Source organism: Pleurodeles waltl, chromosome 1_2 (genome assembly GCF_031143425.1).
Source record: "Pleurodeles waltl isolate 20211129_DDA chromosome 1_2, aPleWal1.hap1.20221129, whole genome shotgun sequence".
Taxonomy (NCBI): Eukaryota; Metazoa; Chordata; class Amphibia; order Caudata; family Salamandridae; genus Pleurodeles; species Pleurodeles waltl.
Window position 1 is genome coordinate 1,255,917,942 of NC_090437.1, and position 144,179 is coordinate 1,256,062,120.

Consider the following 144,179-nt stretch of genomic DNA (forward strand, 5'->3'; position numbering starts at 1 on the left):
CCTCTCTTTTCCGAGTCTGATGGGATCCTTTCCTCAGATCTTATACTAGCCCTTCCTTGAGGCGGGCAAGGGGAAGAAGATTGTCTAGGCTCCAGCAAGCCATTTCGGCCCGTACCCCCCTCTGCCCCCCCCCAAGAATGAGCCTTCCATCTGTAGTAAGTCTGAAGTCAAGGGCTCAATCCTTGTAGAGTGATCGATTTCGCTCTGATTAGTGTCAAACATGTTGTTCCCCTCTAACATCTGTGATATATGATGAGGCTTTCTGAAGTATTTTCCCACAAATTCTCTAGTTGATGTTCCGAGTGGGGTCCCTGAGGGTCTCTCACAGTTGTCCCTAGTGTCTCTGGTATCTCTCTGAGTGTCCTTCTGGTCCGACGTCTGAAGTACTTTTCCTCCACCTCCTGCTTCTTCTTCTTTATTTCCAAACGATAGCCTTAAAGACTGACGCTCATCCAAAGACTCCTTTGCCTTTGAGCAAGATTTTGATCCCTTTTTCGCACCACCATGTGATCGCACCTTGCTCACCGGCATGCTGAAAAACGATACTGTTTCTGTATAGTGTAATCTGGGTATTATATATAGGTATTGTAGCCTCACTCCTTAGGGTGTCGCCCCCACACTAGATGCACTCCACCCTCTGAGATCCGATCTACTTAACTATTTGACTCTTAAGTAAACTTTCAGGAGTCCTTGCTTAAGAAGCCAATTAGGTCTTCTACTTCTTAGTGAAATCCTAGTGTACTCTAGTGTACTCCAGACCACTCCAGGATCCAATTGTAAGGGTTTTCCAAGTCCTCAACTCTTAACGAACACTCAGGGTGTAAGCTGCGCTGGTCTAATACCGCCCCTCCACCAGGGAGAGCTGCAGCACTAGCTACGCACAACAGGATGCTTGGCACTTGCCTTAGGCCACTTCCTATATTGCTCCAGGCCTGAACGGTCCTGGAAGGATCAAATACCTGTCCAGAGAGCCCAGTAAGGAAACTGCTGACAGTAGCCCAAGCGCTGGTCCTGGAATTCTCTCAAACTGCCCCTCCAATGGGAAAGTTACTCTTAAGAGCCCACCAAGGCCTGTGGAGAGCCACCTGGGGCCACCTATGGCCAACAGCAGCATTGACCATCCAGGGGGCAATAGGAGGCAATAGGGGCTGGCACCCCGGGACCAGAGAGAATCAAAGGCAAGCTGGTGGTTGGAGAAGCAGGTGGGGGATCAAGTGGAGGAGCAGGCAGGAGCAAGCAGGAGGTTCGCCCCCCCCACCCTGCCAAGCACTACCGGCCCCCACAGCAGCTCGGCCGCAGCAGCTGCCCTTGCCGCAGCCGCTCTGGAGCCCGGTACCACAGGAGAAGACTGAGGGGGTGCCGAGGCCAAGTTGCCCCCGTAAACTTGAATGTCCCCCCTGCATGGGGGGTCCGATTCCTGCCACGGCTGCTACACTCCGGTGGCATGGGACGGCTCGACAACTCCGCGGCTCCTCCCCCGCCATGTCCTCTCGGTGCACTGGCGTACTGGAATGCTGGCGTGCTGAGACTTCTGCTGGCCTGTGGCTTTTGGACGGATGCTAGCAGCATACACCTGATGTGTCTTGGCTAGATGGATTCACCTAGATACAAAACTATAAAACACAATCCATTTTAGACCATGATGCTTTGCCATTCTGCTGCAGCACATCATTGTCCTAGAGAGGTTTGTCAGAGAACACAGGTATTTTTTTGCTCTCTCTTTTCTTGTTCATTTAACATTTCCTTTTATTTGAGAGTACCCCAAATCATTTAATTTAAATTCCATATAATGGCAGGGAGGTAAATTACACATTTCATGCCATGGTGGATAGCATTATTAGACTGGGGCAACAAAATGCAACTATAGCTCAGAAAAGGCAAATATGATCCAAAATAGTTGAGAAAGCAAATGCTGTAGCAAACATCCTCTGCACACAGGGGAAAATAAGGAAGAGGTGGAACAACCTGCGAGGAACAGTGCATTCCCGTGCTTTCAACCATCACCTCGAGGCCTAGAGGACTGGTAATGGTTCTCCCAGCCCCACCCTCTTCTAACTATGGCCCAAATGTATCAAGCCTTTTTGCATTCTCAAACGGTGCGAATCGCAGAAATCAGCCGTTTGCGAATGCAAAAACTTGTTTTGCGATGTATGAAAGGCATTCGCAGGCCAAAAACAAGGAATCGCAAAATTTTTTAATTTTAGCGAAGCGACATGGTTTTCCGTGTCGCAATCTGCGTATCGCAATTTGCGACATGAAAAACCGAATCGCTATTTGCATATCACAAATTGCAAGCTCAAATAGCGACTTGCAAATAGAGATTCGGTATTTCTTGGCGCAAATTGCGATACGCAGATTGTGACACGCAAAACCATGTCGCTATGCGATGCATCACAAAATCGTAAATTGCAAATATTCACAGAATTGCCTTTTGCACATGCAATTTGCCACGGATTGAAACCAGGTGGTAACCAGGTGCAATCTATACAAAGAGGCCCAGAATGTCTCAGCCTCTTTTCCACAATGGCTGCACTCATGGCGAGGAGAATGAGGATGTTGGCAGGTTTGAGGAGAGGGAGGAGGAGACAGGAGCGCATTTTCAGAGTGTGCATTACCCTTTTTGACCAGACTGAGGGGGAGATTTATGAGAAGTACAGGTTGAGCTCAGCCATGATACTTGACCTGATAGCTGAGCTACAACACATAAAGCAGGACACAACACGCAGCACCAATAGCATACCCACCCATGTGCAGGTATTATGCTTCCTGCACCTACTTGCCTCAGGGAGCTATCAAGGGGTCATAGCAGCAGCTGAAGGGGTATCACAGAGTGCCCTCTCTAGATTTTTCAATGGATTTCTAAATGCCATGCAGAGCAGGATACACCAGTACATCAGATTCCCCCACACCCCACAGGAAATACAGCAGACAAAAATCGATTTCTACCAGATAGCACAGTTCTCCCATGTCCTAGGTGCCATAGATGGGACACGTGTTGCAATCTGAGCACCATCGACCACAGAGTATGTGTACCACAACCGTAAAAACCTACATTCAATGAACATACAGGTGATATGCAATGCCACCTACATCATAACTGATCTCATGGCCAGGTACCCAGGGAGCACACATGATTCGTATATCTTTCGCCACAGCAGGATTCACACAAGACTGCTAGCTGCGGAATTTGGTGAAGGATATATACTAGGTAATTCCAACTTTACAATGTTGCATTGATGGCAGTGTGACGTCAGATGGCACAGCTCCTCATTATACTCACTGTTCCTTCCATGAGACAGTGCCTACGCGGTGCACACCTACATGATGATGCCCTACCTAAATCCTGCAATACCAGCAGAGCAGAGATACAATTCAGCACACAGGGCAACCTGCAATGTGGTGGAGCTCACCTTTGGCCTGCTGAAGAGTCGCTTCCGGTGCATCCACAAAAGTGGAGGGGCACTACAGTACAGCCCGGACACGACCTGTAGAATAGTGGCCACATGTGCGATCTTGCACAATATAGCTACCACCAGGGGCATACCTGTGGAAATATCGGAGCCAGACTCAGATGAGGATGATGATCGCATACCACCCCTATCGCCAGCAGACAGGACCAGTGTAGCGCAGGACAGGCAAAGGTGTGCTGACATCACGCACAACCATTTTAGATGTAAGTAATGACAACACCACCTCACTGACATGTATTCCGGTAGTTAGCACCTTTATTACCTTGACTTCAGGTAACATATGTGTCACTAGGACAAAGCAATGCACAATATGCAGACATGAGCCATTAACAGTGTCACACTATTATCATCATAGTTTTACTGTATTGGTACATGTAAAGGTAGTCCCCTGTAGCCCTCAATGTCACTTGTTACGACCACGCATTCCACTTGAGTACGCAGTGGCCTCGCCGGCACCTCTTGTGTCAGGCTCACAGGCAGTACTGTGCCTTAGACTGTGACGCCTAGGATCCATCACGGGGACTGCAAGACTGCTGAGGCTAGATGACTCCTCAGTATCCCCAACACCAGGTTCGCTGGGTGTAGCACTGCGTGCTGTCTGCATCGCATCCAGAACGCTGGTTATTTGCACCAATCCCTGTGCAACGTCCCGACTGCTATGTGCTGTCTCCACCTGTTCGGCCACAGCATGCCGTGATATCAGGGCAGTTGATGACCTTCATCCGGCATTTCATCGGAGCGCAGGTTCAACTCGTGGAGAGGCAACACCCTTGCCCTGCGTCTGATTGGTGCTATACACAATGACTCACTGGTGTTTGAGTCGGAGAGTGGCTGTGTTTCTGCGTTCCCCACATTGGCACATTCTGCTGCTGCTGGGCCTGAGCCATCTGCAATGACAATGTGCAGCATGTCATTTATGAATGTATCACCAAATGTTGCACAATGGTAATAAATGTACACTTACATTGTATCACTGTGAATTGTGTGTATTTTTCTTCTGTGTGTGTGTATACTTAATTGCTATCTATGTGCTATTTTCAGCTCAGGTTTGTGGACTACCACTCCCATAAGGCATTGTTGTGCCGCATGTAAGATGTGGAATGGACTACTTATCACAATGCTTTGCACTAATTGCTATTTCCTAAGGGGCATTTGTACATGCACATATGGTGATACACATCATTATTGGACTTACCTTTGCTGGTGCTGGGTGTGCCGGAGGTGTCAATGTTAGTGACCCTACTGACAGCTTCTGGAAGCAGTGTGGACTCCACCAGGTCTTCCATGGGGGTGGAGGGTGTCTGGGTGGATGGTCCACCTCCTGTGCTCCTTGCCTCCTTTAGCCTGCTGGCCACCCTATCCTTGGCATGGGAACGCAGGTCGTACCACCTCTTGCGTATCTCTTCCACTGAACGCTGCGCAACCCCCACTGCGCAGATTTTGGTCTGGATGTCAGACCAAAGTTTCCGCTTCTCACTCTCTGGTACCTGGAGTGAGGTCTTCCCAAAGAGCCAGTCATGGCTCCTGACCACCTCCTCAGTGAGCACCTCCAATTCTTGCTCACTGAATTTCAGCTTCCTCTTCCTCTCTCCCTTCTCCTTCCCATTGCCAGCATTGGCCATGTTGGTGTTAGGTCCTGGCTTGCTCCCACAATAGCCTCCCTGGGGCTGGTCTGTGACTCTCTGACTGCTCCTGTGGGAGTGGTATCTGGAAACAGCATGGGCTGACTCACTTCCTGCTTGTGATGTCATCAGGCTGTGCAGGGTAACCATTTTCGCAATTTGCAATTTTCGAAAAACTGAATCGTAATTTTGTTTGCGATTCAGTATTTTAACCCCGCAAATTGCATTAGCGATTTTTAAGAAATTGCTATTTCCGACTCACGATTTTGATACATCATATTTTGCGTGCCGGAAATAGCGATTTCTTATAATTCTCTATTTGAGACTCGCAAAGCAAAATCTTGATACATCTGGCCCTATATCCCTGGAAGAAGAAGGTCTTGCAGATCCTACATTCTGAAGGCTTGTCAGGAATCCTTGGTGGAGTGGAGACTGGTAAATTGTCCTTCTAAATACGTCACTAAACCTAAATGTTATTTGTGCTCCTAATTTAGCTGTTGGCAGTATGGTTCGCACATTTTTTAAAACAAAATCCAAATATTAATTTATTTAGCAATATCCTAAAGGAAATTTGTAGCATTATTGTTGTATCTCTAGTTTTACTAATGGTCAATATGTGTGTTTTTACTCATGTATTTGTTTTATTTGCCTTGTCTGTTTGTTTGTTTGAATGTCATAACATACAAATAACTCTCCATAGATGATGTTGTTTGCCTGGATTAGTACAATTAGGACATGCATGATAAGGGTACACACAGGCTACAACAGCATTCTATTTATTTATTTATTTAATTTAATAAAATGTTTTTTTTGTTTTTTTTTAAGTGCTTGTGATTGATTTGTTGAAACAATACAAACATGCAAAAAGTCACAGTTTTTTTTGTTCCATTTTTTGTATCCATACAAGTCAATGGCCATCAAAAGAAGGACATCTGGAAGGCCATTGTGAAGAAGGTGTGGACCCTGGGGGTCTATAAGCAGTGCAGCACCCACTGCAGCTAGCGATGGGAGGATCTACTACGCTGGACCAAGAAGTAATGAGAAGTCCAACACGCGAAGTGTGTGAGCTGCACCCTGACCCCACTAATGGCTCGCATAATTTGCGGTGGCCAATCCATCTAGGCTTTTGAAGCCCGGGTAGCAGAATGAAGGGGATAAGTTTACTTTGTAATATTCTTTTCAAATAATAAATTTTTGTTACAGCAACAAACTTTGGTTTCACCATTAAATGATTTGTTAAAATGGATACCATCATTTGCTTTCAGGTACCTAGGGACTTATTTGAGCAGACATGTGTCTGCTTAAAATGAATGTAACATTTTTGTGACATTTTATAAAGGGCAATTGTATCAACCTGGGAAATAATCTATTTTGTGTCAGATGTGATATTCCTTCAAAATTGTGAAGGTTGTTAAGTTTCCCCTATTACAAGTGGCATAGCATCAAATGCACCTATGATACTGTGAATGTTTGAACAATTACAATTGAGCTTGAGTAGTGTGTACTCTCAGTGTTAAATAAGTGAGCCCAAATGACCAAAAACATCAGAAAATATAATTTATAAATTGATTATTGGCATGCTTCCATGGGGAGCAGGGTGAAGACTAATTTGTATATGCCTGCGTCCTAGCTGAGGTGGCATGGTGAGCAAAAGAATGATGGGTTTAACCCAGATCTGTGACTAGGGCTAAGGTGGTCATTACAACCCTGGCGGACGGTGTTAAAGCGGCGGTAAGACCGCCAACAGGCCGTCGGAAAAAAAATTGGAATTACGAACGTGGAGGAAACAGCCAACAAAGACAGCCACTTTAAGACTCCGACCGCCACAGCGGTACAAACAAACAGCTTTGCGGTCACCGCCAACAGACAGGCGGAGGACAACGTACCACCCACAGTATCACAACCTACCAATCCGCCACCTTTTTGGGGACTGATTCACCACGGACAAGAACATGGCGGAAACAGGACCTCGAAGGGAAAACGCTCACCTCTACACACCCTATGGGGAATCCGGACGCCATGGAACCAGAGCTGCAGATCCTGCCAGCCCTTATCTATTTGCTCCTCTACCAGGAGCACGAACGCCGGCGGCGAGGATCACGGTGAGTACTGCACCAACGACACAGGGGAGGGGAGGGAAATAACAGGGACACACACATGCAACATGCAACACCCCCACCCCCACCCTCACCCACTACAACACACACCAATACAGCATGATACATTACAGTTACACCCCCCAACCCCCCCGGAAGAATGCAAAGACCAAAGAAAATGAGTGTAACCATTGTAATATATTAAACTCCAGTACGCAAAAATATACATATATACACTATAAACAAAATATACACCAAGAATAGTAGTCCAGGTAGTGTTCCATTGAAGTCCGTGGAACACTGGGCCCATACGGTATGGGCGAGGCCCACACAAGATCCCCGACCATGACCGAGGGAACACTGCAGGGGCATCAGATAGTAATAAAACAGGCACCTCAGGGGGAAGGAAAGGGGGGGCACCTCAGCCGGTTGAGTGCACAACGCCAAATCCACGAGGGGGCCACATGCCCACTGTTCAATCCTGGGGAGTGCAAAGCCACAGTCTCTCAAGTCTCTACAGTGGGTGGTTTGCCCACTGTTCCATCGTGGGGAGTGCAAAGCCACAGTCTCTCAAATCTCTACAGTGGGTGGTTTGCCCACTGCTGTATCCTGGGGAGTGCAAAGTCACCGTCTATCAAGTCTCTCCAGTGGGTGGTTTGGCCACTGTGCCATCCTGGAGAGTGCAAAGCCACAGTCTCTCAAGTCTCTACAGTGGGTGGTTTTCCCACTGTTTCATCCGGGGGAGTGCAAAGCCACAGTCTCTCAAGTGGATGCCTTTCTTGGTGGAGGCTTGGTGCCCAGAGTGCTTCATCCTGCCAAGGACTGAGGAAGTGGATGTCTTTCTCCACTGGTTCTGGAGGGGGCTTTGTGCCCAGAGTGCTTCATCCTGCCAAGACCAAAGGTAGGGGATGTAAATCTCCACTGGTTCTGGAGGGGGCTTTGTGCCCAGAGTGCTTCACCCTGCCAAGGACATAGGTCGTGGATGTAAATCTCCACTGGTTCTGGAGGGGGCTTTGTGCCCAGAGTGCTTTATCCTGCCAAGACCACAGGTAGGGGATGTAAATCTCCACTGGTTCTGGAGGGGGCTTTGTGCCCATAGTGCTTCATCCTGCCAAGGACATAGGTAGTGGATGTAAATCTCCACTGGTTCTGGAGGGGGCTTTGTGCCCAGAGTGCTTCATCCTGCCAAGGACTGAGGTAGTGGATGTCTTTCTCTACTGGTTCTGGAGGGGGCTTGGTGCCAGAGTGCTTCATCCTGCTCGAGACGGACGCAGTAGCGTCAGTGCCCTTGGTGCACATGGGCCAGCGGTGCATGTGGAGGCGGTGCCCTGTTCAGCGGTGCTTGTGTCGGCGGTGCCCTGTTCAGCAGTGCTTGTGGCGGCGGTGCCCTGTTCAGCGGTGCTTGTGGCAGCGTGCCCTGTTCAGCTGTGCTTGTGGCGGTGGGGTCCTTTGCAGTGACTCAGCTGCTGCCGGTCCTTCATGGCCCAGTGGGGCAGCTGCTGGCGGTCTCTCTGGCCCAGCGGGGCTGCTGGCGGTCCTCTCTGGCCCAGTGTGGCTGGTGCTGGCGGTCCTCTCTGGCCCAGCGGGGCTGGTGCTGGTGGTCCTCTCTGGCCCAGCGGGGCTGTTGCTGGCGGTCCTCTCTGGCCCAGCGGGGCTGGTGGCGGTGGCCTGATGGGCAGGGGGATGATGGCGGTGGCCTCTTGGTCAGCAGGGCAGGTGCTGGCGGTGGCCTCCTGGGCAGCAGGGATGATGGTGGTGGCCTCTTGGGCAGCAGGGCAGGTGCTGGCGGTGGCCTCCTGGGCAGCAGGGATGATGAGGTGGCCTCCTGGGCAGCGGGGATGATGGCAGTCTTCTCCGCCGTGCTACTCTTCCCAGACCTGCTGACTTTCTTGTGGCCCTTCCCCACCTTGGAAGGTGTTGCAGCTGACTCCACACTCCCACCTGGACCCCTAGGAGCGGCTTTGATGGCTGGAGTCTTCCCCCTCTCCCGCCGGGCACTGGCAAACTTTTGATGCTTCACAGATGGGGGACTGTCCGTGCTGTGGCTCCGTGCCACACTGGCTGCGCTGGTGGACGGTGCACTCCAGATTCCAGTGACTACAGGAGATGTTGTGGCTGAGGTGCTAGGTTGGGACCTGGAGAGTCGGGCCCTATGAGACGGACGGGGTGGGGGAGGTGTGGGAAAGAGGTCAAGGTTGGACAGGAAAAGTTTTTGGGAGACACTGGGACGGGTAGCTGGAGGGGGTTTGGGAGAGGAGGAAGAGGTTGTGGTTGTAGGAGGTGTTCGTTTGGTGACTTTGGGTGAAGGTGCATGCGCTAGAAGCTGTCGTGAGGGGGATGGCTGTTGGGTGGGTGTGTGCCTACGTTTGTGTGTCTTGGGAGGTGGTGTCACAGACACACTGGGAGAGGACACAGGGGACATGTGAATGGCAGTGGGGGTGGTGACTGCACGTGAGTGGGGTGTGGTGGTGTCTGTGCTGGTGATGGCAGTAGTGGTTGTAGATGTAGTGCATGCAGGTGTGAGTGTAGACGAGACTGGGAGGGAGGAGGGAGACGAGGAGGAGGGGGACACAGTGGAGGCAGTGGATGTTGGTTTGTCTTCATGTGTGTGATGCTTGAGTGAGTGCATGTGGGATGTGTGGTGCTTATGTTTGCCTGAGCTTCCCTTGTGTGTTGACGTGTGTGCATGCTGGTCTGAAGGTGTGCTTGGGATAGGCTGAGTAGAGGGGATTGGGTCTGGGTGGAGGAAGTTGGAGGGGGGAGGCTAGACACAGGGACAATGGCTGCCATCAGTGCTGAGGCCGGAGTCTGAAAAGCTCGCTGAAGGGCCGCCTGACCAGAATGAATGCCCTCCAGGAATGCATTTGTTTGTTGCAACTGCCTTTCTACACCCTGGATGTCATTCAAAATGGTAGACTGCCCAACAGTGAGGGACCTGAGGAGGTCAATGGCCTCCTCACTGAGGGCAGCAGGGGTGACAGGGGCAGGGCCTGCGGTGCCTGGGGCGATGGTGATGCCCACCCTCCTGGCTGAGCGGGCACATGGCAAAAGCTGAGGGGCTGCTGGGAGGGCCATGCTGGTAGGGGGGGTCGCGGCTGTACCTATAGATGCGGGGGCACAGATGTTGTCACCACCACAAGGGAGCTCCCATCAGAGGACGAGTCCGTGTCACTGGTGTCAGCTCCTGTCCCCGCTGTGGAGCTCCCCTCGCCCTCCGTTCCACTGGTGAACTTCGAGTCCGTTGTCTCGCCCTCCAGGGCAATGTGGGATGCAGCTCCCTCCTGCTCCGGTGCCACTGCTCCTCCGCCTGATGAAGCTAATGCACACAAGAACAGGGAGACCACAAAAAGGGGGGCACGACAGAAGAAAGACTTGTTGAGTGCATGCATTACCGCTACCGTTGGCGGACACGACAGACACAGAAGCCCCCTGCACTACGCTGCGCACTTGGGGTCCACTCTTCAATCCCTGGGACATGGGCTACAAGGCTATGGACGACAACTGCACACATGGATGACACAGGAGCATGACTAGGTGTACTTGGCACTGTACACAGGTGGGGTGGGGTGCCACATAGCCTGCCTTATGGAGGGCCCATGCCTACTAAACTCGCACTGGCCTAGGAAAAGCCACAGCCCACCTCCCCCACCCAGACACCTTGTAATGTGCGCAAAATCAGAAGGATGAGAGTGTACTCACCCCCTTGTCGCTGCTGTGATGCCCCCAAGCGCCCATCCAACTCCGGGTACGCCACCACCAGAATCTTGAACATCAGGGGGGTCATGGTGCGACGGGCACCCCTCCCACGTTGGGAGGCCATCCCCAGCTGAGCCTCCGCCGTCTTCTTGCTCCAGCAGCGAATGTCCTCCCATCTCTTACGGCAGTGGGTGCTCTGTCAGTGGTAGACCCCCAGGGTCCGGACGTCCTTGGCGATGGCACACCAAATATCTTTCTTCTGGTGGGCGCTGACCTACATCAATTGTACAGGGGGAAAAAAAAAGTTATTATCAAATGCACCATCACAGTCATTGGCCTCCAACCCTACCCTTGCCATGTGTCATATGCACTCATCGTCATTTCATGCACGCCTCAAACTCCACCCCCCCAACCTACATCCACCCTACTCCACACAGGCATAGCCCATAAAGCATGCTCCCAGTGTACTTACCTGTTTGTCTGGAGGACCGTAGAGTAGCGTGTACTGGGGGAGGACCCCATCCACGAGTTTCTCCAACTCCTCCGATGTGAAGGCAGGGGCCCTTTCCCCAGACACTCGAGCCATTGTCTCTTCCAGACCGAGGTCACAGCAGCACTTGCAGTGTCGGTCCTCTTCTTTCGAAGATCAGGTATTGAGTGATTGAACAGATGGAAAATGGCGGTCACGTCCGCGGCGCTGCGTACCGTTAACACCGGTGTACATCGTCATTGGCTCCTGGGGCCCATAGGGTCCAATGTTAACCAATGCTGCATTGCGCCGTGGTCTTCGACCGCCTACCGCAACGGTGTACAACACCAGCGCAGTTACCTCACATCCCATTGTCCCACTTTACAGGTCAGGCAGCCGCCATTTCAGGGGCCCACATGGCTTAATTTTTAACTGCGTCACACATACCTAGGTCTAGCCTCAACACACATACAGGCTACATTTCGGATTATGATTAGTGTTCTGTGTAAGCTGTGGGTATGAACCTCTGAGTTGGTTGACTCTGTGCTCGCTTTTGTCCTTCATAGGCACCGTCCGCTGGGACATGTGAGGAGATGGCGGCATCCTCCGGTGTACAGACCACTGGTGGACCTGTCGACAATGGAGGAAAGACATGTGATCATCACCTACAGGCTTGACCGTGCCACAATCCAGGAACTGTGTGGCCAGCTGGAGCCAGACCTGATGTCAGCTATCCTCCATCCCATAGGAATCACCTCTCAAGTGCAGGTACTGTCAGTAATCCATTTCCTTGCAAGTGGGTCATTTCAAACAACAGTGGCCATAGCATCAGGGATGTCCCAGCCTATGTTTACCAACGTGTTGTCCAGAGTGTTGTCTGCCCTGCTGAAGCACATGCGGAGTTACATCGTTTTCCTTCAGGTGGAGGATTTGCCTACAGTGAAAGGTGATTTCTATGCCCTGGGACATATCCCCAACATCATAGGTGCCATTGATGGGACCCATGTGGCTTTAGTACCCCCGTAGGAGTGAACAGGTGTACGGAAACCGGAAGAGTTATCATTCCATGAATGTGCAGATGGTGTGTTTGGCAGACCAGTACATCTCCCATGTTAATGCCAAGTTCCCTGGCTCAGTGCATGACGCCTACATCCTGTGGAATAGCAGCATCCCTTATGTGATGGGTCAACTCCAGAGGCACCGTGTGTGGCTATTAAGTGAGCACCTGGAAGCAAGTCTGTGCGAATGGTTGTCTGGGTCTGGGGATATCCCTACAGGTTAGTGTGTGTCTAACAGTTGTCCGTCGCCATTTGCAGGTGACTCTGGTTACCCTAACCTGTCATGGCTACTGATCCCAGTGAGGAATCCCAGGGCAAGGGCAGAGGAACGCAACAATGAGGCCCATGGGCGAACTCAGCGGATAATAGAGCGGACCTTCGGCCTCCTGAAGGCCAGGTTAAGGTGCCTCCATATGACAGGTGGATCCCTATTCTACTCACCAAAGAAGGTGTGTCAGATCATCGTGGCCTGCTGTATGCTTCACAACATAGCTTTGCGACGACAGGTGCCTTTTCTGCAGGAGGATGGTCCAGATGGCAGTGTTGTTGCAGCTGTGGAGCCTGTGGACAGTGAATACGAGGAAGCAGAAGAAGAGGACATGGACAACAGGAACTCGGTGATCCTGCAATATTTCCAGTGAGACACAGGTAAGAATACAGACCTGCCTACTACATGTACTTTAACTCTACTACCTCTCTACTATCTGTTGTTTTCACACAGTGTATGGTCACTGAGTTGTCACTTTCCCTTGCGATTTCACAGATGTGTGTCCCACAGTGTGACATCTGCTGTGTTTCCTCATGGACTAGAGCTGTGTGACATAGTTATGTTGACATTACAGTTGTAAGAGCATTTTGTCACTGTAATTGCTAATACACTATTTCGAAATCACAGACTGACTCCAGATTGTTTTGTGCCTCAAGGGTGTTTATTTAAGTGCTCAATATTGGAGGGGGTTGTAAAATGGTGAGGGGTGATGGTGGAGGAATGTCCATGGCAGAGTCCAGTCTATTAGTCTCACAGGTGCATTGCCCAAATGAGCATAGGAAGTGGAGCTGGGGCAGTTTGAGGATGGACAGGGTGACAAAGTGGGACAGAAGGATGACATTCAGGGTGGTCTCATTTCCTGGCGGGGGTCTTGGCATCGTTTTCTGTCTTAGTCCTGGATCTCAGGGACCGTTTGCATGGTGGTTCTCCCTCTGCAGGGGGTAGGGTGCTGGTGGTCCTGTGGTGGGGCATCCTGCCCACCAGCGCCGGTGGAGGTGGTGGGCAGTTCATCATCCAGGCTAGTGTCAGGGGCCCCCTGTTGTGCCACAGTGTCCCTCCTGTTGTTGAGTACTTCCTTCAGCACCCCTACGATGGTGCCCAGGGTGGAATTGATGGTTCTGAGTTCCTCCCTGAAGCCCAAATACTGTTCCTCCTGCAGGGGCTGGGTCTCCTGAAACTTGGCCAGTACCGTTGCCATCGTCCACTGGGAGTGGTGGTAGGCTCCAATGATGGAGGAGAGGGCCTCGTGGAGAGTGGGTTCCCTTGGCCTGTCCTCCCCCTGTTCCACAGCAGCCCTCCAATTTCCCCTGTGTTCCTGGGCCTCCGTCCCCTGGACCGTGTACCCACTACCACTGCCCCCATGTCCCTGTTGTTGTTGGGGTGGTGGGTTAGCCTGGGCTCCCTGTAGTGGTGGACACACTGCTGATTGACGTGTCCTGGGGACAGAGGGATGGGCCAGCTGGGTGGGTGCTGTGCTGGTGTTTCCAGAGGGGAGAAGGTCTGTAGTGGCCTGTGACTGTGTGATGGGAACCGACTGTCCCGAGGTCCCCGATAGGCCGGGCTGGTCATTTAGATCCAGTTGGACAGAGCTACTGTCATCACTGTGGGCCTCTTCTGTTGGTGGTGTGGGCATGTGTGGACCCTCCTGTCCGGTGACGTTGGGTAGGGGTCCTGCAGGGGTATAAAAGGATGTTTATTACATCTGTGTGTGCCATAGTGTGCAATAGGTGGGTGACTGTGTACCCCAGTGCTTGCATTCCTGTGTGGGACCTTGTGTGATGGTGGTTTAGGGGGGTGTATGGGTATGTGCAGTGGCCATGCTTTGGTGATGGGTGTCCATGCTTTGTTGTTGCATGCAGGGCTTGGTGTTAGGATGTGTGGGTTGTGATAGTGGGACATTTGTGAGGAGTTGGCGTGATGGGGTGAGGGTGGGGGTATGTGATGGTATGCAGGTAGGGTGGGGGATGTAATAGTAAAGCTTTGCCTTACCAGAGTCCATTCCTCTATCTACTCCTGCGAGGCCCTCAGGATGCAGAATCGCCAAGACCTGCTCCTCCCATGTTGTTAGTTGTGGGGGAGGAGGTGGGGGTCCGCCGCCAGTCCGCTGAACGCAAGGTGGTGTCTTGAGAACACGTAACGCACCTTACCCCGTAGGTCATTCCACCTCTTCCTGATATCATCCTGATTTCCTGGGTGCTGTCCCACTGCATTAACCCTGTCCACTATTCTTCACCATAGCTCCATCTTCCTAGCTATGGAGGTGTGCTGCATCTGTGATCCGAATAGCTGTGGCTCTACCCAGACGATTTCCTCCACCATGACCCTGAGCTCCTCCTCCAAGAACCTGGGGTGTCTTTGCCGTGCCATGGGGTGATGTGTGGGGTGGTGTGTGTAGTGATAAGTGGGGTGATATTTAGTGGTGTGTTGTGTGAGGTGCGTGGAAATTATGTGGGTGATGGTATTGTGTGCCTGTGGATGCTTGGTAGTTGTTTGTGGTGTCTCTCTCTGGCCTTTTCTCTGTAATTGTGGTCGTAGGGGTTTGTGGGTGATGTGGGTGTGTGTTTTATATTAGATTGTGTGTGTGGGAGTGGTGTGTGTATGTGTATCATGTGTGTGTGTTTCGAATTGTCCAATGTGGCAGTGTTTTGCAAATGTGTGTGTATTTTGAGCGCGGCGGTGTGTACCGCCAATGGAATACCGCAGCTGAAAGACCGCAGCATGGATTCGTGTGTCGTGATAGTGTGGGCGTATTTCTGTTGGCATGACGGTGGAGGATTTGTTTTCGCCAGTTTATCACTGACCTTTGGTGTGGCGGATTTGTGTGGGTGTCTGAATTTTGGCGGATTCCGTGCTGTGGGTCATAATAGCTGTGGCGGAATTCCGCAGCGGTGTGTTGGCGTTCTTCTGCATGGCGGTAAGCGGCTTTTACCGCCAATGTTGTAATGAGGGCCTAAGTGTTTGTTTCTGTCCATTATCCTTTTGTATTGCTAAAGTTGCCCTAAGTGGCCTGGATATGCCTAGATGTTGGTCCCTTGCTCACTGTGCCCCTGGATTCAAGCTAGCCTCACTGATAAGGGGTGATACCCCAAAACCAGTCCCAGGATGCTTGTTTCCGGCCCAGTGAGGACCTGGCCTGGCAGTTCAAACTGGACTGTTCCCATAGGGAGGAGGGTCAAGACTAAATTGCATATGGCTGGGTCCTAACTGGGGTGGCTTGGTGAGCAAAAAAACTATGGATTTAACCCACATCTGTAACTGTGGGGTGAGAGTTTGAAAAGTTTCACCACTGTGCCCATCACCCTTTTGTGTTGCTTGATTTCCTCTCTGGTCAGGTAGCAGCAGCAAAAGAAGAACTTGAACGATCAGGTTCATGACACAAACAGAAGTACAAAAGGGAAAAATGGTAGGTGTGGAGGTTTCCTCGACACAGTTACGTTGTCAGGAAGGCATATTGAGATTGGCCTGGTATACAAACTAGCTGTTCTCCCTCAGAAGCCAAGTTTTCCTATGGCGTCATTGACACAGGTGTGAAAATTCTGACAGAGACATTTGGATGTGGATGGGCTCTCACCCAAGAGTTGCCAGCATTCAAAGACAGCAGGTAGACCACTAAGTAGGTGGACAGATTTTCAGATGGAAACGTAATGGCAGGACCAAATCCACCAAGATATAAATCAGTCCGTTAGCCCTTTTTTCCGCACTGAGATTCTCTCAGTTAGTACTCTGCAAACTGTGGCTGAACAGGGCTGCAAAAGGACGAATAGTCTCTCTGTGACGTAGAGTTGAAATGGGCTTACTGTTCAGTAAAAGCTCCAAGCTAGAGCAACTTGAATCCTCAGCTCAGTGGCAATGTACATTCATTGGACTGATTTGGCAGAATTGTCCTGTTCCTCCAGAGGTCTTTAGAACCAAAAACCTCTTAAGTTTGATGTTTTTCAGTATGTTAGGAATAGGGCCTAAGTACGAGTTCGGCGGTCCCAGGACCACCATTTAGCGGTTGCACCGCCAACAGGCTGGTGGAGAAGACAGCCATATATTGAGACCCAACAGAATAGAGTCAAAGTACTGCTGGCACCACCTGTTCGGTCTAGCCGCCAGGGATGACAGTAGACACCTGCAGGCCAGCGGAGACCATGTTTCTGCTGGACAGATTACGAGGGCGCACACCACCAAGGTTTCCACCGCGGTGGCACCACAAGGGAAACCTAGGCAGAAATCAACTGTATAAAAGGAGTCACTCACCTTCAGGAAGCCATACTCGTCCGGGACCTCCATGGAACCAGAACTATACATCTTTTTGCTGCTCCTGCTCTCCTATAGACCACATAATCAATGCTGAAGATGACGACAGCAACCATGAGTACACACACTTACCTGTCACTATTGTAAATTGTCAAAGTCCATACACACACACAACATACCAATCGGGAATGGGTGGCGAGGGCAACACACACGTAACCTAACACTAACACACACTCACTGACAGCCACATACACTCACTCACATAGACAGTACAGACACTACAGCCATCACTCACCCACATGTCAAAAACTCACACCTACTCCCAGAAACACAGCACCGGCCCAGTCACACACAACACCACAAAACAACACTACAACACCACAACCGCAACACCATCAATGGATTGGCAAGCACCCAAAATAGACACTACCCTTTGACAAATCACACGTACAACACAAAGTACTACAAATAGGGAACAAACACACACTATCACACAAGCATACAACGCAGTATTCCACATGCCCAGCAAACATACATCACAACATATCTGACATACCATTCACAAACACATGCACACACACACACACAGTCAAAGCAGACAAAGTCACACAATACTGCAACAAACACATGTCAACACAAACACCACTCAATACCTTGATAACAACATGTTCCAAACATACACATGACCATCACACAACACACACCCATCACTGGGGGACATCTGCACTGCACACAACCTCACATATTGCCCGGACAAAACAGGTAGCACAAGCATCACTTACACACAAATACTCACACACAAACAATGTCAGCCATTTTTAAATATGTCCTAAGAAAAGAAATCCTGGACAAATATGATTGGTCCAATTATCTATTGAAACTATGAACAAATATTAAAATGTCCAAGGCCAGTGCAAATAGAAATGGTGCAACATGCACCTGATGCACATCTTGGTGACGCAATCTTGACTTCTGACTGCCATGAAACTTGCCATGTAACTGCCATGTAACTTCTAGATGCAGGGGCATCAAGGGGGCAGGCAGGATCCTCAGGGATTATTGTGGGGAGGAGGGGGTTTGGGCTTAGGCTTGGGAGGGGTCCTTTGGGATTGGTCTTGGGAGGGGGGGTTAGGTCTAGGCTTAGGGGAGGGTTGGGTTCTCTTGAGAAGGGTATACTTCTTGGTAGGGGGATGGGCATGGGTACCTGGGTACCTGCAGGTGGGTAGGGGAGGCCATGGAGGTGGAAGGGATGAACCTGCAGAGGGAAAGAGTGTTTAGGGGTCTCACAGGGGAGGAAGATGAGGGAAAAGGTCAAAACATGAAAGGAACACTTTTTTAGGCACACGGGGACCATCATCAGGAGGGTGTTTGGGAGTGGAAGGTAAAGGAGTGGTTGTCTGATGTGTTGGTGTGGTCATCGTGGGTGTATGTGGGAAGTATGTTTGTGAGTGGTGGCTGTTGGTTGGGTGGGTGACTGAGACCATTCAGGGGTGTGGAGGTGCTGGGGAATGACATGGTGGGTGGGTGACTGTTGGGGTGGTAACTGCAGGTGTGGTGGATTTGATGCATGTAGGAGTGTCAGTGGTTGTGATGTCTGTGGGTGTGGTGACTGGGGTACATATCTGAGAGTCTGCTGTTGTGTTATCTATGGGTAAGATAGGTGCAGTTGCTGGATCAGTGAATGTTGGTGTGGTGTCTGCAGATGTGTCAGGTTTTGTGTCTGTGATGCTGGGGCTGGTGGAGTGTCAGGACAGGTTGCGACTGTTGATGTGAATGCAGGAGTATGTTGCTTGTATGCATGCCGGTGGTATGTCTTGTGGTGCTTGTGTTTGTCTGAGCTACCCTTGGATGTTGAGGTGGATGCAAACTTGTCTGTCTGTGTTCTTTGGATGGGTCGGGGAGGAGGGTTTTGGGATTGGGAAGAGGAAGGTGTTTGGGGGCAGAAGACAAAGAGTGACTGGCTGCTATCAGTCTGGAGGCCAGCCAGTGCACTGTGAATGCCCTCCAGGAACACATTATTCTGTTGGACTTGAGTTGCCAGTTCCTGGATGAAATTCAGAATGGTCGACTGACCCACAGAGATCGACCTCAGGATTTTAATAGCCTCCTCACAGGGCTGACAGGGACACAGGTGCCTGGGTCAAAGGAGACACCCACCATCTTGGGTGAGCAGACACTGTGGTTCTAAAAATTCTGGACCCATGTAATTTACTTTGCCACAGCAGTACGATTTTAGTATCAAAAGACCGATAATGACTAGTACACTAAGCATGAGCATTTTCGCTCAATTCCAGCAGCGTTTTCACCTCGAAATCGCCATTTTCGTCCTGCACTCGTGGCTCCCATTTTATACACGGCAGCCATTTTTAAAAGTTGCCCTCACATAGGCTTATAATACAGTCAGATTTGATTCCAAGGACACGTACACCTTGATTGACTTTTCTCTGACCTGGGCAAGCTGGAACCATTGCCTCAGGCCAAACCTGTTTGGTCAGTCCCTCTCCCAGTGGCCGAATCAGATAGCATCAAGGCACACCAGGCCATAAAACCCTTATTATCGCTCACACACCCTGCCTAACTTGCTCACACCTGCACCTGCTCTTTTCTTCTTCTTACTTTACGAGGGGGAGGTGCCCGTTTTTATTAGGGGTCCACACTTATCTGATGTAAAATACTAGGCCTTGCCGGGTAATTTATTATGGGTTGGATGACATGAAATATAAGGTTTCATCATGACACTGTTTTTTCCTTTGTAGTGAAAACATGTGAATGACCAACCAAAATGTCAAGAATGTTTGCCTGAAGCTTAAAAAACTTTATATAAGGAAACCTGACTTTGCATTGAAACACAGTCTCCTGAGAACATACAAATCGTGCTTTTGTACTTCTAGGACACTTGTCAATTGGTTGCAGCCAATAAATTCGATCTTTGACTTCACCTAGAGGACTCTGAGTTTCTGTAGTCTGAATCAGGAAAGTACCTGAGGTCTTTGGGTGTACCCTGGCACCGCTGGGTTACCGGATCAGTACCGGTTCTGAAAAACCCAGTACCTCAACACAGCCAACTGGTTGGGGAGCTACTGAGAGGGCGATGGTAATAAGAGGGGTGGCGGAGAGAGATGGTGATGGGGTGGTCCCAGATGGGTCCACCATCACTAGGGAGTGTCCCCTGGAAGAGGATTCCAATTATGTAGATGTGGATCCTGTCTCTCCCGTAGTATTCCCCTCACCCTCCAGGCCACTGGGTCACTCGGTGTCGGTGGTCTCAGCACTCTCGTTCCAGTGGCTGGCAGTTTCCCCACTCGGCTGTGCCCCATCTCCTTTACCTGCCAATGATGATGCACAGAAAGAGAGACAGAGAAGGTCATCACATTTTTCACACACAAATACATTACAACATTCACAGCAGTCACAAAACGTCTATGTCAAATAAAGCCCCAGTTAGAAGCCATTCAGAGCCTACATCATGCCACAGCAAGATACTTCAACTTTCCCATATGATCACAGTCTTACCCACAACATAGGCCAGCCTTCTGACCACTACATCACCATCCCATCAATTCAGCTGTAACTCAAAAAGCATTGTGCACAAGATGGATTGGCTACACCAAAAATATATCCCCTTACAGATCATCACTGTCCATCATCAATCAGTCTAAGGAAGTGCAGTTGACTGATAACACAATATCATGCCTACCCCTACTCCATGTATGCCCAGTACATCACCAGTAGTCATGTTCCATGAAAGAAAATTCCTCTCACTTCAAATATGACATATCATTTTGCATTCCAATCACATGCCTAACTGATCATTCAATGGCAATAACCTTAGATGACGACTCTCAGATGAAGACACTACATGTGGCATCCCCATAAGGTGTGCATCACAAAATGACTTAGCATGCCATTGAAACATCTATCTAAGTACGGGGAAAAGATTTATTAGGAGTTTCTGCATCCACTAATCTGCTACATTGTCACTTAGACAACAATATCTATTTACTGCAATAGAGGCCTACCTAGCACACAGAATACATCCATAGACAACCACAGGAAGCATAGTAACACCAACAATACAATGGACACCAAACAATGTGCATGAAGGGCTCATAGCATTCCACTATTCAGGCTGAATAGAAACCATCTACACAACAGCATCTGAACACCTACATCACTAGCAACTGTGTAGACATGATTCCTACTACCTTAATCTAGAACTAACACTTACACAACTGGTTACTAATGTATCCATAAATGACACATACATCTAGAGTCAAGCAAATTGAACAACACCATATCCCACAACACCAACAGGTGTGTGTGAAATGTAACACTGCTACACCACTAAGTCAAGCAGAAATGAGCAGAGCCATAACCAAAACTGTCCAAACAGCTTCAGATTTGCTAAGGAAAGTCTGGGAAAAAAGAGGCACAAAGCATCAATTGACACATGATGTAGACAGCAAATAGCATATGTTGCACTCATATAGGTATGTTATTGCCCAATGTAGCATGACCAATGTACGTGGGCCAAGGGTTCAGCAGCCTAGCCACTTACCTTCTCTACACCAAAAACATTAGGATAAAAGGTATTGGTACGCATGTAATACCATGAACTGTTAATGTCTTTTGTCACCATTAATTTCACATTATAGGATGTCCACTCTTATCAAACTCCACATTTCCCAATGTATGAATCTGACATGACAATAGGGACACCTCCTCAAACCTCATAGGGAGTGTAGTAAGTTGGTCAGACCAAAAGCCTGATAAGGATGAGAGCCTCACATTAAGGGGGTCATTACAACCCTGGCGGATGGCGGAGAACCGGCGGTAAGACCGCCAACAGGCTGGCGGTCTTACCTTGGTGTATTATGACCATGGCGGTTACCGCCATGGTCATCCGCTGGTTCTCCGTCCCGCCCGCCAGGCTGGAGACCTGGGTCTCCAACCCCTGCGGCCGTCAGTATACTGCCGGCGGTATTTGGACCCGGCTTACCGCTGTGGATTTCCAGCGGTTTCAACCGCCATGAAATCCATGGCGGTAAGCACTATCAGTGCCAGGGAATTCCTTCCCTGGCACTGATAGGGGTCTCCCCCACCCCCCAACCCGACTCCCTCCCCTACACCCCCCACCACCCCTGCCACCCCTCAAAGGTGGCAGGACCCTCCTCCCCACCCTGACCCCCAACAGAACATTACTCACACACACCCGACACGCATGCAGGCACCACCAACACACACACGCACACACCCCGACATACATGCCTACATCCACACACACAGTCAGACATGCACACCCACATTCAAACATACACGCACACATCCATACAGACATACCCACAGCCATACACGCACTCATTCCCATACACACAACACCCCGCAAGCATACACGCACTCACACACCCCCTCTACATACACAGACGCACACCCCCATGCACGCACACAACACCCCCCAACCCCCTCCCCTAACGGACGATCGACTTACCTGGTCCGTCGATCCATCGGGAGGGGACGGGAGCCATTGGGGGCAGCTCCGCCGACACCACACCGCCAACAGAACACCGCCACGGCGAATCACAGGACTTGATTCGCTAGGCGGTGTTCTGTTGGTGTGGCGGTGGGGGTGGAGTAATCTCCACTTCCCCTCCGCCCGCAAGTATGGCTGTTGGCGGCTCTACGTCGGACTTACGACGGAGAGCAGCCAACAGTCATAATACGCCAAGCGGCAAACCGCTGTAATGACCCCCTAAGTGTCCAACTATTTCAGGACACAGCATTACTTGGCCCTGATACTCATCTGTCAGACCCAAGGTTGTACATAGAGCAGATCCAGTGGAATAGGAGTGGCCAGACACCAAAGAGCTATACAACTTACCATGTAGGTAAATGGACTTGGGAACACTAGGTGGGAAGGATGCTATAGCAGGTTATGGCTGAGTAGAGTCACACATATGACACAGTAACATGTGCATCTCCACATGCAGCCATACTATTTGGTAGACAAAGGTGATTAACATGTTCCCATACATAATACAATGACCACATCTGTGTTTGTGTGTTGGCAACTGTAGTGCCTGTAGTACCATGTCTTCTCTGCAGTCACCATACCTGCAGCACTTACCTCATAATCACAGCTACAATACTTAGACATCATGCACTAAACTATCAGAGGCAAGCACATGATTCTGTCAGTACTTACCCCCTTGTGGTTGCTGTGCTGTCCTCAAACACCCAGCCACCTCAGGGTAGGTCACCACCAGAATGCTGGCAAATAGGGCAGGGTTCAAGGAATAACGGGCATTCCTCCCTCATTGGGTAGACATCCCCAGCTGGGCCTCTGTGGTCTTCCGGGCCCAGAATCTCAGGTCCTCCCACTGCTTTCTATAGTGGGGTTTTTCCACCGGTTGTGAATCCCCAGGGTCCACACTTGCTTGGCGATGGCACACCAAATTCCCTTCTTCTGATAGGCGTTTACCTGCATGGATGACACAGACAAAAGGAAAAAGTCAGTCCACATGCACCATGCCAATAGTAGTTGACAGTACACATCAGTGACAGCAAGTAGGCAAGCATTCCCATCCTGTCAGCTCACACTCATTTACAAATTATCATCTGCATGCAAAACCTTCACTACTTTACATTTTCAGATACACCATCATTCACCACACCTATCACACATTGGTATTGCACTGGACTCACCTGCTCCTCTGGTGCACCATATAGCTGTTCATATAGGGGTAGGGCCTCCTCCACGAGCTTCTACAGCTCCTCAGGGGTGAAGACTGGGGCTCTGTCACCTGCAGGACATGGCCTGATGGCTCCCAAAGGCAGTACACAGTAGCTCAAGTAGGGGAGGTCTTGCTGGCAGCAGAGTCAAGTGAGCAATAATGCAGAAGATGGCAGTCACATCCACAACGTACCTGACTGTCACAGCCAGTGGACATCGCCAGTGGCCCAAGTCTGCCAAAGGCAGCAATGTCTTCCAATGGCAAGTTCCCATGCGGTTGTGACCGCCTACTGCCATGACAACTTCCGCTGGCGGACATCGGTCACTTTCGTGTGTCCAGCACAGTAGGTCATACAGCTGCCATTTTAAGCAGTTACATGTATGGAAGAGTTTTATCATCTGCATCATTAACTATACCCCATATTGTGCGTACAACTGTAAATAGTGCCTTCATGCATAGTTGTTAATTTGTGCATCTGTGCAGTAAATTCTGTGTTACTGGAGGACATGTAATGATAGCAATGTACACCTACTCGGATCTTCTCATGTGTTTTGAAAATGTTGATAATGTGTAACAATATGTGTAAGACATGTCAAATAGGTTGGACTTACAACCATGTACTGTAACAGATGAATCTGTATGTGTAGTTCAATAGTTAATTGGGGAAATGGGCACCAAGGAGGGTGTCATCGGTTTCATACCTCTGTGCTGTACTGTGGATATCTGAGTATTTAACCTATCTCAGCAGCAAACATGTTTGAGTTGTGTGTCTGACTTTTAAAGATGTCTGCCTGTTGCATGTTACATACTATGTTTGAATTTTTTTACATTATTTTCCTACCATGAGGAAAGGATGACAACCACTAGTGTACTGTCCACTATGCACACTATGGAGGTAGGAGGTAAACCTGCACACTATGGAGGAGAGACATTGTATCCAGACATATCGGCTGAAATGTCATACCATCATGGATCTTTGTGATCAGTTGGAGCCAGCCTTCCATTTGGAATTCCTATAGCATACCCCCCACTATTCAAGTCTCATCAGTACTACACGTCAGGCCACTGGATCCTATCAAACTACAGTGGCCCACACTGCAAGAATGTCTCAGCCCATGTTCAGTCTGGTTTTGAGGGATGTACTGCGTGCATTGTTGAAACACCTGGACGGCTACATCGGGTTTCCCCAATGTGCAGATTTGGCCTTTGTGAAGGCAGAGTTTTATGCCATGGGACACATTCCATATGTGGTTGGAGTCATACATAGCACCCATGTACCATTGGTTCCCCCCAGTGACACTGAACAGGTGTATAAGAACAGGAAAAACTACCACTCCATAAACGTTCAGCTGGTGTGTCTGGCAGACCAGTACATTTCACAAGTCAGTGACAAGTATCTAGGATCAGTCCATGGTTTCTTTATCATGTGGAACAGCAATGTCCCACTGGTGAAGTTACAAATAAAATGTGTGTTTGCAATGTATGTCTCCTGCCATTACATTGTTGCTTGTCCCACATATATGCATGTGTTGATCTACCAATTTGTTCACAGGTGTCTCTGACTATCCAAACCGTCCTTGGTTGTTGACACCAGTGAGGTACCCAACCACGCCAGAGGAAGTCGCTACAATGAGGGCCATGGGGGACAAGGCATATTGTTGAGCGGATGTTTGGGCTCAAGAAGGCAAGATTTAGGTGCTTGGACAGATCAGGAGGAGCCCTCCTCTACTCACCCAACAAGGTATTTCAAATAATAGTTGCCCGCTGCATGCTCCACAATCTTGCCTGAGATGACAGATACCATTTATACTAGATGAGGGGGAGACAGCAGAACATGGAGGTGGAAACACAGATTTGCCTAGTGATGAAGAGACAGAGGAAGATGAAGCAGAAGAAGACTCTAGGGCAGATCTCATTAATCAGTACCTAAACTAACTAAAAGGTATGTGAAGGTATGTTTGGTCAGGAGCTCACTCTCCCACGCTCGCAGCACCACCTAGCTGCACCCGTATCCCTGTCCCCCGCCCACGCTGCTGTTTGCGTGTTCGAGGCTCTCCTCCACCCGCAGGCACCCGCCTGCGCCTCTTCCCTGATGTCTAGTGGGCTTCTGGTAAGCGTGCTAGACCTGTACTTTTGTGCCGCGCTTATTGTGCCTTATTTGTATTGTACCTTGCGCTTTCTGCTTTTGTGCCTTTTCCTGGTTTTTGTGCCTTTTTCTAGGTTTTTCCTAGGTTTTGTCTCCTTCAGCCACACCTACGAGCTCGACTGGACAGACCACCGCTGCATCCACTTCACCTACCAGAATCCACCTACTCAACACCACCGCACACAACCCCCCGAGGCAACTGGAGCAAAGTCTCGACAGAACAACTGATCTCCACCCTCGCCCAGACCCCACCGCCAGGAACCTCAGACACAGACACAGCCGCCACCGGCCTGCCTCACTGGCTATCGGACTGCGCCCATACCCTTGCACTGCTCAAAATACCCTCTAACACCCCGCACAGCGCTAAGGCCAGTTGGTTCACCCCTGATCTTCAGAACTCCAAACGAGAATGCTGCAAAAGAGAGAAGATCTGCACACGGATCCCACCAAACCCAACCACATCACACTCAAGGAATCCATCCACAAGCATCACCAACTGATCCGCACCACCAAAAGAACCCACTTCAAGAACCGCATAGACAACAACGCCCACAACAGTAAAGAACTCTTCTGCATCGTCAGAGATCTCTGAAACCCCAGGTCCTGCTCCAACAAACCCCCTCCATTGCAAGATCTCTGCAACTCCCTCGCCACCCACTTCCGCAGCAAGATAGAAGAAATCCACAACAGCTTCAACCCCAGACAGACCGCAAACATCCACGAACCAGACGCACCGAGTAACACCAACCTCCTCCACAACTGGACCCTCGTTAACACAGATATCGTCGCTCACACCAGGGCTTCCATCCACTCCAGATCCCCATCGGACCCCTGCCATCACCACATCTTCAACAAAGCTAGCAACATTATAGCCCCCCACCTCTGCAACACCATTAACAACTCCTTCGAATCAGCCTCCTTCCTGGAAATCTGGAAACACGCAGAAATCAACGCACTACTGAAGAAACCCAAGGCGGACCCAGATGACCCGAAGAACTACCGGCTGATCTCCCTCCTCCCCTTCCCGGCCAAGGTCATCAAAAAAGTAATCAACACCCAGCTCTCCCGTTTCCTAGAAGACAATAAGGCTCTTGACACCTCCCAATCCGGTTTCCGGAAAAACCACAGCACCAAGACCGCACTCATCGCTGCCACAGACGACATAAGAACCATGCTCGACAAAGGAGAAACAGCAGCACTCATCTTCTGCTTTCGACACAGTAAGTCATCACACCCGCCGCACACGACTCCACAACGCCAGAATCCGCGACAAGGCTCTCAACTGGATCTCATCATTTCTCGCCGACAGAACCCAGAGAGTCCGCCTTCTGCAATTCCTGTCAGAAGCCTCCAAGATCATCTGTGGTGTCCCTCAGGGATCCTCCCTCAGCCCAACGCTCTTCAATGTCTACATGGCCCCCCTCGCCAACATTGCATGGTCACACCACATCAACATAGTAACACACGCGGACGACACCCAGCTTATCCTCTCCCTCACAAAAGACCCCACTACTGCCAAAATCAACCTACACAACAGACTTCAAGCCAACTCCAATTGGATGGAATCCAGCCGCCTCAAACTTAACACCGAAAAAACAGAGATCATTATCTTCGGCTCCAACCCCTCAGCATAGAACAACTCCTGGTGGCCCAACTCCCTAGGCTCCGCACCCTCACCCACCACCCACGTTCGCAACCTTGGCTTCATCCTGGACTCCACTCTCAGCATGACTCAACAGGTCAACGCAGTCTCCTCCTCCTGCTACAACACCCTCTGCATGCTCCGCAAGATCTTCAAATGGATACCCGACGAGACTAGGAAACCCGTCACCCACGCCCTGGTCAGCAGCAGATTGGACTACGGCAACGCCCTATGTGCAGGAACAACGGTCAAGCTACAATCCAAGCTACAACGAATCCAGAACACCTCCGTCCGCCTCATCCTCGACACCCCGCACCGCAACCACACCTCCCCCCTCCTCAGAAACCTGCACTGGCTACCCACACCAAAAAGGATCACCTTCAAACTCCTTTCTCACGATCACAAAGCTGGCTACAACACCGGCCCAGCCGACCTCAACGACAGACTTACCTTCCATGCTCCCACACGCCTTCTTCGCTCCGCCAACCTTGCTCTCGCCGCCGCCCCCACGTCCGCCGCACCACCACCGGAGGAAGATCCTTTTCTCACCTCGCCGCCAAGACCTGGAACTCACTACCTCTCCAGCTGCGCCAGACCCAAGACCCCCTAACTTTCAGGAGGTGCTTCAAAACATGGCTTTTTGATCTGTAGCCTCCCCTCCCCCAGCACCTTGAGACCCTAACAGGTGAGTCTTGCGCTTTATAAATATTGATTGATTGATTGATTGAAGTAGGCATAATGTTGAGGTTCAAATTTGCTACCTGAAGTAGATGGGTATCATGTCACCTCTTATCTTGCATGGTCTGTAGGGCTGCAGGTAGCTTTAATGCCTGTGGGTGTGTGGTGCATGCAAACTGTAAATTGTATTGTATACAGAACAGAGTTATCTACAGTATCATGTTTTGTTATAGCAGGTGCAAACGTACGCTTCTGGACATGACTTTCCTGATTTGAAGAGTGAATTCTGCTATGTCCCATCCCTCTTCTCTTACCAATATGGATTTGCCTAGATTCTGTTTGGCTCATCAACCTTGGTGAACAACAGTGTCAGAAACAGATGGGAATTGCAGACAGACATGAGAAGTGGACATGGCTGATACCAGTACTATGAGTCTTGATTATGTGGAGTGTGACTATCATTGTTAGACTGCCAGGACACTGGGGTGGAAAAGTGTTTTTCCTTCTAGGTCACCTGTAGGGTAAATGAGGCTGTGAAATGCTGTCAATTGTGTCTGAATGTGTGTCTGGCTCATGTGTAAATGTAGGATCATAGACTCTTCCTGCACAATGGTAACACTTCTATGTATTCTACCTTGAATCTAGCTGTCAGTGTGTTTCTACTTTGCAGAACAACGTGCATGTCACCATGGACTGACATAGGTGAGGGTCAAGGCTACAGGTATGTGACCAATGTAAGTGAAAGTTTCCAGGTATGGGTGGATCAGTACTGATCTCTGCCTGTACCATGGGATATGGATATATGGAAGCTATGGTATGGGTATGTGATAAGGCTTTTCCAGGGGATACAAAGAAGTGACATGGCCCAAACGTCTATATCGTGTAGTTTAACAATGGGTGTACAATACAGAGGGACAAGATCAGATTAGAGTGGGCATGCACAACTATTGTATGTGGTTGATAATTGAGACATACACAGGACTTGTGTTTCAGTGTGATTTATTGAGGAAATACAAAAACACAAGTGACTATAAACTTTAAACACATACACAAAAAATAGTGATAGGTTTAGTCATTGTGGATGACATCATCAGGGTAGCTGCTACACCATTTGGGACCACAGGTCCAGTGTCCTTGCGCCATAGGAAAATGGATATTGGTTACAGAACAGTCAACAGGGGAACAGTTCAGGAGAGGCTTACTTCCTGGCAGTGGGTTTGGTCTTGGCATCTGCTCCTGCTGTATGTCTGGGTGGACGTCCATGTTTGCAGGGGGGTTCACCAGCTACAGAGGGTAGGGTGACCGAGGCATATTATTCCCCTGGCAGGGCCTCCATTCGGCTAGCAGCAGCAGATGTAGAATTGCCTGATGTATTATTGCTAGTGGAAGGGGCCAGATTTTGGGAACAAGACCTACTCAGTGTGGTATTTAATTCTCTCAGCACCCCTGCAATGGAAGCCAAGTGGACATTTTGTGCCTGCACTGCTGCATGACGCCTTGGTGGTTGTCCATTTGCAGATTTTGGATTTTCCCCAACATGGTGGTTACTTGGCCCATCATGCCTTGGGAACTTTGGTGGGCTCCCAAGACTTGGGATATGGTTTCTTTGTCAGTACTGTCCTTTTGAGATCCCATTCTTTGGCCCACACACCCTTCTCCCACACAGGTTGTGGGGTGAATGGTTGCCTGTGATGCAGATGCAACAGGGCTGGGAGGTGTTGATGTGGGAAGGTTGAGGCTGACAGTTGTTGACTGACCAGGTGTCCCAGATGGGCCAGGTTATTTGTCAGTATCCATACATCCAGGGGTGTTGTCCTAACTGGGGCCTACATCCAGAGGGGTAGTAGCAATCTCTGGTATCCACTCCAGGCTGATAATGGCAAGGTTACCTGTGGAGGGAGTGGAACACAGAGTTCAGGTTACAATGGGGGTCTTGCAGCAGTTGTGTGAGATGCAGACAGTGCCTTGACATGCTCCCCAGCAATGACATTGACAGCTGATGCACTATGTAACTTGGTACAACATGAAACTCTGTAATTTCAATTCCATACACCATGTATTATGAACACAATCCTTGTCAGAATGAACCACAAAATGTACTAAATTAGCCTGTGCTTAACCCTCTGGTATCATGGTACGAAGCAGCAGGCCTAACTTATGTTATGCTATGTTATCTATTTTTAAAGAGCGCACATACACTACTCTGTTTCATGGTGCAAGGTAGCAGAAGCATAGCCATCATCATAACAGTTAGTCATAGGCTTGTTTGAATAGCCAAGGCTTCAAGAGTTGCTTGAGTCTCCGATAGCAAGAAGTGGATATGAGCTCCTGAGAGAAGGAGTTTCAAATATAGGAAGCAGGGACCGAGAAACGAGAACCTTCCAGTCTCTTATTTTTAAAAGATGGAGTATAGAAAGATTTCTGTAGCTGGTCTCCTAAATTTTGGTAGGGGATGCATTTTTCTAATTCTAGATGAGATGAAAGCAGGACATCTACCACAGATGAATTTGAAAATGGTACAGCCTGTCTTAAAGATGGTAGGTTGTACTACCCGTAACCAACTTAGAGGTAATATGTAAAGTATGTATGCAGCACACAAACAGTAATAAAGTGAGAGTACAACACAAGAAAAATCTTGAAGCAGTTCATAATTGTTTTTATTATTTGTATATTATTTTATTGATAAAATTAATAGGAACAACGATATAACATTAGAGTGCATACTTTGGTTTACATTGCTCCACATACCATATAATCACCTTAATATCACACCAAAAAAATATAAAAACAATTGGGGGGACACAAACGAAGATTCTGACTTCTTTGTGAAGCTTACCTCAGCCAAGGGAGGCCTCTGCATTTTCTTCCATGCTGCTGTTTACCTGCGGGACCTCCCAGCCTCCAACACCCAGAGGAGATGCTTTTGAACTGGCTTGTGCTGCAGAGAATCTGTGTGGCCTGTAAGGCCTCAACCTTGCTGCACTTTGACAGCAGGCTGCCGACAGTGGCATGATGCACTTGATTACCGCTGTCTGATGACCTGGTAGTGCTGGTGATGCCAATGGGTTATTGCCGGCAGACTGTCACCCTGGCACACCTTCCCGGTGTTTGACTCAGACCTCAGTGGTGCTGTATTGGTGCTACTGGCTCCTCTACCAGTAAGCTGTCACACACAAATATCCATTGGTGGCCCCCTGTCCATAGATGTGGCATCTGCAGGACTCACAAGCACTGTGAGACCCTGGGGGACATTACTGGCACCTGCCTTTGAGTCCGTGCTCACAGTTTTTGAGTTGCTCGTTCAGCAGACTCTCTGTGGATTGCAAGGCCTCAGGCCTACCTCATTCACCTTTGGCACTCTGACACTCCTGGCCTCCCAACACACTGTGGAGTTGGTGCTGCTGGTATGCCATAACTGGCAAGCTGCTACCTGGGATTCCTTTGAGGTGCATTCCCTTGAGGTGCATGCCTCAGTCCCTGTGGTATGGTGCTGGAGATACACACTGCCCAATAAGTCACCACACAGACTTTCCCTCTGTAACCTCCATCCTCACCAGCATGACATCTTCAGAACTAAACTGCTTAGAGCCTGTGACACCGTTGAAGCCCCTCACTTACCACTACAGAGCCCTCTCTCAGCTGAGTGGGGAGCGATAAAACTTAAGGGTAAAAGGTTGACCGTTTGGAGTGGATGACTCAATGAGTTTCTGGTGCTGCTGGTGTGCTCACTATTAGCAAGCTGCCTCTCAGGAGTTTCTCTAGCTACCTCAGTGAGGCCCCACAGTTCTTTCCTGATATCCTCAAACAGCTGTTCACTCTTCGCATGTGTGACATCAGTTTCACCTTTTGGCATAGTAGAAACCTGGACCCTCTTCCTTTTCCTATGCCTTCACATTACACAGCACTTATGGCTTCAGGCAAAGTAACATGCCAACTCACCTCTAAACAAATTACTGCCTTCCTGCCACGTCTGTCTCAAAAGTCACCCTAGAGCCCATAATGAGTGCTTTAAAGGCGATAAATGCCTTCATGGACATAGCTAAATCCACCACCACAGAACTCAAATTCTTGAAAGACGACTTAACCAAACTGCAATACCACCTGGACACCACAAACAGAAAGTGGATGACCTTGAGCTATAGGTGATGGAGAGTAGGACCTGGAGCAATGAACTCTGGAACACACAGAATAAACTGACAGACTCAGAAGACTGCAGTTGCAGAAATAATGTCTGTATTTTGGGGGTCTCTGAATCAGTGGACATGCAGGATATTCCCCAATTCTTCCAATCTTTCCTACCACAGTTGTTGGGCTTGACCTTCTCCTTCCCACTGGAGTTGAAAAGGGCACTTCACTATGGCTCACACTCTTCCTCAGCATGTCAGAGGTGACACCTAATCATTAAATGCTTTCTCTGCCACCAGCTGGTGAGGACGGTACTCTTTTGAGATCCACATATTAGGGGAAACGTTCCTTTCTCTGCATTCCACTGTGCTAGAATTGGACCTCTGGTTGGGACTGATGGAGCTGGCCACCATGTTGGTGAATGTTAATGGCACAGCCAAAGAGATACCCCTGAACTAGAGCTTTGGCTGGAAAATATTGCCCGTATTCCTTCTCTCCCAATGCCAGTGCAATGCAAGAAGGTGACTGCTAAGGACTGGTCACTCTATGTGGTGTGACTGGCACACATTGTCAGATGGGCGCAACCTGCTGTGAACCCGATCCCCCTCCAGCCCAATTAGCTTCACTGTTCTCTACTTTTTGGAGCAATGGCCATCCGTGGTGAACCAATAAAATTCAGGTTCATACTCTTTCCCGGCCCCTGCCTTCCACTGTATGAGTCAATATGCTTCCTAATCTACTGCACATCTGTCTCTTTGGTCCTTCCGTGTGGCTGGCATAACCCACTTCATCAAATGTAAACAGACACTTGCCCTCCTAGGCTCTAAACAACCGGATATTGTCCTTATGAAGGAAACCCATGCCACGGCAGAAGAAAGGGTGACAGGGTGGGTACGGTACTCATTTCCCCAGGATCTGATGAGGACCTGCTTGCTACCTGTAATGTCATGTCTCCCCTTTAGAAGAGTGACAATGTTGTTCAACAAGCAGCACCCAGTTCTATTCCTGAAATCAAGGTTGGATGATCATGGATGCTACATTTTTGCGTAGATTGAAATTTCATACAGACTCTTGACCTTCTTTATACATATGCCCTTGTGGGTATGAAGCACCCATGGATCTCTAAAATCACAGATTGTTTGGTAGAATTAGCTGTCATAAACCCATCATTGATGGTAACTGGAAATTGATACTGGATGCTCCTCTGGATAAAGCAGACAGACCAGATATGTGACATGACACTGACTGGGCTATGCTCTGTGACTTGATGGACAACCATTCTTTACATGATGTGTGTTGCTTACTGCATCCTACAGAACAAAGATGCACATATTTTTCCCAGTTCATGGTTTGGAATCATGTCTAGACTTGGTGACATATTACTCTACCCCTGACCTACATGTGCCACATTGATGTCAAAGCAATCTTCGATCATGCCCCTATTGTCCTCACTCTGGATCTGCAAATGATAAAACCCGTTCCCGGCACTTCACATCTGACTACGTCATAGGTCAAATCACCAGAGGGAAATCTGAACTGCAGGTCTTTTACTATGCTTACTTAGAGCTCAATGAACTGACAGCGACCTCCAAGCAACTCTTCTGGGCAGCAGGGAAGGTGTACGTCCGTGACATGCTAATGAGAGAAGCTGGTATTGCACTCTCTACAGCTATTGCATGGAGGATTTCATAAGAATAGGATGTTCAAACCCTACTGGAGAAATACCAAGATCATCCTATTCCTATTAGTCTGTGGAAGATCATGGGGAAAAATCCTCAAATTTACCAGTATGTACACATTGGCAGTGGGAAAGGCACTGTCCCACATATGAAAGAACAATTTTGAACATGAGACTCTGCTTCGTGAGGGTTACTTGCAGAATGTTACACAACTCAGCCACTGCTTCTGCTTGCTGTGCTCAGTGGCAGGATAGACCAGGGCCCCCTGCTTGTGCCCGTGAATAGGGTTTGAGCCATAACTGACAACACAGACAATGCTCAACACACCGCATCATTTCCTGGTGGTGAATATTCAAGCCGCAGGACTATCTTTTCCATCTTTTATCCTTGGTACTTGTCACATTTTATTAGCTGTTCTTCCCTTCCAGGCTTGAAGGCTTCTGTAGTTCAGCAAGACGCTGGTTCAGTTGGTTCTTGGAGTGGGGGTATTTTCTAACTCCTGAGCTGCCTTGGGTAGCAGGGGTAACAGGCGTGGGTAGGGCTTTTTTTCCCCTCAGTCTACAACCTTAAGTCGCTCTGTATAGCAGGCCCAGAATATCTATCTGGATCAGATAAGGATAATGGCCAAAGATCAAAGGTTAAAAGGATTTGTGAAGATACTCAAAGGTAAAGGTTAAAAACCAAGTCAAAGAGACTCAATTGTGGAGACAACAGTAGTTGTCAACAAGTGCAAACAAAATAATCTGTGTTTGAATTAGCTTTTGAAATCCATAAAAGAGGTTTAAAACATATTCAAAGTTAAATTACTCCAGAAGTATATGTGTGGTAGCTATGTGAAAACAGTATATTTCAATACAATAAAAAATGTGCAAATAGCAATTTCTACTACAGTGCCATTTCCTTTCAAAAAGATCATACCATCATTAGTTCCTATGGGAGTTCTAGTGTAACGTTTGAAGATGAACAACAGTATAACATATTGGGATCCTGAAGTATATGCCAAATAGTAGCAAACCATCACATTAAAACCCAAAAGTTGTTCCAATCTCCTTAGCCTCTTTCGTATACCACACCATTGTACAATGTTAATGTTTTTCTCTGGATAATGCCACACCCATTGAAAGAGGAGATGGAATAACAGATCAAATCTGTCTCAAGCTTACACAAAGATGTATAGGCTTCCTGATATGATAAAAACCTCTTTGGTAAAAAAAAAAAGATGTAAAAAGCAATTTCTAATCTCACCGTAAAACATACAAAACAGAATTAAGTGCATAGTAGTAGATTGTGTAGATTTTCCATCAGTTGGGGAGGTTTTTGGATCACGGGCCTCTTTTCAGGATTGCCACGGGGTGATATAAAATGTTTAACTGTCATCTTGTGTGATGGTATCTTTTTTGTGGATTGTAGGAAGCTAGCTCTGTATATACTATATCAAAATGAGATATAGACCCTCATTACGAACTCGGTGGGAAATCCCTCCGGGTTTGGTGCTAGCGGTCAAAACAATGACTGCCAGCACGTTGAAGACCCCGCTGGCCAAATAAACCACATTCCGCTGGGCCGGCAGGCAGAAGCACTGCTTCCACCAGCCGGCCCAGCAGAATGCAGGGCCTGTACATTACCGACAGCTTCACATGGAGCTGTCGGCAATGTAGCAGTGCGGCTGGTGCAGCAGCACCCGTCACGCATATCACTGCCTGTAAATCAGTGACATGCACGATGGGGCTGTGCACAGGGGCCCCTGCACGCCCATGCCAAGTGCATGTGCAGTGCAGTGGCACCAAGGGGACCCCGGGGCACCCATTCCACCAGCCTTTCTCTGGGGGGCTCAACCATCAGGGAAAGGCTGGGGGAAAACAGGTTCATTATCCGGTGGGCAGCACTGCTTGCAGCGCTGCCCTGTCGTACAAGAAACTCTGCCATTGCCAGGCTGCCTAGTGGTGGTAGCCTGGCAGTGGCGGAGTTCCACATGTGGTGGTCTCGCCATGTACATTATGTGGCGGTCCGGACCGCCATGCCGGTGGCCGTAATTTCTGCCACTGCCGGCACGGTAGTCCGGACCGCCATATTGCCATATTCGTAATGAGGGCCCTGGTGTGCACAGAGTCCAGGGGTTCCCCAAAGGCTTAACAGAGGCTAAAGTAGATAATACTAATGCTCTCTTTTGTGGTAGTGCGGTCAATCAGTTAGACTTATCAGGGGGTAGTGTAAAGCAGGAAATAAATGAAGAACACACTCAATGACTAACTCCAGGCCAAAGTGTTTTTATATAGCAACAACAAATTGTGTTACTTTATTTCTAGAACCACAAGTTTCATTTTGCAGGTAGATACATTTGCAAGTCAGTAGCAAACATATGTATCAACACCACTTTGTTTCAATTTGGTAAGTAAAACTTTTTTCAAATAAATAGCAACAATCTGTTTTAAAAGTTGACAGTGCAATTTTCAAACACTTGGGGGAAGTACTGTTTTGAGGTAAGTACGAGACTTACAGTTCTAGTCTTTGGGGGTTAGGATGTCCACAGGTTGGGGTTCAAGTTAACCCCAAACACCAACCACCAGCAACATGGGTCCGGCTGGGTGCAGAGGTCAAAGTTACTGTAAGATTTAGAATGAGCTCCTATGGAGAATGGGGGCAGGTAAGTACCTGCGTCTTCAAAGGGCAGACCTTGGGGGTTAGGAGAACACCTGGGGGGCCACAGGACAGCACAAAACACACACACTTAGTGGCACAAGGGTGTAACCTTTAAATCGAGCCCCAATGCTTTTCAATTGTGGAACACTAGGGGTCACAAATATGCTGCAGGCTAGGTCCAGAGGGGTCGGTTCATGGAAAACCACAGGCTGGACAAGGAGAGGGCCCCCTGCTGAAAGTTGCTGGACCAGTGGTCGGCCAGGGTGCTCCGGATTTAGGTTGCAGGCATCATTGTGTTGGCCAGAGGGGTCAACCCAGGGAGGACACTAGGTCACAATCACCTGGGGACCTGCTCTGGACCGGTGGGCCCCCTGGACACAGGCCATTGGTGTCAGATGCAGAGTGGGCAGGACTGACAGATCTTGGGCAGATCTGGAGTCCTTTGCTGGAGTGTTTTTGTGGTCAGAGCAGCTGTCCATGGGAGATCGTGGTCCTCTGGTGTACAGGCAGTCCTCTTGGGGCTTGTACAAGGTCATTTGTCCTACAGAATGTGTCACCTTTTTGTAGCAGGGCTTCAGAAGCTGGAGATAGGCCAGTTGGGCTGGGACCAAATCAGTTGGTGTCTTCAGTCTTCTCTGCTAGGGGTCAGCCTAGCAATGCTTCTTCTTTCTTCTTGTCATCTTCTTCAGGTCACTAGGAATCTGACAAGCTAGATTCAGGGGAACACTTAAATCCTGGATTTAGGGGTGTTACAGGAGTCAAAGGGCAGTAACCATTGGCTATTTCCCCTCTGGGGATAGGGACACAGACTTAACCCTACTGATCCCTTTCTTCCAACCCAAGATGGAGATTCTGCAAGGAGGGGTCACTTCAGCTCTGGACGACTTAGGGGTGGTCCTACCTGAAGCAGTCAATCCCCTTGTTTTTCCTAATTTTCCCATCAGAATTGCTACCAAGAGTGGAGCTTTGTCCAGGGGGGCGGGTATCTCCACTAGCTGAAGTGCCCTGGGGCACTGTACCAAGATGCCTGAGCCTTTGAGGCTCACCGCCAGTTGATACAGTCCCTGCAAGGGGGATGTGTGAAGCACCTCCACCCAGTGCAGGCTTTGTTTTTGGCAAAAGAGAGTACAATGACCCCAGAAACTCACCTGGAAGTGACAGGCGGGCATGGACCAGTCAGTCCTGCACTAGAAGGTTGGCTAAAACACAGGGGGCATCAGTGTGCGATTGTTGTGCTGAGAAGTTTGATGCCAAACTTCCCAGACTTCAGTGAAGCCATCATGGAGCTGTGGAGTTCGCAATGACAAACTCTCAGCCCATGTACTGTATATGGCCACACTGCACTTACAATGTCTAAGAATGGGCTTAGACACTGTAGGGGTATATTGCTCATGCAGTGATGCCCTCATCTATGGTATGGGGCACCCTGCCTTAAAGCTGTAAGGCCTGGTAGAGGGGTGTCTTACCAATGCCAGAGGCAGTGGCTTGTGGGCATGGCACCCTGAGAGGAGTGCCATGTCGACTAAGTCTTTTTCTCCACCCCGACACACACAATGCACACAATCTGCAAAGGCAGTGTGCATGAGCTTGGGAAGGGGTCCTCTAGAGTGGCATCATACATGCTGCACCTTCCCTGGCCACAGGGCCCTTGGTACCATGGGTAGATTTCACAAGGGACTTAGCTGTGTGCCAAGGGTGTGTGCCAATTGTGGGAACATTGTTCGGGAAAGAACACTAGTGTTGGGGCCTGGTTAACAGGATCCGAGCACACCCTCAGCCAAGTCATTATCAATATCAGGCAAAAGGTGGGGGCTAAACATACCAAAAGGGGGAAATTCTTATATGTATCTATTACTAATACAAGTTACCCCTGCAACCCCTGCTGTACAGGTCCTTCCCAGTATCTAGTTACTGTTGGTTTTTTCCTTTAACTATTTTCTGTCTCTGTGGCTTAACTGTTGGCAAAGATTACTTTGAGTTCTTTCTTGCTATACTGTAGAATACTAAACGGGCCCTCAATTAAATTATTATCAAGCTCATTAATGAGCCTGTTCACCTTGGCAACCCACGAAATGTTATCATACTGCTATAGAGCAAGGCAGTCGGTTATTACTTCTCTTGTAAATGTTTTTTTCTGCTTTGCTACAGATAATGTACCAACCAATTATAACACTTATATCTACTTCATCTTCAAGGTAAGGCATACCCAGTTATCTATGAGTGAAGAAAGTACGGGGCACAGCAAGGAGCCTAAACAAAACCCTGCCAGACCCCAGAGAGGTGCCCCATGTGTTTCCATAGGAATACATTTTCTCCTATACAGCTGCAGCATTTCCTGTATACGCTTGTTGCCAATTTTATTTGCAAACCTAAACAGAGCCTCAAGTGACCTGATAAATGTTAGCTTCACCAGGCATACGTGAGGTTTCCAGGGTCCACACTTTGAAAACAGTACACTTAGGTAGGAGAAGTTCTGTGCTTCCTCCAGTTTGTGATCTTTCACGAACGGGCTTTTTTATTCACTTTCCTCTCTCACAGACATTAATATAGGTGTTTGACAAATGTATCTTATTGTCCATGTATGCGACAAATCCATTGATCAGCTGTTATAAACCATTTGTCATTCTAGAAATTAGAACCACATCATCAGCATGTAGGAGCACTGAGGTGGAATGATATCCTTTTCTTGGTGCATCAGAGTCTAGTTCTTGTAGCTTACAATTAACTACATTAATATAGACGAAGACATGGATAAGGGCTGTCAGCAGAGAGTCCACAGGCTGGCAGAGAAAGCCTTTGATGGCCCTGAGACTTCAAAATAGGAGGTAACCCCAGTTCAAGCTCTTGGAGATTCATCTCAAGCAGGAATATACTAGAAAGACCAGTCTTTGTCCCCTTCCACAGGCAGGAGCAGCAACTGCAGGATAGACCAATAAAGCACAGTCACAGTCCGGGCCCCAGACACACACCTGGGGGTTGGAGACTGGATTGTGTGAGGGCAGGCATAGCCAATTCAGGTGTAATTGACCACTCCTCCCTCCTCTCTAGCTCAAACGCATCATCAGGTTGTGAAGGCTACCCCCAGCTCCCTTTGTGTCACTGTCTAAAGGAGATTCACAAACAGCCCAACTGTCAGTCAGACCCAGACAGGGAATTCAGAAACAGGCAGAGTCACAGAATGGTTCTAGCAAGAAAATGGCTATGTTCTAAAAGTGTAATTTTCAAACTAACAATTTAAAAACCAACTTCAGTAAAAGATGTATTTTTAATGGTGAGTACAGAGACACCAAACTCCAGATTTCCATCTTCTCTCAAAGGGAATCTGGACTTTAGGAATATTTAATGGCAGCACCTATGTTAACCTATGAGATAGATAGGCCTTGCAACAGTGAAAAGCAAATTTGGTCTCATTTGGGCTACCTTAGGGGTGCCTTAAATATAAGAAAAGGGAAGGTTTAGGCCTGGCAAGTGAATACACTTGCCACGTCTAATTGGCAGTGTAAAACTTCACACACAGACACTGCAGTGGCAGGTCTGAGGCATGATTACAGGGTTACTCATGTGGGTGGTACAACCAGTGCTGCAGGCCCACTAGTAGCATTTGATTTACAGGCCCAGGGCACGTCTAGTGCACTTAACTAGTAAATCAAATATGCCAATCATGGATAAACCAATCAATAATACAATTTACACACATAGCATATGCACTTTAGCACGGGTTAGCAGTGGTAAAGTGCTCAGAGTCCTAAAGCCAACAACAACAGGTCAGAAAAAAATAGGAGATGGGAGCCAAAAAGATTGGAGATCACCCTGCAAAAGGAAAAAAGTCCAACACCTCTCTTGACATGTTCATCACCTTATTACAACTGAGCTGTAAAAATTGGCAGCTGCAACACATCTACTTGTCTGTGCATCTGCCATCCAGTGTACCCACCAATGAAGGTGACTATGTTGACCATGTATTGGACAGGCAGGTGTGGTAATTCCGCAGTCATTGTTTGGGTCCTGTGTCAGATGTTGGGCAGTGTGGGACATCTGACAACAGCCTACATGTCATATCTATCCTGCTGAACAGACCAGTGGGAATTACAGATGAGGTTAAGTCCATCTGTTTCTCACCAATGTGTTCTACTGGTACTCCCAGCTGACTATATTGCCTGACAACTGTTTTACAGCCATTCCTGCCATATATAGTGGGTGAAGCATACACATGTTCAACATTTTGACATACTCAGTGAATTGCTTGTAGGGGATGAGACCAGCAATGACGTTCATCATGTAGGTTCCATGTGCATAGATATGTGCCTGCATATTCCTGCACTCTTGTACTGACACTCTGTGACTAAAGACATGTTACACACATCACAATTCCAAATCATAGTAAATGTATCACAACACAAAAAGACATGCTGGTTGTATAGGTGGTGTTTAATTACATGCGTCGTAGTGCAGTATTTACAATGTCCAGGTCGTGGACCCCATTTGTGGAATCCATCCAATTATGGCACAACACAAGTCCAGGGTTGATTGACATGTCATGGGACATGCTTGGGTAAAGTGTGTTTCATTGCAGGGGAACATAAATTGCCAATTGAAAAGTTAGAGGTAATTGCAGTCCATAGCAGAAAGGTCAACAGTGTGTTGGTGAAGAGTGCATATCTCCAACAGTGCTAACATTGGCATGATGTCAAGCACAGGACAAAGGAAAACACTGCCCATGTGGCATGGACTGGTGTTACCGGGAATTCCTACAGGTGAAAATAATCTGTTCCACAACTGTCACGTCACTGACTTGATATTTGAGGGTCATTGTCGTCTTAAGGCCAGATTTATGGAAAAGTGGTACAACGCGGTGCTGTGCAAAAATTGGCAGCACCGTGCTGCTTCACTTTAGAAATGCAGGGATGCACCATATGTAAGTGAATATGGCGCACCCCTCTGTTGTCCCCCACGCTGGTCCAAAATTTAGCTACCAGCGCCAACGCAGGCATCCTTGCACCATCATGCAAGGATGAATGCGTTGAGGGGTGTGATTGTTTATGTGTGAAGGTGTCCCTTCCTGCACATTAACAATCAATAATGGCACTTTGGAACTTCTGTGCAGCACACACAGAAGCGCCAAAGGATAATTTTCAAATGATTGTTTATGAACAGGAAGGGACACCTTCACACACATAAACAATCTTTTCTGGCATTTTGTTCTTCCTATGCATGCTGCAGAATGCAGCACACATTGGAAAAGAAAAAAATGAGGGGGTATGAATGTGTTGCTCCTCGTTGCACCCTGCTACCGCCACCCCTGGGGGTGGTGTTAGATTTTGGAGCTGCGTCAGGTTTACAAAATTCCATTAATCTGAGGCAGCATCAAAATGAAATTGGTGTGCTGTGGCATGCACACAGCAACACCCATTGCACACCCCTTCCACACACAGTGCTGCGTGGGAAGGGGCCGTATTTATGAGGTGACATTAAGCCACAAAAAGTGGCTTAACACCACCTTGTCAATACGGCACAGTGCTTAGCGCCAAAGAAGCGTCACTAAAAGTGACGCTCCTGTGGTGCTAGGGGCCTATGATGCACCGATTAGTACCAAAGGATTGTTCCTATTCATCATGGCTGCAGTTTACAGCCCTATGCCCCACCTGTATGTCACATGAAGGGATGCCCAGTTGGCACAATTGCCTGCATCATATCTTCTAAGTGTGATGCCTATCCTTTTTGTGGCTTGACACCATCTTTCTGTTATCTACCCTCCTTATGCATCCATTTGCATGGTGAGTCCTTGCAATGGGTGTTGCTGTGCTGTTGCCACAGCACCACACATGGCAATATTCAACTGTCACAGTCTTACATGTTTCACATACATCCATGCAGTGCTGAGACCTTGCTCCATCCCAGGGATGGCATTGCCAGGACACTATGCTCTTATTACCAATGATGGCTCTTCATGTTGTTGTTTGTGTTTGTGTGCTACATTGCGTGGCACTCATGGACCTGACACAGTTCAGTTTCATCTTCTGTCTGTGTAGGTGTGTTTCCCTTACTAAACACCTATGTCCTCTCCCTCAATGCAGCCCTCCTTGCGCTATGATACATGAGTGCAGCATGGTGACAGTACAGCTCGTTTGACACAAGCAAAGGGTTAGGCCCAGGGATGGGCAGCATGAGTATGACATTTCTGCTGTGTACATCATTCTGTATGTGACAGTGCTTGATGGTAAATGAGACTATGGACATAGCCAGTTAACATGAGTTGTATTTAGGTCAGGGCCTGAGGCTAGTTAGAGGTGATTCTGCAGGTAGTCATACTGATCCCTCATTTGAAGTGCGTCAGCACCCGACTTCCATTGTGTATTTGACCACCCCCAACAGCACAGGTGGTAATGGCAACTATTGTCAGTGTGGAATGCCCATGGGCCAATGGGTTGGCACTGGCAGGTTTCTAGCAACTTAAAGACTGGCTATGCCATCTGTCCTGTGACACCAGACAAGTATTAAGTTCAACAGTACCCTCCAGGTCCATCTCCGCATTTCCACCAGCCTTTGCATGGCGGTGAAACCCCAATGCAGAGGTTGTTAGTGATGTGGTGTGGCCCTAGATGCCCCTGCATAGCCCATTCACTTGGCATGGGCAGTGTGGGGGGTCCCATGCCCTGGCCCTTTGCCTTTTCCATGCCTGATTTGCAGGGCTGAGTGCAGTATGTCCTGTCACACCTAATGCAGCCCAAAACTGGCACTGAGTCTATTTGATCCATCAAGAATGTTTAGCTAAGTGCCCCACAGAGCTACCACGAGCAGACAGATTTCCAGCCACCATCCCAACGTGTGACTCATACTGCCAAGTGCAAAGGGTACGCTGCACTGGCAGTCTTACCAGCACGGAGTTGCCCATGGACCATCCCCCGCCCATCGTACAGGAATTATATGCCATTATGTTCATACTCATACCCTATGTGGTGTTTATGTGTGTTTATTTCCCATTCCCATGTGTCTGACATGGTTGTGAAAGAGTAGTTGTGGGCTCTGTCTGTGACTGTTGTGAACTATTGTTTTCCTATTTAGAGGTGAAATATTTAAAAGTAACGGAGTTCGTTTTTTGAGGAAACTACATTTATCATGATGCAATGGGGCAGATTATTTGCTGGGATGTTAGGCAGGTGTGCTCCTAACTGTTTGTGACTTTAAAAAGGCTCCCTTGAGCCAGTGGGCTGACGAGCTCTGGAGCATGCCAGTGAAGAGGTATTGAAACCGGATGATTAATGGCAGCATTTCCAGCACCCCGCAAACTTGTTCTCTGCTGAAGAAGGGATTAACCCAGAAACACATGTGTCCAGAGATGCACAGCAAAGGCTGCACCTATTTAGAGGTGAAATATTTAAAAGTAACGGAGTTCGTTTTTTGAGGAAACTACATTTATCATGATGCAATGGGGCAGATTATTTGCTGGGATGTTAGGCAGGTGTGCTCCTAACTGTTTGTGACTTTAAAAAGGCTCCCTTGAGCCAGTGGGCTGACGAGCTCTGGAGCATGCCAGTGAAGAGGTATTGAAACCGGATGATTAATGGCAGCATTTCCAGCACCCCGCAAACTTGTTCTCTGCTGAAGAAGGGATTAACCCAGAAACACATGTGTCCAGAGATGCACAGCAAAGGCTGCACCTATTTAGAGGTGAAATATTTAAAAGTAACGGAGTTCGTTTTTTGAGGAAACTACATTTATCATGATGCAATGGGGCAGATTATTTGCTGGGATGTTAGGCAGGTGTGCTCCTAACTGTTTGAGACTTTAAAAAGGCTCCCTTGAGCCAGTGGGCTGACGAGCTCTGGAGCATGCCAGTGAAGAGGTATTGAAACCGGATGATTAATGGCAGCATTTCCAGCACCCCGCAAACTTGTTCTCTGCTGAAGAAGGGATTAACCCAGAAACACATGTGTCCAGAGATGCACAGCAAAGGCTGCACCTATTTAGAGGTGAAATATTTAAAAGTAACGGAGTTCGTTTTTTGAGGAAACTACATTTATCATGATGCAATGGGGCAGATTATTTGCTGGGATGTTAGGCAGGTGTGCTCCTAACTGTTTGTGACTTTAAAAAAGGCTCCCTTGAGCCAGTGGGCTGACGAGCTCTGGAGCATGCCAGTGAAGAGGTATTGAAACCGGATGATTAATGGCAGCATTTCCAGCACCCCGCAAACTTGTTCTCTGCTGAAGAAGGGATTAACCCAGAAACACGTGTGTCCAGAGATGCACAGCAAAGGCTGCACCTATTTAGAGGTGAAATATTTAAAAGTAACGGAGTTCGTTTTTTGAGGAAACTACATTTATCATGATGCAATGGGGCAGATTATTTGCTGGGATGTTAGGCAGGTGTGCTCCTAACTGTTTGTGACTTTAAAAAGGCTCCCTTGAGCCAGTGGGCTGACGAGCTCTGGAGCATGCCAGTGAAGAGGTATTGAAACCGGATGATTAATGGCAGCATTTCCAGCACCCCGCAAACTTGTTCTCTGCTGAAGAAGGGATTAACCCAGAAACACATGTGTCCAGAGATGCACAGCAAAGGCTGCACCTATTTAGAGGTGAAATATTTAAAAGTAACGGAGTTCGTTTTTTGAGGAAACTACATTTATCATGATGCAATGGGGCAGATTATTTGCTGGGATGTTAGGCAGGTGTGCTCCTAACTGTTTGTGACTTTAAAAAGGCTCCCTTGAGCCAGTGGGCTGACGAGCTCTGGAGCATGCCAGTGAAGAGGTATTGAAACCGGATGATTAATGGCAGCATTTCCAGCACCCCGCAAACTTGTTCTCTGCTGAAGAAGGGATTAACCCAGAAACACATGTGTCCAGAGATGCACAGCAAAGGCTGCACCTATTTAGAGGTGAAATATTTAAAAGTAACGGAGTTCGTTTTTTGAGGAAACTACATTTATCATGATGCAATGGGGCAGATTATTTGCTGGGATGTTAGGCAGGTGTGCTCCTAACTGTTTGTGACTTTAAAAAGGCTCCCTTGAGCCAGTGGGCTGACGAGCTCTGGAGCATGCCAGTGAAGAGGTATTGAAACCGGATGATTAATGGCAGCATTTCCAGCACCCCGCAAACTTGTTCTCTGCTGAAGAAGGGATTAACCCAGAAACACATGTGTCCAGAGATGCACAGCAAAGGCTGCACCTATTTAGAGGTGAAATATTTAAAAGTAACGGAGTTCGTTTTTTGAGGAAACTACATTTATCATGATGCAATGGGGCAGATTATTTGCTGGGATGTTAGGCAGGTGTGCTCCTAACTGTTTGTGACTTTAAAAAGGCTCCCTTGAGCCAGTGGGCTGACGAGCTCTGGAGCATGCCAGTGAAGAGGTATTGAAACCGGATGATTAATGGCAGCATTTCCAGCACCCCGCAAACTTGTTCTCTGCTGAAGAAGGGATTAACCCAGAAACACATGTGTCCAGAGATGCACAGCAAAGGCTGCACCTATTTAGAGGTGAAATATTTAAAAGTAACGGAGTTCGTTTTTTGAGGAAACTACATTTATCATGATGCAATAGGGCAGATTATTTGCTGGGATGTTAGGCAGGTGTGCTCCTAACTGTTTGTGACTTTAAAAAGGCTCCCTTGAGCCAGTGGGCTGACGAGCTCTGGAGCATGCCAGTGAAGAGGTATTGAAACCGGATGATTAATGGCAGCATTTCCAGCACCCCGCAAACTTGTTCTCTGCTGAAGAAGGGATTAACCCAGAAACACATGTGTCCAGAGATGCACAGCAAAGGCTGCACCTATTTAGAGGTGAAATATTTAAAAGTAACGGAGTTCGTTTTTTGAGGAAACTACATTTATCATGATGCAATGGGGCAGATTATTTGCTGGGATGTTAGGCAGGTGTGCTCCTAACTGTTTGTGACTTTAAAAAGGCTCCCTTGAGCCAGTGGGCTGACGAGCTCTGGAGCATGCCAGTGAAGAGGTATTGAAACCGGATGATTAATGGCAGCATTTCCAGCACCCCGCAAACTTGTTCTCTGCTGAAGAAGGGATTAACCCAGAAACACATGTGTCCAGAGATGCACAGCAAAGGCTGCACCTATTTAGAGGTGAAATATTTAAAAGTAACGGAGTTCGTTTTTTGAGGAAACTACATTTATCATGATGCAATGGGGCAGATTATTTGCTGGGATGTTAGGCAGGTGTGCTCCTAACTGTTTGTGACTTTAAAAAGGCTCCCTTGAGCCAGTGGGCTGACGAGCTCTGGAGCATGCCAGTGAAGAGGTATTGAAACCGGATGATTAATGGCAGCATTTCCAGCACCCCGCAAACTTGTTCTCTGCTGAAGAAGGGATTAACCCAGAAACACATGTGTCCAGAGATGCACAGCAAAGGCTGCACCTATTTAGAGGTGAAATATTTAAAAGTAACGGAGTTCGTTTTTTGAGGAAACTACATTTATCATGATGCAATGGGGCAGATTATTTGCTGGGATGTTAGGCAGGTGTGCTCCTAACTGTTTGTGACTTTAAAAAGGCTCCCTTGAGCCAGTGGGCTGACGAGCTCTGGAGCATGCCAGTGAAGAGGTATTGAAACCGGATGATTAATGGCAGCATTTCCAGCACCCCGCAAACTTGTTCTCTGCTGAAGAAGGGATTAACCCAGAAACACATGTGTCCAGAGATGCACAGCAAAGGCTGCACCTATTTAGAGGTGAAATATTTAAAAGTAACGGAGTTCGTTTTTTGAGGAAACTGCATTTATCATGATGCAATGGGGCAGATTATTTGCTGGGATGTTAGGCAGGTGTGCTCCTAACTGTTTGTGACTTTAAAAAGGCTCCCTTGAGCCAGTGGGCTGATGAGCTCTGGAGCATGCCAGTGAAGAGGTATTGAAACCGGATGATTAATGGCAGCATTTCCAGCACCCCGCAAACTTGTTCTCTGCTGAAGAAGGGATTAACCCAGAAACACATGTGTCCAGAGATGCACAGCAAAGGCTGCACCTATTTAGAGGTGAAATATTTAAAAGTAACGGAGTTCGTTTTTTGAGGAAACTACATTTATCATGATGCAATGGGGCAGATTATTTGCTGGGATGTTAGGCAGGTGTGCTCCTAACTGTTTGTGCTATCTGTGGTACATATTTTCTGTAGTGGCACATTTCAGTTCAGCATCAAGATGTGTGGTGCAACACTCCTTCAGTTTAGTTGGTCTGGGTAGTGGCATATTACCAATGATACAGGTCCATCCTGCTATTCCTCCAGCGCCTGTTCAGTTAATTGTTCCATACACCCAGGGCACACCCTGACTGCATGATGGAGTGGTGGCTGCCTCATGTGGATGTTTTGTCTATGTGCGGTGTGGTTGTGCTACCGGCATATGTCTGGGTACTGTTGGGACAGTTGCAATGACCTCTGTGCTGTGAGATGCAGCACACATGCATTTGGGCAATGAGGCAAGGCAGTTGTAAGGTGTTACTGCAAGAAGCTCCACTATGACATAACCCCACTAATTGTATTGATTGACTCCCTGGTCTCTGAGGTCTTGGTCGTGTTGGTGGTGTTGATATGACTACATACAAGGGATGTTGTGATGACACAAACAGTGGCACAGTGAATACACATGCCATTCATCCCATGTGCTGCATATGTACATGTAGGTATTTAGGCCTGGTGGTCAACGTGTGTCTAGGTTGTGTATGTGTCATGGTGCATGGCAATACCAAGGCATAGGTACATCTGTAGCTTACGTCAGCATTGTGCAACTTGCTTAATGTGCATCGTGTCCCTCTCTGCTCCTGTGACATGTATTGTGTGAGTCCTATGTGCATCCCCCTTCTTTCACTTAACATTTTACCATAATTTACCCTGCATTTGTGGTGTTTCCTGGTAGTCTGCGCTGTCCTCTGATTCCTGTGATGATTTCCTTCGGGATGACCGCTGCAACCATCTCCTCCACCTCGACAAAGTCCTCTTGTGGTGCTGGACTCCCACCTCCAGTTTGCAGTGCTGCCCTCCTGTTACTTGCCATTTTCTCCTTTGTCCTTCACTTGCAGTTATGCCAGCATTTCTTGCAGTCAGTTACAATTCTCCTGACCTCTGCCACACTGATGATCTTATCCACTATCTGCTGCCAGATGGCCTCTCTCCTTCCAATTGGAAAATTGGAGGTGACGAAGAGTTGATGTTGATGCTCCATCAACTCTCTCACCAATATTTTGTGGTCCTCTGCGCTGAAATGACACTTTCTCTTTTTCTTCCCCTTCCCCTAGGTCTTGTCTGTGTCCTCCTGGCTGAGTCCTGGTTGAATGAGGTCTTGGTGGGGTCTCTCCTGGAGTACTGGCTCCATTTTGCCTCTCCTTTGCACTGATTTCCCCGTTAGCGTCTCTATTTGACGCTATTGTGGGCGAAAATGGTGCATTTCCATTTTGTGATGTAAAACGGATTTCAGTCATTTCTTCTCCATTAACGTCATTTTGCCTTGCTACAAGGAGCAATTGTTAATGTTGGGAAAAATTACTCTAACCAATTTTTTGTGCCACCCAGCGGCATAGTATAAATATGACGCCTGGGTGGCATTAAAAAATGGCACTAGTCAGCGCTAAACTTTTTGAAGCAAAACTGCATTAGCACAGTTTTGCTTCAAAAGTGTAAATCAGGGCCTTAATTTATCTGTGAGTCCCTTGTACAGTGGTATCTCCATACTCAGGGTGTGTACATTAAATGCTACTAGCTGGCCTGCAGCACTGCTTGTGCCACCCACTGAAGTAGCCTTTCAAACCTATCTCAGGCCTGCTAGCACAGGGCCTGAGTGCGCCGTTTTCTACGACAGGGACCTGGCATCTGAAGTTACTTGCCAGGCCCGGAACTTCCCTTTTATTACATGTAAGTCACCCCTAAGGCTGGCCCTATCTAGCCCTATGGGCAGGATGCTATGAATGTAGAAGGCAGGACATGTGCCTAGTAGCGTGGCCTGTCCTAGTACTGACAAACAGCCTAATTGGTTTCTCTCTGCTGTGAGTGCTGCCTTTGATAGGATTGCATTGGAAATGCTGTGCCTTATGTCTAGGGGGTATTGTCTGTGGTATTGCCTTAGAAAGGGTAGCGTAGGCATGTTTGGTATGCTTGTAATGGTAGTGAGAAATGCTGTTTACTAGTGTAAGTGGATTTTTTATTACTATTACAGAAATGCTACTTCTAGAGAGTGAGCATTTCTCTGTGCTTCTGACTCTGGTGTTTCGCAGCTTGACTCCAATCCACATCTGGGCAGAGAGACAGTTGGGCTTTGTGTAAATGTTTCAGACAGCCTGTACACAAGGAGGGTATAGGTGTCACAGAGGTGCATCTGCATTTTGAATAGTCTTCCTGGGCTGAGAGAAGGGGGAGGAGGGGCACCCATGCATTTGTAAAGGTGGTGCCCTGGCCTCATACAAAAGGATCGTTTACCCCAACCAATGTTTGGAGCCTGTGGTGGAGGACAGAGGGGGAACTACCAGAACCAGTTGTAACTGGTTGGAACCTATTATCCCCTTCTTTGTGAAACAATTGCAAAACTGGGTATAATTAAAGGGGAGTTTTCCCCACAACTTGGTGACATTTTGGAAATGGACACAGAATGGACACAGAGTGTTGCTGGAGGTACTCACCAGGAACTGCTATGGACTGCTGCTGTTGTGCTGACCTGTGACCTGCTTGGTCATGTGGAGGAACTGGCAACTGCTTGCATTCACCTTGTGCTGGTCTGCTGCTGGGCCCTGCCACCCTGCGCTTCCTTTGTACTGTTGTCCCCCAGAGGCTGGGTGCTGTGGCCCCTTACCTCTGCAACCTGTGAGATTCCTCTGTTTAAAAACATGAGGAGCGCTTTCCTTTCAATGGGCATAGCGCCTGGAGAGCGCTTTTATTTATGCCTCTAGTGCTTTGGGAAGCAAGTTGTTCTGCAGCTGTGGCTATCCCCGCTGCAACCCGGGCTCTTTAAATTGCCCCCATCGCTTTGAAAAGCACGTTGCTGCCATGAGGAATTCACCGCCGCAACCAGGGCATTTGGGTGTCTCTGAGCACGCCAAAAGTGCTTTCCTGGAAGTGCCCCTGGGCACCACTAAAAGTGAGGAAAGGGCAGAGCACGCTCTGAGGAGCGCCCCCGGAGCACAAGCAGACACCCACTCTGGTGCCTGCCCTCTGCTGAGGCCCAGATAGGCTTTCCCTAGTTGTTGAAGCCCTGTGCACCATTCTGACAAGTGCTTGAATAGCATGTGTTTGGTCTAATAATTATGTTGTGCACAAAAAAGTTTATTTTTATATAACTGGGTGTTGTGTTTCCTTTGTGGTGGGGATAGTGCTTCACGTGTATTGTGCGTGTTGTGCAAATGCTTTACACATTGCCTCTGGGATAGGCCTGACTACTCGTGCCAAGCAACCAACGGGGCGAGCAGGGGTTGTCTTGGACATGTAACTCCCTTGCCCTGACTAGAGTGGGTGGGTTCTGCCTGGCTTAGGTGCATACCCTAGACATACAGAAACCCCATTTCTAACACTTGCCCTTAGCACTAGTCCGCTTTCGAACATTTTTGGTGCGCAGTGGTAGGATCCATCACTTGTGTTTAATGTTGCATTACAGTTTTAAGTGAAATAAGTTAAAAATACTCTAAATTGACCTAGTGCAAAAGTATTTTAGATTTTTCAAATTAGGACTAATTTTTTAATTACTTCATTTTTGATTTTTCTAAATTGCTCTGATCAATTGGTGCCAACATTTTTTTTTTTTAAGTGGCACAACACTTAAGGGAGACCATGGAGCTTGATCTGGCTAACCTACCCACACTCACCTCAGGTGAGCTTATGGTGTTGTACAGAAATAGGGGTTACCTGCTGCTTACAACCGTAGGAAGGCTGTGATGATCAAGTCCCTTGGAGCCTGGATAGTGCAGATGGAGGCAGAAAAAGCTTCAGAGGTAGGAAGGGAGAAGGAAGATGTCCTCTCTAACCTCCAGGAGGAGGAGGATGATTGCCAAACTGTAATCTCAGCAGCTAGGGCCCCATCTAGAGCTAGTGGGAGGGGAGGGTCTGGGGCATCAGTCCAAGAAGAAGCAGACCTGGACCCTAGGGAAAGGGAACTTGAGGCCTAGGTAGCTTTGGAGGCAGAGAAGTTGCCCCAAGAGAAGCAGAAGTGGGCAAAGATTGTACAGAGAGATGGTGGCAGCAACAGAGAAGCTAATGTGTCCATGGGTGGTGGGTTCTGCTCCAGGTTACCCAAGTTAATTGTTCCTGCTTATGTAGAGGGGGATGACATAGACATGTGGTTGGAGGCCTTTGAGAGGACTCTCCAAATGAGAATGGTTAAACCCCAATATTGGGGCTCATTCCTAATGGAGGTGGTTCCAATATCTGGGAGGGATAGGCTCCTTACCCTAGAGGAGGAAGAAGCAGATTCCTATCTGAGCATGAAGAGGTTCTTAACTAATAAGTTTGGTCTGACCCCAGAGGAGTACAGAATGGAGTTCAGGAACATCTAGAAGGTCAAAACCCAGTCTTGGCTTGACTTTGTAGACATCTTACTTAAGACACTAGAGGGCTGGATACATGGTAACAAAGTAAATACTTATGAAGGGTTATACAGTTTGATCATGAGAGAGCACATCTCCAATTATATCCACAAGAGATTATGCTAGCATCTAGTGGACTCTAAGCTGACCAACCGCAGAGAGCTGGGGGAGCCAGCTGATGAGTGGTTGAGAACCAGAGTGATTGTCTAGTCCCAGGGGGGAGACTCCAAGAAAGGGGGGTCAGGTCCCCAAAAATCTAAGGAGGGTGGTGGTAAGCCCAGAACCTTAAGAAGGAGGGAATTAAACCCTCCTCCCACTCTGACAAGTAGAGGCAGGGAGACACAGGTTTAAAACAGCTCTGGACAGTACTGCTTGCTTTGACTGTCAGCAGACAGGTCATTTCAGGGGAGATGTTGCGTGTCCCAAGGTGGTGGGTAGCTCTGGGATGTCCAGTGTAGCCATAAAGGAGGACTCCTCAGATGATGATGTTCTCATAGCATTGAGCTGGGAGACAGTACCAGATGGTAAGCTGGTGATCCCTGAGGGTGGGAGTAGGCAATTGCACCCCATTCAGGTGGATCCCTACCACTGGCCTGAAAGACACCTGTGCCAGTCACACTATAGATAGCGACCAGTTGGTGACCCCATACATATATTTCACAGGAGAGACCAGAAAAGTCAGGATAGCCAGAGGTAAGGTCACCACCAAACCTGTAGCCATAGTGCCCCTAGAGAGGGAGGGTATCCTTGACTCGCTTACGGTGGTAGTCAGTGCTGACCTCCCCCTAATTTGTATTCTGGACAATGACCTTCCAGGGGTGAGTACGATCCCAGATGGGGCAGTTGCCCCGGGTCCGCCCAACCCAAAGTCCTGGGGAGCCAGTCTCTATAGTTAGCAAGAAAAGGGAAGAAGAAAAGAAAGGGTAGGCCACTCTTAAAGAGACTTCCAGTGAGTTCAAGGCCTTCTGCACCATAGGGGGGAACTCAGAATTGGCACTGGTGAGGCCTCACCTGACCCCAAGGAATTTCTGAGTAGTCAGGCAGATGTCCAGATACAAGGTGTTCCCCTTGCACTGAGAGAAACAAGACTGGAAGGAGGGTGTCTGCTACAGGATGTGATAGCCTCCCAATCTAAACAGCAAGAGGGGTGCCAGGACCCCACATTTGCCCCTAAAGCAGCTCACCCATCTGTCAGTGGAGAGCTTAGGGTGTGTGTCTGGGTGCTGACAGCTGTCAGTAGCCTCTGCTGGCCTTCATGGCAGCAATGCACTTGGTCTGGGAGGCAGACTCCAGTGCCAAAAGCAAAGTAGGTCCACTGACCCTGTTGGTCATGATGGGGTTGCTCAAGTGTTGGGTGACCTCTTTGGGTAAGCTAGGTGTTGCCCTAGCAAAATTAGGGATAGGGGAGGTGGGTGCCTCACTACCCAAGTTTGTGCCATTTAACTATTTAAAAAAAAAAAATCTTTATTGGAAATTAGGAGGCATTACAGAAGAGGGTAATATCATCTATATGCTTCATAACAAGTACAACTTTAAGGTCAACATGTGAAGTCTTGTTGCCATCCGAAACGACATGAAGTAAATGGAGCTGGGGGAACTGGGGAAAATATGTAATAGAGATGGAGATAGATAAGAAGAAAGAGAAAAGAGGGGGAAAGAGAGAGAACAAGAGGGAGGGAAATGAGAGAGGGGGGGGATGGGTCGGGAGACCAAGATGGGTGAGAGGAAATGTTGGTAGTATTCTTGATACATTGTAAGGTGTAAGATGCAAATTGTGAGGTGTCCAGGGCATGACGGGGTAGGTTGAGCAGTTAATCGGAGCATGTTTTTTGGATTTGTTGGAGTATCCAGGAGGGTCTGGAAGGGTAAGCGCATGAAAGTGCATTTCATGGGGTATTGGGGATATGTAACTCCAGTTTATAAATGTTTAAACACGCTGTCGCCGGCCGAGGGTGCTGTCTACCGGGAAAGTGACGCCCTGGCTTGTGCTGTTGTTACCGATCCTGATGGTTAAGGGTGAATCAAGAGGGGTGAGTATGCTGTAGATCGATAGAATATAGAATGCAATATGATCAGGTTATCCACTATTGGCGTCACCCGAACCCATTAGCTAAGGGGAGGAGGAATCGGAAAGATTTTGGATGAGTATCCATGGAGGTTGTCCCCTTTAAAACAAGTCCAGCAGTCCTACACTGGTCTGGCTGACAAACGCTGGGTAGAAGAGAGGAAATTATTGGTAGGGTAAGGGGGGGAAGGAGAAAGTGGGGGAAGAGGGACGAACGATGGGTAGAGGAGTCCGACCAGCGGTAGGTTGAAAGCCAAGAAAAGAAGAAAAGAAATGGCAGCAACTACGGCTTGAGGAGGGTAAAGTTGAACGAGTCTATAGAGGAAGGGTATAGGGCCAAAGAGTTCCACTAGAGACAAGAGGTCTAGGAGTCAGGAAAGAAGAGAGTGTGCATTGATACAGAAACTGAACATGTAGGTGGAGATTTAAGAGAAAAGAGAAGGGAGGGAAGGGGGGACTAAGGCACCGACTATCCACCAGCTGATGTGGGGAGGGGGCAGGGCTAAGGGAGGGGGAGGAAAGCATTAAGGGAGAAAGAAATTGATGGCAGTTATGGTCCTGTCAGGAAAGGACTCCAAACTTTAGTAAACAGGGCCACCTGGTCCTATAGGTTATAGATTACCCGTTCATGCGCAGCAGTTTGAATCATAGCGGTCATCCATTCTGCCGGAGTTGGGGCAATGCTGGATCTCCAGTGTCGGAGGATGCAGATTTTAGCTGTAGCGAGTGCCGTGTGTAGTAATCACTGTTGTGGTCGCGGCGGGGGGATGGGCGTGTGTCGTGGAGGAGGATGAGTGATGGTGGAATCGGGTGTTGTAGTGGTAGGGAGTCCGCCAGGGCATGGTGCACCGCATCCCATAAGAGTTGTATCGATGGGCAGTGGCACAAGATGTGTAGTAAGTCGCAGTGAGGTTCAACACAGCGCCAGCAGTTCGTGTGTGGTAGAAGGCCCGCCCCATAGAGTTTCAACGGAGTCCAGTACCAATCATGAAGGACTTTAAAAAGACAGAACTTCAGTTGAGCTTCTTGAGTACCTCTATCAAGGGCTTCCAGGATATCTGACCAGTCCGCCTCAGTGTAGGTGGTCCCTAATCGGTTTTGCCACTTATGCCGCAACCTTCTGAGGAGAGGTTGCGAATAGAGATGGCTCACTAACACCTCATAAAGGCCGGCCATTACACCTCTGTGGAGTCCCCACGTTTGCAGATAGGCGACGATTGGTGAGGCCTTGATCACCCACAGGAGGGTTCCCAGCACTCTATGCAGGCAATGCTTAAGTTGGAGATAGCGCCATTCTTGGCTACGATGGATATCAAACTCCTCTCTTAGGTCGTTAAACGACCGGAGCTGGTCCCCATCCATAATCTGGGCTAAACAGCCGACACCGGCAATACTCCATTGAGGCCATCTCAGAGTAGTTCTCCCTATTTTTATGCTGTTGTTACCCTCTATGGGGGCTTGGGTATGTAAGAAGGGATGCACTCCTAGTAGGTGGTGAGCTCTACGCCATGCCACACTTGTTGTCATTAGGACCAGACTGGGCTGCAGGAAACCTACGCTGTATAGGCCTCCTAGCCCTTCGTGACAGGCCCGCAAAAGTTTCTTTGTGGCCACCCACTGCGGAGAATCAGGTGTTCCAGGAGGCACATAGGCCAGTTGGGACAGCTGTAAGCCTAGGGAATAGTGTTCTACTGAGGGGAAACCCCCACAGGATCGACGCGCAAGTATTTTTGCCGGCATCAGCCGTGAGCGCGTAGAGCCCCAAACAAAGGCTCTCACCAAGGCATCTATCATCCTAAGCGTGGGGAGGGGCACAGGTATGGGAAGCATGCCCAGGATGTATGTGAAGCGCGGGAGAGTGACCATTCTGACCGCTTGCACTCTGCCCCACATAGAAAGACCCAATTGTGACCATTTTGCAAAGTCCTGCTTCATACGAGACACAAGGGGGTCCAGGTTGTCCCCAATCATGTGCTCCAGACCCCGATTAACAAGGGTTCCCAGGTACTTGAGGCGGGTCGGGTCCATCTAAATGGAAGGCCCTGGATTGCTGCCCTTGTCGTCATCCGTGAGAGGGGCAGTGCTTCACACTTCTCCCAATTCACCCGGTATCCAGGCAAGAGCACAAAACCATCTATGGCTGACAGTAACAATGGTAGAGATCGCTCCAGATCGGTCAAGGTTAACAAAATGTCGTCGGCATGGAGATAGATTTTTTTAGGTGCCGCCTATGAGGGAGATACCTAATATCTGCTTGGAGTGTCGGATGTTGCCCGCCAGGGGCTCCCTTGCCAGTAGGAACAAGAGCGGTGACAAGGGGCAACCGTGTCTTGTTCCCCTTCCGATGGGGAATGGATCCAACAGAAAGCCCCCACAATTAACTTGCGCCATGGGATGGTCATATAGTAAGTGAACTTTATTAATGAATTGTTCTCCGAGGCCGAAGTGTGTCATAGTAGCATACAAGTAGGGCCATTCTCGAATGCCTTCTCTGCATCAAGGGATAGGGCCAAAGCCTCCTCTGGCATATTTAAGGATTCGTACAGAGTATGGTAAAGATTACGCATGTGGTTTCTTGAGCTGCGGCCCGGTATGAACCCCACCTGGGTATTGTGGATCAAGGACGGAATGACTTTGCGTAAGCGTGCATCCAGGACACTTTCCAAGAGTTTGATGTCTCCATTCAGGAGAGATATAGGTCAGTAACTTCCTCAGAGTAGGGGGTCCCTGCCCGGTTTGGGTAAAACAACTATTGTAGCCTTATTGGACAGTGCTCCCAGAGAACCCTCTTGGCACGCCTCTGCAAGCGCCTTGTGTACAGCGACGACCGCCTCCTCTCCTGCCCATCTGTAAAATTCTGCAGGGAAGCCATCCTCGCCCAGAGATTTGGGGTAGGGGAGATTAGAGATGGCTTCAGCTATTTCTGCCCTGCTTATTTCGCCTTCCAGGAATAGCGGCGGGGTAGATTGGCTGCGGTTAGGAAGGTCTCGATTTGTGCGTTGGTTGCCGCTGTTTCTGGGGAGTAAAGATGTTGGTAAAAGGCTGCAAATTAATTTACGATATCTTGTGAGCGCGTTAGTATTTCTCCTGTGGAGGACATAATGGCCAGAATAGCAGAGGCGGCTTCCCTGTGACGGAGCTGTGCCGCCAACAGCCGTCCTGCCTTCTCGCCTTGTTCGTAGTGGCAGCCGTGCAGACGTTGCAGTGCTTACTCCGCCTGTGAGGTGTAAAGCTCGTTATGTGCCATTCAAACTTGTTCTAGAGAATGACATAATGCGAGGGACAGCTGGGCAGTGTATTGCCTGGTGAGGCTCTGGATGGCATCACGCATCATGTGGCCTCTCAGGGTTGCTTTTGCCACCGCCCAAAGAACCTGTTTGGAGGCCACAGAACCAGCATTGTTGGTCATGTATGTGGACACATGGGTCCGCAGCTGCTCTTTCCCTTGAGGGGAGAGGTACCTATGCACCGCAAAGTGCCATGGTTTGCGACCAGGAGATGTGAGACCCATTTGGAATGAAAGTTGAATAGGGGAATGGTCTGAGAGCCCACTATCTAATATACGGGCATCTTGAAGTTGGGCGGCTACAGTGTGTGATACCAAAAAGTAGTCCAGGGGAGACTGAGTGCTGTGGACAGGCAAAAGGAAGTGTATTCCTTGTCTTTTGGATGGTTTAATCTCCAGTAATCGGCTAAACCCGTGTCAGTCATCACATTTGCTAGTAGCACCCTGTCATGGTTGTTACCCTTGTCTATGGGGCCTGTCCTATCTAGTATCGCATTCCAGGCTAGGTTCCGGTCCCCCCTGTGATGTAGCGGGTCATCCCGATTTCGGTCAGGAGGCAGTTTAGGTGCAGGAGAAAAGGCCGCTTGGTACCAATCGGGCCGTACACAGAGCCCACGCAGAAAAACGTGTCTCCCACCTTCAGTTTTGCGAATACATATCTCCCCTCCGGGTCATCCCATGTTTTAATGACCATGGCTGGGAGGGTTCTACGTAGTAGTATTGCTACTCCACATTTGCATGGGGTACCACCGCCGGCCTCGTGTGATACTGGGCAGAAGCTAGAGCTATGTCCGCCCTTTTTGATTGCAGGTAGGACAGCACCTTCTTTCGTTTAACGTAATTCGTCAAGCCATGCACATTCCAGGAGAGGATCCGTAATGGATGTGTCACGCGGGGGTGGTTCCCGACATGCTGGCTATTGAAGTGAGGGCTTAGCAGATCAGGGAGTGGGGGAGAGGTTGTCCCTTACCGTATGAAGCAGGGGCAATATCGCAGTTCGGTATAACAGTGAGGGAGGGGATAGCTGGTGGACGTCGAGAAGTGCTTTAGAGGAGGGGGGAGGAGGTGAAGAAAAGTAAGAGAGAAAGAGAGGAGGGGAGGTAGAGTTAAAAGTAAGGTGGAGGGGGAAGGAAGTAATTAGTGGAGAAGGAAAGTAGGAGGGAAAGAGGAGTAAGAAAAGAAAGGGAAAGGGTAAAGAAAGGGAGGAGAAATACGAGAAATAAGGCTAAACTAGGAGAGCTAGGGGGCATAAGTGAATTAACGTTGGGCCAAAAAAGACATTTTAGATAAACCTATAGGCAATTAGGTCATAGACAATATCACAATATCACAATATCACAATATCACATGAGGGATATCAAACGATAAGGTGTATCGCTGGCCTATGCATGGACAACAAATGCCAACAGTATCTAATCTAAGTGCATGCAGCGCATGCATGCATCAGGCCTAAAGTAACATGCATTATAGAGGCATAAACATACTAGCAACATCATCAACAACAACAAAGAAAGAAAGAACCCGGGCAGGTACTCATCCGTCTGTCGAATCAGCGGTGGTCGTACTCCGAGGCCCCAGTCATCATGCCATACAGCCTCTGTGTTGGACCTCAAGGAGGGGCTGGTGTCGGTTTCAAAGGAGAGCGAGATTTGTCCCTCTCTGTGAGTTGGGTGTGGTGTACCACAGCTTACAAGACTTGGCCCCTATCGTCATGTGTCCTTGTGAGCCTCTCCAGGTCTCTGCCTCTGGGACAATTGTCAGGGTCGTATCATTTTGCCCGCTCCAATCCTGGGGGAGGGGTATAGCTGCTATCCCCTGAGTTTTCTTGCAGCTGAGTCGAAGTAACTGAGTCCATGGGTTGATGCTGAAAGGAGTCCAAGAATACCCTCAGGTCCTCAGGGTCATAAAAGTCTTTGGAGACTCCGTTATTGGTGACCCACATTCTTGCGGGGTCAAAAAGGCTGTATTTCATCTCCAGCTGGCGAAGCCGAGGCCGTAGAGCCAGAAAAGCCTTCCTGCGTTCGTTAGTGTCCCTGGAATAGTCAGCTGTTATGCGGATATCGTATCTTTCCAACCAAAATGGGCAGTGGGTTTGCTCTGCTTGGAGGGGCTGTCGGGCCTGACAGTGTTGCAGAAGGCTTTGGATGATCGGGCGGGGTCTTGAGGCCCCGTCCGGTGGCGCTTCGGGCCCACTCTATGTGCTCGCTGGAATTCCAATGGCGAGTCAAAATTCAACAAAGTCAATTTGGGGAGAACAGAGCCGAGGAAGGCCTGGACGTCCGCCCCTCCTCGTTTTCTGGGAATCCAAAAAGACGGATATTGTCGCTTCGACTTCTGTCTTCCAGGTCCGTTATTTTACTACAGAGGTAGAGAAGGTCCTGATCCCTATCCTGGACTGTAGTCATATGAGCTTCCAAGGTCCCCATGCGATGCTCCGATCCCCTCACTCTAGATTGGAAGCCTGCTATTTCTGAGCGCATGGATTTGGTCTCCAGCGTCAAGGAGGATATGGAGGCGTCCATCCCCTCAATCCGACGACTGACAGCGGTCATCTCCTGAAGTATCCGGTCCATGGTCATGGGCTGTTCCTTGTTAGACATGGCAGGAGGCTGGGCAGGAGTTGAGGATAGGTGGGATCCCACTGCGGGGGAGACAGGTCGCTTGTATTGGAGTGCCTAGGAAAATCGCAGTTTTCGCGCCGATTTGCCTGTGGATTTGTATGTTGCTTTGCCACCTGGCATCTCAAGGCCAGCTTGTAGGAGAAGCCCTGTGGAGCCCAGTCCGCCCTCCCTTCCCAAGAACTGGTGGGGCTGGTTATGCAGAGGCCAGTCGGCAATCGGTCCCCCTGTCTTAGTCCAATGCAGAGCTGGTGTCTTCTGTAGTGCGCTGAGGCCCTCTACCAGCACCGGCTAGGAAAGCTGCATTGAAGAGCATAAGGAGAGATGGCAGTACAAGCGTGCGCCCAGCAAGACCGGTGTAACCAGGTAGTAAGGTAGTAAGGCAATGTCGTCAGGTGGCTATAGTGCCCCGATGGTGAGCATGGGATGGAGATAGGGCAAGTCCCACTCATCAGTGCTGAATATCTGTGGTGGGAATGCCTGAGGATGTGGGGCCTCAAGGGATGAAGGCTCTAGGCATAGACCCCTGATTCCTTATGCCGCAGGCCTAATACTGATACTGCTGGGCTTCCGGTCTTTGTGAATGGGGCGGGTGACCGTGGCTCAGCACCACGCTCCCCGTCGCTGTGGCTGGTCTGTTAAGACCAAGTGTGACTCCTCCTGGGGACCCTCTTTTCAGCTTGGGACACACGCAACACAGTCCAATGTCGTTGTCCCACAGCCCCTTACCTCCGAGGACGGCGACCGCCCCCCCTTGTAGATACAGGCCACAGCTTACAGGGGGAGGTGAGAGGAGGGAGATAGGGTGGGTAAGGCATCACTACGATTCCACCACTTGTGCTGCGGTCCGTCACTGCCGTTTCGCTTCATCCCATTTCTGGAGGACGTCGCTCCACCCCTTTCTCCAGGCCCTCGCTGCTGAGGTGGGGGCGGCCCTCACCGCGGCCTCACTCCGGTCCCCCCCCAGTAAGGGTAGAGGCTTGCTATGAGGAGAGAGCCTCCGAGGCTCATGGAGAGGGATTTGCGGCAGCTGTGGCGCCCCCACCGCCATTAAGAGCCCACCGTCGTGAGGCGCTCCCGTTCTAGGCGGCCATCTTTCGCCATGGCCTGACTACGCCCCTGTTGCCATTTAACTATATCAACAAAGAGAGGGACTGGGAGGTTTGCTGATCCAGTGTATGGTCTCCATAATAACTAGACATACAAAAAAAGGTGTACACTGTTCCAAGGAAGAAGAAAACTAGGGGGACATTAATGTTCAGGAGCAAGAGCCCGCACACATCCAAGAGGATGTCATGCTTCATCATCGGGCAGCTCCTCGTCAGACCGGTGCTGCAATGTCTGACGGGCTCCCCGTCAGGGGGCTCTTTGCCGGAGATCTTTATAGGTGGCTGCCGTAGTAGAGGACACATAAAGACCTAGTATCATGGTCAGGCACTATTCCTGGCAGGAGAGTGACTAATAAAATTAGTTCCCAGTCCTAATGAGGCAAATACATTTAATTAATCGAAGGATAAGACTGGGACCAAGATTAAAAACATAAGGAAAGTGGAAAATGAGAAATAATGCTCAACCACTTTCTACCTGATGTTGGAGCTGGGAAAATTATCGCAGGTCTCCTAGGACATGGTCAACATGTTTCGCATACAGTGGTCTAACAAGATCCTATGACGCTTCTTCAGGACCAATAAATAACAAAACTTCTCCTGTCTATATTACAGAAAGGTTGCGAGATTTAAATATTGCATTGAAGTTCACTGTTTGTCAAAAAATATAACGGTCGCCCTAGAAAACAAATCATTTAATCAATACACACGGAAAAATGAAAGAGAACAACCGTGACACAACAGTGTGTAGTAGCCAGTCGTGTAGAATAACAAGACAGTATGCTTACCATCCCTTGTTATATGGGTGGCCCCTTGGGAAGTAGCATGCCGAAAGCGGTCACTACTAATAGAGAAATAAAGCAAACACAATGAATTTAGCACAATTAATAAAATCTGATACAGTTAGCCTAATGTAAGTCAAGTTCACTACTAGAAGTCAAGCAATCGAGGTGATTGTCAAATAAATATTGATCTGTGTACTTCAATTATTCAAACAAAGTCTCATCACTAGCATATGTAATATAGTTGAAAAAAGAGATGGGGAATGAAAATTGCCAAGCAAGAGTGCCCATACAGTAGCATGGTATATACTGTGTCTAGGTATTATTACCAGCGGAGTGATTTTCAAAATGAAGATCCCCCGGGCAAAGTCCGGTAATCCATGTGACACTATGGAATTTGCAAAGCGAGCATCTGTAAGTCTGTACTATCTGACTTAACAGAGCTCATTGTCCGCCCCTGAGAATAAATAATACAAAATAATGGAGAGATAAATCAAGGCCACTTACTTAGTATGTGCCGGCAGTTCACAGGGAAACCTACCCTGGCGTGCTGTCCCGTATTTTCGACTGTCTGACTCAATAGGAGCCTTTTAAAGGGATTTACCCGGGCAGGAATGGATCCGTGCATGCAGCGAGTGATAAAAACTGAAAAAAGACTCATCTCCAGAGGCTTTGTGGATTGAGTCGTCAAAATGAAAGAGGGATGAAAAAAAGTGTTCCGGCGGCCATCTTTGAATAGCTAATAATAACGTGAACAGTATGGTGGATAATATTAGTTGGCAGATGTTGGTCTCCGTAAAATGGCATAGAGAGGAGGACCACAAGTAACCGCCAAAGTGGACATAGTAATGTTGTGGGCCATAATTGGGTCAACCAAATAATACATATGGGAGGCCCCCTACAACAGCGGTCAAACAGAGTCAGTCAAAAAATGTAAGAGGGACTGAATACCAGGTTGTATATCCTCGTAAAAGAGTAGGGAAGGTCAGTAATTAGAGGGCATTGAATATCTGAAGCGAAAATTGGCATGATGATGGTGATGGCAATCTACCTATTTGGCAAAATGTAGTATACCCAGGCCATTCAATATACACCAACTCGTGGGGGTAAAGTAACTCGAATGAGTCCTTAACATGTGTTTTTAGGGGGACAGTGTTGTCCCGGGAATGACATCATTCAACCCGTCAGTATCAGTGTGTAGCTTGAAAACCCACCGTTGTTCCAGTCTGAACAAGGAGTGTGGGGAGTCAGTCGTGATTCTTGGGGCATCAAGTACGACCCAACTTAGATCATCAGGACTATGGGGGGCATCCAAAAAGTGTGCACATAATTTTGTAGTGATGCGTCCACACCTAATGTTGCTCCTATGCTCATTATTTCGTATTTTAACTGGTCTAGAGGTCATGCCTACATAGTGTAGCCACAAGGACAAGTGACCATATAAATGCAATTCTTAGTGTTGCAATTCGTGTGTTTAGTCAGGCGCCATTGACCTATAAGTTCCAACTCTAAAGTTTTTTTTGTGGCTAGTCAGTTGGCAGACATTACAGTGTCCACAGGGATACTGTCCAACTACAGGTGGAAGATTCCAAAGTGTAGTTTGTGTCTGTGTCCGCGGTGTGCCTTTCGGACGGGTGTGGACTATCAGATCTTTTATGTTTTTGGATCGTTTGAAGGCAAACAGGGGCCTAGGGATGGTATTGCCCCCACTGTTAAGAATAGGCCACCGCTTATTGATACATTTTTTGATCTGATTTGATAGAGGGGTGAATGTAGACATGCAAGTCAACCGTCTGTTAGTGACTTTAGTGTTAGATTGAAGTAGAGCTTCACGATTGTTGTGCCTGGCTCTCTTACGGGCTCGATTGATGACATGTTGAGGATAATGTCGATCAAGAAGTTTTGTTTGCAGGTCATCTGCTTGGGTATTGTATTCCTGTGTTGAGGAGCAGTTACGGCGTAGCCGTAGAAATTGGCCAAACGGTAGGTTGTCGCGTAGAAATTTAGGATGATGACTCTCATACATAAGTAAACTATTGCGATCTGTTGGTTTGTGATAAGTACAGGTAAATAGTTTACCCTGGTCAATCGTGATCAGTAGGTCCAAAAAATGCACCTCCTTATCTGACACCGTAGAAGTAAATTTCAAGTACGGGTTGAGTGTGTTCACCCAATCTGTCAGCGAACTTGCTGTAGCCAGAGGGCCTTGCCATGCAACCAAGATGTCATCAATATAACGGCGCCACAGTTTTATATTATCGGTAAAAGGATTAGTAGCAGACAAAATGAATTGTTGTTCAAAGTTGTACATATAGAGACATGCCAGGCTGGGAGCAAACGTGCTTCCCATGCAAGTGCCTCTAATCTGGTGGTAAAATTGATCTTCAAACCGAAAATGTTTTTCTTTCATTGCTAATGTCGCACACTGCATGATAAATGCTATGGGTGACGTCAAATTATCACTATTGTGCTGTAGTATAGATTCCACTACCTGTAGAGTTGCGTCTTGGGGTATATTGGTATAGAGAGCCTCCACGTCCATGGTAATTAGTGCTTGGACATCTCCTGTGTTGTTAATAGTCTCAATCAAATTTAATACATCTTTGGTGTCTTGTAAATATGTGAAAGATCCCTTTACAAGTGGCTGCAGAAAGTGATCGCAAAAGATTGACAGAGGTTCGAGGATTGAGCCAATCCCAGACACAATTGGTCGCCCCTGGGGGGGGTTGTGTTCCCTTGTGAATTTTTGGTAAACAATAGAAATAGGGAGTTACAGGATTGGTCGTGTCTAGGAACAAAGCTTCTTTTGGAGTGATCCACGCATTGTTGGATGCTTCTGAGATCATAACCCTTATCTGAGTTTGGAGTCTAGGTGTAGGGTCACGTGGGATCATGGCGTAATAAGTCTCATCCCCCAACAAGCGCAAACATTCCTGGCGATAATCGTCGGTATTCATTACGAAAATAGCGCCTCCCTTGTCGGCCTGTTTTAGCACAACGGAGTTATCGTTGGAAAGTGCCTCTAGAGCCTTCCTCTCGTTTGTTGAGATGTTAATGAAGGGACGTTGCGGACATATGGATGCGAGGTCCACGAGAACAGCTTTTTCAAATGTTTGGACTTCACAGGGGACAGCAGATAGAGGGGAGACAAATGTAGACTTGGGTCTTAGCCCTGAGTCCCCCTGTTAGTTATTCACTGGGTGGTCGTCAAAATAGAATTGGAGCCGGATTTTACGAAAAAAAATTGAAAGTTTGCAATTAAGTCGAAAGAAGTCCTCAGATGCTGTTGGGACAAACCCTAATCCTCGATTGAGTGCTATTGTCTCAATGTCCGTAAGGGGTCTTGTAGAAAGGTTCACTACTAAGTTTTTGGGGGCTGGTGCTTGCCCTGACTCCTGGTAACCATTTGTGGTTCTTCTCTGGACCATTGAACACGTTTGCCTCTGCCTCTTCTTCTGCCTCTCCCTCTGCCCCGGCCTTGGCCTAAAAAAGGCATGTATGGCATCATGGGGCAGGGGTGATAGAATGGATATGGTGGTTGCCAGGGCATTTGATGGCTACCAGGAAATTGAGGGTAGTTATAAAAGGGTTGAGGGAGAGTACTCTCATCTGTGCTCCATCCATCTGAGGATGAACTGTTGCTGTTATTGCGAGGCTTTCTAGAGTAGGACTGTGACTCATCTGAAGAGCGTGATTGTGTGTCAAAATTGAAATCGTCTTGAATGTAGGGGTATATATTTTCCCTACTAAATCTAGTGATATCCTTTTGGAGTTTGGAGATTTTCTGATTAGTCAAAAATTCTTTGGTTTAATTTAATTCCACATTTATCTCCGCTAAACGGCTTTTGAAGGCAGCCAGGTTCACAGTGGTTTTTAAGGTGCCTTCTAGAAGATTGATTTGTATAGCGATAGAGTCTGCCAGATGCTTGTAAGTGTTGATGATAAGGACTAGCCAGTCCCTAGTACACTTCCAAGCGATCTGGGCCCAGTCTTTCCTAAATGCTAAGTCTTCATTTTTCCGTGTGTATTGATTAAATGATTTGTTTTCTAGGGCGACCGTTATATTTTTTGACAAACAGTGAACTTCAATGTAAGTGACTGCATGATTTGTTTGACGATTTAATTTATTGGTCCTGAAGAAGCGTCATAGGATCTTGTTAGACCACTGTGCGCGAAACATGTTGACCATGTCCTAGGAGACCTGCGATAATTTTCCCAGCTCCAACACCAGGTAGAAAGTGGTTGAGCATTATTTCTCATTTTCCACTTTCCTTATGTTTTTAATCTTGGTCCCAGTCTTATTCTTCGATTAGTTAAATTTATTTGCATCATTAGGACTGGGAACTAATTTTATTAGTCACTCTCCTGCCAGGAATAGTGCCTGACCGTGATACTAGGTCTTTATGTGTCCTCTACTACGGCAGCCACCTATAAAGATCTCCGGCAAAGAGCCCCCTAACGGGGAGCCCGTCAGACATAGCAGCGCCGGTCTGACGAGGAGCTACCATATGATGAAGCATGACATCCTCTTGGATGTGTGAGGGCTCTTGCTCATGAACATTAATGTCCCCCTAGTTTTCTTCTTCCTTGGAACAATGTACACCTTTTTTTGTATGGCCATTTAACTATAAGCAGGGACAATATAAAAATTGTTTTATAAGCCCTGTTGAGGTAAAATAACCAAATTAATTTGTCCCTCATTGTACTGAAGGGCTTCGATAGGTTAAAATGGGGACCCTTTATTTTAATTATCAAAATCCCTATAAGTGACAGATACCTTGAGTCTGGTATCAAATTGATTGTTATAATAAAAGGTGTGAAGTGGCCTGGGCTGCACACAAAGGATGTGCCTGAGGGAGGAGATCTGCCTCAACAGATGGTGAAACACGGTGGGGTAGAGCAGCCAAATTGGTCTTCAAAGGCAGGGAAGGACATTTGGAGCAGCTCGGGACCTCCCCCTTTTCCTGCAACCCTAGGCAATTAGGTGCCCTCTTGATTAGATTAGGGGAGGGCAGGAGAGGCGTGTGTTTAGGATTTTTAGCAACACCAGTGGGTGGACTCAGCCACCAGATCTAATCTCCAAAATTCAGGTTCAGCCATGTTGGATTTTTTAAGAATATTGCTTTCTGCGATTGATTTTTGCCACACTTCACAGGAAGTGGTCATCAAAGGGGGAAGGAGTCTGCATTTGATTGTACAGTCGGCCTGCCCTGCTTTCCACCCCAGGAGGAAGGATAAATATAGCAGAGCTGCACCCACAGCTTAGATCCATACAAGGAACAAGACAAAGAACAAGAAGGTCCGCCCTGCTGGAACCCTGAACTGCACCTAGACACTGCACTCTGAAAGACTTCACCAGCTGCACACTTGGGCTTCCCCACTAAAAGGACTTTGTCTGTCTTCTACTTCTTCAAGAATTTACTCCCTGTTTGCTACAGGAACAAAGGAGCTGCCCAGAGTCCCCAGCATCAAGTCTGCAAGCAGAGCCCAGCTGTCCAGAGCCCAGTGGCCAGTTGAGGATTCTGACCAGGTGCATTCGGAGAATTGTAGTCAGAACTCCCAACTCAGAGCTTCTAGAACCTTGGATCAAGTTGTGGACACTTCCAGAACTCAAAAAGGACCTCTGGAAGAAGATCCAGGCGTTTGGAGCAACTCCATGAGTTGAAGAGGTGCATTGTGGGAATTGTAGTCCCAGACCCCAAGAGGCAAACCAGGGCCTCTAAATACTTGGCTGGGGCTGGAGACCACTTACCTGAATCAAGAAACACTTCTGAAAGTAAGTGTAACAGTGTTACCTTGTGGGTGGCTTGAACTCTGGACTTTGTCCCTGCCCGATATGACCTTTTTTAACCCTTTGAGCGCTAGTTGCTTCTATCCGCTAGGAAACATTTATTCTGTAAAAACTCATATCTCTGGTTCCGATTATCCAATTGTAACCATTTTGGTATCATTTTAAAGATACAAATGTAATCTATTATTATAAATTGGTGTTTGATTTTTATTGTGTTTTGTGTTTTACTTATTTATTTTTCTGATTTTGAAATGCTTTACTCACTTGTCTCCTAAGTTAAGCCTTGCCACTTATTGCCAAGCTACCAAAGGTTGAGCTGGGTTTAATTTATTGAGACCTAACAGGACCTAATTGGGGGTCAGTGGCCTCTTGCTACGTGTAGGTTCTTACCAGCCCTAATCAATAGTCCTCTCTCAATAGGGTCACTATAATCACATGTGTGTGTTGCTGGGTGTAAACAGGGACTAATATTCAAATCTCCTACCCAAATAAGTACACCCTCCCACGTAATATCCTCAATGAATTTTCCTAGTTCTTTGTCAAGCACCCCGACATCCTCATATCATTTGCTGTTAAAAATCTTGATAATAAAAATGTATTAATATGATAGTCTCATATCAGTCTGTAGAAGCACCAGTTCAAAAAAGGGAGAGTTAGTAAAAGTTTTTTTTTATAGTCACAGGAGCTAGAGTTGAAACCAATACAGCTAGGTTGCCCTTTGCTCATGCATGAGCGGAGGGAGCAGCTGAGGTAATGATCGGGACATAGCCGTCAATTGTAAAACGTTGCCACATTTCTTGGAAACACAACAGTTCTGCAGAGCGTATATCGTTTAATCAAACATTGTTATCCAGTGTAGTGTTCCAGGATCTGAGGGTTGCAATCTGAGAAGAACACAAGCTCTTTGATATAGGCTGCTTCGGTGACCTTTCCGTTTCTTACACCAGCCCCCAAGCTAAAATCACCCCTTTCTTTGTTATTCCCCTGGCATCAGTCTTGATCATCAAGACTTGGAAGTGGGGTTAATCTGTTGGCAGTTATCTGGGGGTCATGAATGCTGGATTTGCCCTGATCATATGTTGCCAACCAGTCCGGAGATCTTTGGATATAATCTGATGGCCTATAGAGATGGGTGAGGGGTACAGCAGCACTCCTTCCCTCCAGACGCCATTGATACTGCTGGCGATGTTGCAGAATAAGGAGTAGGGTCTGTACCACAGAAGGATTTTGCAAATTTACCATTACACAGTCATCATTTGCAAGCCATGCCCACCCAATTAATACTCCTTACCATAGTGATCTCTTTGTGCAAATAAATTGCACTGTATTTGTTATTGACCATCCAGTAGACCACCTTATTTTTTAGGCTCTCCCTACTTTCTTTCATACTTGGCTCCAGTTTTTTAAGGACACCCTTTAAAACAATGATATAGGGGTCAGCAGCGGGGGCTAATTGTAGTATGTCTAATTCAGCTCAGCATAATTCAGCCCGCATGTTGCTCTTTTGTGGGATCTCACCGCCAGGCCCACACTGAAATAGGTACTTTGATGGACTCCTCCCTGTTTACTTTGTTATTCGAGCAGTAACTTTGTTGTCGTATACTTTTCCACACAAGGAATGGCTATAGAGTGCTGATTGATCAGGTGTATTTGGTTTATGGATTTTTGTAGGAAAAGACTCTTTAAATACCGCTACATTTTCCTCTAATATTCTTGAAAAAACATTGCAGTTTCTCTCTGCGGTGACTATCTATTTGATCTCATTAGGTTTCTTCAAAACCTTACATTTGAAGGATTCCAACTTTGAAAGCAGTGTTTTCAATAGTCTTTCAATGCTTTTGTGGGTATATGACTCTTGTTCCTTTTTCAAGCCCTTGTTGTTTTCACCATTTTTGAGCGTGCTGACTCTGGATGCCCTGGGGTGTTTTCTTTAGAAATGGTATCTGGGCTGGATAACTTCTCAGTTTCCTCGCTCTTCTTTAAAGGTGGGGGAATTGGGTCTGAGGTGCCTGAAAGTTCCTACATTTTGAACAGCTCATTTGAAACACAGGGGACATGGGTTGATTTTCCAGCGTTTCCAATTCTTTAAATACCGCTACATTTTCCTCTAATATTCTTGAAAAAACATTGCATTTTCTCTCTGCGGTGACTATCTATTTGATCTCATTAGGTTTCTTCAAAACCTTACATTTGAAGGATTCCAACTTTGAATGTAGTGTTTTCAATAGTCTTTCAATGCTTTTGTGGGTATATGACTCTTGTTCCTTTTTCAAGCCCTTGTTGTTTTCACCATTTTTGAGCGTGCTGACTCTGGATGCCTTGTGGTGTTTTCTTTAGAAATGGTATCTGGGCTGGATAACTTCTCAGTTTCCTCGCTCTTCTTTAAAGGTGGGGGAATTGGGTCTGAGGTGCCTGAAAGTTCCTACATTTTGAACAGCTCATTTGAAACACAGGGGACATGGGTTGATTTTCCAGCGTTTCCAATTACAATGGGAGTTGTTGACCTACCAATAATTGGAGTTGGACCAATCTGGGGGTCATTATGAACATGGGGGAAATCACCGCCACCGGCATGGCGGTCTGGACAGCCATACTATTAACAAAGGAAGACCGGCACAGGTGGCCCCCCGCCAACGCCAGGCTTCCACGACAGGCAGCCTGACGATTATGGATTTCTCTATCTGACAGGGTTGCGCTGCCCTCTGGGTAAAGAAACCGTTTTCCTCCAGCCTTTCCCTGGCGGTTTCCCCTGCCAGGGAAAGTCTGGCAGAAGGGGTGCTCTGGGGCCCTGTGCACAGCCCCTGTGCACATATCACTGCCCGATATGCTCGACAGGTGTTGCTGCACCCACTGCACTAAGGCATTGACAACGGCTCCACAAGGAGCCATCGGAAATGTTCAGGCCCTGTTTCTGCCCACCGGCCCAGCGGAATGTTGGTAGTGCGATCGGCGGGGTAGTCAGCGGGCTGGGGGGATGTGTTCAGACCACCAGCATGAACAAGGCGGGGATTCCCGCCATGTTCATAATGTGCCCCTCTGTGTTTACACACCCAGGTACAACCTTTGTTGCTTGCTTGATCGCCGCTAGCTTTATCTCTACATTGGTTATTTCATTCCCAGTTAGTACCACGGCATTTGTCAAATACTTGGTAATGGCGGTGACTGACTCCAGGCCCAATGTACATCTCCCACCTAGGCCTTGGGTGAGTGCTCTTTTAACCATGATTATATAGAAGGATGGGCCGTGCCTTGCTGACTCAAAAACACAACAAACTTCCTACCTTTGTTAGAGCACAAGATGGTCACACCAAGACACGTAGCCCCACCTGGCCTCAAACGGCCACAGATGAGCGCAGACAGGCCTGCCTTTGGCCCCGGCACATCCCATGTGCAGGAGGTGGGAGGGTGCTTTCAAGCGCGTGGTGCAGGGGGAACAGGGTCAGCCCCTCTTCCTTGGCTCGCTGGAATGTTGGGACACTGAGTCCCACAGCAGCAACACAGTCTCTTCTGCAGTTTCCCTGTACATCCCACACCCTAGGAGGTGGACAGCTGCTTTCAAGCATGTGGCGCATGGGAAACAGGGTCAGCCCCGACTCCTTGGCTCACTGGAAAGTTGAGACGCCAAGACCCATGACAGCAACACAGTTCTCTACACTTTCCCTGTACATCCTGAGCCAAAGGAGGTGGAAGAGCGCTTTTAGGCATGTGGCGAGGGGGAAACAGCGTCAGCTCCACTTCCTTGGCTCACTTGAATGTTGAGACACCGAGTCCCATGGCAGCAACACAGTTCTCCTCTGCACTTTCTCTGTACATTCCACACTGTGGAAGGTAAAGTGGTGCTTTCAAGCATGTGGCGTGGAGGAAAGAGGGTCAGCCCCTCCTCCTTGGCACACTGGAATGTTGGGACACCGAGTCCCACTGCAGCAACACAGTTCTACTCTGCACTTTCTTTGTAGCTTATATGGGATAGCCTATGAAATCTTTAGCTGTTGATGGCACTAATTAACATTCCACATAAGTGAGAATGTTGCCCAGATAATTTGACTGAGGGAAATGTTACTTCTTCATTAAATGAGAGAGTGCCCAGCCTGTCTGCCCAAATCTCCTCATGACATCCTTCTCATTACTTGTGAGGTACTAAGAGTGTGCCACTAACGCAATTAGAGTGTGTCTGGCAGCCAGGGTCCACACCAGCTCACCACCCAGTGAGTCATGCTCGTCATGAAGAGGAGGTAAGTGCTCACCTTTTTGGTGTTAGAGCGATGATTGCTATTTACGCCCTTTAATGTCCTGTGTGTTTAATTTCTATATGTATGGGCCAAAGGTGACTCAATTCCTCACAAGTTTAGAGCTGCTAAGACCTCTGGCTGTGATAAACTACTGTTTTAAGGACTTGTGGACCCCAGTGATCCTTGTGAGTAAATTTGTGCAAGTGGGAACGTTATGCCTGTACAGAGGAAAAGAGTTGGCAACTCAAAAGTGCCCTTGAGGAAAACAAAAGTCAGGGCTAGGGCTAAGGGAATGGCTCACAATTATAATTATCCTACTGAGGTACCGTGTGTGTACTGCTTGAGTTTTAACCTTTCCATCTCCCAGCCACTGGTAGTTGCTTTTTCTAACCCTCCTCCTTCAGCACATACACTGGCTAAGTCCCTGGATTCATCGATAAAGGATTTTGTGGGGAAACCTTTAAACAGCCCAAAGTTGATGACACACTCAGTAGGAGAGTCAATAGCCTTGCAGCTATACATGGAAAAGAATACTCAGAGCAGAAATTGGAGAGCCACAATGTAGTGCTTATGGACCTGGCCCTCTCTTCCTCACCATGTTTATCGCAACTATGCCTTTTAAGTGTGTGTCACCTTGTGGTAGAGCCTATCCCTGATAGAGGGAGGATTTAGGGGGGAAAGAGGAGCCAGGGCCTGTTCTTTCTTTTGTCCTCTAATCATTTAGATCCTCTAGTAGAAGGGTGGTGAAGAATGCTTCGTCTAGTGAAGAGCAAAAACCCCAAAAGACATGTTAGTGATAGAGCTTTCTTGCATGATGAATGTACTACCCCTGATGTAAAAAAATATTATATGCATTCTGAAATCAACAGTTGAGCAAATGACATATTGAAATTCCAAGGGAATGTGTTAAAAGCACTGCAGTTAAAATCAAATAATTTTCGTATACCATTTATAATAAGACCTGCAACATTGCGAGAGGGGGGAGTTAGTGGGGGAGGTGATAGAGGTGATAGAATGTGCTTCCGTGTATGAGTCAAGGTGGCCTATATTAGTTGCTAGAATAGTGCATATACGGATAAATGGCATTTGTTATGAGTAAGGGAAGATAGCATACAGTGGTGATGAAACTATTTAGAACTACAATCCTCAGGAAGGTAAAGGATAGGGGATAAACTGTTACTGGGAGATTGCAATATTCATGGGAATTCCATAAAAGGGGAGTGCTTTAAAACCACTGAAGCAAAAGCCTTGGACTTCACAAGCTTCGGTGTCTAAACTGATCCATTCTAAAAACAATAGGGGTGGCGCTTTAAAAGCCCAAATCAATTTTTGTTTAAAATGCTTAGCAGTTCTTGAAAAATAGAGTCCCTGTTGGTCTTGCATTTGAGAGTGCAGAAGGTTCAGAATTAGTGAGATCTCTGCATACACCTCCCCCAGAATGGGAGGCAAGGGTCCCACTAATCCTTAACCTCTTTAAACTTTGAGGGACAGAAATAGAAATTAGCTTTTTATACTTTGACATCTATAGGGTAGGGAAGAAACACATGTAAATGTAATCCCTTGAACAGATCAAATCTATATTAAGGGATATAGGCCCTCATTATGACATTGGCGTTAAATTCCACTTACCACCACACTGACTGCTGCCAACTTACCGCCTCCATGGTTCACCATATTATGACACACATATACCAATCCGTCACTATTCAGGCACAGACACAAATCCGTCAGACCAAAGGTCAGTGATAAAGTGGCGGTATCAAAACCCACACCATTACGCCAACAGAACTACGCCGACCACAGTATGACCCATGAATCACCACAGACATTCAATGGTGGTGAACCATTGGCAGTACATACTGCCGCGCTCAAAATCGACACACACAAACAAAACAATACCACATAGTCCAATTTAAACAACACACACCTGGCACCCATACACACCACACCCACACCAACACCACTATAAAACACATACCCACATACCCACATTACCCACAACCCTTTCAAACAATTGCCACCAGAGAGACAGCAAGACCACTGATACAACTAGAGCCACACACTATTCACACCTATACACTACTCAATCACCCATATCACACACCCCAACACTTTACAGAACACACCCTCACCTACACACCTCACACAACAACCATGGCACCACAAAGACACCCCTGCTTCACAGAGGAGGAACTAAGGGTCATGGTGGAGGAAATCAACAGGGTAGAGCCACAGCTATTTGGAGCACAGGTGCAGCAAATATTGATAGCTAGGAAGATGGAGCAATGTCAGAGAATCGTGGACAGGGTCAACACTGTGGGACAGCACCTAAGAACTAAGGATAACATCAGGAAGAGGTGGAATGACCTACGGGGAAGGTACGTTCCATTGTAGCAAGACACCAGCTCACTGTACAGAGGAGTGGCGGTGGACCCCTACCTCCTCCCCCACAACTAACAACATAGGAGGAGCAAGTCTTGGCAATCCTGCACCCTGAGGGCCTGACCAGAGTAGGTGGAGGACTGGACTCTGGTAAGTCAACTCCCTAATACTATCACCCCCCTACCTGCATGCCATCACAAACCCCCACCCTCACTCCCATCACTCCACCACTTCCCACACACCCCTCCATCACATCTCACGTATCCCAATGCCAAGCCCTGCATGCTCTACCAATGCAGTGATACCACTCACAGCCAGGCATGGACTCTCAGCACTAAAGCATACACACTATAGAGAACTAATCATCCCACCATACACCAGCGTACTCAAGTGAAAGATGCCAGGGCAAAAACAACCAAAGAGGGCAAGTCACGGATGCACAATATGTCAAACACAGAAACCATAACACATCATTTACATTCCCACAGGTAACCCAGCCAATGTCAGTGGAGAGGAGGTGTCAACAATATCCAGTCCCACAACTGTAGAGGCCCACAGTGATGAAGCAACTCTGGTCTTCTGGATCTGAATGACCAACCTGGCCCATCAGGGACCTCTGGACAGCCGGTTACCTAGGCCCAGTCTCACAACACCACAGAGCCTCCCCCATCAGGAAACACCACCACAGCACCCACCCAACATACCCATACCTCTGTCCCCAGGACACGTCAATCAGCAGTGTGTCCTCCTCTAAAGGGACCCAAGGTCCCACCTCATACCCAAGACAATCAGGGACCTGGGGTCAGTGGCAGTGGGCACATGGTTCAGGGGACAGAGGCACAGGCCAACATCGAAACTGAGAGGAGTGCTGTGCGCCAGGTGGAGGACAGGCCCAGGGAACCGACTCTCCAGGAGGCACTTGCAGAGATCCTGGGAGCATATCAACATTGCCTGGACACGATGGGCCAGATCCTGGACAATGTGCAGGAGAACAAGCGGCTGCAGGAGGGTCAGTACCAGGGGATCAGGGAGGACTTGCAGGCCATCAACACCACCCTGATCTCCATAGCAGGGGTGCTGGCAGACATGGCCAATATTATGAGGGAGGCAGTCAAACAACAGCGGGCCCCTGCTACTAGCCAGCCATCTGAAGAGCCTTCCACCTCCGCTGCCGCTAGTGGCCAGGAGGTCCAGACACAGGACTCACAGGTGACCAGCACCCCTCCCCCTGCAGAAGGAGAACCACCCCACACACATTCCCTGCAGTCCAGAACGAAGCCAGAGACACTTGCCAAGACCCCTGTCAGGAAATGAGGCTCTCCTGATTGTCACCCTTGTGTCCCTCTCAGTCACCCTGTCCACCTTGAACTGCCATTGCTCCCCTTCCTATGCCCCCTTGGACAATGCAACTGCGATACAAACAGACTGGAACAATAGCCTGGACTTTCCTCCATCATCACCCCATCCTATTGCACTTGCCCCTCTGTATTTTAGCACTTCAATAAACACCCTTGGGGGAAATAAAGTATGGAGTGTGTAAAATTTTTCAAGTATGTATTCATTGAAACAGGTACAAACATTGCAATTCAACTGTACAGAAAATGAGCAGAGATTAATGACCTGTAGGTGGCTGTAGTGATCACACCAGTAACATATGTAAGGTCACCAACATCTGCAAAATGAATTTGCAAAGGGTACAGTAAGTGGGCATAGAAGTGTGAAAAAACAGCATGCCAGTGCCACAAGTATTCAAACAAATGTGATAGAAAAGTGAAGGAACACTGTCTTACCTGTGTGTCATTGGAAGCATTGTCTGATCACTGATTTTCTGTTGTCCTCATCCTCATCTTCTGCCACCTCATCCTCACTGTCCACAGGGTCCACTGCTGCCACTCGTGCATCCCCAGCCTCCTCCTCCTGTAGAAAAGGCACATGGCGTCTTAGGGCAATGTTGTGCAACATACAGCATGCTACTAGTATCTGGCAGACCTTCTTGGGTGAGTAGCACAGGGATCGACCTGTCAGATGTGGGCATCTTAAACTGGCCTTCAGGAAGGTTCTTTCAATTATCCTTCTGGTTCACCTATGGGCCTCATTATAACGTTCTTCTGCCCTTGTCCTGGCATTCCTCACAGGGGTCAGCAGCCATGAAAGGTTGGGGTAACCTGAGTCTCCGGCAAATATTGATGGACAACATTTAGCTACAAACAATCCCATATGGCCCTACCATACTCATATCCCAACATCTACTTGGTGGGAACCAGGGCTCACCTATTAGCCACACCCTGTGCTTCTGTAGTTGGCCCATCACATTTAGGATGCTGCTATTCCTCAGGACAAAGGCATCATGCACCGACCCAGGATACTTAGCATTGATGTGGGAGATGTACTGGTCCGCCAAGCACACCATCTGTACATTCATAGAGTAGAAACTCTTCCGATTTCTGAACACCTGTTCATTCTGACGGGGTGGGACAATATGTGTTCCATCCATCGCCCCAATTATGTTGGGGATATGTCCCATTGCATAGAACTCGGCCTTTACTGTAAAAATCTCCATTGAGGATTCCCGCGACGTGTATCCGGAGAAGGGTTCCAGGAGGTCGGATTGGACTGGCAGGTTCGTCCCACTGAAGAAAATCTTCAGAAAAACGACTAAGTGCGAAGGTAAACCTTTGACCAAGGCCTCCCGCGGCCTGTAGCCGAGCCGGGCTCCATCGCAGTCGGCCTTAAACTTTGGTCGAGGTGCAACCTGTAACGCCGCGCTCTGACGCGGCGTCTCTTTCTGTCCTGGCGGGTGGAACACGCTACCGATATTCAGAGCGCCGTTCTCCGTGTTTTTGACTATGCTTTCTGGGAAGCATATATTTCGCTCCTGGTCGCGCTACAGTTACTTGTAGCCTTTTTTCTTCTTTTATTGTTGGTGGTGGGTTTTTGTTGGGCCTTTTGCCTGTCTCTATCCATGTTGTGTCCATCTTGTCTTCTTCGTGTTTTTGTCCCAGCATGCTCTGTTTTTCTTTTATACTACTTCCTTTTTCCTATACTGTTCTATGGGCCTTTCCCAATCCAAGATGGTGTTACTTCCCTTTCCTGTGATGTCACTTCCCTTTTCTCAGTATATAAGTCAGTCAGTCTTGTTCCTCCTTGCGTTGCAAACACTTCCTTCTGGTTGTGCTGTTCGCTCCTGTTCCTTGTTCCTGCTTTTTTGCCTTGGGAGATTTTTGCCTGTTCTTTGTTCCTGCTTTTGCCTTGGGAGATTATTGCCTGTTCTTTGTTCCTGCTTTTGCCTTGGGATATTTTTGCCTGTTCCTTTTTACCTGCCTTGTACCCTGGATATTGCCTATTTTTGTTTCCTGTTGTCAAGTCCTATTTTTTCTTGTTTTCCTTCAGGAGTTCCTGTTAGAGGTTTTTTCCCCAGTGTTGGGGTTTTTTCCCTCTGGGACTCCTTCTGGAGGATACGGTCTGCTTTGGCGTAGCCTGTCAAGCGGCACCGTGGCTACTAGAAGGGGTCGCCCTTATCTGGGAACATCCAGGACCTGTAGAAGACTTGGTGTATTCGCAAATCCGAAATCCAGAGGTGAGAAGTCCAGCTCAGTACGTGACAGCAACCAGATGACCCAATTGCCGCTTTTGTTTCTAGGTGCTAAAAAAATAATAATTCTTTAAAAATTCATATTTCCGGTTCCCCTTATCCGATTTTATTTGGTTTTGTGTCATTTTAAAGCTAGAAATATAGGTGGTCATTACAACCCTAGCGGACGGTGTTAAAGCGGCGGTAAGACCGCCAACAGGCTGGCAGTAAAAAAATGGGAATTATGACCGTGGCGGAAACCGCCAACAAAGACAGCCGGTTTAACACTCTGACCGCCACAGCGGTACAGACAAACAGCTTAGCGGTCACCGCCAACAGACAGGCGGGAGACAATGTACCGCCCACAGTATCACAACCTACCAATCTGCCACCTTTTCCGGGGCGGATTCACCGCAGATAAAAACACGGCGGAAACAGCCATTTCAAAGGGAAAACGCTCACCTCTACACACTCCACGAGGAACGATGACACCATGAAACCGCAACTCCAAATTCTCCCTACGATAGTCTTCCTGCTCCTATACGACGATCATCAATGCCGGCGGCGAAGACAAAGGTGAGTACTGCACCTACGACATAGGGGAGGGGGAGGCAAAAGACGGGGACACACACACGCAACACCCCCACCCCCACCCCCACCCCGACCCTCACCCACTACAACACACACACCAATGCATATCCAAACATTACAGTAACAACCCGCACTCCCCCCCCCGGAAGAATGCAAAGACAAAAGGAAATGAGTTCAACCATTGTAATATATCAAAATACAGTAACCAAATATATACAGATATATATACACATTCAACAAAATATACATCACGATTAGTAGTGCAGGTAATGCACCATTTATTGTCTGTGGACCACTAGGCCCAAAATGCATGGGAGAGGCCCACATCAGATACCTGATCAAAACGAAGAGAACACTGCAAGGCATCAGATAGAAATACAACAGCCACCTCAGGGGGAAGGGAAGGGGGGGCACCTCAGCCGGATGAGTGCACCACGCCAGATCCACGAGGGGGCTCCATGCCCATTGATGTATCCTGGGGAGTGCAAAGCCACAGTCTCTCAAGACTCTACAGTGGGTGGCTCGCCCACTGTACCATCCTGGGGAGTGCAAAGCCACAGTCTCTCAAGTCTCTACAGTGGGTGGCTCGCCCACTGTACCATCCTGGGGAGTGCAAAGCCACAGTCTCTCAAGTCTCTACAGTGGGTGGGTTGCCCACTGTACCATCCTGGGGAGTGCAAAGCCACAGTCTCTCAAGTATCTACAGTGGGTGGCTCGCCCACTGTACCATCCTGGGGAGTGCAAAGCCACAGTCTCTCAACTCTCTACAGTGGGTGGGTTGCCCACTGTACCATCCTGGGGAGTGCAAAGCCAAAGTCTCTCAAGTCTCTACAGTGGGTGGGTTGCCCACTGTACCATCCTGGGGAGTGCAAAGCCACAGTCTCTCAAGTCTCTACAGTGGGTGGTTTGCCCACTGTACCATCCTAGGGAGTGCAAAGCCACAGTCTCTCAAGTGGATGCATGTCTCCACTGGTTCTGGAGAGGGACTGGTGCCCAGAGTACTTCATCCTGTTAAGGACAGATGGAGTGGATGCATGTCTCTACTGGTTCTGGAGGGGGACTGGTGCCCAGAGTGCTTCATCCTGTGAAGGACAGATGGAGTGGATGCATGTCTTCACTGGTTCTGGAGGGGGACTGGTGCCCATAGTGCTTCATCCTGTGATGGACAGATGGAGTGGGTGCATGTCTCCACTGGTTCTGGAGGGGGACTGGTACCCAGAGTGCATCACTCACCCCGTGACGTTCTCAGTTGTGTCACTGCCCCTGCCGCCCATGGGGTAGCGGTGCTTGCCATGGCGGTCTTTGCCCTGTTCAGCGGTACTTGCCCTGTTCAGCGGTGCTTGCCATGGCGGTCTTTGCCCTGTTCAGCGGTGCTTGAGTTTGCAGTTTCTGACCTGTTCAGCGGTGCTTGCCCTGTTCAGCGGTGCTTGCCATGGTGGTCTTTGCCCTGTTCAGCTGTGCTTGCCAGGGCGGTCTTTGCCCTGTTCAGCAGTGCTTGCCCTGTTCAGCGGTGCTTGCCATGGCGGTCTTTGCCCTGTTCAGCAGTGGCCTCCTGGCCAGTGACGATCGGGCTGCCCTCCTAGGCACAGACTCTGGCGGTGGCCTCCTGGCCAGTGACGATCGAGCTGCCCTCCTGGGCACTGACTCTGGCGTTGGCCTCCTGGCCAGCGACGATTGTGCTGGCTGTGGCCTCCTGGGTAGCGGGGATGATGGCGGTCTTCTCCGCCGTGCTGCTCCTCCCAGACTTTGGAGATTTCTTCTGCCCCTTCCCCACCTTGGTAGGAGTAACAGCTGAGTCGACACTCCCCCCGGGACCCTTGTGAGCGGCTTTGCTGGCTGGAGACTTCAGCCTCTCCCTCCGGGCACTGTCCAACTTCTGGTGCTTCACAGGGGAGGGACTGGCTGTGCCGTGGCTCCGTGTCACACTGGCTGTCCTGGTGGCCGGTGCACTCTACATACCTGTAACAACAGGCACCACTGGTCCCGGAGATTTTTTAGCTGAGGTGCCAGTACGGGACATATGATTTGGAGGAGGGGTGGGAAAGAGGTCAAGCTTGGTCAGGAAAAGTTTCTTAGGAAAACTGGGACGGGTAGGTGGAGGGGGTTTGGGAGTGGAGGAAGAGGTAGTGGTTGCAGGAGGTGTACGTTTGGTGACTTTGGATGAAGGTGCATGCGCTGGAGGCTGTCGTGAGGTGGATGGCTGTTGGGTGGGTGTGTGCTTGCGTTTGTGTATCTTGGCGGGAGCGTCACAGACACACTGGGAGAGGACACAGGGGACGTGTAAATGGTAGTGGGGGTGGTGAGTGCACGTGAGCGTGGTGTGGTGGTGGGTGTGCTGGTGCGGGACGTAGTGGCTGTAGTGGTAGTGCATGCAGGTGAGAGTGTAGATGACACTGGGAGGGAGGAGGGAGACAACGAGGAGGGGGACACAGTGGAGGCAGTGGATGTTGGTGTGTCTGCATGTGTGTGATGCTTGCGTGAGTGCCTGTGGGATGTGTGGTGCTTATGTTTGCCTGAGCTTCCCTTGTGTGTTGACGTGTGTGCATGCTGGTCTGATGGTGTGATTGGGATAGGCTGGGGTACAGGGGATTGGGTCTGGGTGGAGGAAGTTGGAGGGGGGAGGCTAGACACAGGAACAATGGCTGCCATCAGTGCTGAGGCCAGAGTTTGCAGGGTTCGATGAAGGGCAGCCTGACCAGAATGAATGCCTTCCAGGAATGCATTTGTGTGTTGCAATTCCCTTTCTACACCCTGGATGGCATTCAAAATGGTAGATTGCCCAACAGTGAGTGACCTGAGGAGGTCAATGGCCTCCTCACTGAGGGCAGCAGAGGTGACAGGAGCAGGGGCTGAGGTGCCTGGGGTGAAGGTGATGCCCACCCTCCTGGGTGAGCGGGCACGGGGTGAAGGCTGAGGGGCTCCTGGGAGGGCGATGCTGGTAGGGGGGGGTGGGGGCTGTACCTGTAAAAGTGAGGGGGCACATATTTTGCCACCACCACAAGGGAGCTCCCATCGGAGGACGAGTCCGTGTCGCTGGTTGCTGATCCTGTGACCGCCGTGAAGCTCCCCTCGCCCTCCGTACCACTGGTGTATTCCGAGTCCGTGGTGTGGCCCTCCATGGCCATGTGGGATGCATCTCCCTCGTGCTCCGGTGCCACTGTACCTCCGCCTGATGATGCTGATGCACACAAGAACAGGGAGATCACAAAAAGGGGGGGGACGACAGAAGAAAGACAGGTTGAGTGCATGGCTTACCGCTACCGTTGGCGGACAATACAGACACAGAAGCCCCCTGCACTACGCCGCGCTGTTGGGCTCTACAGATGCAATTCCTGGGATATATCCTACATGGCTATAGTCGACATCTGCACACATAGATGACACAGGGGCATGTATACCTGTACTTGGCACTCTACAGAGATGGGGTGGGGTGCCACATGGCCTGCATTACGGAGGGGCCTAGCCTACGGAACTCGCCCTGGCCTAGGGAAACCCACAGCCCTCCTCTCCCACCCAGACACCTTCACTGCGCGCAAAGTCCACTGAGTTTTGTTGTACTCACCCCCTTGTGTCTGCTGTGATGCCCTCAAGCGCCCATCCAACTCAGGGTAGGCCACTGCCAGGATCCGGAACATCAGGGGGGGGCATGGTTCGAAGGGCACCCCTCCCACGTTGGGAGGCCATCCCCAGCTGAGCCTCTGCCGTCTTCTTGCTCCAGCTGCGAATGTCCTCCCATCTTTTCCGGCAGTGGGTGCTCCGTCTGTGGTGGACCCCCAGGGTCCGGACGTCCTTGACGATGGCACGCCAAATATCCTTCTTCTGGTGGGCGCTGACCTACATGAAATGTACAGGGGAAGAAGAGAAGTCATTACCAACTGCACCGTCGAAGTGAGTGGCTCACATCGCTAGCCTTGCCATGTGGCACATGCATTCACAGTCCTTCATGCATGCAGAACTGTGCCCCCTTCCTTCTTACAACAAGCCCTCTCCACACAGGCATAGCCCATACAACGTGCTCCCTGTGTACTTACCTGTTGATCTGGAGGACCGTAGAGTAGCGTGTACTGGGGGAGGACCACGTCCACAAGCTTCTCCAACTCCTCTACAGTGAAAGCAGGGGCCCTTTCCCCAGGCATACGAGCCATTGTCTCTTCCAGACCGAGGTCACAGCAGCACTTGCAGTGTAGGTGAAGATCAGGTATCGAGTGATTGAACAGCTAGAAAATGGCGGTCACGTCCGCGGCGGTCACGTCCACGGCGGTGCGTACCTTCACCGCCGGCGTACATCGTCATTGGCTCCTGGGACCCATAGGGTCCAATGTTAACCAATGCAGCATTGCGCCACGGTCTCCGACCGCCCACCGCGACGGTGTAGAACGCCAGCGCAGTTACCTCACATTCCATTGTCCCACTTTAGAGGTCAGGCAGCCACCATTTCAGGGGCCCACATGGTCTGATTCACAACTGCGTCACATAGACCTAGGTCTTGTCGCACAACACAAATACAGGCCAGATTCTGTGTATGAATGGTGTTCTATGTAGACTGTGGGTACACACCTCTGAGTTGCTTGACTCTGTGGTCGCTGTTGTCCTTACTAGGCACCGTCCGCTGGGACATGTGAGGAGATGGCGGAATCCTCCGGTGTACCGACCGCTGGTGGACCTGTTGACAATGGAGGAGCGACATTTGATCATCACCTACAGGTTTGACCGTGCCACAATCCAGGAACTGTGTACCCAGTTGGAGCCAGACCTGATGTCAGCAATCCGCCATCCCACAGGGATCCCCCCTCAAGTGCAGGTGCTATCAGTGCTCCATTTCCTTGCAAGTGGGTCATTTCAAACAACAGTAGCAATGGCATCAGGGATGTCCCAGCCTATGTTTTCCAACATGTTGTCCAGAGTGTTGTCTGCCCTTCTGAAACACATGCGGAGCTACATCGTTTTCCCTCAGGTGGAGGATTTGGCTACAGTTAAAGGTGACTTCTATGCCCTTGGACATATCCCCAACATAATAGGTGCCATTGATGGGACCCATGTAGCTCTGGCCCGCCTCCCCCACAGGAGTGACCAGGTGTACAGGAACCGGAAGAGTTATCATTCGATGAATGTCCAGATGGTATGTTTGGCAGACCAGTACATTTCCCAGGTAAATGCTATGTTCCCTGGCTCTGTGCATGACACCTACATCCTGCGGAATAGCAGCATCCCTTATGTGATGGGTCAACTCCAGAGGCACCGTGTGTGGCTATTAGGGGACTCTGGTTATCCCAACCTGTCATGGCTACTGACCCCAGTGAGGAATCCCAGGACCAAGGCAGAGGAACGCTACAATGAGGCATAGGGGCGGACTAGGAGGGTGATCGAACGCACCTTCGGCCTCCTGAAGGCCAGGTTCAGGTGCCTCCATATGACAGGTGGTTCCCTATTCTACTCACCAAGGAAGGTGTGCCAGATCATCGTGGCCTGCTGTATGCTTCACAATCTGGCTTTGCGACGACAGGTGCCTTTTCTGCAGGAGGATGGTCCATATGACGATGTTGTGGCAGCTGTGGAGCCTGTGGACAGTGATGAGGAGGAAGCAGAGGAAGAAGACATTGACAACAGGGACTCAGTTATCCAGCAATATTTCCAGTGACACACAGGTGAGAACACATTCCTGCCTACTACAAGTACTTTCACACTTCTACCTCTATCCTGTCTGTCGATTTCAACCAGTATATGGTAACTGAGTTGTACATTTCCATTACGGTTTCACAGGTGTGGTTACCAACGTGTGTCATCTGCTTACATTCCTCATGGACTTGAGATGTGTGACATAGGTATGTTGACATTACATTTTAGAACGGATTTTGTCACTGTCATTGCTAATACACATTTTCAAAATCACAGACTGACTCCAGATTCTTTTGTGCTTCAAGGGTGTTTATTGAAGTGCTAAATATTGGAGGGGGGTGGTAAAATGGTGAGGGGTGATGGTGGAGGAATGTCCATGGCAGAGTCCAGTCTATTAGTCTCACAGGTGCACTGCCCATATGGGCATAGGAAGTGGAGCTGGGTCAGTTCCAATATGGACAGGGTTTCAAAGTGGGACAAGGGGATGACAATCAGGGTGGTCTCATTTCTTGGCGGGGGTCTTGGCATCATGCTCTTTCCTGTTCCTGGATCTCAGGGACCGCTTGCGGGGTGGTTCTCCGTCTGCAGGGGGTGGGGTGCTGGTGTGGTGGTCCTGTGGCGGTGCCTCCTGTCCACTAGCGCCAGTGGAGGTGGTGGGCAGTTCTTCGTCCATGCTAGTGTCAGGGGCCCCTTGGAGTGCCACAGTGTCCCGCCTGGTGTTAAGTATTTCCTTCAGCACCCCTACGCTGGTGCCCAGGCGGTGCTAATGGTTCTGAGTTCCTCCCTGAAGCCCAAATACTGTTCCTCCTGCAGGCACTGGGTCTCCTGAAACTTGGCCAGGACCGTTGCCATCGTCTCCTGGGAGTGGTGGCATGCTCCCATGATGGAGGAGAGGGCCTCGTGGAGAGTGGGTTCGATATGCCTGTCCGCCCCGTGTCGCATGGCAGCCCTCCCAGTTCCCCTGTGTTCCTGGGCCTCCGTCCCCTGGACCGTGTGCCCACTGCCACTGCCCCCAGGTCCCTGTTGTTGTTGGGGTGGTGGGTTATCCTGGGTTCCATGTAGTGGTGGACACACAGCTGATTGACGTGTCCTGGGGACAGAGGTATGGGCCCGCTGGGAGGGTGCTATGCTGGTGTTACCAGAGGGTGGAAGGTCTGTGGTGGCCTGTGACTGGGTGTGGGGAACCGACTGTCCCGAGGCCCACGATGGTCCGGGCTGGTCATCTGGATCCAGTTGGACAGAGCTGCTGTCATCACTGTGGGCTCTTCTGTGGGTGTGGGTGGGGTAGAGATGTCTGGACCCTCCTGTCTGGTGACATTGGGTAGTGGTCCTGCAGGGGTGGAAAAGCATGATTATTGCATCTGTGTGTGTCATGGTGTGCAATGGGTGGGTGACCGTGTACCCCAGTGCTAGCATTCCTGTGTGGGGGCTTGTGTGATGATGGTTGAGGGGGGTGTTATGGGTATGTGCAATGGGCATGCTTTAGTGATGGGTGTCCATGCTTTGTTGTGTCATGCAGGGCTTGGGGTTGGGATGGGTGGTTTGTGTTATTAGTACATTTGTGAGGAGTTGGAGTGATAGGGGAGGGGGCGAGGGTGGGGGTCTGTGATAGCATGCAGGTAGGGTGGGGGATATGATAGTTAAGATTTGACTTACCAGAGTCCATTCCCCCACCGACTCCTGCGAGGCCCTCAGTATGCATAATAGTCAAGACCTGCTCCTCCAATGTTGTTAGTTGTGGGGGAGGAGGTGGGGGTCCGCCGCCAGTCCGCTGTACCGCAATGTTGTGTCTGGAGACCACGGAACGCACCTTCCCCCGTAGGTCGTTCCACCTCTTTCTGATGTCGTCCCGATTTTTTGGGTGCTGTCCCACTGCATTGACCCTATCGACTATTCTTCGCCATAGCTCCATCTTCCTAGCTATGGAGGTGTGCTGCACCTGTGATCCAAATAGCTGTGGCTCTACCCATACAATTTCCTCCACCATGACCCTGAGCTCCTCCTCCGAGAACCTGGGGTGTCTTTGCCTTGCCATGGGGTGGTGTAGGTGATGTGTGGGGAGGTGTATGTGGTGATAAGTGATATACGTAAGATATGTAGTGGTGTGTGGTGTTTTGTGCGTGGAAGTAGTGTGGGTGATGGTGTTGTGTGCCTCTGTATGGTGGGGTTGTCTATGCTGTGCTGTCTCTCTGGCCTTCGTCTAAAATTTGTGGTCGTAGGAGTTTGTGGGTGATGTGGGTGTGTGTTTTATATAGTATTGATTGTGTGGGAGTGGTGTGTGTATGTGTATCAGGTGTGTGTATTTCGATTTGTCCAATGTGGCGGTGTTTTGGAGATGTGTGTGTATTTTGAGCGCGGCGGTGTGTACCGCCAATGGAATACTGCGGTTGAAAGACCGCCACATGGATTCGTGGGTCGTGATAGCATGGCCGTATTTCTGTTGGCGTGATGGTGGAGGTTTTGTGTTCGCCAGTTTATCACTGACCTTTGGTGTGGCGGACTTGTGTGGGTGTCTGAATTTTGGCGGATTTCGGGATGTGTGTCATAATAGCTGTGATGGATTTCTGCGGCCATGGCGGTGTGTTGGCGGTCTTCTGCACGGCGGTAAGCGGCTTTTACCGCCAATGTTGTAATGACCCCCATAATCTATTTCTTAAAAATTGGTTTGGGATTTTTAAACTGTTTCCCGTGTTTTATTTCATTACTCTTTTGTAATGTTTCAATGCTTTACACTCTGTCTCCTAAGTTAAGCCTTGCTCGTTGCCAAGCTACCAAGGGTTGAGCTGGGTTTAATTTACTGAGACCTAACTGGACCTAAGTGGAGGTTGGTGGCCTATGGCTAAGTGTAGGTACTTACCTGCCCTTACCAATAACCCATTTTCCAACACAAGGAAGGAGGATCTTCCTGCACAAAAACAATCTTAAATGGCGATTTCCTCTTTCTATGAGTGCTGCAGAATTCAGCACACATAGGAAGAGCAAAAACTGAGAAAAAATGAAAGCATTTCTCCTTGTTGTGCCACTCTAATACCACCCCTAGGGGGGCGTTATATTTTGGCACTGCCTCATTTTTATGAAATTTCATAAATCTGAGGCAGCATAAAAATGCAAAGGGTGTTGATGTGGCATGCCCACAGCAACAACCATTGGACGCCCCTTCCACTCAAAGTGAGGCATGTGAAGGGGCCACATTTAGAAGGTGGCATTAAGCCACAAAAATTGGCTTAAAACTACCTTGTCAATACGGCGTAGGGCATTGCGCCCTCAGAGCATCACCAAAAGTGATGCTGCGCTGGTGCTAGGGGCTGTTAAATATGCCCCATATTTTCTTCCTGTTGCTACCTACACCATCAACCAGCAGATAACGTCCTGCAAACCTTTTCTGTTTTATATTTTGATGCATCTTTTGAGTCTCATAAGGGCATTGTGAGTTCACATGGTGGGCAGCTTTACTATTGTTGTTGTTATATTTCCAATGTGATGGCTCTTGTATATATATTGCATAGTGTGCATCTTCTCCTCGAAAATAAAACGATTTAAACACAAAAATCCAATCAGTAGACCCAGAGATAGAAGTTTTAAAGGTTTTCATTGAAAATAGTAGCAAGAAGCAGAAAAGTTCACTCGCTGTCATCTTGACCAGGGAAAAGCACAAGTTCAGGCTCACTATGATGGAGCACTGGTTGGATACAGGGACCAGGTTTGTTCTGCTGAAGAGTTACCATATCAAAGTCTGCATGGAGAGTTCTGTTTGCATTGACAGGGCTGTGAGAAGGTGGCTGTTGGCTTGGGGAACAGGTTGAGCATTGCACCTTAGGTTTGCATTGGCTGTCCTTGCAGGAAGTCAATTCTTGGTTTAAAGAGGTAACTTCATGGTTGTGTAGAGACCCAAAACCTCTGTACCTTCACCTTTTCTCCAGAAAGCTTTCTTGTTGATGCCAGCCTAGTGTCTAGGACCTTAGGGGCACAGCGTGTGTATCAGGACTATGCAGAGACCAACACCTGGGCTCGGGCAGGTCCAGTTGTTGCTGGTCAGCTAGGAAGTTAAAGTGAGACCTATGTAATTGTGTTGCAACCCTGTTTCAGGTCAGCCACCAGACCATTCGATTCACTCTACGTAGTCTTGGTTTAAGGCAAACAGGTTCAATCCTTCTACAGTCAACAGGGCAGTCCTTCTTTCTCAGACAGCAGGGCATCCCTTCTTCTGAAAGTTCCACAGGTACAGGAGTGTTCTGATGGGTGGTTGTGAAGACGCCATTTTAATACCCAGTGCTAGCCTTTGTGTGAGGGAATTCCTTGTCCTACTTCAAAACTGGTTTTGGTCAGTTGTTTACCTTCCCCTGTTTCTGGCTTCAAACTGTCAAGAGTGACAAAGGCTTAGTGCCAGGTTTCTTTGTGTGTACTACAAACAGGGCCCTCTGAAGAATAATCAGGGCAGGATACAGCTCCATCTTAACTAATCTGTGAAGAAGACCCTCTCACACCACAAATAGGCCTCTTTGTTCTCATGTCTCAAAGCAGTGCACCAAACAACTCAGGAGAGCTATTCATAGTCATCTGGACACACACAGAAAAGCACATTTGGTTATGGCAGGAAAATGCCAACTTTTTAAAAGCGCTATTTTTTCAGACGTTTAATTTAAATTCTAACTTCACTTTAAAGATGATTGAAAATTGCAATTCATTTGAGTAAACATAATTTCTCTATCTGCTCCCAATCTAAAGTTAGAACTTGTAAAGTATAATAGGATAACCGAGTGTTAGTCCTCGGGACACGTAGCCTTACAACAGTAAAAAATTACTTTAGGGTTTTTTCTCTGAAGACATCCAAAACATAAGTGCACATGTCCTTCTTTCTAATACCATGCTCCCTGCGACATGAGCCCTTGGGCCTTTCTCAAAGGTGAAGTACAAGTATTAAAATTGAAAGTTTAGGCATTACAAAAGGTGCATTCTGCCTGGTCAAAATCACAGTTCAAAACTGCTCTACAGACCGCTACTTTAGTGAGTGGCACAATTAGTGCTGCAGGCCAACTAGTAGCTGTACGTTTCTGGCCCTGGGTGCATATAGTACCACAGACTAGGGACTTACAAGTAAATTAAATGTACCAAACAGGTGCAGATCAATTTAGCATATGTTAATGAGAAAGCACAATCACTTTATTACTGGTCACTTTACTACTGGTTAGCAGGGAAAAGTGCAGAGAATGCTAAAAGTCAACAAAAACGGGTTCAGCAAAGGAAGGTAGAGAAAGGCAAAATTCTTGTGTGACCTTCCAGAAATGGCCAGGTCCAGCATTCAGCATCTTAGATCTCCACACAGATCGCAACAGCAGGTGAAGTCTTTCTTCTGTCTTCCACAGGTTTAATAGTGTTAGAAATAGTTGGCAGAGGAATACTCCCTTGTCCAAGTAGGGACCACAATCGTTGTCAGGGTAAGTCACATACAATCCAAATTATCCTGTGCAAACCTTCTGGTAGCTTGGCAGTGAGCAGTCAGGCTTAACTTAGGAAGCAATGTGTAAAGTATTTGTGCAATAAATCACACAATAACTCCACAAACATACACCACACAGGTTTTAGAAAAATATAGGATAATTATCCAAATGAATTAAGTATTTAAGTCTTTAAAAAGCAACAAGAGTCTCTTGAGATAACAAAGTAACAGGAATACGTCAAAATTACAAGCACGGGGACCGCAGGAGGCGATGCATGGAAAACGCAGGGTGTGCGTCAGATTTCTGGGCGCACACAGACAATTCATCAATTCTTGTCTACGCGGCAAGGAGTTTGCATCGAATTCCGGCGTGCAGGCTTGAATCCTCTTTGCAATGCGGTGCCATGGTCTGCACGTCTCTTACTGCTGTAGGCTTCAGTGTGATGAGTGATGCCAAGTTTCTTACTGGTTCTGGATTGGCCAAGATAAGAGCAACCCCTTCTAGTAACCATGGTGCTGCTGACTAGAAGAAATGCCAAGGCAGTCACCGTACCAGAAGGAGTCCCAGAGGAAAAACCCAAGGGAAAAAAAACTCTATCACAGGAACTCCTGAAAAATATTAAAAAAAACATTTAAAAAGGCAAACAATAGAAGCCAATTCTGCAGGGAAAAATCAGGAGTGAGTAGAAAACTTGAAACAGAAGCGAGGATCACCACCAAGACAGAAGTGTTTGCAACACAAAGAAAGAAGGAACAGCAGTGCTTATATATATAGTCCTGTTTTTTTTCATCAAACAGGAAGTGACAAAACAGGAAAACGAACAACACCATCTTGGATTGGGAAAAGCTACCTAAAAATAAATGGGAAGAACAGCAAAGTAGAAAAGGGAAGATACAATGCATGCTGGGAAGACAACCATGACAGAAGACAATATGGAGACACAAGAATAAAGAAGACAAGAAGAAAAAAGAATAAGGAGGAGGTGAGCGCACGGTCGCTCGTTGAGTGTGACACTGTTCTTGCTGCTATTTTGTGTTCTATGCGCTGCTATTTGTTGTTTTAAAAAATTGAGGACACGTTTTTTAGAGACAAAAATAAGAAATCTTTCATTTTTATCTGCCGTTTTTGCATTTCTTCATTTTTTATCCATATGGGTTCTAACTATTTGGTGTTTCCGGAAGTGAGGGTCTGTTAGTGCCCCAGTTCCGGGTTTTCTTAGATCTGCTCCGGATTTTGGGCAGTCTAGTTGTTTGCAGTCTCCCTTTTGCCGAGACCCGGCCGGCATGCTATTAATGCCTGTTGGAAGGCGGGCGCATTCAGCGGGCGTGCCACTGGCGCTCCAAAGGCGCTCCTAAGGCAAGCCCGCCTGCGCCCGTCCGCGCCCTTATGGGGCCAGGGGCCAGGAACTCTGTACAACTTGGAAATAAAGTTTTTTGGCCAGTATTCCTTGCGGTCACCAGTTTGCTCCTGGCTCTATTTCTCAATATTGGTGTAGGTCCTGCAATTGGTTGCTTTCTGCTCCCCTAACCATGAAGGAAGCCAGGGACCAGTCCAAAGATCTAATTAAACCAGTCTCACTGACTTTTGGCGATAAGGTGAATTCTTTGAAATATGCTCTAATAACTGCTCGCTCCCTACCGGGACACAAACTAGAAATTAGGGAGATGATAGGCACTTTCAATATGACTGTCTATTTCTGACCGAGACATGGGGTAAACCTGATTCTGAACCAGATTTCATTGAGGCCACTCCCCCAGGCTTTGTCTATTTTAGATCAGATAGGACCACGGGCAGGGGAGGTGGGCTTGCAATTATTTGCAGATCTACCCTCTCCTGAAAATGGAAGTACATCCCTTCCACGACATGCAAAGTCATGTCTTATAAGATTTTATTGAACAATACAGCTCTCCTTGAAGGTATTTTACTCTATCGTCCCCCCAGCCCTGTTTCCAGTTTCATTCAAACCTGGCCGGATTTGATTGAGCCTTTAGTTATATCCTCTAAGGCCATTATTTTAGGGGATTTTAACATGCATTTTGAGGAAACGAATAAACCGGCAGTATGGGGATTTTTAGACCTTATGTCAAGCTTTGATTGGACCCTTAGAGGTTTCTTCTGCTACCCACATAACCGGCCATTTATTAGATGGGGTTTTTGCCCGCTCAGAAGATCAGTTGGCCTTAACTAACACTCCACTGAGTTGGACGGAACACAATCTTCTGATGTTTTCAATAATAGCTAGCATCCCCCCCCGGCACTCACAGCCCATAGTAAATATATTAGACTATGGAATTGCGTTACGCCAGAAGATTTGGTTCCGGCTTTAGAAGAGGGATGGAACAGGGCAAGTAAGCTGTCCCTGTCTATCTTGGAAAGCTTCAATCAGGTCATCAGGGCATTGAAACTGCTATGAAGCAATTGGCCCCTCCCAAAAAACTAATGTCTGGCGAACCTAAGAAATTTCATCAACCTTGGTTTACGCAAGATCTTAAACATCTTCAGAGGTTGTATCGTCGTCAGGAGCGTTTTTGGAAATGTAATTCCCCTTCTGTGGAGAAAGACAATTTGAAAGTAGCTCTTAAAAATTACAAATTGGCGAGTTTCAGAGCTAAATCAGATTTTGACACTCTTAAAATCAAAAAGGCTTCTAATGCTCCCAGGGAGCTTTTTAAAGTTATCAAAATTCTTACATCCTCTACTTTGTTGCCTGAACTGATCAATTCTCAAGATTTTTGCGACAAGGTTGCTGATCATTTTAAAAATAAAATTTTGCAAATTCACTCCAGTTTTATTATTCACGAGGAATTGGTGTGTCTGTCTGTGCCGACCAATCTGGACTCTAACGATTCTCATACGATCCTTGCCAATTTTTTACCTCCTTCCCAGGATTGTATGCAAACGCTGATTGCTGAAACCAAATCTGGTTCCCCTTTGGACCCCTGCCTTGCCTCTATCTTTCAATTGGCTCCTGCACTCTTCTCACATGCTATAGCTCATATTTTTCAGGAGGTCCTCTCTCTAGGGATCTATCCTGCCCCTGGAAAGAGACTGTTGTCATCCCCATGAAAAAAAAGCCTAATGGCGATAATTCAGACCTGAGTAACCTACGCACCATTGCACTGCCCCCGTTTTTGTCTAAAATCTTTGAAAAGTATATTAATAAGGAACTCACTAAGTTTCTTACGAAGGAAGGAATTTTGGATCCTTCTCAACACGGTTTTAGATCAGCCCACAGTACTGAGTCCGCCCTTATTTCATCGTCAGCCTCCATCCGGAGAATGATGGATAAAGGAAAAGGGGCCATCCTAATTCTTCTGTATTTGTCAGCTACGTTTGACAATATTTCTCCCCAGATTTTATTAGCCCATCTCTCTCAGGCAGGCATCAGAGATCAAGCGCTTACGCTACTGAAGTCCTTTTTAACTGAAAGATGGACCTCGGTAAGCGGAGGTGATTTTAAATCTACGGCCTATCTCTTGCCCTGCGGGGTTCCACAGGGCTCTTCATTAAGCCCGATCCTGTTCAATGTTTACATTGCCCCACTTGCCAACTTGATTCAGTCAATGGGTTTTCTCCCCACATCCTACGGTGACGATACTCAGTTAATCGTTCCAGTGAACAAGAATTGGGAGGATGCAGCCGATGCAATAATTGTATGCAAGCTATTAGTAATTGGATGAGGACCAATTGGTTGAAACTTAACTGTGCCAAGAACGGAATTCTGTGTTTTGGCCATTGAACGGTGGAGCCCTCGGTGGTGGCCAGCAGATTGTGGGGCGCTCCCTGTCCCCACCACCGCTAGTAGAAATTTGGGGGTCATTTTCGATGACCGCCTTTCCTTTCAAAACCAGGTGAACTCCACTGTCTCCAGGTGTTATTGGACGCTAAAAATGTTGCGTAAAGTTTTTCCCTACCTGCAACAGGAATGGAGAATTATAGTTACTCTAGCTCTAGTCACATCCAAGATGGATTATTGCAATGCCCTGCTCTGCAACTTGGACAGCGTTTCCTTGAAAAAACTTCAGCTAATTCAGAATACCGCAGCTAGATATATTTTTAAGTTACCCCGTTCTGTTTCAGCCACGAACAGCATTAAACATTTGCACTGGCTCCCGGTGGCCAAACACATCACTTTTAAAACTCTTTGTGTCACCCACAAAGCAGTGTGCGGTACTGGCCCTCATTACCTGGTTTCGGGTCTTTGTTGGTACAGACCCAGACGTCATCTTAGGTCCCTCAAAGGCCTTTAGAATCCAGGTTCCTCAGACCCACAAGGCTAGATGGGTGGACAAGGCCTTTACTGTTGCAGCAGCCAAATGCTGAAATACTCTCCCTCTTTATATTAGAAAGGAATCCAGTTATTTGATTAGCCTCTGAAAGGAGCAGGCCTCAGAGCAGTGGAAAATGAATTTAGGAGTTCTCCACTACCAGGACGTATAAAACACACAGGTGTATGTCCTGCATTTTACCTACATATCACCCTGCCCTGTGGGTTATCCAGGGTCTACCTTTGGGGTGACATATGTAGAAAAAGGAGAGTTTCAGGCTTGGCAAGTTCTTTTAAATGCCAAGTTGAAGAGGCAGTGAAACTGGACACAGAGGCCTTACAATTGCAGGCCAGAGACATGGTTAAGGGGGGCTACTTATGTGGGTGGCGCAATCAGTGCTGCAGGCCGACTAGTAGTATTTAATTTACAAATAGTGTTCTTAACATTGTGCCCAAGGGTACCATATTTATGCCAAGCATCAATCTGTGGACAGGATTAACCCTTGCCCCTCTCTCACTAATGGGTAAAAGGTTCCCATTGGTAACCCTACTCACTTTTGCCAGAGTTCCTGTGTGCCCACTGTAAACAATTTCACATGGTCCTCTACTTAAAAACCAGCAGAAATGGTCTTCCCTTGTGAAAAACACCCTTTCCACTTCAGAGATGTGGCCAGGAAAATAAGAAACCAACATCATCAAACCAGTGATTGTGGCAGTTTCTTTCCTACTGGGATTGGTACCTACCTGACTAGGTGGATAAAAGAGGACCCCTGCCCAGGTGTCAGCTTACATTTGCCCGAGAGAGGGTATGCCCCTTTCAAGTTAATTAAGCTCCTAGACACAGCTCAGATGGTTGTCCTGCCATAAGAACACAATTCCTCCCTCACAATTGGTGATAGATTGAGAACAAGTAGACCTCATCAAAAGGGCTTTTCCGCTCCTGGGTGACAGTTAAAAGCTCATGAAAATAGCTTTTTAGAGGCTTAAGGAAGGGAAAAGGCAACTTTCTAAAATTACTAAAATATTTATTAAGGATCTGACTTTATCAGTGAATTGGGCTTGTTGTATATATTTTCAATATTCCAGAATGAATCTTGTAAATGTTATCTAACTGGAGATCACATTAATCCTTTTCACATTTTATTCCAATGCATTTCAATAAAACAGCTAACCTTGCTACAGTGACAATAGGTTTTAGTGCACACTGCCTTATTGGCATTAGGACATATCTAGGGGTGACTTAATAATACTTAAAAGGAAGATTTAAGACTGTTGAAAGGGGCTGTTTTGAGAGGTTGAGGGCCTCATTTACAAGAAACTGGTGCATCGTGATCGACGCCATTTGAGGTCCATATTTACCGTACAGTGCTCAATAGCTCAAAGTGTCCACAACAGCATCACAAATTCTGGCGCTAGTCCAGCAATGTTAAAGGGGTCCCATGGACAACAGCACAGCATCACCTTGAGCACCTGCCCTGAGCAGGCTTTAATAAAATGATGATATGCTGGTACAGCATGGTGCAGTGAAATCTTGTAGATTTCACTGTACCATTTCTGTGGGGCTTTTAATGTATACATTATACTTGGTGCAGGTATAATGTGGTGCAAGGCTTCACAAAATGGTGCAATGGTGACATAACACCAGTTTGTAAATATGGTATGGGGTGGGGGCCTGTTTTGAAAAACAATCACTTTAAGGTGGCGTAAAATCCTTGTAAATGAGGTCTTGAATTTTCCGTTTTCAAACTGCACTCAGATTACAGTGGTAGGACTGCAGTCTTGTTTGCACTATCACTGTGGCAGGTGGCACTATGGGTGCTGCAGTCCACGAGTAATATTTACCTTATAGGTCATGGGTACACTTCGTTGAAAAGTGACTTACAGGTAATTAGAATATGCCAATTAGTACTATAGCCAATATTGACATGTTTTAGGTGTCAGGGTACATGCATCAGGACCTCATTAGCAGAGTGCTAGTGCATAGAGTCAAACATCAGCTTTATTCCACACAAATGGGGGTGATCAAGCAAAAGGAGGCATTTGCCCAAATGAGTCGCCTTGAAAACAGATCATGAACACAACATCTCCTTCAGGATCTTGAAGGCCTTCAAACCTTCCTTAATCCATTTGAGTTTCTTCGGCTGCTTTTTCATAGTCAGTTCTGTTTGTGGGTCTACATTGGTGCGATATGTCTTGAAAAAACCTTTTGTATTAACCTGTCAGGATAAGGGAGAACACTACCCCTCCACATTCTTGTTATTATATGAAAATAGGTCTGCAAGAGGATCATTTTTCTCTTCCTCCGCTCTACCAGTGACTATAAGCATTGAAATTTCAGACCTATCAAAGTGGGGCTTCAAGGAGTTAACATTTGATCACACTATAGGAATGTCTTAGGGTACGAAGGTCTGCTAGGTAGGTTACCTATCTCAACTTCTTCAGTACCCTGTGGGGTCCAGTCTATTTGTCCTGGAGGGCCATGGGACCAACAGACTCTGCAACTCACACTTTTATACCTGTTTGGTATTTCAGCAAGACTGCATTTTGGTCATACCAGTGGTTAATAAGCTTCTAGCTGGCCTCCCAGTCTTTTTTTGCTCTCCTCGTGTACTTAGCCATGCAGGAACACTGACCCAGCAACTAGTCCGAAATGGCCAGTTTAGGTTCCTTAAGAGATGTCACCCTTCTTGGACAAGACTTAAGGGATGCCTATGAGGATTACCAAACAAAAGTTCAAAAGGGCTAAAGCCAACTACCTTTCGTTTTACCTTCCTGTAGGCCAATAAAAGGTGCAGGAGTCGAATATCGCACTTCATATGGTGTTTCTCACACATCCCCTTAACCATTCCTTTTAGAGTCTTGCATTTCTTTATAAGCCAATTGGTCTGGGATGATGAGTGGTAGTGAACCCCACCCACACTCATCCCACATAGCCTTCAAATAAAGAGACATGAAGCTTGTCCACCTATCTGAGATTCTCCCTTTGGGAAACCCTACTCTGGTAAAAATACTGTCAGACCTTGCATTCTTGGCATGGTTTCCCTTATATTTTTTGCTTTCTAACATCCTGTTTTGTTGACATAATTTTTGATGGCTTTAGGACACTGGGCACTTTACCATTGTTAACTAGTGCTAAATTGCATGCACTCTCTCCTTAATAGATGGTAATATTTTCTTAACCACAATTGGCATATTTAATTTTCTTATAATTGCACTACATGAGCTCAGAGTTCTTCTCAGGTCAATTATACTACTGGGCCTAATGCACAGATTGTGACACCGACTTAATTAGCCCCTTTAAACACGTCTGAAGCCTACTGTTGCAGAGCCTATTTGTGCAGTTTTAAAGTGCATTTCGATTAAGCCAGATAGCTGTCTTTCCAATCCCAAACCTTCCCTTTTATTACATACATGTCACCCCTAAGATAGGCCCTTGACAACTTCAAAGGCAGGTTGCAGTATATTTAAAACTTTGGGCATGTATTTTAAAGTTTTACATGTCCAGTTAATAAAAGACTCTTACATTTATTTTTCTCTACTGCAAGGCCCATCTCTTCCATAGGATAATATTGGGATTGCCTTATTATTACATTTTATATCTGTGATTTCCAATTCGGGAAGAGATGGGACAGCAATTGTGGTGTCTCTGTATTTACAATTTATACTCACAACTGATGGTAAAGTTGGAGTTTAGATTGTAATTATGAATATGCCACTTTTAGACAGTTGGTATTCACTTACCTTAAATGATCTAGTGCCTTTTGCCTGTCTCTGAGTACACTTCTGGGTGGGTGACAGCTTAGGTGTGACTGATGTATCATCAAGATTCTGATGGTCCATCCTGGGCAGGGAAGAACTGACACTGAATGGGCTTTGTCCTGATCCCACACACAGGGCTTCATAACCTCTTATAGTTAGTCTGGAGCCAAGGCAGAAATCACAGGCACTCTCTTTGAAGTCTCCCACCACTTCAAAGGAACCACTGGGTATATGGACTGGACTTCTGACCACACCAAGTCAGGACACCTCTGGACCTCACCAAGGACTCCGCCAAGACCTACCTCCAAGAAGGAATAAAGGCCATAGTTGAATGGATGAAGAGTAGCTGCCTCAAATGCAATTCCGACAAGACGGAAGTCCTCATCTTTGGCTTCACCGCTTACGCATGGGAGGACTCCTGGTGGCCTGCCACTCTCAGAACCACTCTGGCTCCCACCGATCACGCAAGCAACCAAGGATTAATCTTGGACCCCTCACTATCCATGACACAGCAAATCAACGCCATCTCTTCCTCTTGCTTCAACACCCTCTGCATGCTCCGAAAGATCTACAAATGGATACCCACCGAAACCAGAAGAACAGTCACACAAGCCCTTGTAGGCAGCAAGCTTGACTACGGCAATGCCCTCTATGTAGAAACCACAGCCAAACTCCAGAATAGGCTGCAAAGCATCCAGAACGCCTCTGCATGCCTCATCCTGGACATCCCCCACCACTGCCACATCACAGACCAGCTGAAAACCTGCATTGGTTCCCAGTCAACGAGAGAATCACCTTCAAACTCCTCACCCATGCTCACAAAGCACTGCACAACACCGGACCAGAATACCTCAAAAGACGACTCTCCTTCTACACCCTGACCCGGCATCTCTGCTCCGCAGACCTCGTCCTTGCAACCGTCCCACTAGTCCTCAGAACTACAACCGGCGGTAGATCATTCTTGCATCTCAACAACAAAACGTGGAACACTCTTCCCACCCACCTGTGCCAGACCAAAGACCTCCTTACCTTCAGGAAAATTCTCAAGACCTGGCTGTCGCGCAGTAGCAGCACCCCCATTTCTCCTCCTCCCCTCCTCAGCAGCTTGAGACCCTCACGGGTGAGTAGTGCTCTTTACAAATTCCTGATTGATTGATTGATGGATTGACCTGAGGACATCCTGCCAGGGAGGGGGATTGCTGTGCTGCGGAAGGGACTTTCACTCTGCTGGACTTTACTGGACTCCTAGTCTGGGAGTGAGAAGGACTGGAAGTGCATCTCTACATCTCCAGACCCAAAGTGACTCCAAGGGCTTGCTGTATTTCCTCCTTTTCTGAAGTCTCAGGGAAATCATAGACTTCACTTCATCCTGCAACAGCACCTGGACTTTGTTTGCTACAAGCCTTGCCCTGCCAAGTGGTGCCAATCCAGTCCTGGGTCCATGAAAGGGGGAATAAAGTGCTGCAATTGCAAAATCTATTCATGGCCATTGATGTGCCAGTCAGAGCCAAGGCATCAGCCCAGCAGGTGAGGACAAAAGCAGAACATCTCTAGCTGTGCAGCTTGATGATGACGCATCACTTACATTGTTAAAAAATGCTGATGACACATATCAGATTACGTGGGTTGGAGCCGGCTCATCACCTACATCAACCAGGATCGAAGCATTGCCTCCTCTGCTCCACAGACTGGGCCCAATGCACTACAAAACAAGGTGTTTTTTTCAGCAGAACAAGGTTGGTCCCTGTATCTGAACCGTGCTTCATCGTGGTCAGTCTGACTTTTCAGATTTCACACTGTTTACGGAGACCAGACAGCCCCAGTTTACATTGTATGCTTTTGAGCACTATATTCCATTTTAATCTTTAAAAATGCATATTTCAATGTATACTTACTGGATTTTGTTCGTTTTGGTCTTTTTCTGTTCATTATATCTTTTGATTTGATGCTTTCACTGTTTTACTGTTTAAGGTGTTGCACAAATACTTTACACATTGCCTTTTAAATTAAGCCTGCCTACTCTGTGCCAAGCTCCCAGAGGGTGAACATAGGTACATTTATGGTTGGTATGTGACTTATTCTGACTAGGATTCCTTCTTGGATAGGATGCATACCTCTACCAATCAAAAACCCAATTTCTAACAGATTTCAAGCAGGGCTCTGGTCCCTATGGACTCAGTAACCATCCTTAGAGATATGGCTTTATGGTACGTAGAACCTTGGTCCATCATTATTCAGACGAATCAGTTCCCTGAAGCTGTTTTTGGGGTCCAGAGCCCAAGAATAAAAATTCCAAGCCTCTCAAAATGTGTTCCAACCACAGGTACTGGGAACAGGAGCGTGTTGGGTTGCCCTCTATTCTTGCTACTGGCTTGACAGGTGGTGCAGGAGTGGAAGAACTCCTTCACCTTTATAGACATCTGGGAATAGTAAAAACAGTTCACCAACATGTCACTGATCTTGGTTTGCCCCAAATGCCTAGCCAAGTGGATATCATGGGCTATGTTTAAGAGGAGTGCCCTATATTGCTGGAGGACCACCAATTTCCTATTTGTTCCACGTTTTGGGTCCCTAGCTGTGCTGTACCCAGGCAGGTTCCACTGGTATTCCAATGCTCCTGGACTTCAGCCCATCACTGAAGGCCTTCAAGGGTTGGTCACTCTTTCCATGCCTCACATAAATCCTCCCTGGAATGTGCAACTCAGAGAGACAGATATCTCAAGATAGGCTCTTCTTACCCATTAAACTCCAGATCACCTCCTGTGAGTCAGATTCCTTCTAGGCCCGTGGATGTACAAGGATGGTCCCCAATGCATTTTACCCTTCCTCTTGGTTTTGGGAACCTGGCCCATTGTTTCAGACACCATGTTCCCTTGACTTCCATGACCAACCATCGAATGGAAACCCTGTCTGGGTCCTTGTGGCCATACAGACCCACTCATGCAAGCCCAAAGTTTCTGCAAGCCTCTTTCTTTGTGCCTCAGAGGTTTCTAGGCCTCTTCCCAACAGACACTCCAGTGGAATGGCAAGGCTCACAGCTACCGTCTTTGAGCCAGTAACCTCTCCCCAACTCAGAGGTGACCATTGCTGTGGGCTGAAATGTCACCTCATTGCCAGCATTGACTACCCTATTGAGAACATCTGTGATAATCGTCTGTGGGGAAACCAGCTGATACACCACTGTGATGGCTCCAGCATCCCTTAGAACCTCTACCTTGGTCCCATTGATGATTGGCTATTTTCTGTACTTCACCATGATGGGGCATAAGCTGGCCAAGGCTTAAACATCTACCCCTAACCACAGAGGCTAAGCAATTTTCAGTCAAACCCTTGGTTTTCCATGAACAAACTTACACATCAATCCCTACAGAAACCTGACTTTACCTGTGAATTGGCCTTTAACAAATTATTTTAAAAAGTCAAAGAATAAAATTAGAAGATGTTACCTAGGTGGAGATAACATTATTTATTTCAATGTTGTTTCCCAATGCTTTTATTCCAGTTCTACAATCTAGCTGAGAGTTATGCATGTCTAACCACAACACTTCTAAAGTAAAACCATACGGTGGTGCATCAATTTTGTTGAACTGAATTGTTTGAATATGTTTGTCTTGTAAACTAAGATATTCCAATCTTTGTTCAACAATATTGGTGATGGTGGGTTCTGAAGATTATGATTTCACATCTAATGTCTGCGCAAATTCAGGCTGTAATTTCTTTTTACTAGGGATTTTCAACATCTTTACAATGCCATGATCAACAAAATTACCAGTGGCCCCTGAGTGCACCATTACCGTAATTTTATGTCATATCTTATTAACTTTCAAAATCATATTCAAGGTAAGTGAGATTAACTACCACACTTTGATATTGACTCAACAATGAGATATTCAATTGGTTAAACCTGGCCTTCATTGAGAGTTTTCTAGAACCTTCTTAAATTGCCAATCCCAGGCAAGTTCTTTGTTCAGTTACGTAGATTCCCCAAAGTTTGCCTTGGAATCAGTGGGGCACTCTTACATTAATTGCCCATTTTTCCTGCAGTATGGACAAAGCCCACTATGTTGCCTCTGATCTTTCTCTTCCTTAGTTAATGGGGCCTTACTGACCACATCGCCATAAGTTTGGTAATGTTCTCTAAATTGAAAATTTGTGTCTTATCCAATGCTCCAGCATAAACGATAACTCAACACCTGTCATGAAACACCTTAACTTCCAACTACACATTGACCCCAAGACAAACATAAGAAGTACCCTTGCATACAGTACACCAGGACCCTGACCAGCTTTTTGTGACACGATCAGCAACATCATCGCCCCGTCTCTATCGACTCCCTTCACTACATGCTGCTCTGCAATCTCAAATTCCACATCGAAGACCCCAATGACTCCAACTCCATATCCCTATTGGAGAACCTCAACAACATCAGACTCACCCAATTAGTCTCTAAACCCACCCACAGAGCCAGACACACCCTTGACACCATCTTCTCCTCCAGAGACAGAATCAAATTCACCCACAACACGGAACTCTCGGGGACCAACCACACAATTGTCCACCCAGCACACAATCACCAAGCATCAAAGTGCCACCGACTGCAGCTCGAGAGAAGTAACTGAGACCTAATGGATGCAGGCTCTCTGCACCACACCACCCGACACGTCAACCAACCTCGACTAGGTGGTCCACAACTTCTCTACCTGGACCAGCAAATGCACAGCCAAAGTTGCCCCTCTGAAACTTGCAAAAGCCAACAGTATGTCAAGTCAAGCGAGCTGGTACACCCCAGGTCTCAAAACCACCAAGCATAACTTTCTTATGCATCTCCAAGGACCCCTCTGACAGAGCCGCACACAAAACAGCACTCAATGACTACCACCAGTGCGTCAAGGAGGCCAAAAGAACGGCCCTTACTGACCGCATCAATGCCACAACAAAAAACACCAAGGAACTCTTTAAGATCATTACGCAATTATCCAACCCAAGTGTCAGAAAAAAAACTGTGCAACTTTAACCCTCAAACCACTTTGTTCAGACCCAACAACCTCATCCAACCAGCAAACCCCAGCACAGTCATAACCACCTGGTCCTTACTTGACGTCCAGACCACTGCTACCAAGATGTCCTCCATTCATTCCGGGGCACCCACTGACCCCTGTCCCACCATTTCTTCAACTGAGGATCCAACATCATCAGCACAGAACTAACCAAGCTCCTCAACATTTCCATCTTGAGAGCATCCTTCCCAGATGGATGAAGATATACAGACACCAAACCTCACCTAAAGAAGTCCTCAGCTGACCCCAGTGACCTCAAGAACTACTGGCCAATTTCCCTGCTCGCATATCCAGCCACAGTACTCGAGAAGGCCATCAATCAACAGCTTACCGACTACCTGGAACAGAACAACTTACTCGACGCATCACAATTAGGTTTCTGGGCCAACCATAGCACTGAGACCCAATAACTGATGACATCAGAACACTCCTTGACCAAGGATAAGCAGTGGCTCTGATTCTCCTCAACCTGTTGCCAGCATTCAACACCCTCACCCACCACATCCTCATTGACAGACTCCACAACATCAGATATCAACAATACACCTTCAAGTGGATCACTTTATTCCTCTTAGGACGCACCCAGAGTATCCGCCTACCTCCGTACTCCTCTGCTCCCAATAACATCCCATGTGGCGTGCCCTAAAGATCACCGCTCACCCCCACACTGTTCAACATCTACATGAGCCCCCTTGTGGACATTGTCAGAGCCCACAGACTCAACATCATCTTCTATGCTGATGACACCCAAATCGTCCTCTTGCTCACCAAAAACACCCCTCGAACACCAAAACCAATTTCTACAACACCATGACTGACATAGCTGACTGGATGAGAGACAGCTGCCTCAAACTGAGCTCCGACAAACCTGAGGTACTGATCTTTGGAAGGAACACCTCCGCAGCTGGCTGCTGGAAGAACCCGTACCCACTCTCACACCGACTTACCATCAGCAGCCTTGACTAGGGCAACACACTCTACACTGGCATAACCTCCCAACTCATCAGAAGACTCCAGGCAATGCAAAATGTGCAGCCAGGCTCATCCTTGTCCTCCCCAGGAGTACCCACACCATTCCTCACCTCAGGAAACTTCACTGGCTCCCTGTCCAGAAAAGATGTCAGTTCAAGATGCTCAGACACGCCTACAAAGCCCTCCATAACCTGAGAGCATCCTACATCAACCACCGGCCGAACTTCCGTCATCCCTTGAGACACCTGCACTTATTTCTATTGCCAAGTGCAAAGGGTACACTGCACTGGCAGTCTTACCAGCACCGGAGTTGCCCATGGACCATCCCCCGCCCATCGTACAGGAATTATATGCAATCATGTTCATACTCATACCCTATGTGGTGTTTATGTGTGTTTATTTCCCATTCCCATGTGTCTGACATGGTTGTGAAAGAGTAGTTGTGGGCTCTGTCTGTGACTGTTGTGAACTATTGTTTGCTATCTGTGGTACATATTTTCTGTAGTGGCACATTTCAGTTCAGCATCAAGATGTGTGGTGCAACATTCCTTCAGTTTAGTTGGTCTGGGTAGTGGCATGTTACCAATGATACAGGTCCAGCCTGCTATTCCTCCAGCGCCTGTTCAGTTAATTGTTCCATACACCCAGGGCACACCCTGACTGCATGATGGAGTGGTGGCTGCCTCATGTGGATGTTTTGTGTATGTGTGGTGTGGTTGTGCTGCCGGCATATGTCTGGGTACTGTTGGGACAGTTGCAATGACCTCTGTGCTGTGAGATGCAGCACACATGCATTTGGACAATGAGGCAAGGCAGTTGTAAGGTGTTACTGCAAGAAGCTCCACTATGACATAACCCCACTAATTGTATTGATTGACTCCCTGGTCTCTGAGGTCTTGGTGGTGTTGATATGACTACATGCAAGGGATGTTGTGATGACACAAACAGTGGCACAGTGATTATACATGCCATTCATCCCATGTGCTGCATATGTACATGTAGGTATTTAGGCCTGGTGTTCAACGTGTGTCTAGGTTGTGTATGTGTCATGGTGCATGGGAATACCAAGGCGTAGGTACATCTGTAGCTTACGTCAGCATTGTGCAACTTGCTTAATGTGCATTGTGTCCCTCTCTGCTCCTGTGACATGTATTGTGTGAGTCCTATGTGCATCCCCCTTCTTTCACTTAACATTTTACCATAATTTACCCTGCATTTGTGGTGTTTCCTGGTAGTCTGCGCTGTCCTGTGATTCCTGTGATGATTTCCTTCGGGATGACCGCTGCAACCATCTCCTCCACCTCGACAAAGTCCTCTTGTGGTGCTGGACTCCCACCTCCAGTTTGCAGTGCTGCCTTCCTGTTACTTGCCATTTTCTCCTTTGTCCTTCACTTGCAGTTATGCCAGCATTTCTTGCAGTCAGTTACAATTCTCCTGACCTCTGCCACACTGATGATCTTATCCACTATCTGCTGCCAGATGGCCTCTCTCATTCCAATTGGAAAATTGGAGGTGACGAAGAGTTGATGTTGATGCTCCATCAACTCTCTCACCAATATTTCGTGCTCCTCTGCGCTGAAATGACACTTTCTCTTTTTCTTCCCCTTCCCCTAGGTCTTGTCTGTGTCCTCCTGGCTGAGTCCTGGTTGAATGAGGTCTCCGTGGGGTCTCTCCTGGAGTCCTGGCTCCATTTTGCCTCTCCTTTGCACTGATTTCCCCGTTAGCGTCTCTATTTGACGCTATTGCGGGCGAAAATGGTGCATTTCCATTTTGTGATGTAAAACGGATTTCAGTCATTTCTTCTCCATTAACGTCATTTTGCCTTACTACAAGGAGCAATTGTTAATGTTGGGAAAAATTACTCTAACCAATTTTTAGTGCCACCCAGCAGCATAGTATAAATATGACGCCTGGGTGGCATTAAAAAATAGCACTAATCAGCGCTAAACTTTTTGAAGCAAAACTGCATTAGCACAGTTTTGCTTCAAAAGTGTAAATCAGGGCCTTAATTTACCTGTGAGTCCCTTGTACAGTGGTATCTCCATACCCAGGGTGTGTACATTAAATGCTACTAGCTGGCCTGCAGCACTGCTTGTGGCACCCACTGAAGTATCCTTTCAAACCTATCTCAGGCCTGCTAGCACAGGGCCTGAGTGCGCCGTTTTCTGCCACAGGGACCCGGCATCTGAATTTACTTGCCAGGCCCGGAACTTCCCTTTTATTACATGTAAGTCACCCCTAAGGCTGGCCCTATCTAGCCCTATGGGCAGGATGCTATGAATGTAGAAGGCATGACATGTGCCTAGTAGCGTGGCCTGTCCTAGTACTGACAAATAGCCTAATTGGTTTCTCTCTGCTGTGAGTGCTGCCTTTGATTGGATTGCATTGGAAATGCTGTGCCTTATGTCTAGGGGGTATTGTCTGTGGTATTGCCTTAGAAAGGGTAGCGTAGGCATGTTTGGTATGCTTGTAATGGTAGTGAGAAATGCTGTTTACTAGTGTAAGTGGATTTTTTATTACTATTACAGAAATGCTACTTCTAGAAAGTGAGCATTTCTCTGTGCTTCTGACTCTGGTGTTTCGCAGCTTGACTCCAATCCACATCTGGGCAGAGAGACAGTTGGGCTTTGTGTAAATGTTTCTGACAGCCTGTACACAGGGAGGGTACAGGTGTCACAGAGGTGCATCTGCATTTTGAATAGTCTTCCTGGGCTGAGAGAAGGGGAGGAGGGGCACCCATGCATTTGTAAAGGTGGTGCCCTGGCCTCATACAAAAGGATCGTTTACCCCAACCAATGTTTGGAGCCTGTGGTGGAGGACAGAGGGGGAACTCTCAGAACCAGTTGTAACTGGTTGGAACCTATTATCCCCTTCTTTGTGAAACAATTGCAAAACTGGGTATAATTACAGGGGAGTTTTCCCCACAACTTGGTGACATTTTGGAAATGGACACAGAATGGACACAGAGTGTTGCTGGAGGTACTCACCAGGAACTGCCATGGACTGCTGCTGTTGTGCTGACCTGTGACCTGCTTGGTCATGTGGAGGAACTGGCAACTGCTTGCATTCACCTTGTGCTGGTCTGCTGCTGGGCCCTGCCACCCTGCGCTTCCTTTGTACTGTTGTCCCCCAGAGGCTGGGTGCTGTGCCCCCTTACCTCTGCAACCTGTGAGATTCCTCTGTTTAAAAACATGAGGAGCGCTTTCCTTTCAATGGGCATAGCGCCTGGAGAGTGCTTTTATTTATGCCTCTAGTGCTTTGGGAAGCAAGTTGTTCTGCAGCTGTGGCTATCCCCGCTGCAACCCGGGCTCTTTAAATTGCCCCCATCGCTTTGAAAAGCACGTTGCTGCCGTGAGGAATTCACCGCCGCAACCAGGGCATTTGGGTGTCTCTGAGCACGCCAAAAGTGCTTTCCTGGAAGTGCCCCTGGGCACCACTAAAAGTGAGGAAAGGGCAGAGCACGCTCTGAGGAGCGCCCCCGGAGCACAAGCAGACACCCACTCTGGTGCCTGCCCTCTGCTGAGGCCCAGATAGGCTTTCCCTAGTTGTTGAAGCCCTGTGCACCATTCTGACAAGTGCTTGAATAGCATGTGTTTGGTCTAATAATTATGTTGTGCACAAAAAAGTTTATTTTTATATAACTGAGTGTTGTGTTTCCTTTGTGGTGGGGATAGTGCTTCACGTGTATTGTGTGTGTTGTGAAAATGCTTTACACATTGCCTCTGGGATAGGCCTGACTGCTCGTGCCAAGCAACCAACGGGGCAAGCAGGGGTTGTCTTGGACATGTAACTCCCTTGCCCTGACTAGAGTGGGTGGGTTCTGCCTGGCTTAGGTGCATACCCTAGCCATACAGAAACCCCATTTCTAACACTTGCCCTTAGCACTAGTCCGCTTTCGAACATTTTTGGTGCGCAGTGGTAGGATCCATCACTTGTGTTTAATGTCGCACTACAGTTTTAAGTGAAATAAGTTAAAAATCCTCTAAATTGACCTAGTGCAAAAGTATTTTAGATTTCTCAAATTAGGACTAATTTTTTGATTACTTCATTTTTGATTTTTCTAAATTGCTCTGATCAATTGGTGCCAACATTTTTTTTTTTTTTGTGGCACAACACTTAAGAGAGACCATTGAGCTTGATCTGGCTAACCTACCCACACTCACCTCAGGTGAGCTTATGGTGTTGTACAGAAATAGGGGTTACCTGCTGCTTACAACCTTAGGAAGGCTGTGATGATCAAGTCCCTTGGAGCCTGGATAGTGCAGATGGAGGCAGAAAAAGCTTCAGAGGTAGGAAGGGAGAAGGAAGATGTCCTCTCTAACCTCCAGGAGGAGGAGGATGATTGCCAAACTGTAATCTCAGCAGCTAGGGCCCCATCTAGAGCTAGTGGGAGGGGAGGGTCTGGGGCATCAGTCCAAGAAGAAGCAGACCTGGACCCCAGGGAAAGGGAACTTGAGGCCTAGGTAGCTTTGGAGGCAGAGAAGTTGCCCCAAGAGAAGCAGAAGTGGGCAAAGATTGTACAGAGAGATGGTGGCAGCAACAGAGAAGCTAATGTGTCCATGGGTGGTGGGTTCTGCTCCAGGTTACCCAAGTTAATTGTTCCTGCTTATGTAGAGGGGGATGACACAGACATGTGGTTGAAGGCCTTTGAGAGGACTCTCCAAATGAGAATGGTTAAACCCCAATATTGGGGCTCATTCCTAATGGAGGTGGTTCCAATATCTGGGAGGGATAGGCTCCTTACCCTAGAGGAGGAAGAAGCAGATTCCTATCTGAGCATGAAGAGGTTCTTAACTAATAAGTTTGGTCTGACCCCAGAGGAGTACAGAATGGAGTTCAGGAACATCTAGAAGGTCAAAACCCAGTCTTGGCTTGACTTTGTAGACATCTTACTTAAGACACTAGAGGGCTGGATACATGGTAACAAAGTAAATACTTTTGAAGGGTTATACAATTTGATCATGAGAGAGCACATCTCCAATTATATCCACAAGAGATTATTCTAGCATCTAGTGGACTCTAAGCTGACCAACCGCAGAGAGCTGGGGGAGCCAGCTGATGAGTGGTTGAGAACCAGAGTGATTGTCTAGTCCCAGGGGGGAGACTCCAAGAAAGGGGGGTCAGGTCCCCAAAAATCTAAGGAGGGTGGTGGTAAGCCCAGAACCTTAAGAAGGAGGGAAGTAAACCCTCCTCCCACTCTGACAAGTAGAGGCAGGGAGACACAGGTTTAAAACAGCTCTGGACAGTACTGCTTGCTTTGACTGTCAGCAGACAGGTCATTTCAGGGGAGATGTGGCGTGTCCCAAGGTGGTGGGTAGCTCTGGGATGTCCAGTGTAGCCATAAAGGAGGACTCCTCAGATGATGATGTTCTCATAGCATTGAGCTGGGAGACAGTACCAGATGGTAAGCTGGTGATCCCTGAGGGTGGGAGTAGGCAATTGCACCCCATTCAGGTGGATCCCTACCACTGGCCTGAAAGACACCTGTGCCAGTCACACTATAGATAGTGACCAGTTGGTGACCCCATACATATATTTCACAGGAGAGACCAGAAAAGTCAGGATAGCCAGAGGTAAGGTCACCACCAAACCTGTAGCCATAGTGCCCCTAGAGAGGGAGGGTATCCTTGACTCGCTTACGGTGGTAGTCAGTGCTGACCTCCCCCTAATTTGTATTCTGGACAATGACCTTCCAGGGGTGAGTACGATCCCAGATGGGGCAGTTGCCCCGGGTCTCCCCAACCCAAAGTCCTGGGGAGCCAGTCTCTACAGTTAGCAAGAAAAGGGAAGAAGAAAAGAAAGGGTAGGCCACTCTTAAAGAGACTTCCAGTGAGCTCAAGGCCTTCTGCATCATAGGAGGGAACTCAGAATTGGCACTGGTGAGGCCTCACCTGACCCCAAGAAATTTCTGAGTAGTCAGGCAGATGTCCAGATACATGGTGTTCCCCTTGCACTGAGAGAAACAAGACTGGAAGGAGGGTGTCTGCTACAGGATGTGATAGCCTCCCAATCTAAACAGCAAGAGGGGTGCCAGGACCCCAAATTTGACCCTAAAGCAGCTCACCCATCTGTCAGTGGAGAGCTTAGGGTGTGTGTCTGGGTGCTGACAGATGTCAGTAGCCTCTGCTGGCCTTCTTGGCAGCAATGCACTTGGTCTGGGAGGCAGACTCCAGTGCCAAAAGCAAAGTAGGTCCACTGACCCTGTTGGTCATGATGGGGTTGCTCAAGTGTTGGGTGACCTCTTTGGGTAAGCTAGGTGTTGCCCTAGCAAAATTAGGGATAGGGGAGGTGGGTGCCTCACTACCCAAGTTGGTGCCATTTAACTATTTAAAAAAAAAAAATCTTAATTGGAAATTAGGAGGCATTACAGAAGAGGGTAATATCATCTATATGCTTCATAACAAGTACAACTTTAAGGTCAACATGTGAAGTCTTGTTGCCATCCGAAACGACATGAAGTAAATGGAGCTGTGGGAACTGGGGAAAATATGTAATAGAGATGGAGATAGATAAGAAGAAAGAGAAAAGAGGGGGAAAGAGAGAGAGAGAGACGGAGGGAAATGAGAGGGGGGGGGATGGGTCGGGAGACCAAGATGGGCGAGAGGAAATGTTGGTAGTATTCTTGATACATTGTAAAGTGTAAGATGCAAATTGTGAGGTGTCCAGGGCAAGACGGGGTAGGTTGAGCAGTTAATCGGAGCATGTTTTTCGGATTTGTTGAAGTATCCATGAGGGTCTGGAAGGGTAAGCGCATGAAAGTGCATTTCATGGGGTATTGGGGATATGTAACTCCAGTTTATAAATGTTTATACACGCTGTCGCCGGCCGAGGGTGCTGTCTACCGGGAGAGTGACGCCCTGGCTTGTGCTGTTGTTACCGATCCTGATGGTTAAGGGTGAATCAAGAGGGGTGAGTATGCTGTAGATCGATAGAATATAGAATGCAATATGATCAGGTTATCCACTATTGACGTCACCCGAACCCATTAGCTAAGGGGAGGAGGAATCGGAAAGATTTTGGATGAGTATCCATGGAGGTTGTCACCTTTAAAACAAGTCCAGCAGTCCTACACTGGTCTGGCTGACAAACGCTGGGTAGAAGAGAGGAAATTATTGGTAGGGTAAGGGGGGGAAGGAGAAAGTGGGGGAAGAGGGATGAACGATGGGTAGAGGAGTCCGACCAGCGGTAGGTTGAAAGCCAAGAGAAGAAGAAAAGAAATGGCGGCAACTACGGCTTGAGGAGGGTAAAGTTGAACGAGTCTATAGAGGAAGGGTATAGGGCCAAAGAGTTCCACTAGAGACAAGAGGTCTAGGAGTCAGGAAAGAAGAGAGTGTGCATTGATACAGAAACTAAGCATGTAGGTGGAGATTTAAGAGAAAAGAGAAGGGAGGGAAGGGGGGACTAAGGCACCGACTATCCACCAGCTGATGTGGGGAGGGGGCAGGGCTAAGGGAGGGGGAGGCAAGCATTAAGGGAGAAAGAAATTGATGGCAGTTATGGTCCTGTCAGGAAAGGACTCCAAACTTTAGTAAACAGGGCCACCTGGTCCTATAGGTTATAGATTACCCGTTCATGCGCAGCAGTTTGGATCATAGCGGTCATCCATTCTGCCGGAGTTGGGGCAATGCTGGATCTCCAGTGTCGGAGGATGCAGATTTTAGCTGTAGCGAGTGCCGTGTGTAGTAATCGATGTTATGGTCGCGGCGGGGGATGGGCGTGTGTCGTGGAGGAGGATGAGCGATGGTGGAATCGGGTGTTGTAGTGGTAGGGAGTCCGCCAGGGCATGGTGCACCGCATCCCATAAGAGTTGTATCGATGGGCAGTGGCACAAGATGTGTAGTAAGTCGCAGTGAGGTTCTACACAGCGCCAGCAGTTCGTGTGTGGTAGAAGGTCCGCCCCATAGAGTTTCAACGGAGTCCAGTACCAATCATGAAGGACTTTAAAAAGACAGAACTTCAGTCGAGCTTCTTGAATACCTCTATCAAGGGCTTCCAGGATATCTGACCAGTCCGCCTCAGTGTAGGTGGTCCCTAATCGGTTTTGCCACTTATGCCGCAACCTTCTGAGGAGAGGTTGCGAATAGAGATGGCTCACTAACACCTCATATAGGCCGGCCATTACACCTCTGTGGCGTCCCCACGTTTGCAGATAGGCGACGATTGGTGAGGCCTTGATCACCCACAGGAGGGTTCCCAGCACTCTATGCAGGCAATGCTTAAGTTGGAGATAGCGCCATTCTTAGCTACGATGGATATCAAACTCCTCTCTTAGGTCGTTAAACAACCGGAGCTGGTCCCCATCCATAATCTGGGCTAAACAGCCAACACCGGCAATACTCCATTGAGGCCATCTCAGAGTAGTTCTCCCTATTTTTATGCTGTTGTTACCCTCTATGGGGGCTTGGGTATGTAAGAAGGGATGCACTCCTAGTAGGTGGTGAGCTCTACGCCATGCCACCCTTGTTGCCATTAGGACCAGACTGGGCTGCAGGAAACCTACGCTGTATAGGCCTCCTAGCCCTTCGTGACGGGCCCGCAAAAGTTTCTCTGTGGCCACCCACTGCAGAGAATCAGGTGTTCCAGGAAGCACATAGGCCAGTTGGGACAGCTGTAGGGCTAGGGAATAGTGTTCTACTGAGGGGAAACCCCCACAGGATCGACGTGCAAGTATTTTTGCCGGCATCAGCCGTGGGCGCGTAGAGCCCCAAACAAAGGCTCTCACCGAGGCATCTATCATCCTAAGCGTGGGGAGGGGCACAGGTAGGGGAAGCATGCCCAGGATGTATGTGAAGCGCAGGAGAGTGACCATTCTGACCGCTTGCACTCTGCCCCACATAGAAAGACCCAATAGTGACCATTTTGCAAAGTCCTGCTTCATACGAGACACAAGGGGGTCCAGGTTGTCCCCAATCATGTGCTCCAGACCCCGATTAACAAGGATTCCCAGGTACTTGAGGCGGGTCGGGGTCCATCTAAATGGAAGGCCGTGGATTGCTGCCCTTGTCGTTATCCGTGAGAGGGGCAGTGCTTCACACTTCTCCCAATTTACCCGGTATCCAGACAAGAGCACGAAACCATCTATGGCTGACAGTAACAATGGTAGAGATCGCTCCAGATCGGTCAAGGTTAACAAAATGTCGTCGGCATGGAGATAGATTTTTTTAGATGCCGCCTATGAGGGAGATACCTAATATCTGCTGGGAGTGTCGGATGTTGCCCGCCAGGGGCTCCATTGCCAGTAGCAACAAGAGCGGAGACAAGGGGCAACCCTGTCTTGTTCCCCTTCCGATGGGGAATGGATCCAACAGAAAGCCCCCACAATTAACTTGCGCCATGCGATGGTCATATAGTAAGTGAACTTTATTAATGAATTGTTCTCCGAGGCCGAAGTGTGTCATAGTAGCAAACAAGTAGAGCCATTCAATGCGGTCGAATGCCTTCTCTGCATCAATGGATAGGGCCAAAGCCTCCTCTGGCATATTTAAGGCTTCGTACAGAGTATGGTAAAGATTACGCATGTGGTTTCTTGAGCTGCGGCCCGGTATGAACCCCACCTGGGTATTGTGGATCAAGGACGGAATGACTTTGCGTAAGCGTGCAGCCAGGACACTTTCCAAGAGTTTGATGTCTCCATTCAGGGGAGATATAGGTCAGTAACTTCTGCAGAGTAGGGGGTCCCTGCCCGGTTTGGGTAAAACAACTATTGTAGCCTTATTAGACAGTGCTCCCAGAGAATCCTCTTGACACGCCTCTGCAAGCGCCTTGTGTACAGCGACGACCGCCTCCTCTCCTGCCCATCTGTAAAATTCTGCAGGGAAGCCATCCTCGCCCAGAGATTTGGGGTAGGGGAGATTAGAGATGGCTTCAGCTATTTCTGCCCTGCTTATTTCGCTTTCCAGGAGGGCTTGGCCCGCACCCGAAAGGCGGGGTAGATTGGCTGCGGTTAGGAAGGTCTCGATTTGTGCGTTGCTTGCCGCTGTTTCTGGGGAGTAAAGATGTTGGTAAAAGGCCGCAAATTAATTTACGATATCTTGTGAGCGAGTTAGTATTTCTCCTGTGGAGGACATAATGGCCAGAATAGCAATAGCACTGCTTCCTGACCCAGACACATATTTCTATTGAGTTATTTACATGGCTAACTTTGGTAACAGATGCATGGCCCTGATTTATATGAGGCTTATTAACATCACAGCTGTTTCTAACATAAACAAAAATAGTTTCCTAACTATAGTCCCAATTGTACACAATTGTGTTCATTACTGTTTGTATGAAATATATTTATCTGATACTCTGATTAAAATCTTCAGATACCACCATGCATTAAAAGAAATGAATGGCTTTCAGGATGAGGTTCATGTAATACTTCAGTGTGACTATAATCTTAATAGAGCTGGTTTTAAGTGCCTGACATTAGTTTTAAAGTGAAAATATGCACCTTATAGCCCTCAATACTGTTTCCCTCTGCTCCGGAATTTTGTTATTTTCAGAAATGAATGAACCACCATCCCTGTCTTTCTGGTTCCACTAGTGACATATCCGGTGAATCATTTCTATTCCATTTTGTCTATTAAATGTTTTATGTTAGGAAGGGCATACAGTTGCTTAATGCTTACCAGTTCAGAACATAATTGTGAAGGTGTTTTGCTTTATTTTTGACTGAGCCAAAATATACACACGGAAAGGAGTCGAAAGGATTCTCTGGAATGCACTTCTTAATCTGAAGAAGACATTTATTATATCTTTTTGCAAGGTTTGTGAAGGAATGCTTGAATAGTAAAAAGTGTACTTTCAGAAAGTGCAACAATAAAGAAAGATCATGTATAAAAAATCTTCAATCTATAAACAGCAAATATATACATGCAAGGATACAAACACTTATATTGATATATGGATATATATTCATACACAATGCAAAGCAATAATGCCTGCCAGATGCTTCATCTTTCTCATGCCAGCAAGGCGATGACCCCGTTTGACTGCAAGAAAGAGATCTCTGCCCTCACGGGAAAAAGGTCAGACATTTGACATCTAAAATCCTGACTGAGGTCTCGTAATCTACGACTTCCTATCAGAGCCATCCTTTATATCTTAAAGAACCGGAGAAGGGGCTTTCTGGAAAAACCCCTCCCATCAAGAAGAAATATAAAAAAATGCTGGCTAGTTCAGGTAATCTTTGAAAGAAACATGTTGGGAATTGGCCAAAATCCCAAGACGTCCCTCCCAAAGTCAAACCGTTCCCTCCGTATCGTGCTGACTGATTAACTCCTCTATAATATGTACTAGCTCTTCGGTGATAATGTGTCCTAGCTCTTCGATGAGAAAGAGAACACGCAGAAATAGAAAACACGTTGCATAACATTTTTGTATGGGAAACTGCTTGCATCTCTAACATGGCAGTGGGGCTTACCTGAACACAAAATGGAGTCGAAGTTGAATACAAAATGGAGTCTATAACTAGTGACCACTAAAGTGACAGTGGGCAGCTAAGCCAAGTGCAAAGTGGTGCGACACGAAATCAGTGGTCAACACATAAATATCACTACATTCCACCCTTTGACCAGTGAGTCGTGTAGCCTATAGGTTAAAAATTTACTTTTTTTGGTTATACATTGCAAGCAAATTAGGAATACATTGTACACAGCAACATAATGATATAATAAGAACTAACGTCTAAAAACAAATATCACTACAGAAGGCCCCTGTGCCATTCCACAAATTCATTCCAGGGGTCAATGAGATGGGTATCACGCATCAACAAAACCAGGCAAGTGCACACATTCCAAATAACTATTAGAAAAATTTCCAATATTCCAAATTAAATCAGACAGTGTTGGAAGGCCGATTGTTAATTTCAATGGAGATATGGGCCATTACCTGGGCATGAGCTCTGACAGAGTTACCACAACTCACAGATCTTCTAGCTCCAGTTAGGTAAAATTATTACTCTGTGACATACATGGCTCATCATTGGCATCCGACGTTAGCAGCAAGGCCTCACTTGGAATAATGCATTAATTGCAGGCATGAGAATTCTTCAAAAGAACAATACAGTAAAGAAACTAATGGGTTCAATAAATAGTAAGTAAATACCAATAAATTAGAGCTCTACCTGGTGCAGAGGTATGCATGGTTTCTTTCAAGTAAGCCACAATTAATAAATCTAAATTAGAACATTGTAATATACTGTCTATTGTACCCCAAGGCAGCCACTGAGGGGCAGCAGTTCATTCATTACTGCCTCTGAAGCTATCCTAAGCCTTCAATGAAATATGTCTGACAATGATAAAAAAGGCCATTAAAATATGTTTCTACTAGCCTGAAGCAAAAATAAGCCTATTTAATCGGCAGTTGGATATACAAAACATCTGACTATTAAGGATTGGTTCCTCAGATGCAAGCCTACCCTTATTATCAGATTCATGGTAGCATATCAAGGTATAAATAAATAGTCCATGGGCTTTCACTGCAAGAACACCAACTATCTCAGGATGCACAGTTTTCTCCCCTTTTTAAACTCACAGCTGATTGAAGTTAATCTACACTTGCTAGTAATCGTTTCAACCTCTTCCTAATGGACACAGATCTTCTGCCTCTAGGAACTTAGCACACTCGGCCAGAAAGGTCCTGTTAGCATGTGTAGGGAGGTCATAGAATTCACAAACCAGAATCGTCTATAAGTAGCAGTGTTTATTATATCAGTACCCAAACCACAGCACAAGTAGCATCTCTCTTGCTGCCACAGCTTCTGAAAGATAACAGGTGAGGGAATCTTAAGCAGGGGCATTCAATTATGCTTTGAGTAAAAAGGGAGAACATTTGTTAATAAGGGAGATGGCTTTGGAAGGTACCAGACATCCCCCTTTCTTCACTAAAACAATTACAAGATAAAAAGGTGAAGGGGTGATACAACAAGAAAAATATTAACGCTGTAAGTGCCATACTGAAGATGGGAGTAATTCTTTACTTCTGTAAAGAACCTCACTTGGGGAACAATAGAGGAAATACCTCCTAATAGTACTGAACATAGTCTTTCAAACATCCTGATGGTCTAATAGGACCTGTTCTCACCCTATAAGGTAAGCACCCTATAGGATTTGTGTCTTAGACTTTATTCATTAAATTATTTTTATGACTGGATGTTTGTCATCTCCTATGTTTCTACCTGTGTGGATGAATTTGGATCCTCTCTGTTCACTGCGTGACTGAGATTTGCCACCCTCCCCGTGTTCCATATCCTACCATCCTCTGTCTTTTAGTGTGGTGAAGCAGTCTTACTACTTTCATGGCTTTTGAAAATATAGAGTCTTTGGCATATCCATTTGAAGCTCTTATCTTTACCCAGTCTCCTATGTCGATGTTAGCCATTTTTGCATATTGGATTTAATCATATCTTTCCTTTCTGATTTTTTGGTTTAGTTTTTCTCGCTGCCTCCAGGATTTTCAGACATGTATGTCTACCCATCCTTTACCTCATTTCATCCTTGAGGAACTAATTCGGAGTAAGGTTTCCTTCCTTTCAGTAGCTTAAATTGGGTTTTCAGAGAGCTTTGGTTTGCAGTAAGGTGAAATTCTCTAATTCTTTACAATGTTTCCACCATCCAGCTTAGGTTGTTCACTTTGCTAGTTGTATTCCCTCTTTCAATGTTTTGTTAAAACGTTCACCCACAACCAACGGGAGAGAAAAGTGGAAGGTTTTTTGGAGGGTACTGAACCAGCCTCTAAACCATCCAGACATAAAAAAATGTTTTACATTGTTCCCTTGTTTTTTTAAGGTAACAGACCATGGAAATCTGATAGTGGGATTTACCTGAGTGCAGTCAACCAAAGTGTTGGCTTCTAACTGTGTGAATGATGCTTTCGGAACAAATGCACAAGTGCATTATGATGTATGATGCCAAGAGAGACTCATTTATAGGGATATTTCACAGTCCTGAAGAAAGTCGATTCACATTCAGGGGCACTAGTGAATCCAACTATTAGCCCAATCAAATATGTAAGATAAATCTTTTTCTAATCACATCACTGCATGCTTGTAACCCAGCCTAGGGCCCTCTGAGCAGAAGTTATATTAAGGGACCTGAAAACTATTTTAATATGTTAAAGAACTGGATTCTCCAAAATATAATTCCATCAACACCCTTCGCATGTGTGAAAGAATAAGGGTAAAGCCTGTCTGGGGGTACTAGCTGAGCAGACATGAATTCAGGGATGAAGCATGCCTCACAGTGTTGCGTGGGTGACAGTTCTGAGTAAAAAACAAGAATATGCTTTCCTTTTTGTCTGAAACAAACAAAATAAAAAAAAGGAGGGATGATGTACTTGGGCTACTTCTTTTATATGTCCGAATCCAGGGATACCATCCACCTCAAATAATAACCCATTTTCTCAATTTGGGGTTCAATGGTTGGATCCAGAATTTGTGTTTAGCAGTACCAATCAGCTATTATTTTGGAAATTAAAAATCCCTAAATTACACTCATTAGGTCATTTTCGGTTCTTCTATTTTTTTTATCCCAACATTTGCACCAGTTAAAGGTGCTATAGAGAGAAGTAGGCAGATTTTGAGAAGGGCCTCATGGCCTGAGAGAAAGCCTGAAGATTACACATTCCCTTGTGGAAAACACTACCCTGGAGGATGAAGGAGAAAGAGAACCCTTTTCCAACATGTTTTTTTGCTATGCCATTCCTGGCTGGAAGTGTATTGGGCTCTGTCAGCACAAGCCCTACTTACTGGTCATTCATCAGTTTGAGCTTAATGACAGGTGATAAGCAAAGGAGCTGCAGGCCAAACTGGCAATCATAGCACTAGATGAGAAAAAAATGGCACCAGAAAATATAAAGAATTGGAGGAAAAGAAGGCCAGCTTAGGACTCCAGAAGTCCTATGCAGGTGGTGTTTGCAATGCTATGGTGTCTACGGGGGATGTACCACTTGCTCAGCGATATTGTGCCAAGATTTGTGGTGTAGGAGTACACTGACACATGGTTTACCTCTTATGTAATTGCAATGAGAATGTGCCGGGTAGGACAAATGAAGCAGTTAGTATCAACACTGAGGAGTCTAGAAGAGTGAGTAGCTGACTCCTACGTTCACATGTAAGATGCTGTCACACCTGAAGATTGCAGAAATAACTTATGGGACATTCAAAAATAGACACAGCAATCAGGGGTTGAATTTGTAGATGTATCAATAAAGAAATTACCGAGCTGGGGAAAAGCTAATACAGTCAGTACCTATGATAGTCTGTATAATCTGATCACGAACCAGCACATCTTGAGTGATTGCCATTCAGAGTTACAGCAGCATCCAGCAGATTCCTAGTTGTCTGACTCCAGACAGGTTGATAAGACAGCTGATGTGTGGGTGCGAACTAAAGTGACGTTAACATTCTAGGGGGCAGATGCCCAGAAATAGGGTTCATCTCCATTCTCAGCAGAAAGAATGATGTAACAAGGATACAAAAGAAAGATTTCTCATCAAAAGGACCCCAAATGTCTACTGAAGAGGGGCAATCCCATGCATTTCTCATATCTAAGTTGGCAGAGTACAAGGGGAAGAATCCTTTGGACCCCCTGAATGCTGAGTTCACAAATTAGGACATAAAAAGAGAGGCTCAGTCTGGTCCAAAAGGTTCCCCACAGGTGGACAGTACTAAGGGGTTGCAAGAGTACAAAGTGGGGTGGAGGTTTGCCCAGGGGAAACCAGGGATGGACTACATCCACCTTAGTGTCTGTGGATGGGGTGGATGTCGAAGCCTTGGCCACTTTACCTTCACGCATGGTGAAGTACTGACAAATGAACCTGTTCGACCAGGGTTACGTTCTCAGGGTTACAGAATCCAGCATAATCACAGTGGTGCTGGCTGGCTTCCCCAGAGCAGATTATCCCAGATACTCTTCATAGGGTAGTGAATGCTGAAAAGTGTGATGACATTTTATTTCATGGCAATGGTTACCTTAGAGTGCAGAGGAGTCACTGCCCTAAAGAAGGTAGCTGTGAGCCCTGAACCCTGAGTGGATTGTCTAATGGGAATAGACCTATAAACCTCTCTGTTGGCACAGGTCAAAAGGTCTGCCATGGCTGAAATTTTGCATATGCTCGAGTGAGAGTGCATGGACACAAAGGCCCAAACAGTTAATCAGGCAAGTCAAGGGAGCCTGAATCTGGAACAATGGCCAAGGTTCATACAAACAATAGGAAGAGCAAGGGCACAATAAACCAGCCTCAAAATGTCCCTAACTCAGAAGGAATCTGAGCCGCAAGGGACACATGTGTAGCCTCAAGAGGAAGATGATGCTATTCCTACAAGTGCAGAAAGAGTGCCCTACCCTTGTAGGCTTTAGGCAGAAGGCTGAAGTGCAGGTGCAAAGTGGATACCAGAGAAACACACAGGAGGTACTGGGAAGATGGTGTTCTGTACACTAAATTAGAAACCCAAAACTAAAACCAACCAGGAGATTGGTGGTCCTTGATCAGTTCAGGCACTGAAAGTGCGATGGGGCTGTGAATGGGGGCCCCTGCATTGCTCATGCCGCGTGCATGGGCAATGCAAGGGCCCCATGGAGCCCCCAGCGCCCTGTCTCCACCAGCCTTTGCATGGTGGAGATGTGACTCAGAATCCCCAGGGCAGCGCTGCTTGCAGCGTTGCCCTGGTGGATTAAGACCGATGGCACCGGCAGGCTGTTGACCGGCGGAAACCTGGTGGTGCAGGCGGTCGGACCATTCATAATGTGAAGGCCAGATGGCTTCTTTGGAGGCGGTCCGACCACCACGGGGAGCCTGGTGGTCCCAGTTCCGCCAGACTTGTAATAAGGAGCTAAATTATATGATTATGGGTTTGTCTGAGAAACTCCATATTAAGTCAGATATACTACTCTCATGTCTTTTATTTGTCTATATAGAGGTACCACAACATGAATTGGGCTTAAGTCCTTTTGACATTTTGTATCAGCACCCTGCCAGAGGTCACATAAGTCTTGTCAGAGAAGGTAGGGCAACAATTCTAAAGGAACCCAAACATTACATTATGAACTATGTGTTGGGTCTGCATTCCTGCATGGCTGAGCACATCAAAATGGCTAACAAAATCTTAAAGGCCTGCCAGGAGCTTATCAAGCACTGTACAACCAAAAAAAACATACTTGGTGGAATATCAGCCAGAGCCAAAGTGTGAGTTGTAATTCCTGTGGCTCTCAGACCCCGCCACGAAAAATAGACTGGTTACCTACATGGTGCTGGAGAAGAGGGGTGAGGTCACCTATCTCATGAACCATTTGTACTCCCTGATACCTACACAGGGTGATGTATCTCAACTATTCGTTGTCTCACTTTCACAGAGCAGACATGACCATGCTCATAATCAACAATGACGGGGAGGTTCAGTAAAGGGAGTAGTTCCCCCCTACAATAACAGAACAGATTCAGAAAGACTGTTGCCATTTTCTGGGGCAGATTTGTGGACTGTTTTGACTGACATCTAAGTTGTGTGCAAAACATTCTCACAGGAGACCTGTCAATGTTGGGGTAATTAAGCCCTCAAAACTCCCTGGGCACGCCCATTGGTGCTGATGGCCAAGCTCAAACTGAACAGGAGACCACAGAACTTTTCTACATGGAGTACAGAGGACTGAGTGTTGTCATCAAGAATGCACTTCTTTTTCCCAGAACTGAAGGGCTTATTGCCCAGAACATTTGATCGGGCTTCTGAAACATGGCAAATTGCCCTGACTGATGTACCAAATGAAAGATCAGCATTTTTAACTTCTGAGAGCTGCTTCCATTTTAAATTACATTAAAGTAATGCCCTTTGAATTGAGGATGTTCTTTGACACCTTGAAGGAGGCACTGTTTACTGCACGCTTACTCATTGCATTTGATTTCAGTAGGAGGTTTGTGGTCCAAACATATGCTTCAGAACATGAGATTGGGGCTATGTTATCACATTTTAATTATGAGGTTCTGGACCAACCAGTTTTCTTTATCAGCAGACGAGTACACCCCACAAGCCAACCTTGTAGTGCCATAAACAGAGAAGCCTTTGCTGTGGTTTGGACACTAAATACCTATTTGTATGGGGCTTAATTCCAGGTTCAAATGGAGTCATGGTCAATTTGTATGCATTAGCCAGTTTACCAAGTTTGATAGGCATCATACATTGCACTCATGTACCTTTAGTGGCTTCCTGGAGGCATAGACAACTGTACAGAAAATAGAAAGTGCAGCACACAACACATATTCAGAACCTGTGTGATTCAAAACTGTGTTTTATGTACTTCTGGGCATATTACCCTAGTTTAATACATGACTCAATAATACTCTGGAGAAGCAATATGCCACTTACAGTGGAAACAGATCCACAGAGAACATGGATACTTAGTAAGTATGATCATCCACTCCTATTCATAAAAAATATGGTAAATGTAAGAGTACTACTTGTCAATGTAAATTCACTGTGGGTATTGTAGTTACAATGTATTTTTCTCAAGTAGGTGATGCTGGTTACTACTTGAAGCCTTGCCTCTGGACCTCACTACATAACCCTGGAAATGTACAGAAGTATGCATTCAATAGGGCACACATTCACACTTGTAACACCACTGAAAGTATATTTGGACTACTGAAGGCCAAAGTCGGATGTCTGCATTACAGTGGTGGTGCCTTGGAATACCAGCTTGACAAAGTGGCATGTATCGTTATAGCTTGCAGCATGCTTCACAACATTGCGGTTACACAACGTGTAGCAATGCCTGAGGATGTGGAGAATGTTGAAGAAGTGAATGATGAGGGTGAGCCACTGGCACCAAACCAGAGACTAGAATATGATGTTAATGGTACTGCCATAAGAAACGTTATCATTGTTAGATAACACAAATAAACAAACACATCTGTTGCTTTCAGATTTATTGAGATCAAAAGTAAAACACAAAGCACTAATTGTCAACATTACCCTGGATTTCTCTAATAAATGGTTTAATCAAAATATTATTTTTTTCTTCACATTCTGTTTGCAAATTAGCAGCTGTAGCTGATCTTCTACTTTTTGAAGATGACTCTGCATCCTCAGATTGAGATGAAAGTAAGGGGATAGAAAGGGATGTTGTGTTGTTTAGTGATGTATACTGCACCATCTGAGACATGGTCACTTCTTGACACTCCAACAACTTTAGTAGGGTATCCAGTGCATTGCTAATTGCTCTTTGGCTTTCTGCATTTTTTTGTCAGACAGTCAGAATTAAAGCTGCAAGCCTATTGCGTGCACATGTATATGACTGTCGCTGTCATTTTTTATCTTCTTGTAGTGCATGTGTAGCATTTCCAGATATTGTTGTATATTGTCCTGTATGGCAGAGGATATTGATATTGACTCTACAGTTTCTGTGAATTTGGCCAGGAGGTCCTGCTGGCCTGACTTCATGGCGGACATTCAGTGTTCCAATGTTCCCAGTACATCAGAATTAACACCCAAAGCATTTACATGAGGCGCAGAGGTAAAATGCCATGCATCTTCATCAGTTAAATGCGGCAAATTCCTTCATCCCATTCAGTGCCATGTCTTCAATGATGCAACTTCAACCGGCTGTAAATCAAGAATTATAAATTCTTGTATGTCTATGTTAGATAGTAACTCTTCAAACACACCCACTATTACCATGGATGGTGACTGAACTCCTGCACTGGCCTCTGATGTTCTAATTGAGCTGTGACTTCAGAAGCGTTGAATACATTATCAGCAGCAACACCGTGTTGTATTTTAGAGACCGTATTACTCTCTACCACAGCTAGAGGAAGAGCTACAGATATTATTGCTGCTAACATTTTTTCCCCTTGTTTTGTTTGCCCTCCACGTTTGCTGGACGTTTAGCCACTTATGACTTCACAGCAACATCTCTTACTTCTGCACATGGCATCTGTCTAGCAGAAGCCTTTGAGGAACTTATCACCTTAACTGACGTACCTGGTGCATCTTCGTTAAAGAAATCTGGTGGTGTTACAGCTGAAATTAAAGTCAAATCATGATGAGTGTTAGGCATACTAAGCCCTTATTCATGATACATTGTGTTGTTATCATTGTACTAATCATCTGAGGTAATATTCATACAATATATCAGTTCACCAGAGCACACTGCAGAAGTAACACTTGGAGTCCAATCAAACAATTGATCCAAGGTAAGTAGAAGTTCTGGTTTATTCCATAAATAGTAGAAACAGTGAAGACCACAGCAGTAGGGCAGCCAACACATGTTTCATCCTCTGGACTTTATCAAGTCTGCAAATAACATAATTATGAAGATAAATATGAAGACAATTGATATTCTGTTGTATGAGTGAATCTTGGTTTCAGTTGTTAGCCCCCTGGCCAGCACCACCGCAATGTCCACTGTCTGCTTTGCAGAAAGTGAATATTGCGAGGGTGCTGGTGCAGAGTTTCCGTGGAAACTCAGGTTTCTGACCGCTGACTTAGCAGGAAACTCTTAATAACACTGGCGTGGAGGTTGCCACGTAGGCAGTGGCCACCTTGTCAGGAGTTTGGCTGACAGGCTTTCTTGTCTGCCAAACTCATAATAGGGTCCTATGTCTTACTTCTGCAGTGTCCTCTGGTGATCTGATATATTATTCCCCCACTCTGGTTTCCCAGGCTTGGTTTACTCACTTTGTGGCAGGGTATTCCCACCAGATTTGCACCTGTTGCATGTAATATCTACTTAGTCATTACATGTGTTACTATAACTTAGGCTACTTTTGGATGTGTGGATATTCTAGCATTGCCACCATTAAATTAATTGTATTTGCTATACATGCATTGATGTCTGCATGCCAGTGTTTTGATAGTTCCAGTAAAACAAATTTTGACATGTATAATATATGGAATCATAAATACTTGCGACCCTTAGCACTGTAGGATTGTATGGTGTGCATGGATGAGCTCCTAATAGACACCCATTTTTGTCATCATGGACACTAATGTTACATAATTAGTGTACGGGCTTGATATAATGTCCCATGCTATGTTCTGTGAGTAGTGAATACCCATCTTTATACATAATATTGTTTAGGACATACGCATGAAGGTGGTTGTTTAATCAGCAATGCAAAGCATGATGTCATATATATACACTCTATAGTATGGTTGCTTTTGCCAAATGGCAGACAGAATTTGTACAAGATATGAATCTGACAATAAGTCTGATGAGAAATAGCCCAGTACAATTCGACCCATGTGTAAGTCCCAGTTTCAGGACATGTTAGAATTATAGGTTTGCCAATTTTTATCATGTTGGGTGTTATTTATTCCACTCCATAATTCTCAGAACACTTGGGGCCTGATTACAACTTGGTAGGTGTATTCTAAACTGTATGTAAACCCCTGTTTATTTATGCATTATACTTCTGAGCTGTTATGTGTTTAATTCTCCAGTAACGATCGGATGTGTTAAATGACTCAACCTTTGATACATTTTGGCAGGTCAAATCTGCCTAAATTTAATGTGGGGAAATCATATTGCATTTACTTCATTTTGGCTATCTCCCGCCTGAAATTGTCTATGGAAGAAATGCATTCTCACAATCATTTGTTTTTAAAATCTCCCTCTTTCATCTTCAAAAATGTTGGCATGTATAATAACTATGCTTTTCATATTTAGGGTTATCGACACTTATTAAAGTCCTCTTGGGTACTTCTACATTCCATTCCTCCGGATATCCCCTCAATCCCCGATAGGTCAAGGACTCCGTAGATCTTCTGTGCCCCTGATGTCAAGTACAAATGTGCTGCAGGACCACCGACAGTTGCTAGGGATTCTTTATGAAGCTTTGGTACTAATTCCCATACCTTCCACTTCCAGGCCATAGTCTCTTTACCTGATATCATATACATTTCTAGGGTAAGCACATACAGCATTCACTTTCATTGTTATCTGCTCTCACTGTGAGTTTCTGGTCTTGCGAGGTGTTTTCATCAGTAGATAACCCATCAATTTATCATGGTGTTTAACAACCTCCATTGCTAACTCCTCAAAGTCAGGGTCAGTAACCATGTATTTCCTGAGTCTACTGTCAGCCATGATGTTATGGATGTCTTTGTTTGGCACAACAATATCAGGAAGAGTAATGATGGCAGTGAATTCAATCTGAATTTCACAGCATGAAATGTACAACATCCAAAATATCTGCCACCATTGGTAAGCTAATGTTGACATCATTTCCTGTTTCAGGACCACTTCAGAGATGGCAACATGGATGCCCAATTATTTTTTTGTATGGTGATGAGTAGAGTGAAATCTTTCCCATTTTCAGTTATTGAGGCACTTTTTCAGGATTAATCATATTCTACATGCATTATTTATGGCTTTCTTTACGCAATGCATGTGATAATTAACACATTGTTTAAATAATGCATGCAATAAATAATCTATGTGCTAAATAAAGCATGTATTAGTTACCACTCTTTGCTCTATAACGATTCTGTGGGGTGCAATATAAATCTGTAATTAAACGTTATTCACCAAGCGGAATTGTTTAAAAAAAACTGATCTATTTAGCACTATACTCATCAGGGTCTCAAGGTAAAAATATACTTCACTTATCATGCCAGGTGTCTGCCCTTGTATAATCATGTCAGCTCTGTCTAATTCTTCCTTATCTATCTCAGAAAAGCTGACGCATGGTTATCTCAGCAACTATTGGTGCAAGATTACAACAGTCTATATGTAAACATAATTTTTTCCTTTCTACATCTCTTACAATGCATTCATAATCAGGCAACTAGGTTGCAGCCCCTAAGCTCAGTTGCACCACTTCATTTTGGAAGACTCAACAGGGACTCCCAATTCTATATTGCATTGTCTTCAAAACTCTCTGTATAGTCCATCATTCTCTATAGGTCATAACTCCAGATTATATCTAATCACCTAATACTGCAATTTTCCAGATACCATAAAGCTCATTTCAGAGAACTCTGCTCTTTTGTTAACTATTGTTGTCAGCTCTGGTTTGATATTGCCTTTTATTTAGTGCCAGAAGACCCCAGGGCGAAAGAGTGCTTTAACAATTCGATATAACATATAACATAACAACAAGCTCATTAAAAAAAGAAAAGTAGCAAGTTCTTCTTCTTTTTTGGGCCTATGCAATACAAATTTTACTAGTTTCCCCTAGCATAATGACAAAAACATTTAAAAAGGGAAACGTAGGGAAGGGTCCTTATTTTTCCAGCTCATGTCATAGAAATATGGAAAAGCACACCTGTGATAGGGGAAAACAATGATGTAAAAGGCATCCAGACTGTCCTTCAGGGGAAAGGAATAGTAGGCCTCTGCCGATGAGAACCAGTTCTCGAATGTAGTAACATGCAAAAATGTGTTCACACACATACCCCATTTCTGGTATATAGCCATCAAGGGAACTGAAGTAGAGGTATATTTGACAGAATATACCAATATTTCCTGTGATTGCTCTATAATAGTGGTTTTCAACCGCTTTACTTCCTTGGACACCTACTCAATCATTATTGGAAACCAGGGACTACCACTGAGTCAATTTTGGAATCCGAAAACCAAAGCCTAAGCAATGATGATGTGAAATGCAAAACAATACACACAGATAAAGAAACAAACATTCATCATGCAACTACACAAATCATGCATTTTGTATTCCAATGACAAACACATAACTAGCTTAATTTAAATGTATTGATTTTAATGGGAAGGTTGGAGCATTTGAGACCACCTATCGATTATACTATAGTCTGTTTGATGCACTTACACTACTTCTATGAATCAATCTGAGGATACCAACTTAAATTTTAGCCTCTATTTTCGAATTCCTTCACTTCAAGGTAATTCAATCGTATGGTTTGCTTTTCTAGTTAGGTAATTTTTAAATGGCAAATCAATAACCTCTGCGATTTGAAATCTATAATCGTGGACAAACGTGCATCTTTCTACATGAACATTATTTCTCTTCAGAAATAGTGTTTTAGACACTTGTTTGTTTTACCAGGTACTTTAGTGGAATAGGCGCTGCTTGGCTGTTTGGCCCTGTCTGACTGCCGTACCTGCTGTCTCGGTCCTCCAACCAAACTTTCCCTTTCAGACGCCACTGTAGCTCAGCTGCTACAGATTAAGTGCCCCCCAGCCTCCCACCTTTTGTTGGTTTGGGCGAAATTTCAATTGCACCCGTACGTACATTTGGTGTAATTGTTGTAATTAATTACGTTCATGAGAAATTTCAGAAACTAGTGGTCTACTGCATTGAATTAAAAACATACCACCGAAGTCTGGGACATCCTGCTCAAACTCTCTCCAGACCTAATTTTCATCACGAGACCTGGCTCAACATTTCTTCCGTTCCCGACATTGTTATATCCATTCCCCCCGGTTACAAGATAGCAAAAAGAGATAGACCAGCAAACCGAGAGGAAGAATAAAAATCATCAAAAAAGTCATGTGCTCCATCCTTTCAGCCAATTGTAGTGACTACCTCGATCACCTGGCGCAGGGGCCCTGCTAAATGACTGCCTGGACCCAAATCTAACTTTCTGCCCACTCTCCCAGACCTCATCACCCCACTGCTACATGCCTCCAGTTCCTTCATTCTCCTCAACAACATCACATTTTACCTCAAGAACATCATTAACACCAATGCCATTGACCTCATGGAAGACCTGAGCATAATAGGACTCATCCAATGAGTAAGCAAACTGAACTATGCAGCTGATGCCTCTCAACTCTGTCTTCAATCATTTTGCATACATTATGGTAGACAATCTGATCCCCCTCACCTGGACTGACCACTCCCTCATCCACTTAACCCTGCGCCAACCAACACATGGCCTTGTTCACCAAGACCTCCCAAATGCAACTGGAAAAGGTCCTCAGAGGAAGTCTGGACCACAGAGCTCCTATCCTAGTTCCCTTCACCAACACAAACTTACCCACTCCATCTCAAAGTTTAACACCTATGACACCTTCTATGAATACACACCGGCCCCACACAAGTCCTTCCCTACCACACAAGACAGAGACAGGCTGGTACAAGAGAGCTCTTTGACTCCTCAAACACCACTGCAGACATTTGGAATGTAAATAGGAATACATCCAAGACAACAATGACAGTGACTTGTACAAGTTCCAGATCTACCAATAATGAACTAGAACCACCAAGGGCACTACAATCACAGAACAGTTGCAACAATACAGTGATAAAATAATGAATGTCCTTTGCTGCCAACTCCACGACCTTCACCCCATAACAGGAATTCTGCACCTAGCTCTTCCAACAACATCATATCCATCAATTCCATACCCCAACTATACCGCATCACACTCAACTTCCTCAATTATGACAAGAAGCACACTCAAGAAACCACATTGATGTGCTGGTTAACCTTCACCTTCAAGAAACTGCCACCACTCTGGATCACCCTTGGACCCTTTCCCCCTTTTCATCTTCCTCAAAGGACTCAACTTAATCTGCAATGCTCTCATGATGATCCCTTATGACTCTTGAACACAACCACTTTGACAGAAGCATGGAAACAAGCCACCATTTTATCCCACCTAAAAAACCCTAAGTGGACCCAGACACCCAGTTGAACTACAGACCCTTCTCCCTCCTCCCCCACCTGGCAAAAGACTTTGAAAAACTCATATGCATGCGAGTGGCTGACCAACTCAACAGCAACTACCTCCAGGTCCCATCCCACTTAAGATCTAAGCTGAACCATAGCACCAATACCACCCTCATTGCCACTAGGACTACATTAATCTAATAATGGACAAGGGGTACACATCGGCACTCATACTACACAATCTCTCAGTTATCTTTGAAGCCATCTGCCATCACATCCTCATCCTGTGTCTCCATGACACTGGAATACAAGGACCCAACCTCTACTGGATCAGCTCTCTCCTCACCCAGTCTCTAAGTATAACCCTACACTCCTCCACTGCCATTAATCAGATCAGCAGAGTCTAGCAACACTCCTCCACATCTATATGGCCCCAATTACCATTATTGTCCAATCTTATGAACTAAGGGCCTCATTTAGGAGGCGGTGCAGGGTGGCACAGCAAGTGCCCTGCTGCGCCACTCTTCAACACAGGGAAAGGGCAAAAATGAGCTGTATCTAGAAGATATGGTGCATTTCTGTCCTGTCCCCCTGCACTGGTGCACAAATTGCTGCCTAGCGCCAGTCAGGCACCCTTGCACCATGGCACAAAGATGCCGGCATTGCAGGGATGATGGTGCTCCTTTCTGCACAAAAGCAATAACAAGAGGTGTTTTCCTCTTTCTATGTGTGCTGCAATCTGCACATAGAAAGAGGAAACCCACCATCATCCTCACAATGCTGGCATGTTTGTACCATGGTACAAGGTTGCAAAGTGGAAAACATCGGGAGAAATATCAATATTTCTCCCAATTTGCATCTTTCTTACACCACCCCTGAGGTGCCGTAGGAATCTGACACATTCCCAGACTTGTATATCTGGAAATGCATCAGATTCCTTTGTGTTACATGGGTGTTGCGTGGTATTTTGTGGAACTGAATTGTTTATATATGTTTGTCTTGTAAAATAAGATATCACGATCTTTGTTCAACAGTATGTGTGTTGATGGGTTCTGAAGGTAATGATTTTCCATCTACTCTCTACGCAGATTCATTCTGTAATTTCTTTTGAATTGGGATTTTCAACATCTTTACTATGCCATGATCAACACAATTACCAGTGGCCCCTGAGCACACCATGACCTTCATTTTATGTCATATATTATGAACTTTCAAAATCATGTTAAGTTAGGTGAGATTTACTAACACACTCAAGCTTTCCTTCGGGCTTTAACATTCAAGTTTTCTGGTGTCTTCTCTTAAACTGCCAATCCAAGGCAAGTCCTTTGTTCAATTACTTGGATTTAACAAAGGAATTGCTTTGTATTTAGTGGGGCATACTTCCATGATGTGGCAATTTTATCCGCAGTATAGACAAAACCCACTATTTTGCCTCTGATATTTCTCTCCTTAGTTAATCAGGCCTTACTGATCTATCTCCAAAGGCTTGGTAATGTTCTCTGGAATGGAAATTTGGGTCTGACGCCTCTAAGCTATTCATGTCTCCTCTGGCACCCTTTTCTTTCAACCAGTCTATCATCTATGCGAAGCATCAAATCAATCAACCCCACTATTTGGCCTCTGATCTTTCTCTTCCTTAGTTAATCAGGCCTTACTGATCCATCTCCAAAGGCTTGGTAATGTTCTCTGGAATGGAAATTTGGGTCTGACACCTCTAAGCTATTCATATCTCCTCTGGCATCCTTTTCTTTCAACCAGTCTATCATCTATGCGAAACATCAAATCAATCATATCAACCAATATCTTGGGCTGAGGATCTATTTGTGCAGGCACAACTTTCAAGTCATCTTTTAACCCATAGTAAAACAAATAACTTTTTTTTTTGGTCTGGCCAGAAGGTTTTTGCTATGAAGAGATTAAAGGTAGTTAACGATGTAACAAGGTCCTTTTCAGCCTTACTCAGCACTAACAGTTCTTGATCTGCAGACAAGCTTGCTGTTCTCAAATCAAAACCCTTTTCTAATTCAGTCCTAAAATTATTCGAACTATAAATAATTGGATCATCATTTCACACTAATTATATACCAGCAGTCAGGACATAATCGGATTGCAAACTAAACAGTGTAAATAGAACAGAACAGCAGGCCTTTTCCAAAAATGCAACCAGGATTTGGAACACTACCCCCATAACTAACAGAACCACAGCAACACTGATCCAACTTACAAAAGAGTTGAAGACATCTTTTTAAAGGACACTACATCACAATGCATTAACCATCCACAACTCAGCTTCCTCTCATATTACTCACTAACCTTAAGTTTGCCCTTGTCCATGTACAGCACTCTGCTGCCTTTTGCCTAGGTTTGTGCTATAGTAATGTCATATACATGCATACATACGCCTTTCAAAAAACACCTTGTTGCAACCCAGCAGAATATTCCACTTCCCCTGAACACCACAGCCTACATTCACTCTTCTATTGTATCTCTGTTTTTGATCATTTACAGCAGTCAACTTCTTTGAGTAGGTTCATACTGTACTAATACCACATTCATGCATAGATACTTACATACACACATACATAAATTCATGCATTCATTGATTGATGTTTGTTATACAATGGAAGTGTAAGTTCAATTTCAAAATATTGGACTTTTACGTGGCAGCTGGGTTTGTCCCAAATATGACTCAATGTGCCAACAAAGAGTCACAATATCCGACCTTTAGTAGGATGCCTGATGTCTTGTCCAAATGAACTTCTAGGGGTACAGTTCCAAGTTCTGCAAGCACAGGTGAGGATTCCGCAAATTAAAACACACCACTTTAGATATCATATGGAAACCAATGCTCTTTTACCAGATGACAAGAAATTAAAAAGAGCTGGCTATCCTACAGCACGTATTAAACTATGCAGAATAAATATGTGGCAAGTGGTCATTCTGTAGTCATGGCTCATCTTGATGTTACTCTCTCCCACTGATCTCGCGTCCAGAGATCTACGTATGTTTGTAGCCACATCATTTTGTATATACAATTTTACCCATTGACTAACCCTATATCATTTCCAGTAAAACAATAATGTCTGTCCATAGATTCCTCAATGTAGAGTGCATTATTTGATGTTGCCAATACACATCAATTTCACAAGCATATCTACCTACTTTGATACCTCTTTGCCCACAGTTAAGGTCACTTTGCACATTAAAATAGACGCATAATTGTACCTATGAAGTTATGTATATACTGTTTTCACTATCATTTAGCTCCTAGATTTACTATTAGAGATTCCACATGTTTTATTGTATATTTAATTGCCTACTTGTATTTAATTATTTGCATTGGTATCTTTGGTAACATATTCATGCCCTGCATTTACATAAGGCTTATGAACTTCACAGCAGTTAACCTTTGCTTTGTTTCTAACATAAACAAAAATAATTTCCTAACCAATTTTACACATTTTCGTTCTTTAGTTGTTGCATAAAACAGATTTCTCGGCTACCTAGATTAAAACCTTCAGATACCCTCATGCATTAAAAGTAATGAATGGCTTTGCAGCTGAGGTGAATTTTCTACTTCAGTGTGACTATAATCTTAATTGAGCTGGTATTAAGTGATGGACATTACTTGTAAAGTGAAGGAATGCACATTAGCGCTCTCAAGGCTGTGCTCTTTGCTGCTGAATGTTGTTATTTTCAAACATGACAGAAAAACCATCCATGGCTTTCAGAATGGACTGGTGGCAAATACCGTGATTCATCTGTATTTCACTTAGTTCAATAGATATTTTCGATTAGGAAGGCCATGCAGTTGCCTAATGCTTACCACTCCAGTCACTTGGGCGTCTGCATGGGTGAGGTGGATGGGTGGGGGTGCTTGTCCCCCCTCTGGATTTAGGTCCAGCCTGGTTTGCAAGCTTACAGTTCAGTGAAACACTACGGCCTCCATAGTGTTACGCTGCCTCAGGATAGATGACATTCCCCTGAAAAAATGTCTGTGGATATCCATGCCACGTCACAACATAGGCCCATATTTATACTTACTCAGCGCCCCATTTGCGTCATTTTTGTACGCAAAAGTGGTGCAAACTTACAAAATATGATTGTATTTTGTAAGTTTTCTCCGCTTTTGAGTCATAAAATGAAGCAAATGCAGAGCTAAAAAAGTATAAATATGGGCCATAATTTTCAACACAACTGTTCATTACAGGGGTCAATGAGGCAAGTATCATGCATCACCAAAACCAGACAAGGGGACATTCAAAATAACTGATGGAAAAATGCTAAATTTTCCAAATTAAATCAGACATTTTTGAAAGGCCGATCGTTAATTTAAAATGGAGATATGGGTCATTACCTGGGCATGAGCAGTGCCTGAGATACCACAAATCCCAGATCATCTATCTCCAGTTAGGTAAACTGATTTCTGTGTGACATACTTGGCTCACCATTGGTGTCTGGCTCTAGCTGCAAGGCTTCACTAGGAATAATGCATTAATTGCAGGTATGGGAATCATCTGAGCGAACAAAAATGTAAAGAAACTATAGGGTTCAATAGATAGTAGTTAAGTGCCAAGAAATGAATATCTGGTGCATAGGTATCCTTTAGAGGTTCTTTAATGCAAACAACAACGTATGGGCCTAAATTGAGATAGTTTGATATGCTGTCTATTGTTACTCTAATCAGCCACTGAGGGGAAGCAGTGAATTCATTATAGACACTGAAGATATTCTAAGCCTTCAATGGCATATCTCTGAGAATAATGTAAGGTAATTTAAATATGTTTCTACTAGTCTGAAGCACAAATAAGCCAATTTATACAGCAGTTGGTGACATAAAACGTCCAGATTTTCAGGATTGGTTCCTAAGGTGCAAGTCCTCTCTCAACATCAGATTCATGGTTGCATATCAAGGTGTAATTAAATAGACCATGGGCTTCCACTGCAAACACACCATCTCAGGATGCACAGCGGTCTTCTGCTTTTAAACTCACAGATCAAGAGCTGGATCCTTTACCATTGTTGGTCAGCAAGAGGTTATTTTCATAAAGTACATGAAGCAGGCAGGTTCACAGACGCAGGGTAACGCTGGAGATAATTTCTCTACAGTCCTTCACCAGGAGGATAGGAAGTTTGTTTTCAGTTGTTCTCTATATACTTCCTAGCTGAACTGGAAATAGAACATTGTGACCCAATTTCTGTTTCACAAAAAGGGCTTACTCTACAAGCAACCCCATAATGTTTTTAGAAGAGTGAACCTAGATAACTAAGCTCTTTCCTACAAAGGATCAATAAAACCCCCTCATCTCCTGGAGACATCTCCTCCCACACAGTTTACTTTTTTTGCCCACCTTTTTTGACACAGTTAACAAGAGTTATGGACTAACATGCAGCTGTGGATTGGGTATGGAGTATGGAGTCGTCCCATCAGTAAGCTCTTTGTGTCAGAATTATTTGAAGGTTTGCACATGATCACTGTAGACCTCTAAAAATCAATCATACCCCATTTGTTGTGCAAAGGCTTTAGAGTGTGGGACTATTTCTTAGTCTTTGGTTAAGTGTTGACTGTCACGCTTGAGGTTTTTGGGGGTCTTTGAATAATTTAGCAGCAAACATACTTAAGTATGCAGTAAAGCAGAGTGATGTAAGAAAGAAGTTGTGTTTTCCAATAGGTGCCCTCTTTCAGGTGGCTGGGCAAAAGGGTGCTCGGATTGTTGTGCTCAATTGTGAGGGTGTGGGTTTGTAGTCTGATCTATTGGGAAATAATTAAGTTTCATGTATAAGCTACAGAGGTGTGTCCCAATTGTTGCAGTGATCCTGTATCTTTAGATAAATACTTTATTCGGTTGTAGAAGACCATCAGAGTGCAATAACTTACTTTACATTTAAAACAATTTCAGCAATATAAACTTAAAAATCCACATTTAAATAGAAGGGATTCTTTAAAAGTCAAGGTTCCTCTGTTATAGTATCTTTGATAGCCTCAATAATGTACCAAGTCCTCAGTGCCCTAAATGGGGCATGGATTCCTCGATTACCAACAGTCCCGCAGCAAATATCATCAATTATACTATAAAATCAACTGGTATCCTGGGCTAAAAACGTTTGGCACTTGCACCAAAATGACAGCAAAAAGCTGCTTGTCGAGAATACAAGATTCAAGCAAATTGGGCGGATCCATCTTCTACGCAGTTCACTGTACTCTGGGCATTCAAATAAGACATGGGCTTCAGTCTTGTTTGCTTGGTCACATGCAGGGCATAAACTTACAGTGGTTCCCTTGTTCTACCTGCTGGTGAGGGGACGTAGAAGAAGTGAGCCAATCCTGAATCGTATATACAAGCTTTTGGCAAGAGCAGGAGTGATCATATCAAGAAATGGTTCAAAACATGGGGACAACTTAGTCTCCAGGAATCTGCTTGTAAGAGCACCATGGATACCTGTCAAAACTAGTTGCTCATTTACAAACTCCTAGTAACAATTTTTAAGTACTTAAGTGTCAGCTTTACGTAGCCAGTCAGGCTCTTCCCAAAATCTGTCCAAGCTCAGTCTACTAAACCAATTGTGCACTAACTTCAGCCAGGGAATACGGCCTATACTCCAGGTTATGGAGCGATCAGATCCCTTAGTGAGTCCCTGTAGTGGCTCAGTTCATTGGTAGAACACAGACAGACCCAGTAGGCGAGAGGCCTCAGAGCTGCCAGATTTGCTACACTGCATAGGTTGAAGTCCAAGTAGAGTGGGGTCATTGGAGTGCTTGGCGGTAGTTATAAATTTGTTTTCTGCAGTAGTTCGGCTGTCCATGTTACTATGTCCCCACAGTTCTGCACCAAATAAGGCAGCTCCTTCTGCCTTGTCCTGATAGACTGCTGAAGCTGGAGAAACAGGTTGTGAGCAGGTGGCATTGTGGACTCTGATAATAGCATTGCAACTGTGCTCACTTGTTAGAGAGGACTTTGATAGCTGAGGCAGCCTATTTAGATTGCTGGTTAGTTTGACCCCCAAGTATTCAAAAGATTTCATTCTCTCCAATATTTCGCCACCCACTCTAATTGGCCTTATCTTTGTTCCCCTTTTTCTGAAGATCATATATTTTGTCTTCCCTATGCTCAATTCTAGTCCTCTTGAATTACAGAAGTTCATACATTCATCATTTAGTACCTGAAGCCACATTGGTGATTTAGAGAGTAATAGGGAATTGCTGGCAAAGAGTAAAGTGGGATTTTTTGTCGTTGTTTATTGTGGGGGCATCATTCTTACAATCACATAGTTCCTTCACCGCATAATTGATATAAAGAGTGAATAAAGTGGGGGCAAGTATGCACCCTTGGCGTACACTGCCTCTGATGGCAAACTTGTCAGTTAATTATTCCCTTTTGCCTCCTCTCACCTGAGCGTAGTTCTTCGAATATAGCCTCATGATCAGTACGAGCAAATTTGATGGAATTTCATGTTTGACACTCCTAACCACAGTGTGTTGCGTGGTATAGAGTCAAAAGTGGCCTTAAGATCTACGAAGGCTAGATAAATGTTCTGTCTTGCTAGTAGCACGTATTTTCAATACAAACCAAACAACCTGAAAACCTGGTCAGTTGTACTGGTCTTTGGACGAATCCTGCTTGTAATGGGGTCAAATGTTTCTCAACTTCAACCGAAGTAAGCAATTTCTCTAGGATTTGTCAAGTGAAAAATTTCTATAGGTTATCATAAGGCTTATTGGTCTGTAGCTGGGAGGGCATCTGACATCCCCTTTTTTGTAGATCAGTATAATCTCAGCGCCCCTCCAAGTTTCTGGCATTTCTTCTCCCCTAGAGATTGCATTAGTTAGTAAGTTCATGTAGCAGCTCCAGACCAATGTCTCAGAGTTATATACATCTCCTGGAATTTTATCTGGGCCAGGTGCTTTGGCGCACTCTATGGTATTTATTGCTCTGTGTCAGCTAAACTGAACTCTACCGGGTCCATCTCTCCCTTTGCAACTTCCCTACAGATGGTCCCCCCTCTGGGAGCTTCATCCTCAGTGTACACAGACTCTGAGGAGTCCTCACATGCATAGAGATTGGAAAAATGGGAGATCCCACTGTCAGGATCTATATAGTAGTGGAGAGGGTTCATGTCATCTGTCCCTGATGATGGTGCAAATTTCTCAAAAGTCTGAGTATCTCTGCTTCTTTCAACATATCACAACAAATTAGGTCGTCCCTCTCTTTTTTTGCTGTTTGCAGAGCTCTACCATATTCCCGCCTGGCTTTTATAATACCCTCTCTGTCGCCCTCCTTTAGGACCTTTTTCAAGTGCGATTTTGCGATTTTACAATCTGTGTTCAACCAAATGATTGTCTTACCCCTTGCCACCTTCCCATGATTGTCCCTAAAAAAACAGTTCTTTCAGTTTGGTGAATAACTGATTATGCTCATTTAAAATTGGGATATCTAGGGGATGATGTCCCACGTATTCAGAAAGATGAGATACAAAGAGATCATAGATCTTTGAATACAAGTTTTTATTAGTCACCATAGCAGACCAGGAGAGGTAAAGGTCTTTACTGGCCACAACGGGTTCGGAGATCGTCATCTCATAAGTGCTATTTGCTTTCCTCACTGAGTCCCCTGATAGCAATAAAAACAAGGAGTTATGGTTGCTGTCCTGGCGGTTTTCAATTGCCATATCTTCTAAAAGACCCCACAGTCTTACGTCTAGTGGTTGCCCCTCTTGAACATTTTGGCCATCCCAAGGTCAGATGCTGTGCAGCCATTACAGGTTCTCAATCCCCTGCTGGCCATCAGGGAGACTATCCTGAAGGCAGTATGTTGGAAAATGGGTTATTGGTAGGGCAGGTAGGTACCTACACCTAGCAACAAGCCACAAACCTCCACAAAAGTACAGTTAGGTCTCAGTAAATTAATCCCAGCTCTACCCTTGGTAGCTTGGCATCGAGCGTCAAGGCTTAACTTAGGAGACAAAGTGTAAAGCATTCAAATATCACACAACAGTAATTAAATAAAACACAGGAAACAGTTTAAAAATCCAAAACCAATTTATAAAAATAGCTTATATTTTTATCTTTAAAATGACACAAAAACGATTAAAATCGGTTCAGGGGAACCGGAGATATGAATTTTTAAAGTATTATTATTTTCTAGCGCATAGAAACAAAAAGCGCCAATCGGGTCATCTGGTTGCACCAGGACCGGGACAAAGTCAAACTTTCAGGCCGACCGCGATGGAGCCCTGCTCGGCTACAGGTCGCGGGAAGTCTCGGTTAAAAAGTTACCTTCTGACTTAGTCTTTATTTTGAAGTTTTTCTTCACCGGGACGAACCTGCCAGTTGGATCCGACCTCCTGGAGCCCTTGTCCGGATACGCGAAGTCGGTTTCCTCGGTGGTGATTTTTACCTTCGGACTTAGTCGTTTTTTCGAGATGAAAATCCTTCGACCGGGGTAAACCTGGATCTTGATCCGACGTCCGTGGAGCCCTTCTCGGATACGATGGCTGGAAGGTCCCGGTCAACTTTTTACGTTCGGACTTAGTCTCTTTTTTGGATGTTTTTCTTTACCGGGACGAACCACGAAGTCAGGCCGGGTCGCGGTTGAGGCAAGCCGGCTAGAATTTCCGCGTCGGGTCGGTCACTTTATGGAGCTTTTTTCCAAAATTTCTCCAATCTTTTCCAAACTTCTGGGGCTTCACCCAGATGTTCTTTTAAGGTTCTTTTGGGGTCCACAGCTCACCCCAAGGGTCCAGAAGTTCTGTGATGGTCCTTGGGAAGTGCGGACTTCAACTCCCAGAATGCACCTGGCGCAAACTCCTTTTTGGCCACTGGACAGTGGTCAGCTGGTCGCTTTCTTCAGGAGTTGGTGCAGGGGACTCTGGTTTAGCAATTTTTCACCTGTAGCAAACAGGGAGTCCCTCCTTGAACCAGTTGAAGCCAGGCAAAGTCCTTCTTGTGGTGAAGCCCAAGTGTGCAGCTGGTGCAGTCCTTCTGAGTGCAGGGTCCAGGTGCAGGCCAGGGGTCCAGCAGGGCAGTCCTTCTTCTCCTTGTAGTTCCTTCTTCTTGAATTCTGGAGGGGATCTGAGGCGTGGGTGCAGGTCTGCCAGTTTTATCCTTGCTCCTGGGTGAAAAGCAGGGGGGCCCTGGTTCTCCAATCAGGGACAGGGTCGTCCCCCTGTGATGACCACTTCCTGGGAAGTGTGGCAAAAATCCATCCCAGAAGGCAACAGTCTCTAAAAATCCAAAATGGATGAATCTGATTTTTGGAGGAGAGATCTGGCTGAGCCCACCCACTGGTGTGGCTAAAAATCATAAACACACCCCTCTCCTGCCCTCTCCTAATCTAATCAAGGGGGCACCTAGCTGTCTGGGGTTGCAGGATGTGGGGGTGTTGCTGGGTGCTGCAAATGTCCTTCTCTGCCTTTGAAGACCAGTTTGGCAGCCCTCCCCCTTCCTGCCTCACCATCTGCTGAGGGGAGATTCTCTCCCCCAAGCACATTCCTTTGTGTGAAGTCAGGCCACTTCACACCTCATTAAAGTAGCCTGGCAGAAGCTGCTGCAGGCTGGCCAATCAGAGCACAGCAGCAAAAACAATGCAGAGCTGAAATTGGCAACTTTTTAGGTAAAGTCTAAACTTTTTACCTGCACTAGTTATATTAAATCCAACAACTGGAAGTTGTGGGATTTATTATAACAATCAATTTGATACCAAATTCTTGGTATGTAACATTTAAGGAGACTTTAAAATTTAAAATAAAGTCTGCCCATTCTAGCCTATGAAGGCCATTTACTTCAATGAGGGAAAAACGAATTTGGCTGTTTTTACCTCACCAGGGCTTATAAATCTATTTTTATAAAGTCCCTGCTTATAGTTACATGGCACCCAGCCCTAGGGGCACATAGGGCACACCTTAGGGGTGACTTATATGTAAAAATAAGGTAGTTTAAGACTTTGGAAGTACCTTTAATTCCAAAGTCGAATTTGCATATAACTTTAATTTAAAAGCAGCCAGCAAGGCAGGCTTGCTTTTAAAATGACACTGGGCACCTCAGCAATGCACCTAGGTGTGCACCACCTATGCTGTGGTCCCTAAACCTACATGCCCTACCATATACTAGGGACTTATAGGTAGGTTAACTTAGCCAATTATAATTAGCCTAATTTGCATATCCATTTTACACAGAGCACAGGCCCTGGGACTGGTTAGCAGTACCCAGGGCACCATCAGAGTCAGGAAAACACCAGCATAAAGTGGAAAATGGGGGCAAAAAGTTAGGGGGCCTCTGCAATCAGCCCCAGTTTCTCACACAACCCCCCCCCCAGCCCACACGCCCAGGAGACTCAGCCCAACCCTGGGAGAGTCTTCCTGGCTTGTTAGGCGAGGAAGACAGTGCAGAAAACTGGCTGTCCCTTTGCAGGGCCTACTCTGCCTTATATCCTCCTGTCAGGGTCACTCCCTCTGGGTAGTGAAGCCATCCCAACAGTAAAAGGACCCAACCCAAACTGAAACTTCCCTCTAGGGGGGTCTTCCTCCTCTCTCTCTGCCAACTTGGGTAGTGAGGTGCCCACCTCCCCTACTCCTAACTTTGCTAGGGCAAGACCTAGTTTACCCAAAGAGGTCACCCAACACTTGAGCAACCCCACCATGACCAACAGGGTCAGGGGGCCTACTTTGCTATTGGCCTTGGGGTCTGCCTCCCAGGCCAAGTACAGTGCTGCCTGGAAGGCTAGCACCCAGCAGAGGCTACTGACAGCTGTCAGTACCCAGAACCACACCCTAAGCTCTCCACTGACAGGTGGCTGAGCTGCTTTAGGGGCATCTTTGGGGTCCTGGCACCCCTCTTGCTGTCTAGAGTGGGGGGCTACCACCTCCTGTGGCAGACACCCTCCTTCCACTCTCTCTTCTGTCAGTGCAGGGGCAACACCCTGCATCTGGACAGCTGCCTGACTACTCAGGACTTCCTTGGGGTCAGGTGAGGCCTCACCAGTGCCAACTCTGGGCTCCCCCCCTACTGGGGCAGAAGGCCTTTGGCTCCCTGGAACTCTCTTTAAGAGTGGCCTACCCTTCCTTTTCTTCTTTCCTTTTCTTGGGGACCCCTGTCTCCTAACTGTAGGGACTGACTCCCCAGGACTTTGGGTTGGGGGGGCGCCCTGGGCGACCACCCCATCTGTGACCAGACTCACCTCTGGGAGGTCATTGCCCAGGATACAATCTAGGGGAAGGTCAGCACTGACTACCACCCTAATCCAGTCAAGGATACCCTCCCTCTCTAGGGGCACTATGGCTACAGGTTTGGAGGTGACCTCCCCTGTGGCTATCCTGACTTTCTTTGTCTTTCCTGGGACATACATGTCTGGGGTCACTAATCGGTCACTCACTACAGTGTGACTGGCACAGGTGTCTCTCAGGCCAGTGGTAGGGATCCCATTCACTTGAATGTGGTGGAAGTGCCTACTCCCACCCTCAGGGATCACCAGCTTACCATCTGGTCCTGTCTCCCAGCACAATGCTAGGAGGACTTCATCATCTGAGGAATCCTCCTCTATGGCTACACTGGACAGCCCAGTGCTAACCACTTTCTTTGGACAGGCTGCATCTCCTCTGAAGTGACCTGTCTGCTGACAGTCAAAGCAAGCCCTACTGTCCAAGAGCTTTTTTAACCCTGGGTCTCCCTGTCTCTGCATGTCAGATTGGGAGTGGGATTTACTCTCCTCCTTCTTAGGGTTCTGGGGTACAGAGGGAGTCTCTGTGGTGGGCTTACCACCTCCCTCCTTAGGTTTTTGGGGACCTGTCCCCCCCTTCTTGGAGTCTCCCCCCTGGGACTTGACAACCACCCTGGTTCTCAACCACTCATCAGCTGCCTCCCCTAGCTCTCTAGGGTTGGTCAGCTTAGAGTCCACTAGATGCTGGCGTAACCTTTCTTGGATACAATTGGTCAAGATGTGCTCTCTCATGATCAGATTGTATAACCCCTCATAAGTATTTACTTTGTTGCCAATAATCCAGCCCTCTAGTGCCTTTAGTGAGGTGTCCACAAAGTCAACCCAAGACTGGGTACTGACCTTCTGGGTGTCCCTGAACTTCATTCTATATTGCTCTGGGGTCAGACCAAACTTCTTGGCTAAGCACCTTTTCATACTAGGGTATGAATCTGCCTCCTCCCTCCTTAAGGTCAGAAGCCTATCCCTCCCTGAGTTGGGGACCAACTCCCACAAAAGGGAACCCCAGTATTGAGGCTTAACCCTTCTCATTTGGAGTGCCCTCTCAAAGGCCCCTAGCCACTTATCTATGTCATCCCCCTCTATATAAGCAGGAACTACCCCCTTGGGTAATCTGGGGCAAACTCCCCCACCCATGGACACCTCAGCTTCTTTATCGCTGCTTCCATCTCTTTTTTCTTTGTATGCCCACTTTTTCTTCTCTAGGGCCAGCTTCTCTGCTTCCAAAGCTATGTAGGCTAGCTGGGCTTCCAGCTCTCTTTCCCTGATGGATGGGTTCTCTCCTCCTGAAAGGACCCTCTTCCTACCACTAGCTTTGGGTCTGCCCCTAGTGACTGTGTCCAGTGAGGACCGTTCCTCTTCTTCCTCACTTGGGGTCTGATGCCTTTCCTCCCCTGAGTGGTTAGAGTTAGCATCATCCTCTTTTGGTTCCTCCTCTGGAGCTTCCTCTGTCTCTACCTCTTGGGCCTCAGCCCATGCTGTCAGGGATTTAATCAGGATTTCCTTCCTGAGATTAGTGGTTGCAGGCAACCCCCTCTCAATACACAACCCCCTAAGCTGGACTACTGTCAGTGTGGGTAGGCTAGCCAGATCAAGCTCCATGGTTCCCTAGTTTTGTGTCAACAAAAACTTTTTGCAAAAATTGGAAACAAGAATTTAGAAAAATTACAAAAATTCAATAATTGAAATTAATCCAAATTAATTTTTTTTTAAAAAATTTTAAATTAAAAATTAAAAACAATTTTTGCACTAGGACAATTTAAAGGATTTTTAATTTGTTTTATCTAAAACTGTAACGTGATATTGAACACAAGTACAGGATCCCGTCGCTGCTTCCAATTATGTTGGAAAATGGGTTATTGGTAGGGCAGGTAGGTACCTACACCTAGCAACAAGCCACAAACCTCCACAAAAGTACAGTTAGGTCTCAGTAAATTAATCCCAGCTCTACCCTTGGTAGCTTGGCATCGAGCGTCAAGGCTTAACTTAGGAGACAAAGTGTAAAGCATTCAAATATCACACAACAGTAATTAAATAAAACACAGGAAACAGTTTAAAAATCCAAAACCAATTTATAAAAATAGCTTATATTTTTATCTTTAAAATGACACAAAAACGATTAAAATCGGTTCAGGGGAACCGGAGATATGAATTTTTAAAGTATTATTATTTTCTAGCGCATAGAAACAAAAAGCGCCAATCGGGTCATCTGGTTGCACCAGGACCGGGACAAAGTCAAACTTTCAGGCCGACCGCGATGGAGCCCTGCTCGGCTACAGGTCGCGGGAAGCCTCGGTTAAAAAGTTACCTTCTGACTTAGTCTTTATTTTGAAGTTTTTCTTCACCGGGACGAACCTGCCAGTTGGATCCGACCTCCTGGAGCCCTTGTCCGGATACGCGAAGTCGGTTTCCTCGGTGGTGATTTTTACCTTCGGACTTAGTCGTTTTTTCGAGATGAAAATCCTTCGACCGGGGTAAACCTGGATCTTGATCCGACGTCCGTGGAGCCCTTCTCGGATACGATGGCTGGAAGGTCCCGGTCAACTTTTTACGTTCGGACTTAGTCTCTTTTTTGGATGTTTTTCTTTACCGGGACGAACCACGAAGTCAGGCCGGGTCGCGGTTGAGGCAAGCCGGCTAGAATTTCCGCGTCGGGTCGGTCACTTTATGGAGCTTTTTTCCAAAATTTCTCCAATCTTTTCCAAACTTCTGGGGCTTCACCCAGATGTTCTTTTAAGGTTCTTTTGGGGTCCACAGCTCACCCCAAGGGTCCAGAAGTTCTGTGATGGTCCTT